Below are 144,179 nucleotides of genomic sequence, written 5' to 3' on the forward strand. Positions count from 1 at the left end.
CATTACAGAAATGAGAGGACCAACGTGCAATAGCTTCGGATGAACGACGAGGTGAAGTGCGTGATTGCAAACAAGGACGTGTTCAACAATTGGGTCCGAGTAAGATGCAAACTTAATTATATGATTACATCGTTATCATCGAATTCTAATCACATTTATTTATTATGTACAGACACATCCTATAGCAAAAGGACTCCACAATTGGCCTTTCCCGCATTACGACAAGTTGTCCGTCTTCGGGAAAGACTGCACAACGGGGCCCATGCAGTGACGTTCGCTGATATCGGGTTGAATATGTCTGGACTTAGCGACGATGTGCAACCAAAAGATGGCCTAGATATGGAGTTCCCCAATATGTGCAGCCCCGAAATGAGCATGTCGCTCGAAGACATGATGGCCAGATGATCTAGTAGGTCTGACGATTGTAGGTCGGATTCCAGCAATCAAAAGAGGAAGCATGGCATACAAACGTTCGAGACTTTCGACCTCATTCGCGACACCATGGACTATGTGAGTGACTAGATCATGACCATTGTGGAATGACCAGATAGAGCTAGCCAAAAGGAAGACATTTTGCAGCGGGACGCCATTACGCAGTTGCAGTCTTTTTCGGGTCTTAATGCGGAGGACCTCACAAAATGTATGATGGTAGTGACAGAGAAGATATCGCTCATGAAAGCCTTTTTGGACATGCTCGATGAGATAAAGCATGCATATTGCAAAGTCATTCTCCGTGTTAACCCCATGCTTTTCTATTCTCTTTTACCACATGACCTATTTTTGGTTTTGGTGTCCTTGGCTTGTTGTTTTCCTACTTTGCAGTATCATCATCTACAATATAATTGATGTTCACTATTTAAATGTATTCTCTAAAAAAACATTTGGTCCCTTTCTCCCATTTTGTTTCAATGCTATTATGTTGGTTTCATCGTTTTTTTAAATCAATTTTTAACGATACGCAATTTCCGATATTGCATGTACATAATCAATTAATTTTTTGGGCACGGAAATGTTGAAGACTCGACTTTCAAAATCGACATCATTTTCTTAATAGCTAATGGAACACGGTTTACAATAGAAATTTCAATTTTGGCAAATAAAATACAAATAAAAAATAATACTTTAAAAAAACGAAATGTACGAAATTAAAAAAAAAAAAAAAAAAAAAAAACAGATTTTTTTTTTGTAATAATCATTCTCTCAAACAAGAATTATAATAATTTCCTCTTAATCCTCACTTGTTCCTTCCCTCAAACAAGAATTATTATAACCATTTCCTTGTAATAATCCATTTTTCCTTATTTCTTTCTCCCCTTATTTCTTTCCTTACCCGTGACGGCCCAAAAGTAGTAACTATTGTAGTAAATTGTTCTATAATTTTATTCTTTTAAAATAAAAAAAAAAAAACTCTCATAAAAATGTAAAAATATCAAAGAAAAGATAATTATATGAAATGAATTTTTTTAAGGCAAAAATGAAATGTAATAGGTCTGGTTTAAACTTATATGGGGAACTTTGACGGTCTTTTCCTTTTCTCCTTTTTTTTTTATTTTTTTTTTCGAAATTTAATATTTAAAATGTGGGTAAAACCGAGATGAACCGAACCGGTTTGGTAGATAGGGTAACCCAGTTTCCGCGTTTAGCTCAGCTGTATTCCATCCATTCCATCTAAATCCATCCAGCACAACTACACAGTACACATTACGCCCATACACAATACAATATTGTTTCCCCAAATCAAATGTAATTTATATATTTGTACTTTTATTAATCTTTTTCAAAAACCAAACCAAATAATTATTATTTCTTTCTTCAATTCAGACGTGGGGAATTAAAAAGAAAATTACAAAAACATATTCTAAGTGGAACTAATTCAATTCAACAGCCTGTCTCTCTCTGCCTTCTCGTCGGACAACAACGACCTTCTCCTCCTCCTCCTCCCTCCCTCTCTCTCTCTCTCTCTCTCTCTCTCTCTCTCTCGCCGGAATTATGCTCTCCCACCGATCCTTCTTCAACTTACCAATGCTTCTTCTCTTTTTCCTCTCACTGCTTTTCACTTTTTCTTCCTCTACTTCCATTTCAGGTACTTCATCAGATTCACAATCACCCCCACTTTCTCTAATTTCCCTCTTCTTCTCTATTTCTCTCTTTAACTCCCCTTTTTACGCTTTCCAGGAAATCTCTTTGAATCCAACCCTTCAATCGGTCGCAACCTCCTACAGGCTAAAAAAGGTTCCACCCCTCCCTCTCTTTAACTTCTTTTTTGTTTCTGACTACTTTGTTATTTACTTTAGTTTAGTTTAGTTGTGGGCATCTTTCAGCTGTTAGGTTTTGAAAGCTCTATTTTATTTATGCTTTTTTTCTTTCTATAAGATCTTCCCGATCTGTGTTTCTTCTCTCTCGAGGTTGTGTGGAATTTGGGGTTACTAGATATGACTTCTTTTGGTTTCAGTTTGACCATTTGATTCTCTTGTTTTTCTCTGCCTGTTCTTCTACTCACACCGTTCTGTTAAAAGGAAATTCAGCCGAAATAGTGACTTAATTTAATCGGGTTTAATGATTTATTGATTTCATTATCGTATTGGGTTGATCTGTCCGTGATTTACGCTCTGATTCAACAACATTAAAAGGGAGGAAAAAAAGTATGCTGCATAAAGTTGCAAAAATTGTGGGTATCAACTGTTTGATTTCTTCCTTAAGATTAATTATTCTGCTTTAATGCTCTTGGCTTCTTCATCATATGGTAAGCCAGCTGAAGATGAAGATTTCTAAATCTGGCGACTCATTACTTTCTAATGTGAAAGCAACTGAATAGTTAGTTGAATGATCTTGGATTTATGGCTTTAACATTCTCGTATGTGGTCAGTTGAGCTAGTTGTATGTTGTAAAAGTTCTATCTATACATTGGATTATAAAGTACCGTTATAACTTATATTATAAGGTAATGTAAGTCCAATATAGTAATTTGTTACATTCATTTGGTTACCTAAATTGATTAAGGAAATTAATATTCTTTGTTTTTTCTCACTTATACACGTATGTGAAGATAAAAAAAGTAGCCTCTTAAAAAGTTATATTCTATGGTGTCTGTTGTCTATACCTCATGCCGGCCTTGTTTGTTTAGATTTTGGCTTTTAATATAATTTTGTATTAGTGATGTGTTACATACCGTAGGTTTGTAAGAATTATTTTGTTTGCACATTTTTTGAGATTTGAATAACTTTTTTCTTTTCTTCCCAAAAATTTTCATATCATGTGCATGTGCATTTAGAAAATGAAATACTTAGTTTATGTGCAGTTTTTATCCAAGTGCAGATGTTTTTCTCTTGGACACAAATTAAAGAACTAAGATACTTCATTTAGCTTTTGATTAGAGATCTGCCACGTTTCCCTTTACGTTCCATTTCTTTTGTCCACATATTAAGCATATGACAATTGATAATCTTTTAGATGAATTTACTTAAGAGGAATGAGCAGTTTTTGGTGCATACCTCTGTCTTTCGTGGAGGAGAAAAGGATCTCTTGATGTCGTTTTAAAATTGCTAGAATTTGATGACTACGTATTTTGTGTGGAAAATCGTTAGATTGCTTAATCCCCACTTGTTATTAGTGGTCATAATCATATTAGCTTATTGCTCATCACGCTTAACCTCTCCAGATTTCAAATAGAAGTTTGAAAACTTTGTAGTGCTATTTTTGCTTACATTATCTGTGACCTACCAGTGATTTCTACTTTCTGAAGCTACTCTAAAACTAATTTGATCTAATCATGTAATGTTGCTCAATTTATGCAGCTTGTCCAGTGAACTTTGAATTCTTGAATTACACCATCATCACAAGCAAGTGCAAGGGGCCTCGATACCCTCCCAAGCTCTGTTGTTCTGCTTTGAAAGAATTTGCTTGCCCTTATGTGGAAGATATCAATGATTTAACAAATGATTGTGCTTCGACCATGTTCAGTTACATTAACTTGTATGGAAAATACCCTCCTGGTCTCTTCTCTAGCGAGTGCAAGGAGGGGAAGGAAGGTCTAGAATGCCCCGCACTCCCACCCTCCACTTCAGCTGATCTAAGTTGGTGCTCGAAAACAAGCTTACCATCGTATTCACTGATTCTCTTGACTGGATTCGTACTGCTGTTATGGCTATTATGATAAGGTCCAAATTCCTTCCATTTTTTTCCTTCCAATTTGTTACTGTACGTTAAACATACTTGAAAAATTGCAATTCTTTATTACCATGTATTTATTATAATAGTTTCATAAGCTAAACTTGTTTATCTATCTTCCACTTTGATAGCTGTGGTAAGCGAGTTCTTATTCATGAGATTGAACTCCAAAAGTTTTTATTTGAGGTAATTTCTGTGTTTTTATTTGGTCAAGGAGACCAGGTGTGTCGTCATCATCATATATATAGTTGTTTGCGATATGTTTCATTTTATAATGTGATGTAATATAGAACCATTACTAAAAGTTCATTTATGGTTGATTTGAAATTTTAGTTTCTTTTATGTTTATATAAAAATTATTCTATATTTTCTTGAATTAAAATGCATGTTGATGCGATACAATACAATTAACTGATGCATACGATTTCTTAACAAGGAAGTGATGAACTTTCATTTATGATCTTAAATATTTATGGCTATAATTACTGTAGGTTGGTTTGTTTTGGTCATGTTAAAATAATCCTCTAGATCTGAAAAGAAAGTTTAGAAGTCGGGTTAATATATAATATTTTTTTATTATTTTTTTTTTTTTTGTAACGATGTAATAAAAGAATAAGATGATCCATAAACTTTTATAATAACAATCTCATTCCTAAACTTAAAGCTTCCTCTTTTCTCTCAGTCGAAGGAAGGGGGATTGGTTGAGTTTTTTTAACCTTGTGGTGCGCCACAATAATTTTGTTACTAATTTAACAAAAACTTTTAACATAACGACCACATTGTTTCCTATAAACAAAATTGTTATTTTTAAAGTTGAGGGCTAAATAATAATGAGTAAGATCCAAAATTAATTCAATCTAATATACTAAGATTCAAGGTTACATAATGTTTCTGTCATACAAGTGGTTCACGTTTAAGTTAATCTAAAAGGTCTATAGTAAATGGATAGAAGTTGTATGCCTTTCTTAATAAAACTGCATATACAACTTATTTCATAATTGATACATGATATGTAATGTTACAAAAAATATGAACCATATTTTCTATGTGAAGACATGTAAATGGAAGTGTCCTATATAAAACACTTTATACATAGATTAAATGGTAAAATAACTTTTTCTTTATAACACCGTTACTTGTAGAAACCAATATTTCACTAGGATGATCATAGGAGACTTAACTTTAATTCAGAGATGGTTGTGAACCCCTTGTTTATGAAATAGTCCTTGATAGTCGAACTCAACAAGCTTACCATTTTGGAAATTCTTCTGAGTGAGGAGCTAGAAAAACAACTACGCAAGAAATTCATTCCTTTCCATTCCCTAGGATAGTCGACAATTTACCCGAATTAATTTCTAAATGTAAAATCTTTATTTTGATGGTAAATCTTCCCGTTGTGCAATTTTTTCAATAAGATAAGTTTGCCCTTTTTTATTGTACGTACACAATTTTTCTATATTTATTTAAATAATTTCTTTAAGACTTTTTTATTGTTTACGTAAAATAAAAACAATAAAAAAAAATGAAGAATGAGTTGTTTTATAGCTTTCAATTTTGTATCTATAAATTAAAAACTAAATTCATAATATTAAAATTTTATAAACTAAATAAACACAACACATCACCATTTAAACTAAATTTGTGTTATGAGAAAAAGCGAAGGTCTCGTTTGATTCGTGATTCATTTTCATTTTCACTTTTACATTTGAAAAAACACAGAAACACAATTAAAAATTGTTTGGGTATACTTATTATCAAAAACAATTTAAAAAAACAACAGTAAAAATAACCCATTTTCGAAAGTAATAAATTGTCGTTTTCTTTGTTTTTAGATTTTGTTTTCAAAAATTGTCAACATGAAACACTCTATTGTATTTTCAAATTATCAAACAAACACAATTTTTTAATTTTAAATTCGAATTTCAAAATTTTAAAATGGAACCAAATGTGTTTTCTAATACAATAAAAAAGAAGAATTTGTTTTTGTTTTCCATTAAAAATTATTTGTTTTTCAAAATAATTTTTGGATAATGAACCAAACAGCATTTAAATTTGTAATTTAACACGTATTAGAAAAACAAAAAGAAGAAGAATAAGAAGAGAGAAGTAAATAAAAGAAGTGATAGTTTATGATAAATAGATAAGCATTTAATGGAGAAATTAAGAAACCCCATTTTTCTAAATATAATCTGTAACTTACTCTGCTTTTATTTCTCCCTACTTAATTAACATTTCTGTTTTCAGTTTCCTTCTTCGTTTTATTTTGAACTCTTCATTTCTAAAATGCCAAAAAAAAAAAAAAAAAAAGGATCTTCATTTGTTGTTCAAAATAGGGAATATTTTTAATCTCCAAAAGTTAATAATAATCAAAAGCCCATAGAGATTATGGTTTCTAATTCTAATTGGTGCTTTTGCAGTTTCTTTATGCTTCTTCTTCAGTTGTTTGAAGTTTCATCTACACATTCAACTTTCAGATCAGGTATCTATATTCTTGCTTTTCTAATGTTTTCCATTCCTTTTTTTTTTTCTTGTATTTGTCTCAATCCTCAGTCCACCTATTTCTTTTGTAGATGAAATTTTTGAATCTCATACTTCAACATTGGGAAGGAGTCTCCTCCAACTTAAAAAAGGTTTCTTTTCTTTTTCTTTTCCTTTTCCTTTCCCATTATTCTGCTAATTCTCACTTTGGTTTAATTCTTTTCATCTCTTAAATTGGTAACCATTTTTTTGTTTCTTTCAAAGAACTTTTTGCAACCTAACTTCAACCACATGGAGTAGAAAAATTCAAAATATTTAGTAAAAAAGAGAGAAGAATTTGTCAGGTATGATTAAACAGTTGAATGGGTTGTAAAAAGATGGTCATCATTTAAACTCAATTTTTCTTTCTTTAGAAAAAGTATCCTACTTTTCGCTATAAGTTCTCATAACTAAAATCCAAGTTTTGAAAACACTTTTTTCAGTTTTTTTTTTTTTTTTCTTGTAAGTTTTCCAAATGTTATTTGGTTTTACTGAAAAGAAAAATGTAAGAAAACTATAGATGATAGAAACAGAGAGAGTAAGTTTAATTTTCAAGGACAAAAAAATTAAAAGTAAAATTGTTACCAAATAAGTCTTTTAATTTCTTGTCAAATTACATGTAAATCCTTACTTCTTTCTACATAACTTTACCTTAAACTGTGTTTAGTAAATCTTCAAACTTTAACTATATATAGCATTTAATTAGAACTCATGAATTTAATGGATACATCTTTAAATTGTGTGTTTGACAATCTATGCATGTTACAAAGCGTTTTCTTTTTTCTTTTTCTTTTGAGAAATTAAAATGTGAAACCTATTTAGACATGAATTTGAATTTATTTTATTTATTTACGTTGTTTTAATGCGACAAATGGGAACATCCTCACTTTGTTCGATACTTTGACACTTTTGAAAATTCTATTTTATTTTATTTTTCTTTTGAAAAATTAAATTGTAAAATTTATGACTTTGTTTTTGGGCTCTTAGATGTCAAGAATTTAGTAGACATGAAATAGAAAATTTAGACTATTTAAGTTTTGTTTGGTAATCATTTCATTCTTTAATTAATTTCATTTTCTTTCATTTCTTAACCATAGTTTGTATCAATATTAAGTAGGAGAGTTGCATTCTTAACCAAGTCTCAAAAACTAAAACAAGTACTTTTTTTTTTTTTATTTCAAAATTTGACTTGATTTTTTAAATCATGAGTAAAAAGTATTAATTTAGGGATGGAAGAATTATTTATAGAATTAATTTTTAAAAACAAAAAATGAAATTGAAAAAATAATTAAAGTTTAGAAACACTAGTTATATCTGTTGGGTTTGAAGTTTTCAAAAAATAAGCCAAGTTTTAAAAAACTTAAAGTAAAAGTAGGAAAACACTTACATGTGTTCTTCAAATTTTGTTAGAAACTCAAATGCTTCTTGAATAATGATAAAAATAATGCAGTTGCAGAATTAAAAGAAAATAAGCATAAATTTAGAAAACCAAAAACTAAATACCCCTCCTAAGGAAACCATTAAACTTGGTTTTTTCTTTTTTCTTTTTAATTGAAAGTTTCAAAGAGGCTATTTGTTCTACTTCTGTAAACCACTCCATTTCAATAATGAATATTATTAGAATTTGCAAATTTATTGAGTATCTTCACATTCATTTTTTTTTTCTATTTTTCATATTTATCGATAATTTGTTTCCTTCTACCTATTTCTATTTTTACAACTATAGGGTAATTTTATGTTTCTTTTTTAATTTACTTTTCAAAATTATCAAGAAACTCCATTTTACAAATTTACATAGTAATTACAAATGATATTAACTTCAAACTTTTAACTATATTTAGTGGTCAAACCACTCCTAAAATTGTAATTTTAACTTCCACTTTAGTACTTCATCAAATAGTTCAACTTTTTCGAGTTGAAATTTTATTCTAAATGGCAAAACTGCTAAAAATAATTATAAAATATAACAAATTGAGTGTTTTGCAATAGTGTTTACCGTAGCTAATTGGAGATTTTTTAATAGTATTTACTGCAGCTAGAGATGGTTATTATAGTCTTGCATAATCCTCACCTCAAATGCTCCCTGGAAGGCCGTGTGAGGTAGAGATTGTTTAGGACTATAATAACCATCTTTTGCTCTACAAAAAATACTATTTAAAAGTCACTAATTAGCTACAGTAAACAGTATCTCAAAACTCTTAATTTGCAACAGTATTTATTATTTGCTACACTTTTTACTATTTGACATTCATTATTTTTTTACTATTTGCTACAGTGTTTACTATTTTCTTCTCAAACTAAAATAATTAACACCAGTACACCACAAACACATACGATTATAACTAAGGGTATAAACAGGTTAGGTTGGGTTAGATTGGGAGACATTCTCAACAAAACTCATAATTTCGGGTTGGTTGGGTTGGCAACCCGAATTAATTTCTCAACCCAATCCAACCCAAATTTGGGTTGGGTTGGTTTGTCGGATTTTATTATTATTTTTTTCATTCCTAATGTTTGTAAAATTTAAAATTGTTATAACTACTCAATAGTAAACATTCATAACTATGTTTGGTTGGGCAGGAATGTCATTATCATGATCGTTTACCCTAGAACCTCCTATAGATCATGTAGGAATTTAAACGATCGTATGGAAAGTTAGCCGATCGCATAAGAAGTAAACAATCGTTTAGCTTTCTATACGGTCGTATTCGTTTACCCTCTAATGCGATCGTTTAGCTTTCTACCTTCAAACGATCATTTACTTCTTATACAATCAACTAACTTTCCATACGATCATTTAACTTCCTACACAACGTTTAACAAAATACTCTCATAACTTTACTTTTATTAAATAAATAATACAAATTAAATATAGTATAATATATATATATATATATATATATATATATATATCATTAATTCATGTTGGATTGGGTTGAACCGAATTTTTCAAACTCAACCCAAAAAGACCAAAATTTTCAACGCAATCCAACTCACATTTAAAATTAATCTAACCTAACCCATAAATATGGATTGGGGTCCGGGTTGTTCGGTTATTCGAAGTGGACTTACACCCCTAATTATAACCCAAACTAAAATAATCTACACATCAAACACAAACTATTTTAATCAAATTATAATAATCGAAGACTACGATAAGTCACTCCTTGCCCCAAACATCCACTAAGCATTTACAAATTCTTTATACTTTAGAAAGTATCCCAAACAAGCTTGAAACCTATTAAAATGCTAATTAAAGTCTTGTTTGATAATTATTTTGGTTTTTAGTTTTTGAAAAATTAAGCACAAGCATCTTTTTCCACCGTAAATATCTTGTTTTATTATCTAATTTTAAAAATTTAACCCAAGTTTTTAAAGCTAAAAAATTGTGTCAATTTGATAACAATTTGAATTTTGGATTTTGGTTTTTGGTTTTTGAAGTCTGTTTCTCTTGATTTTTGCTCATATATTGTGTAAACATTTAAATTCTTACTCAAATTTTCAAGAACATACAAGTTTTCCCAAACAAATTTTAGTTATGATTTTGAAGGCACTTGTAAAATGTAAACAACAAAACATATGGAAATCAACGGATGAAAATAATGTTTATAAGCTCGATTAATTTTAAACAAACAATAAATCAAAAACCAAATAATTTGTTAAAAATGATTGTACTTTTTAAAATGTTATTTTTGTTTTTGAAATTTGACCAATCACCACCGTACCATTTTACTTAGGAAAGGTGTAAAACATAGACTTATTTTTAAAACTAAATGGTTGTGTTTCCTTTAATTGTTAAAGAATAATTTTGCTTTCATTTTTTTATCATTCTTGTGTTTCATAATATCTTAAATTTTGACAGCTTGCCCTATTAGCTTTGAATTTTTGAACTACACAATCATCACAAGCAAATGCAAAGGGCCTCAATATTCTCCAAAGCTGTGTTGTTCAGCTCTAACAGAACTTGTTTGCCCTTATGTTGATGCTTTGAATGACATGACAACTGATTGTGCTTCAACCATCTTTAGCTACATTAACCTCTATGGAAAGTATCCACCTGGCCTTTTCTCGAGCATATGTCGCGAAGGAGTCGAAGGTCTTGCATGCCCTCCATTACCGCCTCCTTCCAACTCGAACTCAACTTCTCTCTTAAAGCGTTCATCGCCTTCGAACGTTAATGCCTCTGGACTTCTACTTTTGCTTTTGTCGCTGTTGTGACCCAGGTTTTGTGGTTGTTTTAATTTATAATCCAACAAAAGACTCAATTCTTTATAGTTCATATTCATGGGGTTGGGTATGGCAAAATGGTCTCTATGCTTCTTCATATACCAAGCATAGCTGGTTGGACTTGGAGCTATGTAAAAGTGTTCTGTTCCACAAAATCCATATATGTTTCTATTGCTAAATTGTTTCTTCTTTTATCTTTTTAATAATATTTTATAAATAATCAAAATGTGTTGACAATCTAGACATAAAATCAATACAAGTTAGATATTCAAATTTCTACCCACATAGTTGACGTAGAAAAAGGGGAAAAAGAAAAGGCTAGCTTAAACTCTCCTTGAATGTGTCTCACAAAGCAAGAACTTAGACTCCTCTAATATAATCTATAGGAGCTGACTTATTTACTCTTACCAAAATTAACGTTTTTGTGTAAAAAGGGTACAAACAGATGGAATGTACAAACTTAATCTTGAAAGTAATAAAAATCTGTCTTTTACTTATATACTGTGTTTTTTTAATGTTTGGTATGTCAAACTCTGTCGTATTAATAAACGGATAATTAGTAACATGAGTAGGTTGGAAATGATTCCTAAATTATCTACGAATGAATTTGATAAATGTGAATATTGTAGTCAGGCTAAAATAACTAGGACTTTTCATAAATTTGTAATTAGAAAATATGAGCCTCTAGATTTAATTCATTCAAACTTATGTGAATTTGATGATGTTTTGACTAATAATAGTAGAAGATATTTCATTGCTTTTATTGATGATTGTTTTGATTAAACTTTTGTATCTACTCAAAAATAAAAGTGATGTCTATGACATATTTAAATTATTTGTAAATCAAATAGAAAATCAGTTTAATTGAAAAATTAAGAGATTTCATAGTGATAAGGGCATTGAATACAATTTAGATGTTTTTAATAACTTTTATAACACACATGGAATAATACATGAAATGTGAGACCCTAATCGTGTACTGCTAGCACGATAAAAACCCTGCGACAAGGATGCTAAGTGAAGAGATTCTCGACCATAGAATATATCTCGCTAAAGAAGTATGCGTGAGGTCTTGACCTGAAGAAAGGAAGTCCGGGTGGAGAGGATTCTCACTGGGGAGCCTCTCGAAGAGGAGTATAGGACATTCCATGTGAAAATATGCAAAAGAAAGAGGATGACGCGAAAAGGAATGTTCGTCTAAGTTCCATCGCAAGATGGCAAACAATGCGACAAGAATAAGCTGGCAAGGAAGAAGCATGCGTTAGACGCCAAGAGTAGGCACTTAACATAGTAACGCGAGGAAAAGTGCTATGCTTAAGGAAGGATGCGAGGAAGTGTCTTGTCAAAATGACTTGTTCACTCACTAAAAGAAAGTAAATGTATGTTGCTTTCCGAGAAGATAGGACGGACATGTGATTAAAGAGTTTGGGTGCTGCATAATGCAACAAGTTGGTAAGGAGACACGTGTAAAGCGTTGAAACGATCCATGGAGGTGAGAGGTCACTATAAAAAGGGCCAAAGGTCACAGAGGAAAAGGAGATTTTAGGAAGAGTTAGATTTTCTGATGAAAGTGACCATGAAAGTTCGAAGAGCTGAACGACAGATGAGAAAAATGCTAGTTAAGAAGAGGAATCCAATGAAAGAAAAGGCTGGGGGTGAAGCTAAAGTATACTTATGAGTGAAAAACAAGATTCGACATGATTGCTAAACTAACATTTATTTCTAATTATTTCTGTGTTTGTTTAATAGTATCTTTATAACAATGTTTGCACTTTTGTATTTCTCATAAGTATAATTCCTATAATTCTTCCATAAATAGTTATTACCGTGTCTATAGACTTGATTCCTGGAAAAGGTATTCTGTTAACGATCATCTGGAAGTATTCTTTCGTGATTCTTATTGTATCGTACCGTCATTACAAAGATATGTGTAAGGGAAGTAAATGGAGAACTCTATTGAAGGGAGATGAGATTTATCGCAAGACACTGGTGTAAATTTCAGGTAACTCACATGACGTTGGTTGAGTGTGAATCTCAGGTTTAGGCGAGATTATAATGAGGTACTGGTTGAAAGGTGGAATGTTACGAGGTGTTGGGTATTCCAGGTAACTCGCATGACGCTGGCTAAGTGTAAATCCCAGGTTAGTGAGGGGAAATCCCTAAGTCTCAGAATGGGCTTTTCGTGAGCTGACTGTAGCATACGACGTTGTACACTCGCTATGGGGACAATGTTGATATAAGACATTGGTAGAGTGTAACTCCCAGGTCTAAGAATTTGAATATGACAAGACGCTATTGGATATCCCAAGTAACTCGAGTGATCCAGGTCAGCGAAAGGAGATTCCCAAGTCTTCGAATAATCTTACATCAATGTTTGTGGTGCAATTGGTAGCGTGTTGAGTATTTATTTTGAGTTGTGATGGTTAGGCAATATATATATATATATATATCAACAGTTCACTACTTCGAACTCCGTGTGTTACGACATTAATATTCTAATGTAGATTTGTTATGGCTTTTTCCTAAAAGGTTTTCTCAATCCATCACTCATTAAGTCTGTTTGAAGCCAGCCGATGGATTTATCTCAGGCGTTGTAGCCTAATTAAGGAGGGAAGACAGAATTACTCTATAGCCTCATGCGACATAATAGTCGTGTCATCTTATTTCACGTCTAAGGAGTCAGTTGGTAAGCACATGGCTTCTTAACACAAATGACTCCACTCGAAAGGAAGGCAAGAGCAATACTTAGACAGTTAAGGCCAAGTCAGGGAAGCCAAAGAGACAGCTAACTGAGTCAAGGAAGGAATAGCCCTAAATGCTTCCCGCTAAGTGAGGTGATTAGGCGATTGAGGCAAAGGACTAAGTTGTGCCTTTACACCTCTAAGGACCTTTTAATGGAGGAGAGAGAAAAGGGTTATTGAGGACTACCCTCGAGTTAGGATGTTGATGACTCAAGGGGAAGGGGTTGAAGAAAGGGACCTTGGGTTCTTAGAGCCCTCAACACGAAGAGCTGCATCTTGGAGGTGAGGAGAGAACGAGGCGCATTGCTACATGATGAGGCGAGCAACCCAAACGACAAGTTAAAAAAGTTGTGCTAAGTAAAGGGAGGGCCAAAGATTTTATTTAAGTCTTGTTGTAAGGAAAAGTTTAAGTTATGTTTGAACCCTGTAAAAGTATTAAGTTAGTAAATATAAGTTTTGTACTCATTCTACCTTATTATCTTACGATTGTTGCACAAGTAGAATGGTATTGTTAAGCTAAGTATTAAGGGTTCGACATTAAGGGCAAGTTAGCAAAATTTAAATTGTATTCCGTTATTATAGTTTGAGAAAGCTTGGCATTAAGCCCTGCGTTGAGGTTCAAAAAGAGAAGTTGTTCCGCTCACAAGTCATTTGATGTTTACTCTGTGATGGGGTATGCGTTAAAGGTCTAGGTGGCACGCCTCCACTAAGTTGCAAGAAGGAACCTTTGGGGCGGGACGTGACACAAAAAGACAGCACCCTATTCTCCAAAAATAAACAGTAAAGTCAAAAGGAAAAATAGAACCTTATCTGAATTATTAGTTGTTGTTTTACTTAATTCAGGAGCTACATCATCTAATTGGTGGGGTGGAATTATTTAAACTGAGTGTTATGCTTTTAATAGAATACCAAAATCTAAAAACACAACTTCACCTTATGAGGTCTTTAAGAACAAGAAACCAAGCTTGTCATATTTCAGAATTTGGGGGTGTTTAACCTACGTAGAGCCTATGTCTGTATAGGATATGCATAAAATAGTAAAGTCCACAAGTTCTATGACTTAGTAAATCGAGTAACTATAGAATCAAATGATGTTGACTTAATTTTGGATAGATTCCTTTAGATCAAGAAATAGTGAAGGCTTGAACTCTAATAGTCTAACTAGTGGAGGACTCGACTTCTAGTAGTTTACCTTTAGTTAGAATTCAAATTTCAAATGAGAAACAAACCCAAAGCCTAGAAGAAGTAAGAAATTCATAAGATTAAAGATTTTGGAGATGATTTTGAAATCTACAATATGAAAGAAGATACCAAAGATCTAAAAGAAGCTTTATCATTAATAGATACCAACATATGGCAAGAAAAAATTAATGATGAAATGGTATCTCTTGAGTCAAATAGGACTTGTAATGAAGGGATAAGAACTCTTTGCAATGGAAGAATTTAACAAAACCTTAAAGACAAATTAAATTGGGAATTAGGAAATACTCATGCATTGGCAAATATAAAATAACAAATATAGTAAACTAACTATTAATAGGCTCAACAAGTTTTTTTTTAAAGAATACAGAGAAGAAAAAAAACTCACGTTCAATGCCATTTCTAAAACTACAAATCACTAGTTTGGAGTCAACACCAGGACTTGGAGATCCTCCTATCCTCTAAGTGATTGAGGTTAATGGCGGCTAGGAACCAAAATTTGGATTGGGAATCACAGAGAACTTTTTCTAAAAGATTGCGAAAAGAACTCAAAATTGTTTTGTCTCTGATAAGTTACCAACTTCCCTTTTCTTCAACTAGAAGAAGAGGGAGAGAGACTTTGGGCATACGTGGAATGGTTCCCACATGCTTCAATAACTCCTACCTAAGGAAGTTATTTGTTTAAATTAAATTAAAAATTATTAAATTAATTAATTAATTAAATCATATTTAATTACATTTCATTTAAATCATATTTAAATGAATATAAGATTTTAGATTTGAATCATATTCATATATAAATTCCTCTCACAAACTAAGTTTTAATGTATATCATATACACATTAAAATTTAACCTATAGTTTAATATGAATATAATTCACATTGAATTAATAATTGAACTCATTTAAATATTTTATTCTATCATAAATTAATTTTGAATCATATCTAAATTAAATTTATATAATAAAGTTTAATTAAAATATAAACTTTATATTATAATGTATCACCATATGATACTATTTCCCTAAATAAATTTGAACATTTCAACTTAACCTCTTGAACCTACAGATCAGAAGCTACAACGATATAAGATTAATTGGCTAAACTCGTTAAGCACGTTAATCAATATTCGTTAACTATATATACACTCCACTAAAGACTCACAACTAAACTATTCTCACTATAGGTATATTTCTATGTCCACTGATATAGATTGATAGTAGTAAGTTATTCATTCACAAGTGTCTGTAACATCAGTTGGGTTAAATTTCGTTTTACCACTAAGTTACTTCTAGTCCTTAAATATCAATGCTTCTCTAATAAACAACCTATTTATGGTTCAACCAATAAACAAAAACCTCTATCGTGTCATAGAGAGGGTAGGACCCTTTGTTTAAGTCCTAGAGACACCATTTAAGGGAACACTAATCTACTTACTCTAAAGTTGGGAACGAATGAATTCCATCTTGTTGATTATGATTTTAGCTCTCCATTCGGTCTTTTCCCCAAAATGATAAACATATTGAGTAGCAATTTGGCCACTCTTACTTGTACAAATCAAAAGACAACCCCTCCCAAATTGAAGTTCATAATACATTCAGGATTAGGACTAAGTTACCTAGGTCATTCTAATGAAATAAAAACCTAACTAGTTAACGAACTTACATCTAGTGGTTACTATTTCGTGGTTTGGTCTTATACAAACTCATTGCATATGATACCCTCACTCGCATGTCACCTAGCTCCTTAATGGTGAACTTGAAGAAGATGTTTATGTGGAACAACCTAAAGGTTTCATGGCCCATGGTTAAGAGAACCAAGTATGCAGATTAGAAATATCTCTCTATGGTCTTAAACAAGCTCCTAACCAATGACACAAAAAATTTGACAACTTAATCATTTCAAAATGATTCAATGTAAATGAAAGTGAGTCATCTACTATAAGCTTGAAAATAATATTTGAACTATTATATGCTTATATGTAGATGATATGTTAATTTTTGGATTGAATTTGTATGTTATAAATGATATCAAATCTCCTATATCAGGTGATACTTCCTCTCTATGTGTTTTCCTCATTTGTGGCTACGAGGTTCTTTAGAATTGGTTACTGCCCTATTATTGTCATAGTATAGAGTGATAGACAAGTTCATGTTTGGAAGAACTTCAAAATCATGCAAGAACTTCCTGAGCCAAGATGTTTCTTTTGTTGCTTCGCAAGTAGCGACATATTTAGCCTCTATAATAGAGTTTGTAGTGCATCCTTGCTTGATGTTATTTCATACTACAACTCTTCCGTTCAGAGTGAACATTGATCAACATGGATTTCCTAGAATCCTTATCAGTTTGAAAATCAAAGTTGGTGTATCTCATAAGGATCAAATCCTTAGCACCATACACAAGCATGTAGTCTCTCGTTCTTCTAAAATACTTGAGAATACATTTAACTGTCGTCCAATTGTCTAACCCTGGGTTGGATTGGTATTGTAACGACCCAACTCCTTATACTGAATCGAAGTCATTACTAAATATAGAACAAGTGGTTTAAGTCATAAAATTTATTAAAACGCATACGGTTTAAGAAATTTCATTTATGAAAATTTAAACAAGGTAGTCATGCAAAAAGTGTAAATGCGTCCTGAAGTCCTACTCGGGCCCTATCTACATAAAAAGATGGTAAGTAATGAAAAGTACTCAAACTTAAATGCGAAAGTCTGAAATAAAGATAAGCGGAAGCGGTAGTCCCTATGGCCCTCCACGGTCTCACTTCGGGTCGCTCGCCAGCTTGCCCTTGCCCTTGCCTCGTCCCCTACCTGAAAACATAAAATGAAGAGAGTGAGTATAAAAAAAAATACTCAGTAAGGGACCCACTACTAGTCCCACTAGGTGCCTGTTAACTTCCTGTTAGAGTCCTGTAACTGGTACCCAATATCTGGCACGTTCCCGAACACGTGCAATCATGCGCTCCCGTAGGAACGTAACTCTGGTCTTCGGTGCCCCGGGGGTCACCTAGGACAGTCGGGATGCGAGGACCCCGTCGAGTCACTCGAGTCATATCTATATCCATGCTAGACTGGTGTCCCGTCGGACCACACAGTCCTCAATAGGTGGTGATCCCGAAGGACACCCATGCAGGTACGACTCTAACAGATTAAGCTAACAGGTACCCTACTTGCAGTACACATACACATGGCATCAGCATATAACATGTTACAGAAATCATCTCTACACTCTCCGTCCCGACATTCGCGTATAGCCATAACAGCTCTTGCCACACACAACAGGCTATAGTATAACTATATCGTCATTTGCATCATACTATCATTTATCTCAGGCAACGTACTGTCTAATCCTTAACATGAAAAGTCGGGGCATACATGGTCTCATACTTCTAAACATGAAGCTAGTAGTAGAATCTCTTACCTGGAGATCTACTTGTCGAGTCCTAACCGCGAGGCAGTACGCTTTCCAAGCGACGAAGTCCTAACTGTTTAATATGCCAAAATTCGTAATTAGGTCGCCAACGACTATCGGTTCAAGACTCATTTGAAATAACTTACCCTAGAGAGAGGTTGCAGTGCTCGAGCCCCCTGCTGAAGAATTCCCGCACTGCAGCAATTACTTGGTCCAAGACGTCCCTTAAGGAAAATAACTTAATTTTAGTCCCAAATTAATTTAATTAACGTCCGAAGCATGGAGTCTTACTGGGAAATGCCACAATAATTAATTAAATTACCAAAATTTAGGTGGATGGAGCCAATTTAGTCTTGGCGGCTCGGCTGGAAGAAGACAGGGACCGGCTCGGCTTGGCGCAGGCGCGGCTCGGCTCGGTACAGGAAGCTACGCGTGCGGCTCGGCTTGCAACAGGGAGGAGATGCGGCTCGGCTACGCGGAAACGCGTGGCGCGGCTTCCCACGCGGACGCGGCTCACACGCGGAGAGGGCTGAACGCGGCGCGGCTTCGGCTTCGGCTTCGGGCTCGGGCGCGCGGATGAGGAGCGGCTCCGGGTTCGGGTTCGACGGCTGGAGGCACACTCGGTGTTGGCTGCTGGGCTTCAGTCGGCGCGACGGCGCGACGGCCGGCTGACGGACGTTCCGGCTGCGTCAGATCCAAGCGGCTCCTTTCGGCTTGATCGGAGCGGCGCGACGCGGCTCGGCTATCCTCCTGATCGAAGCGGCGCGGCGTCGGCTGTCCTCCTTAGATCGAAGCGGCGCGGCGAGTTCCGGCTTCGGCTGGCGGCTGCGGGTTCGGCTGTGCGATGGATGCCTGGCGTGCGCGGAGGGTGGTTCGGCTTCTACTCGGCTTGCAGACGCGGGTTGGATCGACTTCGGCGCTTGCTTGAAGCTGGCGGCGTGCGGCGGCGGCGCGGAGAGTGGCGGCGGCTAGGGTTTTCTTTTTTTTTTTTTTTTTTCTTCTTTGGGGAGATGAGGAGTCTCACGTCTCCCAATGCCTCTTTTTAAAAGAATTAAAAAAATAATAAAAGAATTTAATAGCCCTCTTTTCTCTCTCCACCCTTGACCCTTTCCAAGGCAAATAATTAATTTGCCAACCCATTAATTGACTATTTTACCCCTAACTTCAATAATTAATATAAAAAGAAAAAACAACTTTAGTTTAATAAGAATAATATTAACCACACTTAATATTAATATTAATGGTCAAAACAACAAAGGAAAACCGAAATGTTGGGCGTTACAGGTATCTACTGACTATTCCTACAACAAAACAAATATCTAGCCTAATGTAGAGCATAACATACATTAAGTTGCTCACAGCTGAGGAATAGGGAATGTCTTATATCCTCAAATTATTGAGGTGTCCTAGGACACTATTCCTTAGACAAATGAATCCCATGCCTAAAAGGTAACAACTCATTCTTAGAGTTCTGCATCGTATATCAAACCAACATTTTATTGATATAGGTTGCTTGAGACAGTGTTAGTATTTTGTTCTTACGTCTTATGATTTAGATCCCAACAATTATATTGTGTCTCTCCCACATTCTACATTTGAAATTGGGCTGCTAGCATATTTTAATGTTAGTTAGGTATCTTATGTCATATCCATTAAGAAGGATCTCGTCCACATAAAGTTCCTTTGTTCAAGTTTCGGAGACACCATGTAAGAGAACATTCATCTACTTACTGTAAAGTCTGGAAGGAGTGAAATCTATCTTGTGTGATTATGTTCGCCGCTCTTCACTCAGTCTTGTCTCTAAAATTGTTGGCATTGAGTCGAAAATTTGGTCATTCTCACCCATACAAATCAAAGGACAATTCCTCGCTAACAGAAGTTCATAATACACTCAGGATTAATATTAAGTTACCTAGGTCATCCTAATGAAATAGAAAACTAACTAGTTAACGAAGTTACATCTAGTGGTTACTATATCATGGTCGAGTCTTATGCAAACTCATTTCATAGGATTGCATAGGCATACCCTCACTCACATGTCACCTACACGAAAGTGTTGGATCATTGCATTTTATCAAATACAAAATTGATTGTATCCATAGTGTTATCAAGATAATATACTCAATCTTATCCCTATACTATAGACCATTTAAGCTTTATCTCGAACATTGATCCTTGCATGTCTCTAAATACAGCTCAAGACTCATAAAATAGCTTAGGATGTTAGTTTATTGGATCTAGCTTATTAAGAAAAAACTAATAAAATAATCAATCACACTTTATTGAAATTACAACTATAACACCAACAGTTAATGGATTACATTTACTATCTATGAGTCTTAGGACATAAAACCCAACAATACGTACTCATGAAAATCTAATGGATCCTTTGACTAAAGGATTAGCTAGAGAGAAGGTTTTCAAAAACTAAAAAAAAATTGAACTCATGCTTGTTGAAGGATGAATCATTTGTAAGGAAAACTCAACCTATAGACTAAAGATCCCAAGAAACTGGCTCAATAGGTAATAATTGATTGCAAGTTATATGAAATGGATCATGCTATAATAATCTAGAGTCTCATCCTTGTGATCCAATATTAGCATGATATCCTGAAACGTATAAAAAGGTTGAACTTAATTCTTAATGAGATCTATACTTAATGTCAAGTGGACTACCTAGCTATAGGAGTACTCTTGATAGACTCACCTTTGTTGATGTAGAAGTGAGATCGCTTCTTATGAAATTTTAGGAAAATTCTCTAGATCATCCACTAAACTGGGCTACACGTGCTAGGTCTTAAAACACGGGCTTTTGAACTACATCCTAACAATAGTGCGTGTGAGATGTTGTTAGAGATGGAGTTCAAAACCAAGAATTACCCTAGTATATTCCAAATCATCACCACTATATAAGGTTCAGGCTGTCAGACATCTTTTCTTAAGCACAATATTATACAGATTAACATTGCTCGATGAAAACTATTAATATTTTTTTAATTGGAAAAAATATTAATTGGAAAAAATATATTAATATTTTACTCACAAATGAGATTTCCACATTGCTAAAATTTGCAAGTGGAAAACTCCTTGAATACTTTTCACTTGTGTTGTGGATTTGGGCCCCAAGGGATATCAATCTTTTAAAGGGAGTGATGAGATAGATAAATGAAGGTTTATTGATATCTCTATACATGCACGCTAGTATCCTAGTTGTTCAGAGCTTTTATAACACTATACAAAGACTTCTTTGGTTCACCTCTCTTTGTTTTCATACTTTCTTTGTTTTTCGAGGACATTCTGAAGGGCATGCATTGGTATTTCAATCTAGTTGATTGTTTTATTATGTGGCAATTACAAGATATGCTTGCATTTCAGGCAGAGTCACGAAGAGTCTTAAAGAGAGCGAAATACGTGACTCAATCCTGCTTTGAAAAGTTTACACCTCACACATAATGTTTTATTCTATGGCAATTACAAGGTATGTTTGCATTTCAAGTAGAGCCACGAAGTGTCTTAAAGAGTGCGAGATTCGTGACTCCGTCTTGCTTTAACAAGTTCACACTCAACTCAAATGAATACTGTTTTATGAGGTCATATGAATGTTGTGTTAGAACAAGATCCCTTAACACACACTTTGTGTTTATGAGACTTATGATAGAGATGAATTGTTGATTTTAGTGTTATATATTTTACAATCATGTAAGGATATGACGAAAGTTAAAAGAATACTGTTTTATGACCATACATGTTCTGTTATTAGAATGTGTGAATTTATGCTTTGTAGTCAGCTTGTTGTGTCATAAGGGCCTGTATGAGTTTATGTTTCGTTTTTTACCCATTATCTCATTTAACAAGTGTAAATTTGCGTTTTGTATTTAGTTATAGCATGTAGGAAGAAGTTACTTCTTTTACTATATGATATTCACGTATATTTCGATTGACTTTCTAACCGCTTAAAAAATGTTTTAAGTAGAATTTTTTTAAGACTTGAAAATCAATCCGCCCACAACTTATAGTAACTCAACTATTTTCTTTCATCCTTATTTTTTAGAATACGCTTTACTTTATGTATGAAGGGAGAAAAATAGATCTACTTGAATCTCTCAAAAGTCTCTAAGCTGGGCTTTGAAGACAAGAATATGTTCAGAGAATGAATTCCAAAGCAAATGATTGTATGGTATTCTAAGAAGAAATGATAGCAAATTCAACAACTCATCCCTTCATTGGCTTTTTATGTTTATTTTTGCTGTTTTTCTCTCTTATTAAGACTGAGTATTGGTTTCTTTTATTAAAAAAATAATAATTTTTACATAGAACAATTCCAAAAATAAAAAAAACTCAGAGGTCCATGGTATAAAATACTAAAAATACTCTGTCAATAATGCGCGTAATATATTTGGTAACGCGATTTGGTATTTAGATTTGTTTGTTCAGTTCTATCGTTTAATTATTTGGGTTACACGATATCATTTAAATTTGACTATTTCAAAATTTGTATAGACTACACGATCATTTAGATTTGACAAATTTTTTTTTTCAAAATTTGATATAAACAATTTTTTTTCAATATTTTTATACACAATCTTTTAGTTTTGATTACCCTAATTTAAATATCTAAAGATTCTTTATACACCGTAAAAAAAAAAAAAAAAAAAAAAAAAAAAAAAAAAAAAAGACGGTAGAATGTATGCGGTGAATGGAAAAAAAAAAAAGAAAGAGGAAGAAAGACCGCACCTAAAAAAAGAGAAAAATAAGAAAGACGATAAAAAGAAATAGATTTGGTTATCCAAATCTAGAAAAAAAGAAAAAAAGAAATTGCATCTAGAAAAGAAAAGTACATAGAAAGACGATAAAAAAATTATAGAGAAAAAGATAAAAAGAACAAATCTAGAATATTTAAAAATAACTAACTTTATAAACTTTGTTACACGAGCAGTAAATATTTCAGTAATTTGTTATATTTAGAAAAATTTCCCAAAATATAACTTAACTTACTTTATCTTCATTCAATTTCCTAGTTTTGTTTATGATCTAACATCATAAACTATATGCATAGAACTTTTCTAAAAAAAAAAATGTCATAAATAAAAATTCTACAATGTCATTTTTCCACGAATGAACATATGATATAATTTGGGTTAACAACTAAACTTTTAATCATAACAGTTTAATTTCTATACTCTACACTTTCTAGCAATGTAATCATTATTATAAAATAAAAATTTAAAAAATAAATTCTTATTCATTCATATCAATAAATTGATCTAAATCAATTTGTTTATAAACTAAAAATATTGAGCCATTGCCAAATAAATCATGATTTATTGTTACAAACTTCAAAGTATAATGATTAATTAGTTACTTATGAAATTGTCACTTGTTAAAGTTAAAAAACTAAATTGTTTTTAATTGTTACACTTGGACGTTACAAATTTAATATTACAAGGACTGTTGTTTTAAACTAAGATCTAAGATCAAAGAGTAAATTGTTATTTCAAAGGGTGTTTAACCAATTTTTAGTGTCCCATAAACATTAGAATTAACATTAAAAAACCAATCACATTTTGGTTGAAAGGTCAGCAACACACAAACAATCAAAGATGCTTCGGAATCACAAAAATAAAATTGTTAAGAATCTCAATAATTAGAAACCAAAGTAATACCTGTATCAAACTTGCAAACCAAAAATATACCTTACCTTTACAATGTTTAATGCTTGTTCCTTTTTCAGTTGTCAAATCTTAAAGGTAAAATCCTAAATCAATTACCAAAATCTGACTACAATTTCAAAACAAGATTTCTTATGATAAAGTAGAAAACAACAAAAAAATACTTGAAATTAAAGAAGGAAAAGATCAAGGTTTCATTTGTTCACATACTATCAACAACTTAAAGAAGAGGAATTGCTTAGATATGCATAAAAAGAAAAATTATTGCTCACCAGGAAACCGGAGAAATATTGAACAAGATTGTCAACAACTCAGCAACGGAATCTGTGCAGGCAGTTGAATGATGACCTTCAGTTCATTCTAGAGCCTAAAATCTTCGGCAGCAGACAACCGACACCCTTGTCTGCTCTGTGCATTTGGATGTTCCTATATTACCTACTCTCTAAACTCTTTGTTATCTCCCAGCACGGTCGATGATAGACAAAGGGAAGTCCTTTCCTCAAGCTCCAGGTGGTAATAAAGATCTAATTCACAAACCAAAACTTATGTATTTCGCTTACCTCAGCTCGTAGAAATGGTTTCATCATTTGACTTAAAGCTGATTGATCACACGATCCTTCATCTTGAAAAGTCAATAGATAAATATAATAGGTTCAAGCAAAGCCCCCCCCCCCCCCCCCCCCCCAAAAAAAAAAAAAAAAAATCAATGGAGAACAAGAAAAATACTTGGATATACAGAGATGTAAAGAGACCAAGAATTAATTGAGCGGCAAGCAAATGAAGAAAGTAAAGAGAACTGGCTTATACAGGCCATGAGCTATCATTCTGTCTTACAATATTCACCTATTTCCTTTCCCAACATAAAATTTAGACATTCGCAATCTGCGTGAAACAACTGCATATCCTCCCTTTTGCATAATACACAACTCCTACCATCACATTAAGTTAAACTTATTCAATGGTGTTCAAGCACCTTTGGTAGATTGATCACATAACTATATTGATGGACAAAAGAAATTAAAATTCTGGCATACTCAATGGAATTTCCCCCAGGGACATGTAAATTAGATCATCATCCGCCAGAGTTCCCTGAAATAATAAGCAAATGACAGATCATTAAACCTATAATCAAGTTTGGCAGATCATTATACCTATATCAAGGTTAGGAAGGAATGCCTATGAATTCATATAGTTGTAAATCACTAAAGACTCAGAAGAGGGTGGAGATGGAAGTAAGTTGTGATGGGGATAGAGAATTGGGCACTCCTAAAATATATAATATTAACATTTAACGAAGTAAGAACCTCACAACAATATAATCTTTAAGAAGCCAGCCAAAGTTTCAAAAAGAAGAATCTTCAATAAATGACGAAGTTGGGTATGAGCAAGGAAGTACTTCTCCATTGGAAAGAGGCATTTCATTGTGTATTGAATTAATGTCTCCTTGTACAGAACCACAGTTAGAGAATTCTGCTCCAAGCAACTCTGAAATCATAAGTCCATAGCCATCTTGAACATCAGGCATATCTCCATTATTTTGTGCGTTGTTAGGAAAGCCATCCAATCCAGTAAACACAGTCTCGCTCCTGAATATTGTTTATCACAAAGTTTTTTTACAATTTAGAACTCTCAAAAAGAGACAATACAAGTAGGTGAGGCGAGGTACAGTTATCAGCATATTTAGGAAAATGTAAAACCAAAATAGATTCAACTAAAGGATGAGGTAACTTACTTCCTCTCCGCATTATGGAAGGTCTTGTCTACTTCGGCAGTGGAGTCATCTTCCAAATCAATAATTTCAATCTCTTTACCACCAGCCACCACGCTATTTTGGCCAAATTCAGTAGCATTGCTTATAGACAAGTCAATATCAACAGGTGCTATTTCTCTTTTTGTTTCAGAAATAGATGGGAAGATGAGAAGAGGATTATTTTCGTGATTATCATGTATGTCAGAAGCCTCCATAAGATTAAGGTCACAGATCTTAAATGAATTTGGAAAAAGCTGTTTTTCTTGTGCATAATCAACACATTGCTCACCCCCCCCCTTTAATGAAATGAAAACCATCTACTGAGTTCTCACAGTCAGCAGCTACAATAACTTCATTATCACACGCTGGCTTGCTTTCCTCAGAACTAACTTTCGTTTTATCAAACTTCAGAAGGTCAAAGGATTCATCTTCCTTAGAAGTCATCAACGGAATCCATTCTCTTGGTTTTTTGTTCCCCTCCCCTACATCACTCTCATCCAAAGATCGCTTTTGACCCCTTTCTTCAAACATCAAATCACTCCTTCCAACTACGGCAGGACTTTGGCAAGATTCTTCCTTGCTCTCATTCCAAAATGGTCCATGCTGGAAAGATTGAGATGACAAAGAGCCAGCCTTCTCACTGTATCTAGGATATAGCTCCTCCATTGTTCCAGCTTTTTCAACAGCTTCGGGTTTAGAACTTTTGGAATTTATATTCTCGACATCGTGTTTCTTAGCTGATACAGCACCAGATAATGCACAGCTGGAAGGGCTACTGTCAAGTGAAGTTTCAGAATCTCTGTTAGTGTTGATAACAGAAGGTTGTTCTGACGCAGTTGTAATAGGATCTGCCTTAGAAACCTTGTATGCCAATGCAGAGCGAGTTTTGGTGGGGAACTTCGTAAATCTGCAGAATGCTAGTAGATCGGTCTCTTGCTTCACCAAGGAATCACCATCACCAGCTTCATTCTGGACAGATAGTTTCTCTGCCACACAGTGTTTCTCAGTTTCATTGATATTGGTACTATGTTTCACCTCCTCAGACCCCAAATCTATGTTACTTAAATCATCAGAATCTTTAGCAAGTTTTGGCTCGGATGGAGGATCTTTCCCAACAGCAGAATTACTTGCCTTTGAGCCTGCATCATCTGGCAAAGGGTACTTAACCAGTTCAGGTCCTGAATCCTCAGGCGTGTCACCTTTTTGTTCTAAATTGGAAGATTTAAGATCTTGCAATTCAGTTCCAACTTCTTCACCAGTTTGCTGTTGATTACCATAAGCATAAAGATTATCAGTGTCATCATAAGCCTCTGTATCTGGAGAAGCTCTACCTCTATCATTGCAATTATTGCTCCTACTATAATCCTGACCACTCCAATCAGAACCAGTACTTCGGAAAGAGGTGGATCTTCTCCGTCCTCTCAAATGATTTCGTGATGGAGCTGAACTATACTCATCATTTGGATGCCTCCTACCTGACCCAGAATCAGGTCCAACATATCCTGAATGAGGAGGAGCAGCAGTAGATGTTCGTCCTTCTTCTCGAAGTGGACCCAATTCCTGAAATTCAGAAGAGTCCCTTCTCAAACTTCCACCTTGCCATTTACCAGACAAAACACTAGATGGGAGCAAACCTTGAGAAACTAGGTATTCAGCTGCAAGACGACCTGCTTCCATAAAAATGTCAACAGAACCTCCACCTCTTCGCGGAGGAGGCAGTGACTGTGATGATTGATATGATTTGGGGTATCCCTGACCACGCCCAAAGCCACTGGGGTGATTAAAGTTTCGATAATCATTCCCATATCCTCCATGGCCCCTTACCGATCCCTCAGGAGAGATTCGAGAAGAAGCTAATCCCACTCCCATGGAACCAGACCTAAACCCATTTCCCGTATTACGTTGACGGGGATGCATAGTTTCGAAAAAGGAAAAAAAATAATCAGAAACAATTAGGTATCGGTATAATTGCCTGATTCCACTACAAAGGATCGAAGAATCCAAATCTTTGTTTTGCTGAAGAAATCAAGAACAACAAAAGAATCTCTCGGTTTAAAAAGGGAAGATACCCCGAAACCCTCAGAAACAATCCAACACTGAACCAAAAAAAAAAAAAAGAAAACGAAAGTTATGTTCCAAATGGAAAAAGTTCCTGCGAAAACATGTCCTCCCAAGTCCGATTCCACAAGAATTCCCCAACTGTAGTTGAAGAGTACAAGGCAAGAGCTATGAAGTGGAATGGATCTGAACGATAATCGATTAAGCACCCAAGTAAAAGCTAACCTGATTGAAACAAGAATCAATTACCAATCCGTCCAGTTGAAGATGAAGATGAATATGATTTTTGGTAAGAAGCGGAGTTTGTTTGTTAGGTTTTGTTGATGGAGAAAAATGAATTCGTGAAATTAGCAACAGCGTTTCTCCACCATTTCAAAACCCATCAATTCGGCTGATTTACTCAAGAGGGCGTCTTAATCCGTACCTACAAAAATTGGTGATTGTAAAAGGCCTTTTTCTTCTCCGCCGAGGACTTAGTGCTCATAAACACAAAGCCCTTACGCCCACATCAACCAAAAATAATTAAATACTCATTTATTACTTTATACATCATCGTTAGCTATCAAGCACAAAAGTTCTCGGATTCAAATCTTCACCCAAAAGCATTTATTTCATAAATGTATGAATATTATTTTACATGTCCAATCTAAAAAGAGTTAAATTAAAAGTTAAAAAAAAACTAAATACTATTTTAGATTATATTACAGAGTGAAAACATCTCATACTTGATTTTGTTTGGATTTTAAAATTTTCTTTGTATGGAAAAAGTCAATAAATTGATATTTTTCTTAAGAAAATAATGGTGCTAATTCAATTAAATAGTTACTTCGGTTAATTTCTTATGAATTCTCATCTAAATAAGTAATTGATTGTGAAAATTCTTAAACTTCTTAAATGCAACAAAATAAAAAATTTATATAAGTTATTTAATTATCCATAAATAAGAGTGTAGAATATTACAAATATATCAAATAATTCATACAATGTGCATAACCAACGTAAGAGCTTAAAGTGATTCAAACATATACACAAATAAATTTGGATATGATAGTAAGTATAATGTTTTTAAATAAGGGGTTTTATCAAAAAATATATATATATAACAAGTCATTAAAATATTTACACTCTATGGAACAAATTTGAAAACGAAAAAAGCTCACATACCTGCAATGAGAAATACTAAAAATACCTTAGTTAACACCCAATTAATCAACCACACGTGCATGAGTAATTTTCTTCTAAACGGTCGTGTACTACAGTCTAAACGAATGAACTACGATTGTTTAGGTCATGGTACACAATCGTGTAGTTCTTTTTTATGATGAGAAAAAAACTTCAATTTTAAACGATTGTGTTAACCATATTAAAAGATCGTATTGACTATGGTAAAACAATCGTTTAGATCATATCCATACGATTATGTAGTTCTTTCTAAACAATGGAAAAGGGCTTCGAATCTAAATGATCTTGTTGACCATGCTAAATGATCGTGTTGACTATGATAATCGATCATTTAGATCATATACACATGATCGTGTAGTTTTTTTAAACGATGGAAAAACAGCTTCAAATCTAAATGATTTTGTTGCTCATGCTAAACGATCATGTTGACTATGGTAAACGATCATTTATATCATATCTATACGATCATGTAGTTCTTTTTAAACGATGGGAAAAAGGCTTCAAATCTAAATGATCGTGTTGATCATGTTAAACGATCGTATTAACTATAGGTAAGTAATCGTTTAGATCATATCAACACAATCATGTAGTTCTTTTAAACAATGGAAAAAGTGTTTCAAAATTAAGCAATCGTGTTTACCATGGTAAATGATCTTTTAGATCATGTCAAAATAATATTTAAATGATCTTGATATTCTCGAATATGATGAAGATGAAGTAGCTTTAAAATTTTTTGCCAAAAATGGCAAAGGTGAAATAGAAGATTTTAACATAAGAATAAATCCTTTAAGAATAAAAGAAAGAAAATCTGAAAGAGAAGATGAAGAAATCCTGAAGAAAATAAATTACAAAGAAGGAAAAGAAGAAAGAGAAGTGACGCAAGGCAAACCTAAAAATTATAAAAATATTTAGCGATTTCATAGGCTTTTATCTTTTGTTACACAGGTCGAAAATATTTTTGGGTTTGTTACATTTATGTAATTAACCTTTAAATAATAGTAACAAAAAAGATTAGGGATTTCACATTCTCGTCCACATTTGTCTCGTGGAAACTTTTTTTCTCTAGTCTTTCATGAAGGAATGGAATTCCCAAAGTGGAAGCGTATGAACGTCGTGCAAGTGAAATTCAATTTGTAAAACCAATAAATTCAAAGAAAAACAATAAATAAAATAAACATGCTTCACATGGAGGAAAATGTGAAAATAAACTAACTTTTGTAGAACCAATTCTTCTTCCAAGCTTTCAAGACACCACAAAATCTTACTTGTTATTATCCAAGTAAAGAATCACAGAGAGTTGTAGGTTTCTGTAATTTTGGTGAGGGAAGAAATTTTGAGAGAATTTTGTTTCCTTTGAAATATAGAGAGATCGTAAGATAGTGCTTAAAAACAAAAATTTCTCTTTTTTCTTTTTAAAACAAATCTTAACAATGATATGGAGGGGGAAGTTATCAAAATAACTTCCTCCCTCTTTCCCACGTAGAATTCATTCTGTTTATTTTAAAAAATATTAATTAAATTAAATAAAATCAATATAAATTTAATTAATATATATTATATCTCATATAATATAAAATTTATATTATATCATATATAATATAACCAATGGTTTAGATCTCTCATATAATCTATAGTTCTAATATGAGTCGAATCCATATTAATTTTAACATATAGTTTATTTATGAATCTTATTCATATTATTATTATTATTTGAATCATATTCAAATATTAACTTCTCTCATAAAAACTTTACATTATAATGTATCAAATACATTATATTAATTGTATCATATACAATTTATTCCTTTTAATCAATTTGAACAATTCAAATTAAACCAAAATAAATTTGATTCTCATTTATCTTTATTGAGCTAACAAGGGGATCTTATGAACCTACAGATTGAAGCTCCAATGAAATGAGATTAATTAATTAAACTCTTTAATTAAATTAATCTATATTCATTAACTATTAGTCATTCTACTAAAGACTAATAGTTGCACTCTTCTTACTGTAGATATATTTTTGTGTCCATTAGATATAACCAATCAACAGTGCAATGACCCTTCACAAATTGCTTGTAAGTACAGCTAGGCCAAAAATTACCGTTTTGCCCCTGTAATTACATCTACCTCCTTAAGTACCACTGATTCCTCTAATGAACAATAATTATAGTCCTACTATAACTGAACTCCTCTCAGGCCAAGAGAAGGTGTGGCGCCACATTGTTCAAGCCCTGAAATCAACCCTTAAGAGAGCAATTTCTCTACTTACTCTATCTATAGAAAAGAAGTGAATTCTTTCTTGTGTAGCTGTGTTCCCAGCTCCCCAATCAGACGAATCCTCAAAATGGTAGGCATATTAAGTCGGCTATATAGACTACTCTCACCCATACAAATCAAAGGATCGCCTTCATAGGTAGGAGTTCACAACTCACTCAAGATTCAGATCAAGTCACCTATAGTCATCCTGGTGAAATGTAGTCTCAACTAGTAACAGTGTTAATAAGAGAGACTATTCATTTCATGGTCCGGTCTTATACAAACTCTTTGTATAGAATACCTCCGCTCTAATGTCTCGACATAAATGATTAAGATCAAATAATTTGTAGCACTTTAGAACAATTGTAACAACTACAAAGCAGACCATATTCGTAGTCACCAGGATAAGGTATTCAGCCTTATCCATTTACTACAGACCATTTAGGTTATCACTTAAACATAACCCAGTTGTATGTCTCCACATACATGTTTAGGTTACAGAAGATAACCTTGGATGTTAGTTTATTGGTTTTGTGGGTTAATGCAACTAAATGTCAAATAAAATAAAACACTTTATTTTATTAGATAAATAAAAAGTTTGTATAATATATACAATTACAAACTACAAAACCACGAGATTTAGGGCATCAACCCCAACATTTCATTCCTACCTAAATGAGGATTCTCTCTCAATTTCTACGAACTCATCATTATCACATGGTGAAAACATGCATCTCTAACCAATATTTGAGATGATAATTAGTGTTTGAATAGCAAATATTGGCTTGTGGGTGATATTAAATATTTTGGATTTAAACGTTTGGGTTTTAAATGTAGATAAATAGAATAATTGATATCTTGAAGTTAAATATTGGAAAATTATTACATAAATGTAACAAAATCCAAAAACATTTAGGACTCAAAACAAAAGTCCATGAAGTCGGTAAAATATGTTCATAATTTTCATATTTGCCCACGCATAACTTCTCTTTCTTCTTCTTCTTCCTTCTTTGCGATTTTTTTCCTTTCAGATTTCTTCATCTCCTTTTCCAGATTTTCTTTCTTCTATTTTTGAATGATTTATTCTTCTATTTAAATCTTCTATTTCGACTTCATCATTTTCGACAAGATTCTTTGATGTTATTTCACGATTGTTTCAATATTCTTCTTCATCTTCCTCATATTTGAGAATATCAAGATCGTTTAAATATCATTCTAAATGATCAACGCGATTGTTTACCATTATCAACACTATCATTTACCATGGTTGACACGATAGTTTAAATTTAAAGTTTTTTTCTCATCGTTTAAAACGAACTACACGATCATGTTGACATTATTTAAACTATCATTTACCATAGTCAACACGATCGTTTAGTATGGTCAGAACGATCATTTACCATGGTTAACATAATCGTTAGATTTGAATTTTTTAACGATTATTTACATTGAACTACACGATCGTTTACCATAATCAACATGATTGTTTACCATTATCATTATCAACACAATCGTTTACCATGGTCAATACGATTGTGTAAAGTATATAATTTCACTGCGCGATTGTTTATCCTTGTAATATATCTTAAACAATCGTGTAGTATTAGATGAAAAATTTGTGAAAAGAAATCATATATTATTTTATTCTCTCAAGCATTCCCACATTGATTATTTTGGAATGTAGAGGCTCATTTATATATTTATTGATTGAACAATGAGTTTAGGCCCTTAAGGGAACTACATTTTGGAAGGAGGGAGGAGATAGGATATGTTTATATCTCCATGCGCGCCGCCCTGACCGATAGAGAGGTGTAGAAATAATATATATATTTACCAAAAAATTTTAATTTTCTAAAAACGTTTTTAGTTAATTGAGAAATGTTTTATTATCGTTAATATTTAACGTTTTCATCCTTAATTAAAATTGATTGTTTTCTGACCGCTACATAATTAATTGATAACGTTAATAACGTTTCCTTAATTAATTTGATCATTTTCCATCTGTTGGCCTATCCTCCACTAGTATATATATCCCTTGGTTTTCATCACTAAACACAATACAAAAAATGATAGTCTCCTAATTTTCATTTTGTTAAGTTTTTCGAGCTGTGAGTATTTGCAATCTTTGAGTGTTTGATTCCAGTTGGTTTCTATGCAAAACTAATTGAAGCAAGAGGTTGTTTTATTGTGAGGACTATGAGGCATTATTCTGTTTGCACGATCCAGAGTAGAGCCATAAAATGACTTAAAGAGAGCGTGTTCCGCGACTCAGTCATCTACTAATCTAGGGTAATAAAAGCATATCGTTTAGGTCATCCATCTTTGTTTGTGTTGAAGAAACACTATCCCAAATTTAGGTCTTTGTCCTCTTTAAATTGTGATTCATGTCAATTTGCTAAATTTCATCGTCTTAGTTCGAGTCCTCTAGTTAATAAACGAGCAAGTGCTCCATTTGAGTTAGTTCATTATGATATTTGGGGTCCTTGTCCAGTTGTATCTCAAACAGGCTTTCGTTATTTTGTTACATTTGTTGACGATCATTCTCGTCTAACTTGACTATATTTAATGAAAAGTCATACTGAGTTATTATCTCACTTTTATGCCTTTCATGTTGAAATAAAAAATCAGTTTAATGTCTCTATCAAAACTTTGCGTACTGATAATGCGGGTGAATATTTTTCTCATACTCTTGGCTCTTACTTGTGTGAACATGGCATTATTCATCAGTCTTCATGTGTTGACACTCAATCTCAAAATGGTATCGCAGAACACAAAAACAGGCATGTACTTGAAACTGCCCATGCTTTGTTGTTTCAAATGCATGTTTTGAAAACTTTTTGGGGTGATGTCGTGTCTACTACTTGTTTTTTAATTAATAGAATGCCTTCATCGCTTCTTAATGGTGAGATTTCTTATCGTGTTCTTTTTCCTACTAAGTCTTTATTTCCTATTGCTTCTAAGATATTTGGTTGTGTTTTTTTTGTTCGCGACGTTCGTTCTCATCATACTAAGCTATATCCCAAATCCTTGAAATGTACCTTCTTGGGTTATTCACGTGTTCAAAAGGGGTATCGTTGTTATTTTCCTACTCTTAAAAGATATCTTGTTTCGCCTGATGTTACTTTTTTTTTAGGATACACTTTTTACTTCATCACCATCGAGTTCGTGTCAGGGGGAGGATGACAATCTTTCTATATATGAGATTACCTCTCCCACTGATGCGCCTCCTTCCCGTCTGTTGCCTTCTCGAGTCTACTTCCGACGACCTCCATCACAACCTTCAGGCTCATGTCATACATCAGTGCCTTCTTCATCATGTGATCCGGGACCAAGTGATGATCTTCTCATTACTCTTCGCAAAGGTAAACGCAAGTGTACTTACCCTGTTTCTTCTTTTGTTTTCTATCACCAATTATCTTCCCCCACATATGCTTTCATTACATCTCTTGAGTCCACTTCTATTTCTAACACTGTTCATGAAGCTTTATCTCATCTTGGCTGGCGAAATGCAATGATTGAGGAGATGACTGCTTTAGATGATAATGGTACTTGGGATTTGGTATCTCTTCCTGGAGGAAAGAAGGCTATTAGTTGTAAATGGGTGTTTTCTGTTAAGGTGAATCTTGATGGAACAGTGACTCAATTGAAAGCTCATCTTGTTGCCAAAGGTTATGCTCAAACCTATGGTATTAATTATTCAGATACATTTTCTCCAGTTGCCAAATTAACTTCCATCCGCCTATTTCTTTCCATGGCTGCTACCCATAACTGGTCTTTGGATCAACTTGACATTAAAAATGATTTTCTGCATGGTGATCTTCAAGAGGAAGTTTATATGGAGCAACCACTTGGGTTTATCGCTCAAGGGGAGAGTGATAAAGTATGTCGCCTTCGAAAATCTTTATATGGTTTGAAACAGGGTCCACATGCATGGTTTGGTAAGTTTAGTCATGCTCTTATACGTTTTGGTATGCAAAAGAGTACATATGATCATTATGTTTTTTTTATCGTCGATCTGATAATGGTATAGTTTAACTGGTTGCATATGTTGATGATATTGTTATTACTGAAAATGATGCATCAGGTATTTCATCTCTCAAAACTTTCCTTCAGGGTTAGTTTCACACGAAATATTTGGGTTAATTGAAATATTTTTTGGGCATTGAAGTGATGAGAGGTAAGAAAGGTATTTATTTGTCTCAACAAAAATATGTACTTGATTTGTTGTCTGAGCCAGAAAAATTAGGAGCCAAACCAAGTGGTACTCTGATGATGCTGAATCGGCAACTTATTAAAGAAGGAAAATTATGTAAAGATCCTGAGAGATATAGGAGATTAGTTGGGAAGTTGAACTACTTAACAGTGACTCGACTAGACATTGTTTATTTTGTAAGTGTGGTAAGTCAGTTCATATCTTCCCTATAGTGGATCATTGGGTTGTAGTAGAGTAGATTCTATGTTATTTGAAAGCTGCTCCTGGATGTGGGATCTTATACAAAGATCATGGACATACAAGAGTTGAATGTTTTTCTGATTCTGATTAGGCGGGATCTCGAGAGAATAAGAGATCAACCTCTGGATATTGTGTCTTTGTTGGTAGAAACTTGGTATCATGGAAGAGTAAGAAACAAAATGTTGTTTCTCATCGAGTGCTGAGTCAGAATATAGAGTTATGACACAATCTGTGTGCGAAATAGTATGAATTCACCAACTATTATCTGAGATAAGCTTCAGTATTATAGTGCCAGTTAAATTATGGTGTGATAATCAAGCTGCACTTCACATTGCATCTAATCCAGTATTTCATGAGGTGGATTGTCACTTCATTTGTGAGAAAATCCAAGATGGGTTGGTGTCCACAGGATATGTGAAGACTGAAGAACAATTGGGAGATATTTTGACCAAAGCTGTAAATGGAGCAAGGATAAGCTATATGTATAACAAGCTAGACATGATCGACATATTTGCTCCAGCTTGAGGGGAGTGTTATGATATATATATTTATATTATATGTCCATTATCCTAATTGTACATCTTGTCTAGGATTTCTTTGTTCTATATATATGTAACTTTATTTTGACTCTAAATGATAATAAGAAAGATACTTTTCTCTGACTTCTTGAGTATACATATGATGGAGTCTCGAAAAGAACGATGCACCTTGTTGGTATAGGTATTAACTTTTAATTCTTTCAAATCTTTCTTAACCTTACTTTTATGTCCTTAGGATCCCTTTCATTCAAATGTGATATCAGTTTATTCATATCCCCCTCTTAAACTCAAGACATTATACCTAGCCTCCTTTGAGGACCCATCTTAGTATGTTGTGGTGGAGCAATTAGAACATATACAAATGAGAAATATTTGACTCATAGGCCATATGTTAATTGTAATGGCGAGTATTTGTGATAAGTTGTTGGCCTAATACGCATAAGTGACCCAGCATTCAAAATATAGATGTAGGAATCTTAGCTCTCATAAGTAATGGCCTAGAAATTAATTTCGAACTTTTTATAAATGATTCTACTAAACTATTTTGTGTATGAACATGAGCTACATAATGTTCAACACTCATTCCAATACACATACAATAATTGTCAAAAGCTTTGGATGTAAGTTCACCAGCATTATCAAGTCAAATGTTCTTAATTGTATAATCAAGAAATTACTCTTAACTTTATAACCATATGTTAATTGTAATGGTGAGTACTTGTGATAAGTTGTTAGTCTAATACGCACAAGTGATACAACATGCAAAATAACGTGTCCCCATATAGATGTAGGAATCTTAGCTCTCATAAGTAATAGCCTAGAAATTAATTGCAAACATTTTATAAATGATTCTGCTAAACTATGTTGTGTATGAACATAAGCTACATAATGTTCAACACTTATTCCAATAGACATAGAATAATTGTCAAAAGCCTTGGAAGTAAATCCACCGGCATTATCAAGTGAAATGTTCTTAATTGTATAATCAGAAAGTTATACTCTTAACTTAATTATTTGTGCAAATAATTTTGGAAATGCAAGATTTTCGACTTGATAATAAGCACACATGTGACCATCTGTTGGATGCGTCTATTAATACCATGAAATACTTAAATGGTCAACTTTTTGGGCTAATAGGTTCACATATATCACTATGAATTCGTTCTAAAAATATAGGTGATTCAATTCCACTTTAGTTGGTGATGGTCTATTTATTGATTTGCCTTATGAGCAAGCATCACATAATAATTCATTAGATTGAAGAATCTTCTGGTTTTTTAATGGATGTCCATGTGAATTTTCAATAATAATTCTTCTCATTATTATAGATCCTGGATGACCTAATCGGTTATACAAATTGCAAATATATTTGGACTTATGAACTTTAGGTTCATTGTTGCATATGTTTCAATTACTCGTAAGTATAATATAATCGAAAAGTAAGGGTATTCAAAGAAACCCGGTAACCTGACCAACCCAGACTAGCTAACCCAAACCGTAAGGGTCGGGTTAGGTTAAATTATGTTTTGGGTTGGGTTGGGTTGGGTTAAAATTTTTTAAAGAAATAGGCTGGGTTATCGGGTTGGGGAATGAAGGGGCGAGTTTACTCAACCTGGCTCGATTTAGTTATATTATATATAAACCCTAATAATATATAACACATAAAAACTAAAAAGTCTCTTCCTCTGCCCTGCGTTTGCGTGTTTTCCTCCTACATTCTGGTCGATGTCTCCCACATAACCCTACACTTGCCCTACCCGTCTTCCACCTGCATCTAAGGGTTCTTCATCAAATCTACCCCTACCCCATTTTCAATTTCCTGCTCAGAAGGCCTTTTACAAGGTTTGTTCATTGTGGGTCGTTCCCATTTGGACCTAATTTTTGTTTTTTTATTTTTTATTTTTGCTTTGAAAAATATTGTTGAAAAAACTTTTGGTCACTGTTCTCATTACTACTGTTCTTTTTTATCTTTAAGAAGTTCATGTACAAAATTCTATTATGATCATCATCAGTTCAGCTTCTCAATTATCTAAATTTTTGGAATTTAAATTTATCATTGAATTCTCTTTCAATATTGTAAATTGTAAAAAGGAGTTTGTGGCATTAAATTGTTCGCAATGAACAATGGTAAATCTTCAACAAAACTGGCATCATGGCAGCAGAACCCATGTTTGTACTGTTTCATTAGTCTGAGTTTTCTTCTTGAGGTTGCCTTTTATCAACATGACAACTCAGATAGGTCCTTTAAATTTCATATATTTGAGAAATTTACCCAAATGGGTCATGAGTGGGTGAAAAATGCAATTTTTTTTTTGTTGAGTTAGCCTTGGAGTAAAAGGGTGGGAAGTGGCAAAAGCAATGCTTTTCTTTTTCGTTTTTCTTGATCTGGGTTTTGTTCTTGACCTGTATTTGCTCATTTTCTAATGGATATGGATATGGATTTAGCTTTTTCGCTTTCTTTTAACTCGAGGTTTTCATATTTGATTGATCCATAACACTTTCTTTTAACAGTGCCTTAAATATTTATATTTGGATTTCTTTAAAACTCGTCACCATGAACACGACGTCAGATATTGCAGAATCACCATTGTCTAACTTTATGGTAAGTTAAATATTTTGTTGGTTAACATTTTTTTGTGTCTAATAATTTGATGCATTGTTTGAAATCTAAATTTTAGTTAGGGTTAGAATTAGATATGTGTATGTTTTAATTGGAACTTTAGTTGGAATTAGATATTTTAGTTGGTGTTGAAATCTGAATTTTATGTTGGTGTTGGAAATTTAATTGGTGTATGTTTTGTTGGTATTAGAAGTTTAATTGGAGTATTGCATATTGATTTAACTGGTGTAGACATTAGTTAAATGTTTAATTGATGTATTGTATGTTGATTTAATTGGTATTGAAAGTTTAATTGGTGTAGATGTTAATTAGATGTTGATTTCATTTATTTTATAGATGGATAGTAGTAGTGAGAATGCAAGTGCTATTGGTAATAATTGAACACCTCCTCCCCCTTCTAATACAAGCCAAACTACAAAATATGTACCACCTCTACCTCCCAAGTCCAAAAGAAGGAGGCCTAATAAACAAACTTATTCCATGTGGGATCATTTCACAAAAATGGAAGCGACTGCTAACGACGGAGCTAGGTGCAAATGTAACTATTGTAGCAAGGATTATGCATGTGATAGTAATAATTGTGGAATTAGCACTTTGCGGAAGCATTTAGGAAATCAATGTAAAAAAATACCAGTACAAAGAAGAAAATGATGGGAAGGGAGCAATGTTAGTAATTTTTTGATTACATTGTTAGCCAATCAGCATGTAGACTAGCATGTGCTAAGATGATAATTATGAATGAGTTGTCATTCAGATTTGTTGAGACGGAGGGTTTTGGATACTTTTGTAGTATTATGTGTCCTAGGTTTGATGTTCTATCGAGAGTAATAATAGCTAAAGATATATATCAACTATATCTTAAAGAGAAGAAAAAATTGAAATCATTTTTACTTAAAAGCTCTCAAAGAATTTGTCTTACAAGGGGAAGAAAATACAAAAGATACAACAAAAGGAATAAGTTTGTTCAAAAGATGCATGGAGTTCGTTGAAGAAAAACGAGGGGAAGAAAATACAAAAGATACAACAAAAGGAAAACAAAAGTTAACTGATGAAGATGATTTTGATAGTAACGAAACTGAAACTGAAACTGAAGAAGAAATTGACACTGATAGCAGTCAAGAATCACAAGAAGAAAATGACACTAATAGCAGTCAGGAACCAGAAGAAGTTGAAACAAAAGGAAACAAGAGAGAAATTAAAGAAATGCAAAAAAGACAAAAGTCTCAACACAAGGAGAAAGCAGCAAGAGAAACCAGAGAAGAATGTCAACTTTAAGAATACATTGATACTGCTTCATCCTTCGACCTACAAATTTCTCAATATTTTAGAGATGATTTATAATGTTTGTAAAGCTTCAAATCATTAAATTTAACTTTTAATTTTTTTTTCTATTTTATACTCGAGAAATTCGTATTCCATTTCACTCTTTATATCCTACACTATCTTGTAAAACGTACAAAGGGATCAATTACATTTATTACCACGATCGTTCATATTCAACAATACCATCGTTTAATCGCATATATACATATTCGCTTAAATAATATACTGCACGATCACGTAAATTGTACATCTTATAAATGATATCCTACACGATCGTTTAGTTGTACAACATCATCGTTTAACATTATATGTTTTTCCAATCGTTTAACAACGCGATCAATTACATTTTTTAAAAGATCGTTTGACTTAATTAAATGATCGTTTATATATATATACGCGATCAATTACATTTTTTAAAAGATCGTTTGATTTAATTAAACGATCGTTTATATATATATATATATATATATATATATATATATATATTAAACAATAAAGAATGCAATTGAACATTTTAAAAAAAGTACGCAAATTTACAATATTACCCCTTTGGTAAAAACAACCAATATATATGTTTCGCCTTCTTCGTTTTCTGTCACTTCGCAATACACAAATTCATTGATCACTCAGCATTTCGTCTCAAAGATTTCCAATTTCATTCTTCTCTCAGTCCATTTTTTTCTTCAACTTCAAAAGGTATTTTGCTGAACTTTTCCTACTATAATATTTCTCTTAATTCCAAGAACTTTTCTCTTCACGTTATTACACTTTTCCTTCTTTATATTTCAAATGTTTCGACTTCTGTCTTGAAAAACTATCATTCTATTCTTAAATTCTTATTCTCAATCGTTTAGGTTTTTGGATTTGTTTAAACTTCTATTCTTCAGATTGATAAATGTTTCAATTTATTATTACTTTCTGTTTGGATTAAACGATCCGTTACATCAAGTAAACGATAGTTAAATTTTAGGGCTTATGGTTTAGTTTTTTTATAAACGATCGTGTACATAACGAAAGTATATTATGATCATTATTTTTGGGATGACTGTATCTATCAGCAAATACTTTCCTACCACTGTCTCATGCCAAGTGTACAAGATTAGTTGTCTTATTAAAGATAAACTGACCAAGGAACAGCTGTAGATGTTCCACAAATTAATTTTCGATCCACTACTGAATGTCAACATGGTCTTCAATGGTCAGTTGATCCATCACTTTTTGTTGAGGCAGATACCTGAAGAAGCCAACGGAAATAGAATTTTTTTCTGTTTTGGGAAAGAATGTCTGTTTCACCCAAAATGAATTCAACATCATAACCGGGATGTGGCCAACCAGAGTAACATTGGAGAAAGACTATGATAATAAGTGTCTATAGACCCTTCTATTTGGATTAAAGAACAAGAAAATAATAACGTGCTTGGAACTTGAAGAAATTTTCAAAAACTTTGAGTTTATAAATGATGAAAATGCTGTGAAGGTTGCCTTGGCCCTTTTATAGAAACTGTGATGGTCGGGAAGGATAAAAAAACACAGTTTGATATGGATATTCTGAGAAAAGTTAATGATGAAGAAGTTTTCAAGAACTTTGATTGGTCAACTTTCTTCTACACTCGTTTGCTCAACAATTAGAAGACAATTCTACAAGGGAAAAAAAAGCATATGAGTTAAAGAGGGCAAAAAGTTCCAAAGCCGTGGCATACTACAACATAAAAGGCTACGTACTTGCTTTTCAGGTAATTTTTATTTGTTTATACTTGTTTAAATGTTTTAGGTATGGGCTTATGAAATACTTTTAACTGCAAATGAGCATTTAGCCACAAAAAACAGCAAGGGATCAATCCCTAGAATATTAAAACGAAATTGCACACAAGCTCCATCTTACAAAATGTTGCAAAAGAACATATTCGACAATAAGAATGTAAGTAAAACTTTTCAGTGATCGTTTAAAACAATTGCACGATCGTTTAACAAAATTACACGATCGTGTAAACAAATTACACGATCGTTTACATTTGAAAATATATGATCGTTTAGCTTAATGCAATATCGTTTATGTCAAATACCAAATTTAGTATCATATTATTTTATAAACGATCGTTTAGTAGCTTGTTTGATATATACCGTATTAACAATTCTTTTATTGTAACATTGCAGACTGTTGTTCAAGCAAAAATCAAGCTATCAACCCAAGAGAAAGCTTTCATGGAAAGTTGAATTCGATGGGATGATAACATGAAAATGGAGGACGATGAATCCATTCCAAATATTAACAATAGTGATAACAGTACTCCTGATGATATAATAAACAATCAATCATTGGACAACAACGACTTGCAGTCAACCTCATCTCCACAACTTGTCACCACGAAAGAAAAAAAAGACAAATAGTAGCTGATGAGTCTGAAATGCATCCAATGACCAAGAAGAAAAATCGCAGATCCAACGACAAAGAACAACAAAGTCATTCAAAACCTTACAAAAGACTGAAAAAGGACATCAAAGAAGTTCATAAGGATGTATCCGCGTTAACTTCTATAGTTTGTAGGATGGATGACACAATCAGAAAGCAGTCATTAGACCTGCCTAAAATGGAGCAAATATTGGAGAGATTGTTTTAGGTAAACTTCATTTTCAGAAAGTATTTCATTTATCAGTTGTTTAAATAAACAATCGTGTAACTAAAATATTTGATCGCCTATCAAATTTCAACGATCGTTTATCATAGTTACACGATCGTTCAAGTATTATACATCATCGTTTACTTTTTTATACACGATCGTTTAGCAATTGTTTTTTTATTTTCATTTTTATTTATTTATTAAAATCAAAATCAAAATCAAGGCAATGATGATACTCATCACTTCCAAGATGATCTTCATGATGGAATTAATCAAGACAATATGGATAAAAATGATGATCATCAGAATAGAAAAAATATGATGAGCAATGACCAGCCATATGTTGAAGAACAACACACTCAAGATCATAACATGGAAACTCAAAGGTTAACATTTCATTCATTGTTTACTGCTTTATAATGTTGAACATTGCTTACATTCTGAATAAGTAACAATTGTATTTTTTCTTATTCTCATTTTTTTTCATTTTGTTTAAGGAACACAAGAGGAATCTGGTAGTGATATAAGCATAGATGACAGGGATGCAGACTTGCTACTGACTATAAGAGATATATCGAATAATCTAAATGCTCAAAGTCAGAAAGAAAAATACCTGCCAGATATGATTACTACCCTTCCACTTGTGAGCTAACCTCTTCCACTTTGTGAGATACTACCATCATCAAGTAGTACTCTCAACCAACCTGCAATGACTCAATTGGATCAAACTGTACAAATTCATAAGGTGCCACCATCAATTTCAATTGTAAATGAAGAATCTCAACTCGTATGTATACACAACAACTATGTAGTCCTTTCAATTACGAATTTGTTTCTTATCTCATATTATGTATTGTAGGAAATACAAAAAGAAATGATCAACCAGTTACTTTGGATGAGATAGAAAAAGAAAAAGAAAAAGAACAAGTAATTGAGGATCAAACAATTAGAAATGTGCAGTAATCTACCTTAACTGAAAAAAATAGAATCTCAATTGGTATGTATATATAACAAAATGTGTAGTCCTTTAAATTAATAGTTTGTTACTTGTCTAATATCATATATTACAAGAAACAACAAAACAACAGGTTGATATTTAAAAAAATAATGAAGCAGTTACTTTGGTTGAAAATGAACCAGTAACGTAGAAAGAAAGTTCTACAATTGATTTAGAACCTATAACGGTATGTATATAAAACAACTCTGAAGTACTTTGCATCAATTATTATTGTTTTTTTATTTTTTTTCTTAGTTAACAACTTTGTGCATTATAGGAAATAAATGAAGATCAACAAAAACCAATGCAGAGAAGAAAGTTATGTAAAATATCAAATAAAAACATGCTTGATCAAGGTCAACAAGTTAATCCACCCACAACATCTACTGAGATCATATCAGAATCGACAATACATGTTCCAGATGTCAAAATCATTTATGTAGATACATATAATCCCATGTGACAAGTGGACGAAAAATTATAGAACAAATACTTAAAATGGAAAAGATCAAGAAAAATAACTCATGAAAAAAGGAAAGTAGTCTCCACAACTAAAAAGAAAGATTTCTTCAAAAAGCTTGAAGAAAACACATGGATACTAGGAGACGTAAGTAATATATATTACACGATCGCTTAGTAAGGAAAAAAAATGTTATAAATGATCACTCGTATTTTCTAAACGATCATTTCTATTCACTAAATGATCGCTTAGTAAGTAAACAATCGCTTAGTAAGAAAATGACCGTTTATATATATTATATTCTCATTTCATTCACTAAACGATCGTTTAATTTTCTTTGTAGACCATGGATTTTCTATTATTCCACTTGCAAAAAAAGATGTTGTATATCAAGAAACTTTGCAAGTATACTTTTAAAGCAATAGATTCCGCGTTTATAGTAAGTTGTTATTCTTTATTTATTTTTTGTATATTCTTTATTTATTTTTTGTATAGAAGTTAAACTGCATAATTATATTATGACTAAATCTTTTTACTTATTCTTCAAGACTGGAATCAATAAGCCACACTGCATAGTTTGGCAACGTCTTTTTGATACTCATCTGCTGATAACAAATAATAAGAAAGTTGATTGGAAAGACACAACAACACACTTAAATTTATGGACAGAAAAAGATTTGGAATACTATTTCAACACAGCTGTTGGTGATTTCCAAGATAAACAAGGGTGGGGAGATGTCAACTACGTGATTGGCTGCATCAATATAAGAGAACACTAGTTGGCTATTGCAGCTGATATGAGGAAATGAAATATCTACGTGTTCGACTCAATGCCAAATTATGTTGAGAAGAAACTTGTTGATCAAGATCTTGAAATGCCTGCACGATGCATCGTCTCACTCGTAATTGCAATTGGAGTGGACCTCCATTCAAAAAGATTCAAATATGGCCCTTGGCCAGTACTCAGATCAACTACCATATTACAGAAAGGGTGTTCATTGGATTGTGGCATTTTATGTTCTAAATTTATTGAATGCCTTCTAACAAATGCTAATCATGATTGTCTAAATGTCAAAAACATGAAACTGTTTAGACAACAGTATGTACTGAAACTTTGGGCGAATAAATACTTTTGGTTGGGCGAATAAATACTTTTGGTTGGGCGAATAAATACTTTTGGTAAATAAATATATATTTGGTTCTTTTACTTTTGAGTTAATGTTTGTATTTGTTTAGATACATATCACAAAACAATTGTATAAAAATATAAAAACATTTGTGTACAGAAATACTCATCACGCATATATCTTTAAGCGATTGTTTAGTAAAGTCTAAACGATCTTTTTAATAAAAATAAAAAATATTAAGTGATCGTTTAGTAAAGTCTAAACGATCAACTTAATAAATAAGAAAAATATTAAGCGATCGTTTATATAAACCACACTAATATCTAAAAGAATATTAAGCGATTTCTTAACGTACATGTGAAGAATATTAAGCGATCATTTATATGTATCACACTAATGTAAAAGATTGCGCATATATCTTTAAGCGATCGTTTAGTAAAGTCTAAACAATCTTTTTAGTAAGCATAAAAAATATTAAGCGATCATTTATCTAAACCACACTAATATCTAAAAGAATATTAAGCAATTTCCTAACGTACAGGTGAAGAATATTAAGCGATCGTTTATATGTATCACACTAATGTAAAAGATCGCCCATATATCTTTAAGCGATCGTTTAGTAAAGTCTAAACGATCTTCTTAATAAGCATAAAAAATATTAAGCGATCGTTTATATAAACCACACAAATATCTAAAAGAATATTAATCGATTTCCTAACGTACAGGTGAAGAATATTAAGCGATTATTTATATATATCACACTAATGTAAAAGATCGCGCATATATCTTTAAGCGATCATTTAGTAAAATCTAAACGATCTTCTTAATAAACATAAAAAATATTAAGCAATCGTTTATATAAACCACATAAGTATCTAAAAAAATATTAAGCGATTTTCTAACATACAGGTGAAAAATATTAAGTGATCGTTTATATGTATCACACTAATGTAAAAGATCGCACATTTTTAAGTTGTAAGGTCGTTTGTCATTCCATCTTTTTCTCTTCCTCGCGGTGAAATCGTCTTCTTCCTCTTGCGATTTTTTTCATATTTTTCCTCTTGCGACTTCTTTTATTGTCTTTCCTCTTTTCCTCTCATTTTTTTCTGCGATTTCTTTCATAATCTTTCTTATTTTTCAATTCTTTTTTTAAGTCGTTAAATCTTTCCATCCTTCTTTTCTTCTTTTTTTCGTTGCGATTTCTTTCCATCGTCTTTCTTATTTTCTAGCGATTTTTTTCTATGTCTATTCTTCTTTTTTTCTATTCTTTTTTACATCGTTTAATATTTTCTTCGTCTTTCTTTTTTTCTGATTCTTTTTTACATTGTTTAATCTTTCCATCGTCTTTCTTCTTTTCTTTTTTTTTTTTTGTTGTGATTTCTTTTCATTATCTTTCTTCTTTTCCTCTTCTTTTTTTACATCGTTTGAATTTGGATAACCAAATCTAAAACAACTGTGTACAAAAAAATAGCAAATCTAAAAAACTGTGTGTAAAAAATCTTGAAAAAAAACATTCAGATTGGAGTAGCCAAATGTAAACAATCGTTTAAAAAAAATAAATCATTGGTAGACAAATCTAAACGATCGTGTACCAAAAGAATTTAAAAAATAATTTAATCAAATCTAAACGATCGTGTAAACAAATCTAAACGATCGTATAAAAAATAAACAATTGTGTAGCAAACGAATTTAAAAAAATCGTTTAGCCAAATCTAAACGATCGTGTAGACAAATGTAAACGATCGTATAAAAAAAATAAACTATCGTGTAGTAAAAGAATTTAAAAAAATCGTTTAGCCAAATCTAAACAATCGCGTACCAAGATTTGAAAAAAAAATCGTTTAGATTTGGGTCCCCAAAGCTAAACGATTAAATCTAAACAATCGTGTAACTAAATTTAAACGTAACCAAATTAACCGATCGTGTAACAAAATTAAACGATAGAATTGAAAAAATAAATGTAGCCATATCTAAACGATCGTGTACCAAACAATAGCCAAATCCAAATCTAAACAATCAAATCTAAACGATCGTGTAATCAAATTAAACGATCATATAACAAAATTAAACGATAGAATTGAAACATAAATTGTAGTCATATTTAAACGATCGTGTACCAAACAATAGACAAATCTAAATGATCGCAAATATCTAAACGATTGCAAATATATTACGTGAGTGTTGTTGACGGGTTATTTTTTGTATTTTACACGGTTAGCCTCTAGGCTTTTTCTATTTTCAGAATTGTTCTATACAGTGTAAATACTTTCCCGCTTTTTTATATTTTTGAAAAGTTGTAATAATCTAAAATCTTATGATAATTGTTATTTTTATTATTATCATTTTTAAAAAAAATTAAAGAGAAAATAGAAAAACATTAATGAAAATATCTTTCTTTAACCAAAAAAAAAAAGAAATTTTTTTATCACTTTTGACTTATTTTTGTCATTTTAGGAAAAACAAAATGTTTTATTTTATACAAAATATTTTAATATCATATTTGATTTATCATTTTAGGAAAAAAAACAAAATAATTTATTTTATACAAAATTCTTTTAATTTATCTTTATCACTTTAGGAAAAAAGCAAATAAATTTATTTTGGACAAAATCTTTCAATATCATATTTTTACTATTTTAGAAAAAAGAAAATTAATAAAATTACATAATATCTAATTTTTTATACTTATTAAATTTTCCTAATTTGTGGTGCACCCCGAGTCTATAAATAGGAACCTTTGGTCATTTAGAAAGGAGGAGAAAAAAATTGTTTTAGAGAGAATCTCTACAGGAGAAAAAACTTATTTAGAGAGAATCTTTACGGGAGAAAAAATTGCTTTAGAGATAATCTCTATGGAAAAAAAATTGTTTTAGAGAAAATCTCTACAAGAAAAAAAGTGTTTAGAGAGAATCTCTTTGAGAAAAATTCTTTGAAGAAATGCATTACTCTACAAAGAGGTGGGTTCTTACTTAATTCTTTTGGTACACGATCGTTTAGATATGACTACAATTTATCTTTTCAATTATTGTTTAATTTTGTTACACCGTCGTTTAGATTTGGGGACCCAAATCTAAATGATTTTTTTTTAAAAAAAAATTGGTACACAATTTTTTAATTATTTTGGTATACGATCGTTTAGATTTATTTACACGATCGTTTAGATTTATTTACACGATCATTTACTTTTTTTACACGATCGTTTACATTTGGCTACTCCAATCAAAATAATTTTTTTTCAAGATTTTTTATATACGATTTTTTATTTTTTTTACACGACCGTTTACTTTTTTAAACCATCGTTTACATTTGGCTACTCCAATCTAAATGATTTTTTTTTCAAGATTCTTTATACACAATCGTTTATTTCTTTTACACGATCGTTTACATTTGGCTACTCCAATCTAAATGATTTTTTTTCAAGATTATTTATACACGATATTTTAGATTTTGCTATTTTGTTGTACACAGTCTTATACACAGTCATTTAGATTTGATTACCCAAATGTAAACACGTAAAAAAAAAAAAAGAAAATAAGAAACACAATGGAAATAAATCGAAGCGAAAAAAAAATGAAGAGGAAAATAAGAAAAACGACGGAGAGATTAAACGACATAAATAAAGAATTGAAAAATAAGAAACATGATGGAAAGAAATCGCTGAAAAGAAAAGGAGAAAAGAAGAAAGACAAAATTGCAGGAGAAGACGAAGAATATGAAATAACAGAAGAAAGACGAATCGTCGAGGAAAAAAAGAAAGATGGAAGGGCAAACCTGGAATATTTAAAAAATGGCTAACCTGATGGGTTTTGTTACACGGGTCGTAAATAGTTTACAGTTTTGTTATATTTATGTAAGTTTCCCTTATTATTATTTTATTTCATAATTTTTTTTTATTTTTTAACTTACAGTCATCCATCTGTCCCCTTTTCTTTACTTATGTATTTAATTTATATATATATATATATATATAATTTTATTTAGTCCTTTTTTCTATTTTTTTTCTTTTTTTCTCTTATTTTATTTATCGTTATTATGTATCTTTCTTTTTCTTTTCTTTTAACTTATTTTCCATTCCTATCGTTATATTTGGTCTATGCATGCATTAATATCCTAAATTATTTGCCTAATTTATTGTGTGGTATATTTGATTTGGTTTATGATGTGTTATTTATGTTTGACCTTCATTAAAAATTTCTTGAAATTTTTAAAATACTTTTAACCATAATTGTATGTAATTTTGAAATCTTTTTTTTTTTTTAATTTTTCTCCTTAAACCATTTAGAAATTTTTTTTGCTTTAAAATTATTTTTTAAACTCAAAATTAAATATATATTTCATAAGGTTTCCTAATCAACCTTTTTTTTGTAATAACCCATGTCGATTTTGCTAAAAAGAATCCTATGATGGAATCTATAAATTTCTGAGAGTCCTTTGTTTCTAGATTCTTGAGGTGAAAGATCAATATGTTTAGGAGTTCGAGATTTTATCCCAAGAAAAAATAAATTTAATCAATGTTTAAAAAAAACTTTATTCGAAGACTAACCTATAATAGAATTTGAGAAATTATAATAATTTATCATTCTTTTAAGGTGAGGAATTTCTCCTCAATATAGTCTAATTAATGGGTGTATCCCACTTATTTTATGGGATCATTGCTTCAAATATTGGAGTAGTGAGCAATGAAATAAGACATAATTTTTTTAAAAACAAATGAATTTTATTCGAGACATTAAATTTAGCCAACGTTTTCTAAACGGGTGTTACGGGGTGCTAACACCTTCCCCATACATAAATGACTCCCGAACTCAACTCTATTTTTTTCGTATACCAGTTTTTATTTTATTTAAAATGATTTACTTTATTTTGGTGTTCAATCACACCATAAAAAAGATTGGTGACGACTCCCCTGTTTTCGTTTTTAAAATTAAACCCTTTTTTAAGGACGTCGACCGCTCCGCGTCGTCTCGGATACGTGGAGATAGTTTGGCGACTCCCTGGGGACATGAGGTTCCACATTGAGAGTTTGACCTTTTCTTCTATCTTGATCTCGTATATTTATTTTATTTATTTTATTTTATTTTATTTTCGGTTTAGTGTGTTGTTTATTATTGTTTCAAACACAATCACGAGCCTCTTGCCCGGGCTCTACCCTATAGGATTAGAAACGAAGATGAAGTAGTGTTAACCTTCGAGGAGCTTATGCTTCCGTGTAGGCACACGAAAAGTTCTCACTCAATTTGATTATGCAATCACATATGACAATTGTGATCAAATTAGAAGTCGTTTATCCTTTAGGATTTATATTCAGCTTCACTCATTATGATTCACATATCATGTTAATTCATATATTTTAGAATGTTAATTTTTCTGTCTTATTATATTATTCTTACACACTATCACAAACCCTCTACCCGAGTTGTACCTATAGGATTAGATCTGAGAATGTAGTAGTGTTTGACCTTCGAGGAGTTGTTGCTCCCGTGCAGGCACACAAAAATTTCTCACTCAATTTTGTTGTGTGATCAAGTGGGACTATACACCATTTTAAGGGCCTGTGTTAGATAGGATACTAGTATTAACTTCACTAGGTTTGTTTGAGCAATTGCATTATTTGATTGTTTTTTTTCTCGCATTTAGCATTTACATCTAGACTCATCCTAATTGAACCATTATTCTATTTTTGAAAAGATAAAAAGCCAAAACTTGCAAAATAGCTCAAGGTTCACCTCCTCAACATCCATATTGGACAAGAAGAAAGGCTCGAATAATAGAAGAGCAAACCAATGATCAGGTTCAAGCAGTTCGTCAAGACGTTGAAGGATTGAAAGATCAATTGGCAAAGATCCTGGAATTGCTCACTATTGCAAGAGGAAAGAGTGTTGCGAGGACTTCATCACAAGTGGAAGTAGATCTGAATCAAGTACTAGATGACATGTCTGCATACCCTCTAAATTTTACTCCTCAAAGGTCGTCTAGTCCACGCATGGTGGATAGGACATATCCTACACCCTTTCCCACACAAAATCCTAATCCGACCTCACAATAGACAATCCACGCGAGTGATCTCGTATCTACTCCAATTATAGAAATTTGTAAGAAATTTTCAGAAGAGTAGGGTAGTAGGAGAAGACTGGAATTTCTAGAAGAAAGATCGTGTGCCATTGAATGTGCAAACATGTACAGGAGTATCGACACAACACAACTATGTTTGATATGAGATATGGTGATCCCTCCCAAATTCAAGACTCCAGATTTTGAGAAGTATAATGGAACCACGTGTCCAAAAAATCATCTAGTTATGTATTGTCGGAAAATGTCAGCTTACACTCATGATGATAAATTTTTTATTCATTGCTTCCAAGACAACTTAGTTGGTCCGGCTTCTTGCTAGTACATACAGTTGGATGGTTCATAGGTGCATAAGTGGAAGGATCTTATCGATTCATTCTTAAAACAATATAAGTACAACATTGATATAGCACACGATCGTCTGGATCTTCAGTGAATGGAAAAAAAGAATGTTAAAACTTTTAAGGAGTATGCACAACGATGGAGAGAGTTAGCTGCACAAGTGCAACTTCCCCTAACCGACAAATAATTGACAACCATGTTCATAAACACTCTTCGGGCCCCATACTATGATAGAATGGTTGGAAGTGCTTCGACAAATTTCTCGGACGTCATAGAAATTGAGGAAAGGATTGAATTTGGAGTGAAGAATGGAAGGATCACTGATTCTTCTTTAGAGACAAGAAGGATGATGACCCCAAAGAAAAAAGAGGAAGAAATACATGAGTTGAGCTCGATTCAAAGAGTAGTGCATGTATCCTCACCAATTGTGGGGCAGACAAATTACTCTCCTAGTTATTAGAATAGAGGTAAAAGCCCATTCGATTAGGCAACTCAGAGAAACACAAGGAACAATTGGAAGCAAACCCATTTTAATCCCATACTTATGACGTATACAGAGCTTTTGCCTCAACTTTTAAAGAGTCATCAAGTGGCTAACGTACCACAAGAGCCTTTGCAACCACCATATCCTAAGTGGTATGACCCCAACGCAAAATGTGAATATCATGCTGGGGTAGTTGGGCATTCAACGAAGAATTTTTTTCCTTTGAAAGCTAAAGTGCAAAGTCTAGTCAAGGGTGGATGGTTGAAATTCAAGAAGACAAAAGAAGAGTCTGACATCAACTAGAACCCTTTACCAAATTATGATGGTCCCGCCATAAATGTTGTTGACACATTCACGAAAAGATACAAGAATAATGTGAGTGATGTAACTACTTCAATGAATACGCTTTTCCAAATCCTTCATGGAGTCGGATATTTGTCACCAAGGTCTAACAATGATGACGAGGAGAAGGTTGGATGCGCCAATAAGAAGCAGTGTTTATTCCATCCGAAGACAGATGACCATTCCGTTGAGGATTGTTTTGAGTTCAAGAATGAGGTACAAAAGTTGATGGATGCAAAGATTCTCTTGATAGGATAGATGAGCATGCAAGAAATCGAGGTCGATATGATTACTGATGCTTCATCTAATAAGGAAACATCAAATGATACCTCAATTGCGGTCATCTCCAAGAATACTATTCCACCTCATCCATTGGTTTATCAATGTCCACCAGAATTTGAGTTGAACAATTGGGAGATCAAGAAGATGCTAAAAGTCTCTAAGGGATCACAAAAGTAATAGCGTTTTATGCACCCTCTGACTATGCCTAAGGTTATAGGGTTTCTTTTCTTTTTGTAATAAGGACATCCTTCCTTGTTTTTACAAAGTTGCATTTTAATACCTTAGTCATTATGTATTTCCTTTATTTTTTCTAAGAAATGAAGAATGTTCATTCTACCCCAAATACCGTATCTTTCCTCTTGTTTTTCTCTTTTTGCTTTTTTTCTCTTTTACCGATACAATTTAGGATCCGTAATAGGGGCACCAAAGTTGAAGGTGACATTGATGACGTTGTTGATTTCGAGGTTTCAATCTGTAATCTTAAGCAGAATATTGAAGAGGATGAGTATGATATATCTCATGAATTACTAAGATTGTTAGAGCAAGAAAAAAAAAAGACTATGTCATATCAAGAGACTTTGAAGGTTATCAATTTGGGAACACCAGAAGAAGTGAAAGAAGTGTGAATTGGCACTTTAGCTCCAGAGCAAGATCAATCAGATATGTGACCCTGCTTCACGAGTTCAAATATATTTTGCAGGGTCCCATCGAAATATGTCTAGTTTTGATATAGAGATTGTGACACATTGATTACAACTTAAACCAGAATGTAAGCCTATATGACAAAAGCTTCACAAATTGAGCCAAAAGCATCAATTGACCATCGATTCATTTTGGTAGCCATAAACTATTTCACGAAGTGGGTAGAGGATGTTTGATATAAAACTGTCACCAAGCAAGCCGTTGTCAAGTTCATATGGAAGGACATTATTTAAAAAAAAAAACATTATTCGAAGACTAACCTATGATAAAATTTGAGAAATTGTAATAATTTCTCTTTTTTTAAGGTGAAGAATTTCTTCTCAATATAGTCTAATTAATGGGTGTATCTCACTTATTTTATGGGATCATTGCTTCAAATATTGGAGTGGTGAGCAATGAAATAAAACATAATTTCTAGTTTTCTTTTTTTTCTCTTATTTTATTTATCGTTATTATGTATCTTTCTTTTCCTTTTGTTTTAACTTATTTTCCATTACTATTGTTATATTTAGTATATGTATGCATTAAAACTGCTAAAAAAAATAAGTAAGACATAATTTTTTTAAAAAAATTAATTTTATTCAAGACCTTAAATTTGGCCACCGTTTTCTAAATGAGTGTTACGGTGTGCTAACACCTTCTCCGTACATAAATGACTTCCAAACTCAACTCTAATTTTTTCGTAGACCAATTTTTTATTATAAATGATTTACTTTATTTCGGTGTCCAATCACACCGTAAAAAGATTTGTGGCGACTCTCTTTTTTTCGTTTTTAAAATTAAACCATTTTTTAAGGATGTCGACCGCTCCGCGTCGTCTCGGATACATGGCAACACCTAATATAAAAATCTACTATATCATATTCATTTACGAAGGTGTTTCTCAAGACTAAAAAAAGCAGAATCAGTAAACAAGATTAGCATAGAACATAAGAAGAAAATCTTGTATAATTACAATAGTTCATATACTTTGTAGGAAAAACAAATTTATTTTTTTGTAGACTAAGAAGCATATATACAAATATGACAAAATTTAGTTCGATGCAAGTCTAACACATTTTTACTAATGTTCTATACAAGTCTAATACATTTGTTGCACTAACAAGTCTCTTATTCATGTCTAACAAATGTCAGAGTGTCCGAGTTTCCAAACAGGCTATTCAAATTACAAAATTTAGTTTGATGTACATGTAAAAGTGTTCAACAATTATTTTTTGGAGGGTCGCATAAATTCTAATGACAAGAAACATAAATTTCAATAACAAAATCCACTCTTCCACATAACAAAAGATGTTTATTCCTATACAGGCATTGTAAAATAAGTATAAAGATTTATCACTATACAATAAAAATTTCGTATTTCGCGACCAGTTGAACAATAATTGAGAAAATTATCACTATACACAGCAATGAAACTAAGTCATCTATAGTCCCTAAAACTTCTAGAGCAATAAAGTCAACTGGGATTTATTAAATAAAAAAAAGATTTTAAACCCTACCCACAAAAATAATGCAAAGTTATTCCTATAGAAATTGAACATCAGTACTGATGTAAATCAAATAAATCTACTGTTTTATTGTTTTTTGTTATATCTTAACTCTTTTTAGTTAAGATTTGTTATTCATTAATAGGTTGTTAAGATTTGTTAATGGTTGTTAGTTACTATTGACCACCTATTTTTCCTATAAATAAAATACATCCTCTTAAATTGAGAGCAGAATATTGATACAAAAACAAAATGACTCTTTGGTTCACACCATTTGGTATTAGAGCGCCAAAAGTTTCTAGGTCAAATGGCTGTCTGGCGTGCTAATCCGAGGGCAGCAGAGCAACTTGCTTAAAACCAAGAGGCAGAAGAAAACCCCGTCCTCTCTCCAAGAACTACCTTGAGACGCTTGCTGTCCCTGGAAGTTTCTATGGAAAGAATTGAAAATACACTTCAAGAAGTCTTGCAAAGACTAGAGGCATTGGCACCTCCTCAAGATGTTCATCAAGAAGATTAATAACGTGTTCGTGATCGGGGGCAGCGTGGCATACATGGTGCTGGATTTCGTAGGGCTGAAATAAATCATCAAGAAAGGAGATATGATGTCCAAGAACGAAGGAGACCATTTCAAGACTATCAAACCAAGAAATGTATCAAGAACTTCAAGATTGGAGTTTCTCTGATGATGAGCTGCAAGAGAGACCATTTTTAACCAGAATAGAAGATTTCGACCTCAGTTTGAAGAAAGAAAGAGAGAACCAGCAGAATACAAGATGAAAATTAATCTTCCAAGCTACGATGGTAAACGTAATATTGAGATTTTTCTTGATTGGTTGAAGAATACTAAAAGAAATTTCGATTATATGAATACTCTCGAGGTAAAGAAAGTCCACTTAGTAGCATTAAAACTGAAACTGGAGCATCGGCTTGGTGGGAACAACTCGAGGTTAATAAGCGAAAAAATGGGAAGAGACATATTGCTTCATGGGAGAAAATAAAAAAAAATTAATGAAGATACATTTCCTCCCTCCCAATTATAAGCAACCTCTTTATAATCAGTATCAGAATTGCCAACAAGGAGCAAGAAAAGTTGTCGATTATATAGAGGAATTTCACCGGTTGGGCGTAAGAACCAATCTGATAGAGAACGTGTAACGATCCAACTTTCCGGACTAAGCTGAGGTCATTACTCAATACTACGACTCGACCACACAACACAAAATATATAATGAGCCAGCTACGATTTCTTAAAACGTTAGGAATATAACAACAAAACGGTATCGGGCCCTGTTTCAAATCACAGTTACAAAAGTTTTGAATAAAATCTCAAGTCATCAAATCCAAAATTCACAAAGGTTTCAAATAAATTTGTAAGTTATCAACAGAAAAGCACCAAAACAGATATTCTGACAAAATACATCAGCGGAAGCGAAAAGAAAATCAGACACGTCCATATGGCCTTCACGCGTCCTTCCTGCCTCTCGTCGGTCTGCCCCTCGCTGTGCCCTTACCTGAAAAGTTAAAGAAGAGAAAAGGGTGAGTATAAACATACCCAGTAAGGGACCCACTACTGGGCCCGTTAGGGGACAACAGTTTACTTCCTATTCGGGGGTACCCTACATAACAGTCTAGTGGTTCCGTAGAACGCACATATCAGTCTAGTGCTCCCGAAGGATGCACATATCAGTCTAGTGCTCCCGAAGGATGCACACATCAGTCTAGTGCTCCCGAAGGATGCACATATCAGTCTAGTGCTCCCGAAGGATGCACACATCAGTCTAGTGCTCCCGAAGGATGCACCTATCCGTCTAGTGCTCCCGAAGGATGCACACATCAGTCTAGTGCTCCCGAAGGATGCACCTATCCGTAAGGCACACTACCCCATAGATGAAGCTAACCGTTACCCCTCAGTCCATACTAAACCGTCTACATCAGTCACCCCCAACGGCATTCATATTACAGTTCCGCCATAGGCTTTGTCAGTCAGATAGTATAGGTTTAAACATCTACACCCCCAGTTGCTATACGCATCACCAATTCGCACACCATTAGGGAAAACCCTAGATCCAATCAACTAACCAACCAAAAATCGGACTCACTGTCCTTCCCCGTCCATATTCCATGATCAACATCCAGACCAATGCTTTACTACATACTGAACCGTAACTTCAAGGTCCATCAACATAAAATCTCAATCTACAATTAGCAGTCACAGTATCTTTACATCAGACAAAATATAATAACAGTGCTTGACAGTCATCACGCATACAGTTATTCAGTACAGTCACTAACGTGTAATCCCCTATGGATTACCACGTTTTCAGCCTGGATTCGGGGTCCAGTAGTAGGAAAACCCTTACCTGATACTCGGTTATGCCCCTCGATCGAATCCACGCTCAACGGATCAACCTCCAAACAAGCCTACCGCGAGACCCGAGAACTCAAGCGTCAACTCTGTACTACCTTCAAGGGAGAAAAGTAGGGCCATATCTTATTCCAATATTCAAACTCTAATCGGAGGTAGCAACATTAGGGAATTCATCGAAAACAATCCTTACCGAAGACTCACCGTGACCTGGAGCGGAGGAAAGAAGGCTTAGGTGGCTTGGTGAAACAAGGAGCTCGGCTCGGCTTGAAGGCGTTCAGCTCGACTCGGATCGGCTCCACCTCGGCTTGGCCTTGGCTCACAGCTCGGCTCGCGGCTCGGCTCAACTCGGCTCGCGGCTCGACTCACTCGGCTCGCGGCTCGGCTCGCAGCTCGGATCGTGGCTCGGCTCACTCGGCTCGGCTTACTCAGCTCGGCTCACCCGGATTTGTGCGTGGCTCGGACTGGAAGCGGGTTTTGGGTCGGGTCAGCTTGGAACCGGGTCGGGTTTTTGCAGCGCGAAACGGGCAACACGAACGATGGCTCTCCGGCGTCCGACGACCGTGACGAACGACAGCTGGGAGGCGTTCGACGACCGGCCTTGCTCCCACGCGGCAAACGACTGACGGAGGGCGCACGCCGGTGGCTGGCGTTGTGAACCCGAAAGGAGATCGAAACGGACGGTCGCGGCGGCTGTTCGATTTCGGAGACGGAGACGACGACGGAGGAAGAGAGATGGAGGCGGCGTCGCTGTCGGATGGAGAAGAGATGAAGAAGAAGGAGAAACGGATGGGGCTCGCGGCGCGGTGGAGAAGAAGAAAGCGGAAACGAAAAAGAAGGGGGGGGACGGCGCGCGGTAGGGTTTTCTTTCTCTCTCTTTTTTTTTAAAAATATATATATATATATAAATAATATTAATAAATATATATGTAATAAAAATAAATAATAATAATAATAATAATATTAAATATAATAAAAATAAATAATGATATATATATATATATATATTGAATAAAATTAATTTAAATATAAATTTATAATAGAATATTAATATTAATTAATTATAATAATATTAAATAAGAATATTAATATTTATTTTAAATAAATAAAAAGAAAATATTAACATTAAAAATTGTAATAATAATTCCCGATAATAATAATCTAATCAATATTATATTATTATTTTATCGTTTTACCAAAACTCAAATTTCCGAACAATTCACTTAAAATGCTAAATTTTTTTTTTTACCTCGAACTTCGGGGCGTTACATTCTTCCCTCCTTAGGGAACTTTCGTCCTCGAAAGTTTTATTCCTCGAACAGTTCGGGATAACGGGACCTCATGTCATCTTCACGCTCCCACGTAGCCTCTTCTACCCGGTGATTCCGCCATAAGACTTTAACCAGAGGGATTTCTTTATTCCTCAACGTTTTCACCTCCCTAGCAAGCACCTCAACGGGTTGTTCAACATAGCTCAAGTTTTCATCAATCTCCAGTGGCTCGTAATCCACTACATGGGATGGATCTGGCACGTACTTCCTCAACATAGAAACATGAAACACATCATGAACTGTCGAGAGTGATGGTGGCAACGCCAAGCGATAAGCCACAGGGCCAATCCGCTCCAGAATCTCAAACGGCCCAACAAAACGGGGACTCAACTTTCCCCTCCTTTCAAATCGTAAAACTCCTCTCATAGGTGCTACCTTTAAGAACACCTTGTCCCCTATCTCAAACTCAAGATCCTTCCGCCTCACATCTGCATAACTCTTCTGTCTACTCTAAGCGGTGTGCATGCGTGATCTAATCTTCTGAATCGCTTCGTTAGTAAACTGAACTAACTCAGGGCCCATCAATCTCTGCTCACCTACCTCACCCCAGCAAACCGGGGATCTACAACATTTGCCGTACAGGGCCTCAAATGGTGTCATGCCAATAGTAGCCTGATAACTGTTATTATAAGCAAACTCCATCAAATGTAAGTGGGAGTCCCAGCTACCTGGAAATTCCAATGCACACGCTCGCAACATATCCTCTAAAACTTGGTTCAGACGCTCAGTCTGACCGTCAGTCTGTGGATGGAAAGCTGTACTAAAGTCTAACCTCGTGCCCATAGCAGTCTGCAAACCCTTCCAGAATTTGGAAGTGAAACGGGCATCTCTATCAGAAACGATCGACACCGGCACTCCATGCAATCTCACTATCTCAGACATGTACAACTGTGCCCACTTACTAGCAGTATAGGTGGATTTACCCGGACGAAGTGCGCTGATTTAGTAAGTCTGTCCACCACAACCCAAATCACTGTAAAACCCCTCAGAGTTCTCGGCAGCCCTGTAATGAAATCCATGGACACGTTTTCCCACTTCCATTCCGGTATGCTCAAGGGTTGTAATAAACCCGCTGGCTTCTGCCTTGGTGCCTTAACTTGCTGACACACCAAGCATCTACTAACAAATTCTGCTACTTCCCTCTTCATGTTACGCCACCAATAAACCCGCTTCAGGTCCTGATACATCTTCGTACTACCTGGGTGCATGGAAAATGGGGAACTGTGAGCCTCAGATAATAATTCTGTCTTAACCGCACTATCTGACGGCACACAGAGGCGTCTCTCGAACAAAAGTCCACCATCAAAGGATAATGAGAACTCAACCGCTTGCCCTGCCTCTGCTAGGCCACGTTTCTCAACCAGATAAGGATCGTTACTCTGAGCATCAATGATCCTTTGCCTCAAAGTCGGCTGTACCGTCAACTGGGCTAACTGCATAGTGACTGCCCCCACTGACACTGCAATCTCAGCCCGCTCGAGATCCCGATGCAATGGGGCCTGTCGGGTAATAAGTGCTGCTGAATGTGATACCTTCCTACTAAGAGCATCAGCTACCACATTTGCCTTGCCTGGATGATACAGTATCTCACAATCGTAATCCTTCACTAACTCAAGCCACCTTCGCTGTCTCATATTCAATTCTTTCTGAGTAAAGAAGTATTTCAAACTCTTATGATCCGTGAATATCTGTATCTTTTCACCATATAAATAATGCCTCCATATTTTCAAAGCAAAAACCACCGCTGCCAACTCTAAATCATGTGTAGGGTAGTTCTGCTCATGACTCTTCAACTGACGAGACGCATAAGCGACCACCTTACCCTGCTGCATCAAAACACAACCCAAACCCTTCTTGGAAGCATCACTATAAATCACAAAACTGCCAGAACCATCAGGTACAGTAAGAACCGGTGCGATAACTAGCTTCTGTTTAAGGTTCTGGAAACTGTCCTCACATGCCTTGCTCCAAACAAAAGGAGCTCCCTTTCTGGTCAACTGAGTAAGAGGAGTAGCTATACGAGAAAAGTTCTCCACAAACCGTCGATAATAGCCTGCTAAACCCAGAAAGCTACGAACCTCACTGACTGTGGAAGGTCAGGTCCAACCGGTGACTGCCTCTATCTTGGCTGGATCCACAGAGACTCCAGACTTAGAAACCACGTGGCCCAGAAAGGACACCTGCTTCAGCCAAAACTCGCACTTCGAGAACTTTGCGTACAACTTATTATCCCGAAGTGTTTGCAAAACCATACGTAAATGCTCCTCATGTTCGGCCTCCGTCTTGGAGTATATCAAGATATCGTCGATAAACACAATCACAAAAGTATCTAGGAACTCCCTAAACACTCTGTTCATCAAGTCCATAAACACTGCCGGAGCATTCGTCAAACCAAAAGACATCACAACAAACTCGTAGTGTCCATATCTGGAACGAAATGCTGTCTTCGGTACATCCTCATCCTTAATCCTCAACTGATGGTATCCCTACCGAAGATCAATCTTAGAGAACACTGTGGCTCCCTGTAACTTGTCAAATAGATCGTCAATCCTGGGCAAGGGATATCTGTTCTTTACGGTTACCTTATTCAACTCCCTATAGTCAATGCATAGACGCATCGATCCATCCTTCTTCTTAACAAATAAAACTGGCGCACCCCAAGGTGACACGCTCGGTCGAATGAATCCCTTATCAAGCAATTCCTGTAACTGTACCTTCAGTTCTTTCAGTTCTGCGGGGGCCATTCTGTAAGGGGCTCTGGATATAGGAACCGTGCCCGGCTCCAACTCTATGGCAAACTCAACCTCTCTGTGAGGAGGTAACCCTGGAAGTTCCTCAGGAAAAACGTCCGGATAGTCCCTCACCATCGGTTCTGACGACAGGGATACATCTGCCTCTCTAGTATCCACCACACTCGCTAAGATACCCCAAGTACCCTGACTGAGCAGTTTACTGGCCCTGATGGCTGAGATTACCTGAGGCAACGACTTTGACCCTCCTCCCTTAAATTTAAAACTGGCCATCGAGGGAGGGTTAAACGTTACCTCCTTACGTGAACAATCTATGCTGGCGTGGTTAGCGGCCAACCAATCCATACCCAGGATTACATCAAGGTCCAGCATATCCAGGACTATCAGCGTTACTTCAATCACATGGCCTGCTATCTCAATCTGGCATGCTTTCACCTTTTCCTTCGACAACATACATTCCCCGGAAGGAGTAGATACTGATAGAACATGGTGTAAGGGCTCTACCTCTAAGCGGGCATGCAACACAAATGCGGAGGAGATAAAAGAATGTGACGAACCCGAATCAAACAAAACTAAGGCGTAATGCCCCAACACTGGGAGCGTACCTGTCACTACGGTGCCTGCCTTCTCAGCCTCAGTCTTGTTGGTAGCAAAGACTCTACCCTGATGTGGAGCACCTGCTCCCTGATTCTGCGCGTTCCCCGTGAGTCTCAACGGGCATCTATCAGCTGTATGACCCTCTTGCCTGCACTTAAAGCAAGTCCTGGTCCCGAATAAGCAACGGCCCAGATGGTGCTTCCCACAAGTGGTACACAACGGCTTCCCTCTGGCAGCCTCCCCTGCCTCAAAAGTTTTCTGCTGGAAGCGGCGAAATTCACCACCTGATCTGAAATTCCGCTGTGGCACTGGAACAGGCTGCTGCTCAGCCTTCCTCTTCTGTCCCGATGTCGAACCTCTACCAGCGGTCTTAGACGAGTTAGCCCTCTCCTGTAAACTGAGGTCCACTGCCAGGCGCAGTGCATCGGCATGAGTAGCGGGTCTGAACGCTCGGACCAAACCCTGAATGTCTAGTCGGAGGCCTCTAACAAACTTATCAGCTCTGGTCGCCTCGGTCGCTATCATCTCGGGAGCGAAGCGGGATAACATGTCAAACTCCGCATCATACTGCTCCACTGTCATGTCACCCTGCTCTAAGTTCAGGAACTCCTGCCGCTTGGCGTCTCTCAAACTGGCAGAGAAGAATTTCGCATAGAAACTCTCCTTAAACTGCTGCCACGTGATCTGACTCACATCACCACCTAGCATTCTCTCTGTAGTCTCCCACCATGCAGTACCTCTGTCAGTCAACATAAAAACAGCACACTGAACTTTCTGACCCTCAGGGCATTTCATGTAACGGAATATGGTCTCCAAGGACGATAACCACATCTGAGCCCTGGTGGGGTCCTCCAAAGACCCATCGAACGTCGTGGGATTATACTTCCTGAAATCCCTCAGGTGCTTAGCCTCTGCTGACAACTGATCCGGCACAAACTGGGGCGCAACTGGTACTGGAGCCGAAGCTGGAGCAGGAGCTGGTGCTGGAGCTGGCGCCGGAGTTGGCGAGGCAGGCTTCTGCTGCTCCCGCATCTGCATAATCAAATCTCTAAACCTCTGCTCTATGGCGGCTAGGTCCGCATGAGTAACTGGCGCAGTCGGGTCAGGGGCTTGGGCTACAGGCTGCACCTCAGGCTGAACGCGTCCTATTCCCCTTCCTCGGCCACCCCTACGTGCACCTCTCCTTGGCGGCATTTCCCTAACAACCACCAACGATCTCTTTAGTCATAAATGGTAATTGAATTTGCAGTTTAACTTAGGTAAGGTAATGCATGTAGAGTTATACATATACTTTTATGAGAGCGTACCTGACGAGCGGCAAGGATCGTTTCAGCCATAAGGACACAAAACACAGACTCACATTATAAGCCAGTCTACAGAACCTAAAACTTAGGCTCTGATACCAACTGTAACGACCCAACTTTTCGGACTAAGCTGAGGTCATTACTCAATACTACGACTCGACCACACAACACAAAATATATAATGAGCCAGCTACGATTTCTTAAAACGTTAGGAATATAACAACAAAACGGTATCGGGCCCTGTTTCAAATCACAGTTACAAAAGTTTTGAATAAAATCTCAAGTCATCAAATCCAAAATTCACAAAGGTTTCAAATAAATTTGTAAGTTATCAACAGAAAAGCACCAAAACAGATATTCTGACAAAATACATCAGCGGAAGCGAAAAGAAAACCAGACACGTCCATATGGCCTTCACGCGTCCTTCCTGCCTCTCGTCAGTCTACCCCTCGCTGTGCCCTTACCTGAAAAGTTAAAGAAGAGAAAAGGGTGAGTATAAACATACCCAGTAAGGGACCCACTACTGGGCCCGTTAGGGGACAACAGTTTACTTCCTATTTGGGGGTACCCTACATAACAGTCTAGTGGTTCCGTAGAACGCACATATCAGTCTAGTGCTCCCGAAAGATGCACATATCAGTCTAGTGCTCCTGAAGGATGCACACATCAGTCTAGTGCTCCCGAAGGATGCACACATCAGTCTAGTGCTCCCGAAGGATGCACACATCAGTCTAGTGCTCCCGAAGGATGCACCTATCCGTCTAGTGCTCCCGAAGGATGCACCTATCCGTCTAGTGCTCCCGAAGGATGCACACATCAGTCTAGTGCTCCCGAAGGATGCACCTATCCGTAAGGCACACTACCCCATAGATGAAGCTAACCGTTACCCCTCAGTCCATACTAAACCGTCTACATCAGTCACCCCCAACGGCATTCATATTACAGTTCCGCCATAGGCTTTGTCAGTCAGATAGTATAGGTTTAAACATCTACACCCTCAGTTGCTATACGCATCACCAATTCGCACACCATTAGGGAAAACCCTAGATCCAATCAACTAACCAACCAAAAACCGGACTCACTGTCCTTCCCCGTCCAAATTCCATGATCAACATCCAGACCAATGCTTTACTACATACTGAACCGTAACTTCAAGGTCCATCAACATAAAATCTCAATCTACAATTAGCAGTCACAGTATCTTTACATCAGACAAAATATAATAACAGTGCTTGACAGTCAACACGCATACAGTTATTCAGTACAGTCACTAACGTGTAATCCCCTGTGGATTACCACGTTTTCAGCCTGGATTCGGGGTCCAGTAATAGGAAAACCCTTACCTGATACTCGGTTATGCCCCTCGATCGAATCCACGCTCAACGGATCAACCTCCAAACAAGCCTACGGCGAGACCCGAGAACTCAAGCGTCAACTCTGTACTACCTTCAAGGGAGAAAAGTAGGGCCATATCTTATTCCAATATTCAAACTCTAATCGGATGTAGCAACATTAGGGAATTCATCGAAAACAATCCTTACCGAAGACTCACCGTGACCCGGAGCGGAGGAAGGAAGGCTTAGGTGGCTTGGTGAAACAAGGAGCTCGGCTCGGCTCAGCTTGGCCTTGGCTCACAGCTTGGCTTGTGGCTCGGCTCAACTCGGCTCGCGGCTCGACTCACTCGGCTCGCGGCTCGAATCGTGGCTCGGCTCACTCGGCTCGGTTTACTCAGCTCGGCTCACCCGGATTTGTGCGTGGCTCAGACTGGAAGCGGGTTTTGGGTCGGTCAGCTTGGAACCGGGTCGGGTTTTTGCAGCGCGAAACGGGCAACACGAACGATGGCTCTCCGGCGTCCGACGACCGTGACGAACGACAGCTGGGAGGCGTTCGACGACCGGCCTTGCTCCCACGCGGCAAACGACTGACGGAGGGCGCACGCCGGTGGCTGGCGTTGTGAACCCGAAAGGAGATCGAAACGGACGGTCGCGGCGGCTGTTCGATTTCGGAGACGGAGACGACGACGGAGGAAGAGAGATGAAGGCGGCGTCGCTGTCGGATGGAGAAGAGATGAAGAAGAAGGAGAAACGGATGGGGCTCTCGGCGCGGTGGAGAAGAAGAAAGCGGAAACGAAAAAGAAGGGGGGGGACGGCGCGCGGTAGGGTTTTCTTTCTCTCTCTTTTTTTTTAAAAAAAAATATATATATATATAAATAATATTAATAAATATATATGTAATAAAAATAAATAATAATAATAATAATAATATTAAATATAATAAAAATAAATAATGATATATATATATATATTGAATAAAATTAATATAAATATAAATTTATAATAGAATATTAATATTAATTAATTATAATAATATTAAATAAGAATATTAATATTTATTTTAAATAAATAAAAAGAAAATATTAACATTAAAAATTGTAATAATAATTCCCGATAATAATAATCTAATCAATATTATATTATTATTTTATCGTTTTACCAAAACTCAAATTTCCGAACAATTCACTTAAAATGCTAAATTTTTTTTTTTTACTTCGAACTTCGGGGCGTTACAGAACGAGCAGCACCTTATTACACAGTTTGTAAGAGGATTAAGGTTGGACATCAAAGAAAAGGTAAAATTACAACGTTTTTTAAATCTTGCTGATGCTATTACCTATGTAGAATCCATTGAAGAAATTATTGAGTTGAATTTGAAGAAAAATACAAGGAGGGGACCATGGAACACTAGTTCTAAATCGGCTGCAACTCAATCCTCTATGACTCGTTATAACAAAGATTAAGAGAAGGATAAAACTAATGAGACAACTGGAAAGAAGCAAGTAGAAAACGCCTATCAAAGGCTGAATTTAAGCAAGTGTTTCCGTTGTGGTCAAACTAGCCATCTCTCAAATGCTTGCCCTAAAAGAAAGACAGTGGCTATTCTTGAAGAAGATGAAGATTATGTTGAAGAACAAGAAGAGGATTTCTCTCAAGAAGAAGAAGTATTAGAACCCGATGATAGAGAAAGGCTATCCTATGTGCTGCAAAGAGTCTTAATTACTCCAAAAAGTGACACCTCTCACCAACAAAGGCATAGCCTTTTCAAGACTCGATGTACCATCCAAGCAAAGTGCGCAATGTAGTGAAATTTTTTGTCTCCAAGAAGCTTGTGGCTGAAAACAAAGCCTCATTCATGTCCTTACAAGATTGGATGGATCAAGAAAGGTGGTGATGCCCAAATAAATGAGGTCTGTTAAGTCCCTTTATCAATTGGAGGGATTTATAAAGATCAGATTGTGTGTGATGTCTTGGATATGGATGTTTGCCATATTTTACTTGGAAGACCATGACAATACGACATTCAAGCTATTCATAAGGGGAGAGAACACATATGAGTTCCAATGGATGAACAAAAAGATTGTGTTGATGCCCCTAAGTAAGAAGAATGAGGAAGGAGTCAATCAAAAGAAGGCTGAAAGTCATCTTTTCATCACTGTAAGTGGAAAAAAATTCTAGAAACTAGAGAATCTGATATTTTAGGTCTTGTTATTACAGACCCTCATACTACAGAAATTTCCAACTTGATTCCACCAAAGGTGCAAGACCTATTGCACCAATGTCAACCTATAATGGAGGAGCCCTCTGAATTGCCTCCTTTTCGAGACATCCAGCACATTATTGATTTGATACCCCACTCCTCTCTTCCAAACCTTCCTCATTACATAATGAGTCCTAAGGAGTATAAGTTCTTACACCAGCACATTGAAGATTTGTTGAAAAAAGGGCATATTCAACCAAGCATCAGCCCTTGTGCCGTACCAGCTCTATTAACTCCAAAGAAGGATGGCAACTGAAGGATGTGTGTAGACCGTCGAGCCATCAACAAAATTATGGTCAAGTATCGCTTCCCTATTCCAGGAATTAATGATCTCCTTGATCAACTTGGAGGAGCTCTTGTTTTTTCAAAGGTAGACCTAAGAAGTGGATATCATTAAATTAGAATAAGGTCGGGAGATGAGTGGAAGACGATCTTCAAGACTAATGAGGGGTTATTCGAATGGTTGGTGATGCATTTTGGCTTATCAAATGCCCTAAGTACCTTTATGTGATTAATGCACCAAGTGTTACATTTATTCTTAAACAAATTTGTGGTAGTCTACTTTGATGATATCTTAATCTATAGCAAGAATGAACAAGATCAAATGCAGCACCTGAAGCTAGTTTTTGAAGCCCTTCAAAAGAGTAAGTTGTTCATTAATTTGAAGAAATGTATTTTTTGCACGGAAGAAATATCTTTCCTAGGCTTTATTATATCTGAAAATCAAGTGAAGATGGACGAAAGAAAGGTGGAAGCTGTAACTAAATGGTCGATTCCTAAAACAGTAAAAGAGATTCAAGCTTTTATAGGGCTGACATCTTTTTACAGGAAGTTTATTAAGAACTTCAGCTCTATAACAGCTCCTATGACTGATTGTTTGAAGAAGGGAACCTTTTTTTGGGAAGAAAAACAGCAGCACAGTTTTAACTCCATCAAAAGAAAGCTTGCCAGCCAACCAGTCCTCAAATTATCGGAGTTTGACAGCCCTTTTGAAGTGGCAGTAGATGCAATGGAGTGGGAATTGGTGCTGTCCTTTCTGAAGGAGGTCATCCGGTAGAATTCTTTAGTGAAAAATTGAGTCCTTCTAGGCAGAATTGGAGCACATATGAGCAGGAACTTTATGCACTTGTTAAGGCCTTAAAACAGTGGGAGCACTACTTATTATCTAAGGAATTTGTGCCACTCACTAATCATTTCTCCTTAAAGTATCTCCAAGCCCCAAAAAACATTAACAAGATGCATGCTAGATGGGTATCTTACATCCAAAGATTTGATTTCTTAATCAAGCATCAAGCAAGCAAAGAAAACAGAGTTGCAGATGCCTTAAGCAGAAAAGAGACTCTCCTAACTGTGCTTTCAACTGAAATTACAGCCTTTAATCATCTTCCAACGACTGATGAAGACTTTGGTAAGATTTGGAGTCATTGTACTGATCATATCCATGATAGAGATTATCATTTGGTGGAAGGTTTTCTCTTCAAAGGAAACCAACTATGCATTCCCCATACTTCCTTAAGGGAAGCCCTCATAAAGGAAGCTCATTCGGGAGACCTAGCTAGACACTTTGGTCAAGAAAAGACTTTTCAGATTGTCACTAAGAGATTTTATTGGCCTCAAGCCAGATGAGACATTAATAACTTTGTGAAAAGATGTTATATTTGCCAAAGAGGAAAAGGATCTTCATCTAATGTCGATCTCTACACTCCTCTTTCGATTTCTAAGAACATATGGGAGGACTTGTCAATTGATTTCGTCCTGGGTCTACCTAAGACTCAAAGGGGCTTCGACTCAGTTATGGTTGTGGTGGATAGATTCAGCAAGATGTCTCATTTCTTGCCTTGTAAAAAAACTACAGATGCAGTGCACATTGCCACTCTCATCTTTAAGGAGATTGTTAGACTACATGGCATCCCAAAAATAATAGTTTCTAACCAAGGTACTAAATTTCTTACCCATTTTTGGAAGACATTGTGGAAGAAGTCTGTCACCACCTTGAAGTTTAGTACCACTGCTCACCCACAAATGGATGGACAAACTGAGGTAACTAATTGGTCCTTGGGAAATCTAATTTGCTGCCTTAGTGGAAATCACCCTAGACAATGGGACATGCTTCTCCTACAAGTAGAATTTGCTTTTAACAATATGATGAATAGAACCCCGGACAAATGCCCCTCTGAGATCGTGTACACCAAGGCACCAAGGCTGACATTCGACCTAACTAGCCTACCTAAAGAAGTAGAAATCAAAGAGGAAGCTGAACAATTAGCTGAAAGAATACAGAAACTTCACACAGAAGTTATTGACCATATCACTAAGACTACTGAGTCCTACAAAGAAGAAAAGAATAAGAAGAGAAGAGAAGTCCATTTCCAGGTTGGCGATCTTATAATGGCACATTTGAAGAAGAAGAGGTTCACCATTGGAACCTATGGAAAGATGAAAGACAAATAGATTGGTCCATGTAGAATACTTACTAAATATGAGCCCAATGCTTACAAAGTTGAACTACCGCACATATTTAACATCAGGCCAATCTTCAATGTAGCAGACCTTAAAAGCTACAATGCACCGAATGAATTTCAGCTTTCATAACAAACTCGGGGCAAGTTTGATGTTCGGGGGTGGAATGATGTAATCAAATAAATCTACTGCTTTATTGCTTTCTGTTATATCTTAACTCTTTTTAGTTAAGACTTGTTAAGATTTGTTAATAGCCACCTATTTTCTCTATAAATAAAATACATCCTCTCACATTTGAGCAGAATATTGATACAAAAACAAAAAGACTCTTTGGTTCACACCAAATACATAACAACAAAGTAATGAAGTAGGAAGGCGAATTGCAAAGCAGAACAAGAATTCAAACTAACAGTGATGTGGAACTCCAAGGTCGTCTTTGTAAGCTCCAAAGTACTTCTCCATTTCTTTGATTCCCTCCCTCGCTTTGGCTTCTCACGGCTAACAGAGATGGAAGGAGAAAGTAGAGAAAAGGGGTTTGAATAAGGAAAGGAGGGAAAGAGGGAAAGAGAGAAGGGAAAGTGACGAAGGAGTGAGAAGGAATGCGCAACAACAGCGAATAGGATTGGGAAGGATTATGTAATCATAGGATTACATAATCCTAATCCTAGGATTAAGATAAGCATCAGGTCAAACGTGGAGTGGGCTGAGGGGGCAAACACCCCCAAGTATTTTCCAATCTACCCATTTCTCTAATTTCTTTTACAAACTACAATATTCTTCTAAAAAAAATTCACTACACCATCCCATCTTCCCTATGTAAAAACGGACGAACAAAGAAAAATGAAGGTCAAATCTGGAGCTGCCACATCAAATAGGCAAAAGCTTGACCATACAGCCAATTAGCAGAGCAATGGATATTTCATTTCAAATTAAAATTTCACATTGGTGAATTGAATTTGATAGTTTCTTCCACAAGTAGAGGAAGGAGAGGCGAAAAGGCTTTTTTTTTAATACTAGAAACTTGTTGTAAAAGACAAATCATTGGCACTGGCTTCTTACGGATTGCGTCTGAAAATGGTACAGTCCCAAGGCCGAGTCCTCTACGTCGGCGTTGAAAAACTAATGCCTTCATCAAGGTCTTTATCAGCTTGCCCGATTGCCTAATTTCCTCATTTGACGTGCCGTGCTACTCTTCTGTAATTCCTTGCTTCTTCCACCTTTTTCATCTGCCCAACTCTCCAATTCTTCTATTGATTCCGGGATTGTTTCTTCTTATTTCTTCTGGGATCTTCAGATTTTGTTTGTTTTTCTGCAATTCGAACCCATACCCCTGCTGGAACAAGAATGCCAGCGACCCCATCTTCCAGTTTGATTAATCAAACTTCGGTGTTTGATTGCCATAAACAAACCCATGTGCATGGTTGCAGTCGATTGATCTCTCCGGCTTCTGTTTCTTCTTCCACTTGTTCGTTGAGTGTTTTCTCGGGTTCCCATTTGTCTGGAAGGCGAATCAATGGATTCCCATCTTCCAATCTCGTGTCCTCGTTTTCTTCTTCTTTTATTACATCCCGAAATGGTTTCATCAGCGGTAGAATCCGGCAGAAAAGGCGGTTGAGGATTCCGGTCATTTCTGCCATTTTTGAGCGGTTCACGGAACGAGCGATTAAGGCTGTGATCTTTTCGCAGAGAGAGGCGAAAGCCCTTTCGAAGGATTTGGTTTTTACCCAACATCTTCTTCTGGGTTTGATTGCTGAGGAAGAACATAATCAGTCTCCTGGCGGTTTTCTGGACTCCGGTCTTACACTTCATGTGGCACGCGAGGCTGTTCGTGGGATTTGGCATAACAATGATGCGGAAGGGGATACTAGTCTTCATGGTGCGGCTGTCACGGCTCATGTCCCTTTTTCTATCAGCACCAAGCGTGTGTTTGATTCCGCTGTTGAGTATTCCAAGCAAATGGGCCATCATTTCATTGGACCTGAACACCTTTCCATTGCTTTACTTGCTGCTGATGATGATGGAAGCATACAGTTGATTTTGAGGAGGTATTGTTGCGTTATATAATCATTTCTCGCACTTTTGAATATCCATGGATCTAGAACATGTTGCACAATCATGGAGGATTTTTCACCCCTTTTTTATCTTAAGAACTTGGAGAGATCGCCTGCTTTTGCTCTGCTCATGTAGATTTCCTTGATTATGTGGTCTGAATTGTTTTCCATTCTTCTTCTTGAGTTCTCTTCTGGATTTTCTTTTCCAATGGCTGTTTTTTATGTTAGAAGTCACCGTTGTTCTTCTTGTTCATGCTTAGCATTTTTTGCGGTTTGCTTCTGATGTTTTTGGTAAGGCAATCCAATTAGTTCCATTGGAGGCATATGCCTTAGCGGAGCAGTTATTTTTGGGTGACCATTTGACATTTTCACGTTCTTAGAGTTATAGTAGGTTCAATTTGATGCTGAGAAATTGGTGAAGTGTTTAATAGTAACGCATTATCATGAGTTGAGTTTGATTTGGTCTGGTGATTAAAGCGACAATGGGAGATTTTGAGGCAGAGAAAATTCCAGAATATTTGATGAGAGGGCAAGAGCGTTGAGACTTGAAGATTGGGCTAGTCGTGGGATGCACATATACTCCACTTTGCGAGTGTATGTACCCCTTCTGTTTCCTTTTATATTTACAATTGTTTGTGATTAACACCAATTTGCATGCCTTTTTATGAGCATTCCTCCATTTTCTCCCTTTTTCTTGTGCGGGCAGTAGAACTTCTTTGCTCTATGGTGTCATGTTAGCTTCTTTCTTCCACCAAATAATATTTTGGAAATGGTTCTACGTCCAGAATCTCAGAAGACAGCAATCAAGAAGCTTGAAGGTAGCATTCAGGATTTCTTGTGGAAAGGCCTATCAAAAGGAGGAAGTAGTAATCTGGTCTATTGGCGTATTGTTTCTATTCCAATTAGGTGATTATTAATGGAGGTTTAGGCTTTGAAAATATTTAAAACAAGAATATTACTCTGCAAACTAAATGAGGGTGGAGATTCATGAATGAGTCAAGTGCCTTAAGGAGAAAGATGACTGCCAGTAATTCTCTCTCACCCCTGAAAAATGGTACCCTTCTCCTAAATTTTATGTTTGTTTCAGAGAGGGTTGGCCCACGATCTCCAAATGTTGTGATCCTGTTGATAAGTGGTACAGACCAATCTCAGGGAGGGGTAACAAAATCCTCCTCTGGTAAGTTTTTTGGATTGGAAATTTTTTCCTAAATCTTGCTACCAAGGGTTTACAATGTGGCAAACTTCAAAGTCTTTAAGGTCAACCAATGCTGGTCTTTTGCTTACGACTGGGGACATTTTGCTTTGAAGGAATCTCAATCCCCTTGGATTCACGAGTAGAGCTCCCATTATGAACTTCTCAATCATCAAAGGCCTCCTCTTTAGGAGGATCCAGAAGGTGAACTCTTCACAGTAGTGGGAGGTTTCATGTGAGTTTCCTTAGTCCAAATGTAGGGCAGAACTTACAGAAAATAGTTCTTTCAAAATTAATTTGGAAGGCAAAATATTGGAAAAATGTCGAAGTATTCATGTGGATACGTATCCAAGAAAATCCCATTGCTTGTGAGAGGCTCCAAAGAAGATTTTGTCCAAGTACTTCTTTTTACCATGATGCTGCATTATGCGTTAGAGGGATTGGGAGGATCATTCTCATCTTTTCCTTCAATCCCCCTTTGCTACTACCGTCTGAGCTAATTATTTAAATTGGGTTTTTCCATGGCCATCGATTCGGTATTACAGAAAGGGTCAAGCTGGTGGAATATGGTCAGATTTGGTTCTGTTGTTTTGAGAAGAATTTGGCACAAAAGAAATCAGAGGATCGAGTTTATGAAACCTAGTTTCTTAATTTCATTGGTAATGTTGGAAATAAGGGGCTGAATTAATAGTTTATAGCTTCGAGGGTATTTTAGTATTTTACTTTATCCTAAGTGTATTTCCTTTTTTGTATTAGGGCTTGCAAGTGCCTGTAAAGTTGTCTTCTTTTGTAACTTTTGTTGTGTGAAAATATTAGCATAGGCTGTCTATCGTGGTTTTTTTCCCTGTTCTAGGGTTTTCCACGTAAACCTTATGTCTTCTGTTCTACCGTTTAAATAGATCTGCCTAGATAGAATATCATCATGAATATAATTTTATCATTTTGTGGATCATTTCATGATCAGCATTATTTATGAACTTATTTTGACATATTTATTCCTCAAGGGGAATTCAATTATTTTGCCTTTTTAATGCCAAAATGCTGATTATGAGGCACTTAATGTCGTCTTCTTGCTTTCACCAAGTAAAAGGGTCTACTTACCTAGCACCAACAATCCCTACATGTCACTATCCAGCATTAGCATCACTTTTTAGACGTGTGTGCCTAACTGGTACTGAATACCCTATTATCTTGAAATGATTTCAGCTTAGGGGTAAATGTTACACAGTTGGTAGATGCAGCAATATCCAGGCTTAAAGGGGAGCTCGCCAAAGATGGTAGAGAGCCATCTAGTGCCTTGCAATGGGTGCCTAAAAAATCCACTTCTAAAAAAGGTCTTCCAACAAAAGTCTCTCAAAAAGAAAAAGGTAATAGGTTATGATGTTGAATATATATGTGTTCTATTTTTGTTTTGAGTTTGAACGATGGAAAAGAGGTGTTCAAATTGTTTGTATTCTGTCAGAGAATAGTGCTTTGGCCCGGTTCTGTGTTGATCTTACTGCTCGTGCTAGTGAAGGATTCATTGACCCTATTTTTGGCCGAGATTCTGAAGTTGAACGAGTTGTCGAGATACTTTGTCGTAGAACAAAAAATAACCCCATTCTTATTGGTGAGAGTGGAGTAGGAAAGACAGCAATTGCTGAAGGGTTGGCTCTCAGTATTGCTCAGGCAGATGCCCCATTCGTACTGTTGGTACGATTTCTAATTTCTGTTTGATATTCTTACACGCACACATTCTCTTCTGACATTAACACTAAGCTTTGATTTGGTTTGATGCTTTTGTCTTTTGTTCAGTTATGAATTATTAGGTAAGAGGAGTAGATAGAATTTTTTAACGGAGATATGAATAGAGGATTAGATAGAATGTCTGCTTACAGTCATGAAAATTGAAATTAGGTTTAGAAAATAAATCTGAATGAGGGGCAACTGTGGAGTGGTGTAATCTCATTTTTTGCTTGTTCGCTATGGTCTTGTTTTGTGTTGGAATCATGATAACAGATGGTAGTGTGCTGAATTATAACATTTTCTCTACTTAAATCTATTTTGTCTTTCTTGAGGCAAGGAATGGGTGGCAGACATCTAGTCTAGGTTCTTAGTCTGTAGGTTTCTGTTTGGATGGCGATCCTTTATAAACTGACATCCTTTCTTGATAGAAAACAGCACTTATTTTAATGGAGCAAATGAATTTACATGGGAGATTAGGCCTGTCCAAACAAACAAGAGTGACTTACATACGAGGATTTTAAGTTGGAAAAAATCAACAAAACAACATAGCTACAAAAATTTCTGAACAAAGTACACCACTTATGAATAAAATTCTAAGTTTTGTTTGCACAATTCTAAGCGATTTTCCATTTTCAATTCTAAGATGGTTTGTAACCTTTATTGCTCATGTGCTTTATTCCTTTATCTTATTAAAACAACATATGAAACTTCTACGTATAGAGTACATTAATAACTACATAAGTACATTAATAACTACATCATTTTTTTCTCCACAGAACAAACAGGTAATGTCCTTGGATATTGGACTACTCATGTCCGGTGCGAAGGAAAGGGGAGAATTGGAGGCACGTGTTACAGCTCTAATTAACGAGATAACTGAATCAGGTTGAGGCTTACTGTAAACTGCCATCTTTTTATTTATTATTTATTTTCATGGAAACCTGGAGAAACATGAAAGAACACAAGACATAAAAGTGAAACTCAACTAAAGGAGTCCCCAGAACTTACAAAAGAACATCTAAAATTAAACTAGTTTTGATCTTACGCAACTGTGTTATGTTTGGCTTGTAGGCAATATTATCCTTTTTATTGATGAAGTCCATTCACTTGCTGAGCTTGGTGCAAGTGGAGGTGGAAGTAAAGGGTCTGGTCTTAACTTCGCTAATTTGTTGAAACCGTCACTTGGGAGAGGAGAACTGCAGGTCTCTTTGCTAATGCTGTTTTATTGAACTTAAAAAGAACAGATCCAATGTACATGGATGCAATTTTTAACTGTTTTCATGTTATATTACCTAAATGATCTTGTGATGTGAACTATGTGTTAGGAATCGTGGTAGTATTCGATGTCTTTGTCCAACATTGGTTAGAATGAGATGACAAATGTGGTACTTAAATGGCTTGGCTCTCTCACCCAATAGCTGGCTTTTAGGGTGTGGTTCTCCAAGATACTTAAGTACCTAACAAAACTTGTCGGTAAACAGACTCTTTTTGTCAGATGGTAGGATACTTGGAATGTAGAGTTGCTGAATTGACTTGTTGCCATGCTTGTATCGTGTTGTGTCGTGTGTCCATGCTTCTTAGATTGTCACTCATGATCATTTTTGGTACATAACTATTTCTTGCTGGCAGTGTATTGCTTCTACCACAATTGGTGAATACACAAAGCAATTTGAGAAGGATAAAGCATTAGCACGACGATTCCAGCCTGTGCTAATTGAGGAGCCTAGCCAGGTAATTTTTCTCTCTTAATTGTATTTTATTGACAAACCATACGTTCTTCAATGTTTAATGAGGTAAGATCCTAAATTTAGGAGAATGCAGTGAGAATGTTGCTAAGCATTCGTGAGAAGTATGAGGCTCACCACAACTGCAGGTTTACACTTGAAGCAATAAACGCTGCTGTGTATCTGTCTGCAAGATACATAAGTGATAGGTATCTTCCAGATAAGGCAATCGATCTCATTGACGAAGCAGGTAGTAGAGCTCGTATGGAAGCCTACAAGACAAGAAAAGAATTGCAGACTTCTATACTCTCTAAATCACCAGATGATTATTGGCAAGAAATTAAGGCTATTCAGGCTATGCATGACATGGTATTGTATTTGGATATTTTATTTTATTGCTCAACCCTATGATCATTATTGATATCACATCTCTTCTTTCTGATATGAACAGAACCTGGCCAATAAACTCAATGATGGTGAAGTACAAAGCTCGGATACTTCTGGGAATAATGCCTTGGAGTCCACTTTCTCTTCAATATCAGATAATTACGAGTATGAAACTCTGATCTAACAAATGTATATTAGGAGGAAGAGATGAAAAACATTCTGTTAGCCCACCAATTTTTTTCTTAGAAAATAGAATTAATTAAAATTGATATTTGTTCCAGACCTGTAGTGGTGGGACCAGATGATATTGCAGCGGTTACTTCTCTTTGGTCAGGCATCCCAGTTCAGCAGCTAACAATTGATGAGAGCATTCTTTTGATGGGTCTTGACGAACAACTGAAAAAGCGAGTTGTTGGGCAAGATGAAGCTGTTTCTGCAATTTCTCGAGCTGTTAAGCGGTCTCGGGTTGGGCTCAAGGATCCCGACCGACCAATAGCGGTGCTACTTTTTTGTGGCCCTACTGGAGTAGGCAAGACTGAGCTAACAAAAGTTCTGGCAAGGTGCTACTTTGGATCGGTAATACCTTCACCATTATTATTTTAGCACTCTACCATTTGTATTGAAGTATATTGTTTGATTATCTCCTTTACTATAGTGTGAATATCTTTTACATTTTTCTCAATATAATATTGAAACGCATATGAAAGGAAATTCACATGTAAATAGGAAGTTCCTCCATGGTTTTGTTGCCTTACCATAGTAACATAGTTGTTTAACTCTGAGATGGTTTTTTAAATAACGTTTCCATTTAAAAAGGAATTGAGAACCCTTTAGTTTATAGGATTATTAGTGAACCTGATCGGCAAGACTTTATGGTCTCACCGTCCCTGCTATTCACTTTATCTTTAACATTCGAGTTTGAGGTTTTTAAGACAGCTCTCCTGAAGCATTACACTCCCAAACAAAAGTTTGGTTCGGATGTCCACCCCTTTGCATTGAACTCAAAACCCTCATAAACTTGTCCCATACTGCAGAGTTTAAGCTGGCCACTTGAATATTACTGACAACATCTATTTAGCATTTGGATACTAAACGCACCATTTGTGCAGGAAGCAGCTATGCTGAGATTGGACATGAGTGAATATATGGAGCGACATTCTGTGAGTAAACTAATTGGATCGCCTCCAGGATATCTTGGCTATGGAGATGGAGGAACATTAACAGAAGCAATAAGACGAAAGCCATTTACCGTGGTATTGCTTGATGAGATAGAGAAAGCTCATCCTGATGTTTTCAACATCGTCCTCCAGTTGTTTGAAGATGGACATCTTACAGATTCTCAGGTTTGTGATCAATTGTACTTCAAGATTGGCATTGTTTCTTTTTCGAACCATGGTTGAAAAGGAGACGTGCATTTACTGTTCTTTCAATTGAAAAATGTTCTTCGCGGTCTTACTTTTTAAATTGGGAACAGGGACGGAGAGTCTCGTTTAAGAATGCATTGATAGTAATGACATCAAACATTGGTTCCACTTCAATCGTTAAGGGTAGACATCACTCTATGGGTGGTTTCTTTTCTTCAGAAGATGAGACATCAAGTTCATATGCAGGAATGAAAACTCTTGTGACAGAGGAACTCAAGGGGTATTTTCGTCCTGAGTTGCTGAACCGAATAGATGAAATAGTCGTGTTCCAACCCCTTCAAAAGACACAGGTTAGTTTGGTCTGTTCTTTTTCGTTACACTACGACCGCACTCACCTTCTGCTAGTTTAATGGTTTACATTCTAAATTTTCAAATGCAAACTTAGATTACATCTGATTTACTAAAGAGTTCTTATGCAGGACAAAATTTTCCTCATGACTTTGTAAGATTTGCCTAGCTTTAACACTTGTTTAGATGTGTGTGAAATTATTTTTCTTTTTAACTTGTATCATACCTGAGGTTTTAAATTGAGACTGAAACATGAATTGAAATTCAAAAATTATATCAAATTTCAAGACCTTAACCCAGACCTTTGAATTATATTTTATTCGTTTTGGACATCTTTTCGATGCCGATTGAGTTCTCATACAATTGGTTTGGATTCTTTCATGTCAGATGCTCGAGATCTTAAACCTAATGCTTCAAGAAATAAAGGAGAGGCTGATGCTGCTCAGGGTCGATCTGGAATTATCGGAATCAGTAATCGATCTCATTTGTCAAGTAGGGTATGACAAAGCTTATGGTGCAAGACCTCTTAGGAGAGCAGTTACCATGATAGTTGAAGACCCTTTAAGTGAGGCATTGCTTTATGAAGATCCAAAGCCTGGTGATACTTTTATTATAGATTTGGATTCTACAGGGAACCCCTTTGTCAAAAACCAATCCAACACTGCATTTCCACTTGTTTGACATAGAAAAAGAAATAGAGGAACTAAGTTTATCAATGATTTAGAGCCGAATTGTATAGTAGTCTATATTTAGTGTATAGTTATGTCGATTTTTCGACAAATATTCTTTGAAAATGTTATACAGATTACAAACAATAACTGTATATATTTTTCTTTTGGCCAAACATAGTAAATAAGAGCAACTTTTCTTAGCATTTTGCTGCTTCATTTTTCTTAAATATTTAGTTTGTTTATACTAAAAGTAGAAATTATCATCAACAATGGAGATGAAACTTTAATTGGAACTTCGTGTCAAGGAAGACATCTTTCAATAGAGATCAAAAATTAGAACTTCTTTTGATGAGTAAACAAGAGAATATGACCCAATAAGAACCAAGGGACGTGCCCTTTTATAGATGAATTTATTTCTCATCTATAAAGATTTTTACACATGTCAACAATGATTTGTAAAATAGAAAGAAATCAAGAACAACCGACAAGACTGACCCCTGAAAGACATTTTATCTCTTTGGAATCTTTCTTTTTGAAAAGATAAGATTTGGGTGGAACATTTATACAAAAGTAAAATAAACTAAAGCTAAAAATATATGTTTGTCCTCAAGTCTTTCTTGATATCATCTCTTCATAATGGTGAGGATGTTACCCGGCTTCATCTGAATGGCTTAGATTGGACCTTCGTACATCATCAAATTTAGTTTCATAAAATATTTGGGATTGGATACATCCAGGGACTTACTCTCAAATTCTCTGCCATTAACTGCAACAAGCATCCAAAAATCTCTTTGAAATTATTCGATTAAATGGACATGGTAGATCATCCTATCGGGGGTCACTTCACTTCAGTCGCTTGCCAACTCCATCACCTCCCCTTTAATATGAAATTATCTTAATGAATCATTACTTTATGCAGAATAGATACACTGGGCTTTAATTTACAAAAATTCATAATTAAAATGTCTTTTTTTTTTTTTATCTATTCTTCATCCTAGTTGGGAATCCAAATAGGGATATGTAATATCAAAATTGATATATGGATAATATTCAAAGTCGATATCATTGACGGATGACTCGAAAGTGTTATCATCCACTCCGTCTTCATTTTCTTTGTTGTCGTTGGATGGACAACTGTTTGCATGACAGTCTAGAGATCTGATTCAGATTTTGTTCTAGCTAGAGATGTCATTATTGAGTTTTTCGTGAGAATGAATTGATTTTTCTCTTCTCGCGAAAAATGAGCATTGGTTTTAAACCATTTTGTTATTCGTTTTTTTGTTAAGATGGGAATGATCAAACTTGTCCCACCATTTGCAAGATTTTGCTGAGAATTTTGAATTTTGCTATAGATGAAAGTTGATGACTCCAACAAAAGATCTAGAACACTTGAAAATATAAAAAATCTATATGTTAGCGATAGAGCCAATGAATTACTGCTGCTTGAAAATGATGGTAAGTATGTTGGACTTCTACTGGAAAAATCTTTGGGCTTAGTCCAAAATAGATCCACTATTTTTTAAATCAATTTGGAAAATTAGTTTTGTAAATTTTTTTACAAAATGTAATAAACCATTAATGGTTGGGATTTATTGTGACGTTAATTGTATGTCTGAGGATTGAAAGCTTTTGAAAATTTTTTGGGAACAAACATCCCTTATGGCCAATGGGATGGTGTTAAAACCTAAAATTTTTTTAATTTCGAGTAGACAATTCTAGTTGGATCATTTCGATTTAGAACATGAGTTATTTCAGTAGAAACAGTGTTTACTAAGATAAACTCATAAAATTGTCTCCTCTTATTGCACAAATGATTCAGAACAAATTTCTTGCACAGAGTCCATCCAACTCTAGTTTGATGACTATGTCTCCCAGAAATGTTTTTGTTTGGTATCCATTGATCGATGTTTTGGCATAAAAAATGATGGTTTGACCGTTTGGGCATAGGATTGAGGCTTTGATGATGGCCTAATTGTGTTTTTCACCTGATGGGCACAACAACGTAGTAGAAGGATCAGGGTTTGATATGATTGTTAGGTTCCTTGAGGAAGAATCTTGACGTCTTTTGAATGGTTTGGAAACCAAGATCGGTAATTATCTGCACACATTGGAGCGAGTGCAGATGTTTGGGAGATGGGGACATTTACCCTTTGATGAGCTTGCTCTTGAAGACCCAACTGCTTGAGAGATAACTGTTTTAGGTTATTTTGGAGGAAAAGGAGGCGGAGGCCTCCCCAGTGGACATTGTTGGTTGGAGCTTTGATGCATTAGGGAGAAGCTTGGTGATACTTTGGAGGGTTTTGAAATGTGACGATGGGATTTTTTTTTGGGCTTATCAACCCTTTATTTTAGAGATCAGATATCTCCTTGAAGCAAGTATCAACTAATTCTTTGCGCATTTGAATGTGCTTGGCTTTTGTAGGAATTTCAGCTTCTTTAAAGTTTTCGACATAAGGAAGGTCCACTATGTGTCTTTTATGAGCCCAAGATGCATGCATTGGGCAAATTAGAACAAATCTCAAATTCAATCCTTTTTAAGATGGACTAGATTTTTACTTGAGTAGAAGGCTTATTAATTTCTTCATTAACTTTTTGACTCTTAATGTCATCATGAAGAAATTCAATTTACTTTTTTTTCTTTGAAATCCAATTAAGATTTTTAACGATTCCATGCTCAATTGAAGAAATATATTTTTCATTACTAGTTTACAAAATTCAAAGATAACTTTTTTACTAAATTTATGAGATATTAAGCCTTTCTCAAAAACTATAAATGGATATATTTGGGTGAGAAAATGAGCACCCAAAATAATGTCCCCATAGAGACCTTTTACAAGGAGAAAGGTATTTACTAAACAAATGTCTTTTTTTTTTTCACAAGCATGGACCTTTGATAGCTTGTACTTAATGTTTAGGAAACCATTATTTGCTCCTTTAAGATTTTCTTTTGTAATCTCAAAGAATTTGGAAGGAATTATATATCTCTTCTTGAATAACATTTTGATCAGCGCCAAAGTCAATGAGGGTCATATTGTTTCGAACTTGTGGTCTTTAATCTTTAATATAATTTTAGTCAACCATTTTTTATTAAAGACTTTGTTGATAATGTTGATTCCATTGTTTACGGTTTCAACATTTTCTTTTGAGATCATATGTTCTTGAATTGTAGTAACTGCATTTCAAGATATTTGTTGCCTATTTTAAACAATTTCCCTTTTGAGGGTTTTAATCTTATGTTGGACGTCTATGATTTTCACTAGAGTAGCATGTTCTTTTGGTAATTGATCCATGACAGCTTGAAAGTTGAAATTCATTAGATCTTTGAACTTTTCATCGGGAGTTTCTAATTCCTCTTGAAGCCTCAAAGGAATTTTCTTTCTAATGGCATCATCTTCCACTTCTTCAATGATGTCCAAAAGACCCTTTTGAGTATTGGTTAGAATATTAATGCAACCAGTACACTGTATCGCCTCTTCATTATCTGATTCATTTTCAGATGATGAAGGTTCTTTAGAAGAATCCTCTAAAGTTGGATTGAGCATATCTTTTATCTTTGTTCAAAGATAACTCTTCTTCCTCTATCTTCACCTTTAATGACTCTTAGCATAAATTTCTTTTCATTGATCTGTTGATCCTTTTGAAAACAGAGTATTGATTAACATAATAACTCTTTTTATTGCACTTAAAACAAGTGGTATTTTCTTTAGAAGATTTTTTGTTGTTTTTGCTCTGATACTTCATCTTTCAAGAAATAGACAGTTTTGATTTGCTCTTTTTTGCTTTTATTGAAAAGCTTTTTTAAGTAGTTTTTCTTCGAGATGGAGGGGTATTATCAATCTCGTACTACTTGCAGAAAGATCCCCTCTCTTTTTGATAATCTGAGTCTTTTGCTATTTTGGTAGCTAGTACTTGGTTTTTTTTTTTTTTTTTGTTATTATATTTTATTCATGGATATGTCATGTCAGGTTCTAGTTATGTGACTGATAATAATCATCTAGGTCAGAGTTATGCGAGAGGTTTCATAGGTAAGCAAGGGTCGAACATAGGTAATTTCTATGAAAGCTTAGTTATAAAGCTTACTTCTCATGCTAGCCAATATAAATTCTATATAGTGCAAGTACAAAACTATACTAATCTACTTATTTGCACAAAGGATCTATAGAGGGGGATGGAATGAAATGGTTGCGTAATAGGAACAAACTTGTGTTAAGAAAGATGAAAGAAAGCTTGTGTATTCTAGGCAATCTAAGCCATGCAGTATGTCCTTGATGCAATATATAGATCACTTGACCATCTTATATTTAAGTCAAGCAACATCTCGGCGCCTAAATACCACATTTGTTCTTCTTTCGGGACACAAATGACTGGAGGCAAAATGTCATAATGGACTTTGTTTCCGAACTCCCTTCTACACGTGTTTAGCTATGTTTTTGCTACTTACTCTCTGGAGCAATTGGCGAGACGAACACGAGCCAATCAATTGAGTTAAGCTCAGCTAAACACGATGAGACTTATAATTAAAGAATCCTTGTCAAGTACAAACCATACACTTCAAATTCATCAACATGATGGATAGTAAAGAAATGAAAGGAAGACAGTGGACAAAAATGCATTATATTGATAATATAGGCCTTTCAGCCATGAAAGGAAAAACATTCATACAATACATCATAAAGTACAAAAATGGAAAGAAAAGAGATGTGTGGAGCTGCAAAATACATTGGTTTGCATTCCTTGGCTTTTTTACAAGTTAGGAAAAATGGTAGGAAAACTGCTCTTTCTATATCTCCCTCTAAGCTCTCAATTAGACATTGATCGGAGAAGAGGTGGAGGAAGAAACACTACTACAAATGGTGAAGGAATTTAAAACTTGTCCTTTCACCGGCCTCCTTAAGGGATGACCTCCTCTATTCTTGTTCATGGTGTAGTTGGCTTCCTTTGTAGGCATACTTTAGGCGGAAAATTAATTGATTTGTGTTGCACAGCTGTCCTTGCTATGTTGCACATTTGTCCTTGCCTACAAATGTTAGTGCAAAAAGTAGTCATTCATTGTCACATCATCTCCAACTACCACTCTTGTCTTCTAGTGAATCATCTCGTGTAATGATGTACTGGCATCTCGCCTTACGACTCGCTAGACAGCTTCTTATTGTTAAGTTAATGTGCGCAATCCTCGTAGCTTCATTTCTTCTTTTTGCCAACCTACATGGAAAAACACTTGAAAGCATAGTTAATCAGGTATTAATGACTTATGTAAGGAGCATTCTCTAATCATTACAAATTTGCACTAAAAGCTACGCATTTTGATCCTTTATCTTGCTTTTTTTACTCCATTGTTTTACCTAAAAGGCTACAATAACATGTATTTCTACAAGTTATCGGTAGTAACTCTACTGTTGGCAAATTTCAAGGCAAACATTTTGAATTGTAGAATTAATATCTCCATAGGAGATACATTCCCAATCGATTTATGTTCCTCAATTGTTTGTAACCATGGTGGAACAGAATCTTTCTTTAACATACTTAGGTAATCCTTCCACATATTTATGCTTCCAGATCACATCTCGATCTGCATGTTGTAAGGTTATAAAGATGAGACATAAAAGTGTCTTTATACCGTTTCACTTATTTTGGGGCAATTCATTCCAAAAGAGCCTCCATTGATTGATCATTATATAGGGTTGTTCTCCCTATAAAGTGTTTAATAGCTATATAAATCAGGGTATTTACTGAATTTGGTTGGATTATAACAACGTCGCCATTTTGTCCTGGTTCTATTATTTCTATAACAGCTTCCTTGATGGCTTGCCTATTTGTATCAGTTAGGTGTCACCAACTCCTAAGATTTCCGGTTAATCCCGCAATTAGTGTATCAACAATTTCTCTTTGATTCATTCTTCTAAGATAGCTTTGCAGCACAAACATTTCTTGAAAAATTATCATCATTTATCCTTCGGAACAGCCATCTATATTCCATGTTTCGATGTTGATTCCATCAAAGGACTTAAAATCGGGGCGCAAGTCATCCCATCCAAGGTTTGGTGGTGATGACCTTTTATAGTGATTCTTCATATCGGTATTGTAGACTCTAACAGGAAGAAGTTTTGGGGATTCCTCTCGAATCATATTTAAATTTTCTATCCCAAAGTTAGTAACTTCTTTTTTGGAAGAGGTTCCTGCTTGATCTTTTGAGATAGTTGTTTTTGAGAGCTTTCGGGTCAATTGTTCTATGAGCTCATCAGTATTTGATCCAATTAATTTAATGTCGAGGGCATTTGATTGTACAATAGGGCGATTAGGATCAACTCTAGGTAATCTTGGCCGCTCTTGAGGTGCTATAATTTTTTCCTGCTTATCAGATTTCATTTCTTCAACAGATCTTGACAAAGTAGTCAAAACCTTGTTAGAATAATTGAGCTGTTGTTGAATATTTTTTTTATTTCCAGTATGCCGATGCTCAACATAATAAATTAATGTTAATTCAATTGAACATTGAATTTATTTGGGAAAAATAAACTGTAGATATAATAACATCTAAAATTAATTTTAATTGAATTTTAAATATGAAAGCAGATATGCTTTTATATATAGGATTGAAGCAGTTACAAATGTAAATTTTATAAAATTTGTTCTCAAAATTTAACAATCTAATTGAAGAATTGTATAAATAGAAAATAGTAGAGCATACGGCCATGAGGACCAAAATGTCCAACCCCTACCACGGCGGTGGCCTCTTCCAATGCTCCAGACTTGCCAATGCTCAACACCACCATTGAGGAACATAATATGTCCACAATGCAAGATTCTTTAAGATTTCTTTATTCAATCAAAATGTTTCAGCTATACAATAAATATAATGATCATGAAACCAAAATGAAGCATAAGTAGCCTATTTCTACTCAATTTCTCGGCTAATTAGTTTCTTTAATTTCTATTCCATTAATATAAATATTGATCTTCTTACATCATTTTTGCTCCACGCCTAACCTGCATGGTTGACATGTATAGAGTCATCTCCCTGGCATCCAAAGTGAACCCAATTCAACGACATTTCAACAAGTCAAATTACACTCTTATTCTTTTAAATATCGTTAATTTCTTATTTTCTGTTTTAATTATTGAGACACTTATTTGAGACAAAACCTCTCAATTCGACAACATGCTTTTCATCCCCTATTATAAAACTACTGTCTTCAAAGATTTTGACTACTCACCTTTTTTCCACTCTCAAATTGAAAAATAGAAAAAGGAATTTAGTTAGAGGCACTATACACAAATTAAAGTGTATTGAATATTTGGGACATTTGTCAACAAATGAGGTGACCTCCTTTATAGACTTAGAGTCACCCACCTATGGATTCACACATCCCACATCCCACATCCGCTTGCCAAATTCAACAAAATGAATATTGATTCATTCTATTATTTTCTTCTATATCAAATAACATTTTATAAAACGAATTCCTTTCCTTTTATTTTGCGATATTAAAATTTAACGTGGACCAATTTCAACGTTTATTAATCTTTGGATTACTCAAGTAAATATAGAAGAATAACTATTATATGTTAATAATTAATAATGTATTTGTAGCACATAAATTTATAGGTTTTTTCTTCAAAAATATAACAAAACGGCAAAATATTTACATTGTAGAACAATTTCCAAAACGAAAAAAGTCCACATGCCTATAATGGAAAACATTAAAAATGTCCCCATCAACAACTCTATCAATAATGCGCGTAATTTATTTGGTATACAATTGTTTAAATTTGACTTACCCAAATCTAAACAACATTTTTTCAAAATCTTTTATATTTAGTACACGATCTTAAACAACCAAATAACAGTTTGAAAAAAAAACATATCTTTTATATTTGATACATGATCTTGAACCAAATAACAATTTGAAAAAAGAAAAAATGAGAAGAAGGACGATAGAAAGAAAAAAAAAAGTCACAGAAGATGAAGATAAGAAAGAGAATGAAAAGGAAGAACAAACCTGAAATATTTAAAAAAGATGATCATATTCATGGACTTTCGGTAGATAGGATAGAAGGATATAGTCACTCGACAGAATCAACCAGCTTTTTCATTTTGTTACACTAGCCGTAAATATTTTGACAGTTTGTTATATTTATAAAAAAATTCTAAATTTATTACTAATATTAAAATTAGGGAAACTTATAAATGTAACAAAACACCAAACTATTTACCGTTCGTATGACAAAAACTCATAAAGTTAGCCATTTTTTAAATATTTTAGGCTTGCCCTTCCATCTTTCTTTTGGGATTCGTCTTCCTCTTGCTACCTCTTGCTATTTCTTTCATCATCTTCCTCCTGCAATTTCGTCTTTCTTCTTTCCTATTTTTTTTTTTTTTACAATTTCTTTCGATCATCTTTCTTACTTTCAATTCTTTATTTACGTCGTTTAATATTTCCATCGTTTTTCTTCTTTTTTTCTTTTCCTCTTCTTTTTTTCGTTTTTCCATGTCTTTCTACTTTTCCAATTCTTTTTTTCGTGGCGATTTCTTTCCATCATCTTTCTTCTTTTCCTTTTTTTTAAGTTGTATACAAAAAATAGTAAAATCTAAAAGATCGTGTATAAAGAATCTTGAAAAATTTCATTTAGATTGGAGTAGCAAAATGTAAACTATTGTGTAAAAAAATAAACAATCGTGTAAAAAAAATAAAAGATTGTGTATAAAGAATCTTGAAAAAAATCATTTAGATTGAAGTAGTCAAATGTAAACAATCGTTTAAAAAAAAAGTAAACAATCGTGTAAAAAAAATAAAAGATAATGTATAAAGAATCTTGAAAAAAAAATCATTTGGATTGGAGTAGCCAAATGTAAACGATTGTGTAAAAAAAGTAAACGATCATGTAAAGAAATCTAAACGATTATGTAAAGAAATCTAAACATCGTGTACCAAAAGAATTTAAAAAATCGTGTACCAAATTTTGAAAAAAGATCGTGTCCCCAAATCTAAACGATCGTGTAACAAAATTAAATGATAGAATTGAAAAGATAAATTGTAGTCATATCTAAACGATCGTGTATAAATTGTAGTCATATCCAAACGATCGCGTATAAATTGTAACCATATCTAAACGATCGCGTATCAAACAATAACCATATTTAAACAATCACAAATATATTACGCGCACGTTATTGACGGCGTGATTGACGGAACATTTTTTGGTATTTTACACGGTGGACCTCTGGGTTTTTTCCATTTTTAAAATTGTTTTATAGAGTGTAGCTCGACCATAGGAAGAGGGAGCGAGAATGAATGATATTTTACGACTTTTTTATATTTTTATATTAAAGTTTAATATAATATTAAAAATTATTGTATTAAATGGCTCAACCTACTATTGAAATTGTAACATATGTCTAATAAAATTTCATTTGAATTATATAAATACATCAATGTGAGAAACACTCCAATCCATTAGCCAACAAGTTCGATTAATGTGAATGCATTACACTCAACTTCTCTTTTTTTCTTACACTTTTTTATAAAAGAAAAATTAGAGATGTAAAACATGAAATTGTTGATGCTTATAGTTTTTCCTCATCATGATATATTATTCACACTTCTCCATAAAAAATAATTAATAATATTGTCAGATAATATATTCTTTTCCAGTTTATTTTTATGAGTTTGCCATGATTCAACAATTATTTCCTTAATATATTGTCAATTTGTCAACAAAGTGAAAATACAATAAAGTAGCATACATAATTTAATGCTTTTTTCCTCTTGGTCCAAAATTATATTGACCAATAGAGAAAATCAAACCGATTAACTGAGTTTACCCATATACAACAAAGCATATAATGACCGATGAGCCACGTGATTTAATGACACCTGGTATATATGAATCACTTCCAAATTAACATAGTTGAAAGTAAAAGAGTCCAAGTACAAAAGCTAAATATGAATGATCATGTTTAGTTTTGGTGTTCATTCTTTATATTTACATACATATGAACATATATATCACCAAAGTTGCAATGTGACTATTGGAAATATGATTGATAACAAACTAGTTGATGAAAGTTTCATCGTCTTCATTTCACGTGACCAATTTGTCCACAAGAATTTGAAAGTCAAATTTAAACACACCATCAATCCCAGAAACTTCATTATATTGAAAATGATGTTCAAAGTAGAAACAAAAGCATAAAACATTGCGCGAGTGACCAAGGTCGGCGACATGGAGAGAATGATCGTTAAAAGTTAGCCAAGTTGATAGAATTCAAGAAAAGGCGGCTGAAACAACGATAAAAACATGAGATTGTGAATGAGAAAAAGAGATTTTGGAGGTGGCTAAGTGAAGAAAATGAAGCAGATAAGATTCAGGGTTTTTTGTTATCTTATTTTATTTAGATTGCTAAATAATAATAACAGCAACAATAATGAATAATGAATAATATATATGTGCGTATGTATGTATAACATTGTGAGAAAAATAAGGAAGTTTTTGTTTATTGTGATCAATTCAAAAAGTAGTTAGATAAAAGGGTAAAAGGGGAATTGTTATGAATAACATAAAAAATGCAACTATTTATAAAATATGTTGGAATTTATGTTAATTTGTAGTTTAAAAATTAATTGTATTAAATAAAATGGTTATCGAGAACTTATTAGGAAAAATAGATTACTATAATCTTGAATTCAATAAATTAAAGTTCTGAGACTATCTAGTGTAGACTTGAACTTCATGTAGAGACATAAACGTGGATCAAGTTCGAGTATATAACCCAAACGGTCTAGTGTATAAATAAGGTTGGACGCCTTATTTTGGGAAACTATGGATGTGACCCGCTTTATAGTTAGTACAAACGATGTAATCCTAAATCATTCATGTAGAGACATGGAAGTAGGGCGTCCTATGTAAAGAGTTTTCTGGAATCATGAAATAGTTACTTTTAACTTATAAAATCGTTGACTGTATATAAAATATAACAAGACGTCAAAATATTTACACTATATAGAACAATTTCGAAAACAGAAAAAGCCCACAGGCCTATAATGCGAAATACCAAAAATGTCCCATGATTAATTGGCGCCCAACATTGTAATATATTTGGTAAACGGTCGTTTAGCTATTATTTTCTACACAATCGTTTAGATTTGACTATCCAAATCTAAACGATTTTTTTTCAAGATATATTTGGTAAACGATTATTTAGATTTGGTTATTATTTCCTACGAAGTTTATATTTGATCATTTAGATTTAGCTATTTTTAGTACACGATCGTTTAGATTTAGCTATCCAATATCCCAATTTCAAGATTTTTTATATTTGGTACAAGATCTTAAATAACCAAATAACAGTTTGAAAAAATTAAAAAAATAGATCTTTTATATTTAGTACACGATCTTAAACCAAATAACAATTTGAAAAAAAAATAAAAGAAAAATTGCAGAAGTAGAAGAGAAAAAGACGATGGAAAGAAAAAGAAAAAATGAAGAAAGAAGATGGAAAGGAAGGACAAAATGAAATATTTAAAAAAATTGTAGAAGAAGAGAAAAAGATTGGATAGAAAAAAATCGCAGAAAAGGAAGAGAAGAAAGAAGATGAAAAGAAAGTACAAACCTGGAATATTTAAAAAAAAAAATTAGAGGTCTGACGACGTCAAAAAAAGCGTCGAAAAAAGTGACGTCGTAAGAAGAAACTTTTTGCAACGTCATGAAGGAAGCGTCAGCAATATGGATCTCTAGTGATGTCACACAAATAACGTCGACAGAGAGTGAAGCTTCTACAACACCGTACGAGGAGACGTCACGAAACTTTTAATTTAAATAATAGTATAGACTTTCACAATGTCATGCATGTACGCGTCCCCGTTGTCCCAATTACTGCAAACGTTGCATGCAAAAGGCATCGTGAGAGGTCGACCTTTTCCCGATGTTGCTTATGCCACGACGGTAAAGGTTGAACACTTAAAAAATTCTGACAACCATATCACGACGCCAGATTGCATGGTGTCGTGAGAGGTCGAACCTTTATTGGCGTGGGGTAGATAACGTCGTGAGATGTGTGATGTTTTGACTACTTTTGACAAGGTTCTCACTACGTCATAAGTAACTATGTCATGAGTTGTGGATCCTATGTAGATCTGGGATAGGTAACGTCGTGAGATGTGTGTCGTTTTGACTGCTTTTGACAGAATTCTCATGGTGCCATAAGTGGCTGCATCACGAGTTGGGGATCCTATGTCAATATCATAAGTGAAACATTGGGAATTCCTCTATTAAAAACCAACTTCACGTTCTGTAATTCACAGAACTGAGAAGAGAAGGCCAAAGAAGCCAAGAGAGAGTTGAGAGAGGTAAAGAAGGAGAGCAATCGCCACCACCCACTCCATTCCATTCGTCGTCATCTACAGTCGCTACTCTTCATTCTGGTAAGTGGTTTACTTTGTTTTACTTTTGTTTTAGTTAATTAGTTTTTTGTATTTAGATTTCAAATTAGTTCTAGGTTTTAGATTTTAAATTAGTTCTAGGTTTTAGATTTTAAATTAGTTTTAGGTTTTAGATTTTGATTTAGTTGTAGGTTTTAGTATTGCATTCAAATTTAGTATTGTTAGAATATAAGATTGAAGTTGAGATTGAAGTTACCAATACCATATTTTACCAGCCATGTATTTAGATTTTGATTAGAGTGATGATCATATACATAATACTAATATGATTGCATGCTTAGGTGAATAACAGTAAAGTTACTGATTGTAAAGAAGAAAAATTACCTTTGCAGTAGGATGTACTTTTGCTTATGGATAAATGTATATTGTATGTATTTTTTATATCAGACTTGTTGTGTATTTCAGAACTAGCATGTGAAGAAAGAAAAAGGAATAATATGAAAAGTCTATAGAGGAGCTTATATCCAATGAAGGAGTTCAAAGAAAGTCAAAAGTAGCTAGTATGATCATAGAGACATGGGCAGAATGTATTAAGAGGGAAGTTGAACACTATTACGAGTTGCGTCGAGGAAAATACAAACTTGCTTCAAACTTCCGAATCAATTTTATGAACCACCAGAATAAGAGTTCTTTTTGTTTGAAGCAAGCTTGTATTTTCCTTAACGCACCTCCTAATAATGTTCAACTTTCCTCTTTACACATTCTGTCTATGTTCCAATAATCATACTAGCTACAGTCATGCTGAGACAATGTGCAAAAGTAGAGAGACTGGCATCAGCTCTTAGAACTATGTTTTAAGTTTTTATTTTTACTTTTTATTATTGATGTAAATTCTGAACCTACAAACATGTACTTTTTTAATATTTGAATTGATATTAATATAAATTTAATTTGGTGTTTTAATAATTTCTTTTTAATTTTACGTTAATTGTAATTCAATTTGGAATTTTATTAATTTTACGTTAATTGAGTTTTTAGAATGACTTTAAATCAAATAACATTGTCGACGTTGGCAGTAAGGTATTTGTGACATCGTTAACAAATGTTGGTAGTTTTTCAATGCCCACATGTTGACTATGTCAGTGAAGAGTGCTTCGAGAATAACCCTTTGCCGACATCGTCCCATTCGCGCATCGGGAGTGCCTTTCATGACACTTTTCTCACAACGTTCTTGTCGACGTCTGATTCTGCATCAGTGTAGCCTTTCCCGACGTGGATCTAACATTTGCCGATGCATCTCTGCGTTGGCAGAACCCTTTCTTCTTGTAGCGATGGCCAGCTTCATGGACTTTTTAATTTTGCTATACGAATCGTAAATATTTTTTCGATTTGTTATATTTATAAAAATTAACCATTTATATATATATATATATATATATATATATATATATATATATATATATATATATATATATATATATATATATATATATAAATTAAAAAAATAAAAAAGGATGTCTAAGATCTGGAAACCCATTTTTAGAAGAGCATCCCAAACTCTTTTGGATTTTAGAGTGCTCGAGAATCTCTAAATGTCAGAGCATCTTACAATATTGCAAAACAAATATGATGGTCTAGATGCTTACTCCATGGGAATCTATGATGCCCATGAAACAAACGGCCTCCTAAGGTTAAATTACAAGTTCAACATAAAATTTTTGTATTTCAACTTTAAGAAGTGGTTAATAGCTCATGACTTTCAACTTTAGACTTTCCTAGTAATAGTACTCATATGACATGCTCATTGCTTATTTTAATCCGTGCATAAGTGCAGGTAATGCTAGAAAATAAACCAACTCTAACTAAATTAGGAATATAACATTTAAGATAATAATGTTACTTATTTCAACCATATCTGGGTCAATAATTTTTATAATAATTTTATAAGCTAACATTGCCAATCAAAATAATGGAGTAAAATGAATCAAAGTCGAAAAATATAGTAACAAAAATAAATATTTAAAAATAAAGCGTTGAATTAAAAACAAGTTTAAACCTACAATGCAATTTAGTGACCTTTTTACCATAACTATCCTTAATTAAAATATGACCGTTCAGACTCCTATTATTTTTTCACACTTCTCATTTTCTCTCAAATTTGTGCCATCGTTCTTTTAAACTCGTCTATCAAGCTTTATCTTCGTCCAAAACTGCTTCAACTTCGTTTCGCCATTGCTTCATCTCTCAACCTCAACTTCGACCCTTTCAAATTCGTCTAAGATATTTTCTTTTTGTTCTATAATGAATGTCCATTTTACGGTTTGTCTGAGTACCTGTGTATTTTTTTAGTTCATTAAAGCATATCTTCTAGATTTAATTTGTATAAATGAAGACACATGTTTATTTCATTTTTTTATTACACATACCAACCTAAATGATATTTTATATTTTACTAAACCGTTCCTGTAACCTAGACTAAACGATCGTTCAGGAAAAGTTAAATGATCGTTCACTTTAAACTAAATGGTCATTTAGACCTTATTGAAGAATATATTGTTGAGCTATTTATTGAAAGATCATTTAGATTTTTATTAAATGATCGTGTAGATATTTGTAGAATGGTCGTTTAACAATTTATTGAATGATCGTTTAGCGATTATTGATTGATATTATAACTTTTTATCAGATGACCTATTAACATCATGTAAAACCCTAAACTATGGTAGAATGTTGGTGTTGCTTTTAAGATGATCGCTTGTGTTTTTATTGAAGAGAGAGACAACAATTTATTTTAATCACAATGGGTTCTTGAAGAAATAATTTTAAATAGTAGTTATTGTCACATGACAGAACGATCACTCATGAATAAGTTTTAAGAATGATATTGTTTTGGCCTTGGTTTATTTTATGAAAATCTACATATATACATACATACATACATACATACATACATATACATACATACATACATACATACAGATACATACATACATATATATATATATATATATATATATATATATATATATATATATATATATATATATTATATAATACATACATAATACATACATATATGAGAAAGTTTCATAAATATAACAAACAGGTAAAATATTTACAGTTTGTGTCACAAAACCCATATAGTTAGTCATTTTTTAAATATTTCATGTTTTCCCTTCCCTTTTATCATCTTTCGAATTTTATCATTTGCAAATTTTATCGTCTTTCTTTCCATCGTCTTTATTCTTTTCCTCTTCTTCTTTTTTTCAAATTGTTATTTGGTTGTATCAAATATAAAAGATCTATTTTTTTCAAACTTTTATTTGGTTGTTCACAAAATCGTGTACTAAATATAAATATAAAAGATTTGAAAAAAACGTTGTTTAGATTTAGCTACCAAAATCTAAAGGACCGTGTACAAAAAATAACAAAATTTAGAAGATCGTGTATAAAGAATCTTTAAAAAAAAATCATTTAAATTGGAGTAGACAAATGTAAACGATCGTGAAAAAAAAGGTAAATGATCGTGTAAAAAAAATAAATCATCGTGCAGACAAATCTAAACGATCGAGTACCAAATTTTGAGCCAAATCTAAACAATCGTGTACCAAATATATTACGCGTGCCTTGTTGACGGCATGGTTGACAGGGCATTTTTTATATTTTCCATGGTAGACCTGTGGGCGTTTTTTGTTTTCGAAATTATTCTATACAGTGTAAATATTTTGTCACTTTGTAACCCTTACATATATCTATAGTATATATAAAAACCTCAATGTGGAGAAACTTTTTTCTCTCCATTATACCTTTAAGTTTGATTCTATGTTCCAAAACACTATTTGATTTTATGGTAAATTCATTTTAATTTTATTTTTTTGTAATATATATAATTATAAAATACACACCCTCTCCCACTACCTTTTTAATTAATTATATTTGAGTTTAGTGGAATTAAAGTATGCACCATGTGAAAAATTGAATGCAAATGGTTTTTCATTTACCCACTACCTTTTTTAATTAATTATACTTAAAGTCAGTGAAAATGTAAAGAGTTGGAATGCAAATAGTCTTTTATTTACAATTTTAGAAATTAGTTACAAATTAAATATCTTATTAATTCTAATAAACAATACAAATTTAAAGACCGTTGAAAAGTTTTTGAAACATTTTTTCTACTATATAAAAGGTTTCTTGATTTTTTTTTTACCAACGTTGTTATTGAGAAATTTGGATCCATCCAATGGATTGTGTAATGAGACAAGATTGATATGTCGACCATTTAGCAAAAATATTATATATATTGAAAGAGCAATGAGTGATCATGCAGGAAAACAAGTTTTTCTTTCACGAATACTATTAAGTCCACCAAATGACAATGGATATCCATTCAAGTTCAAGAGAAACTAATTCCCCATTCATTTATGCTTTACAATGACAATTATAAAGTACAATGACAAACAATTCTTAATGTTGAAATATATCTTTCTGAAAAATGTGTTTTTTCATAGACAATTTTATGTTACACTATCTGGAAGAATTTCAATGAAGACAACAACAGTTTTGATTAAGCTCATAGGTGACAATAAATTACCTTCAAGTTGTACAAAAAAAATATTATTTATAAAGAAATATCTTTTTTATATATGCAAGTCTTACATTTAAATTCTTATATTTTAATCTAGTTATTGTAAGTACATCTATATCTATTACATTTAAAATTTTGTATCTTTAAATTTATCACAACCAAAACATATACATGCAATGCTTATTATAATCTAAAGCTACGAATTATACGTATCATGCACATATCTTTTACTAGTATATATATAGTATATATAAAAGCTCCTATATGGAGAAATATTTTTAGTCCATTTTACCCTTTTGATTATAAGTATTCTTGATGTTCATTTGATGACAATTTTATCATGCAACTTCAAGGATGAATAGTGGGTGAATCTTAACCATTTCTCTCCATTTCTTTAACCCTTTCAATATTTAATTGAAAAATATTTATGACCTTAATTAACTTCATGGTAGTTGAAGAATTTGTATAGCCATGATAATAAATTCAAAGAACCTTTTAGACTTTTCTAACCCACACTTTCACCAATTTATTCAATATGAATATATGGTACCCCTTGCTTTCTTATAGCATCCAAAATGGAGAGGGAAGTGCAATGAGACAAGAAATATGAGAAGATAAGATAAATAGTGAATCTAGAAAATCGCAGCTTCAATTAGGAATAAAGGAAAATGTAAGAAGATAGTTTTTATTTCTTCGATGTTGGAGATTTATATAAATATTTTCTTTCATTTCTTTGTAAATATTATCTTCTTTTCTTTTCTTCTCTTTTTTTTTTTTTTTTGTTATCTTTTAGTTATATAGATGAGTAAATGAAAATTTTTCTTCCATATTATTTTCTATTTTATTTTTCTTTTATTTTTCTAGCTAAAATGAGAAAGTAAAATGACATAAGAACTTATGTTTTCTAGATCAACATTCTAAATTTTCTCATTTTTTTTGGAGAATGTGTTTTTAAGTATTATTATATTACTTAACTCTTTTTTTCTTCTTTTTTTTTTTTTCTATAACTTCTACTTCTTTCAATAATCTTGAATAATTTTACTTCAAAACTATTATATGATTTAGAGATATAATATTAATTTTTAGAAAAAGTAAATTAAATATTATCACATTTCAATTCATAACTAAACTTAAAATAAAGAGACTAAAAAAAAGTTTACATTCACTATTTAATAGAAATTAATTTTGAAACATCTCTATCATTAATTATAATTATCAATAAAATATTAATTCTAAATAGAAATTAAAAATGATGAGATGTAACTCTAAATTAGGTAATTTTTTATAAAAATATGAAAATATAATTATTAATCAAATACTATTATAACTTATATTATTAATTTTATATTTTAAAAAGATACATACATCCATGTGCAACGTACGTGCAAAAAACTAGTATATATATAAGTGGCTATAGGGAAAAAAAATTTCTCCATTTTGCCCTTTTTAAAAATTGGACTTACTTAGTTACAACTTTGGTTTTATCATAATTGACATTTTCACTTCGTTTCATTGTGTCTATAATTAATTAGTGCAATTTCTCTTTCATTATTTAAGAAAACTAACTATTAATTATTGAATAAAAATAAAAAAAATAGAAAAATCAAATACGAAATACTATAATGCATAAAGTTTTTTTTATTTGAATTTCTAAATATTAATTAAATAATTAATAATTTTTCATTTAATTATATTTAATAATGGAATTTCAAGAGTTATGCCCATTTAAATTAATAAAAATAATATTTAGAATGAGTGGTATCTTAATGGAAAAAAAAGTAGAAATGTTAGAAGATTATTAGAATGCAGAAAGTTTTTTTTATTTCTATTTATAAATATAATTAAATAATTATTGATTTACATTTAATTATATTTAATAACAAAATTTTAAGAGTTATGCAATCTCTCCAACTTCTAACTATATAAAGGGCTATTATCTACTATTTGTTTTTCCAGAATCTTAATTCATTTTTCTTAATTTGTTTATTGTTTGTGCTAATTTGTTTGTTGTGTATTTTTGTTCTCAATTCATTCTCTCAATTTTTTTATGAATGTAGAGCAATATTTTTGCATTAGTAAGAGATATATATGCTTTAACAAAGGTTGTCAAACTAAGGTATCAATCCTTTTGACTTCCATAAATATTTTCAAGTTAATTTATATAATAGTCTTACACCAATAATAGAATGTTTTGTAATCTTTTATGTCTCTCGTTATAACATTTTTCAATAAAACTTGAAAAAGTTATGAGACAATCAATAAAGTCGATTAGTTAATTCTAAAGTAAATAACGAGAGGAATAACTAAGTATACTGCAGAAGTAAATAATACAGAGGGCTTTGATAACCCAATTCGGCGAATACCACCTATATCTGAGGAGCTTCATAGCTCAGATAAGAAATATTATTAAGATTCAAAGTTGTCAATATAAATCAACACAATAAGGAACATTCTTCTTATGTATATGACTATTTTTTAAGTACAATATAACTTAAAGGATTTGGGCTCCCCCTGAATTTATGGATGAATCTTCTTGAAGTTAAACTCTGGCTCCCCTTAAATTCATTAGTCTTCTTTCATATTTCTTATCAGCTTGTACACAGTAAGATCACCAATAGATCTTCAGTAATTTGTCATCACAAAGAAGGTAATTGATATACCTTCGAAACCTTTCTTCCAGAAGAATGTTTTCAAATTGAATGTTCAGTAATGTCTGCGATGAACCAAGCAAAGAGCTTCAATATATAACCACTTATCTTTTAAAACAAATATCTTTTTAACCTCTGTTTAAAATAATTCTTAATAGTAAAAAAATCTCATTAATTCTTGTTGACATTTTTGACAAAAATCTCAACAAACTTTTAGCTATAATTATGTAAAGTCAACATTTCTTTTTATATAAAAACATTTTTTTTCGTAATTTGTTTCTTTTTCTTTCTCAAATCACCCTCTAAATTTTTTTTGTTTGTAGGTAGTGTAGTCACGAAGGGTCTAGGATCAAACAGTGATCGATTATGACAAATTACGAATAGTTTAGTAGTGTCAAATTTGAAGAAATGTGTTTTATGAGATTGTAAAAAAATGGCGAGCCTGGAAGAGTTATGAAGATATCGAAAATGAAATTCTAACGTTAATAAGCTTTGATTTTCACATCAAAATTTCAATTTGGTTGTTGAAAGTTTGTTATGATGAAATTATTCCTTTTTGAGATCGATGTGCAATATAGTAGATGTTTTTAATTTACAACTTTTCAAATTAACCACATTAGGTTAGTTTCGTTTTTATATATGTTTTTTGAATTATTTAAATAATAAAGTGTGTGCTTACTTTCGTGTTCATAGAAATTATATATATTCAAATAATATGAAATCACGCAACTATTTTAATTATACAATATGAGATTCTACTATGTTTTAATACAAAGTCATATTATGTCATTTATATAAATTCTTACTAACTCTTCCGAGGTCACTATTTTTGACAACCTCATAAGACACATTTCTTCAAATTTGGCACCATTGAATTGTTCATAATTTGTCATAATCGATCACTTCTTGATCTAAAACCCTTCTCTGCCTCGCTCTAGTGAAATTGAAAAGCATAAATTAACAAAATATCATTTTAATGTTTACCTTCCTCATCATGAAAGAGAAAAAAGTTAAGAAATAAGAGAATACGCCCTCGTAAACTTCCCTTTTTCATCACCTCCATGCTCGTATTTTTCTTTGTAGTTTTCTACCGATTTGATGGTGACAAGCTATCAAGACGCTAATAAAGAAGAAATCTTAAAAAGAACGCTCTAGTGTGAATTCTTCCATAATTCCATACATGTGTATACCTAATTGTTCAATGTTGTTCTTTTATGTTATTTGATTTATAATCTAATAATTTATCTATAGATGTGATTTGATTGAGGTTGGAATTTGATTAGGTTATTGTTTTACTTGTAATAAGAATAAATGATTTTGTAACTTCATTCTTGAGTAACGTAATTTAATTATTAATTTGTTTTAGCAATAATGAATGGTTATAACATTAATTATCAATTAAATTTGAGAGTCATTCCAACTATTTTAAAAATCTAGAAAACTACATGAAATTATTTTATTAATTGTTTAGAAATAAAATTATAGGAGAAACATTTTCACATACTTATTATTGAATGACAAAATTACCACCAAGTGGACTATGAGAAAACTTAAAATCAAAAGGTAAAATGGACTAACAAAATTTATGAGTTTGAAAACATTTTATCAAAATATATATTTTTCTCTCGTTGGTGCAAAACACTATTCTACATTCATACAAACAAATAAATTTTTAGAGGGTGAGTTGAGAAAGAAAAAGAAAGAAATTACAAAAAAAAGAAAGTTTTTTTTTTTTTGAATAAAAAGAAATGTTGACTTTACGTAATTATAGCTAGAAGTTGTATTGAAAAATGCTATTAGCGAGAGAGAGTTAAAAAGATTACAAAACATTTAATTATTAGTGTAAGACCATTATATAAAATAACTTGAAAATACTGAGGAAGTTGAAAAGATTGATATCTTAGTTTGACAACATTGCTATCCATTATTGAAAAAAAATTGAAAGAGTGATTTGAGAAAAAATACAACAAATAAATTAAGAAAAATGAATTAAGATACATACTAAAATCCTTTATAATTATTGATGAATTAATCTCTAGATTTTATGCACTGTCTTTTATTCTTCTATGTGCATAAAGATAATTCCTTCTTATTGAATATATAGATAGAGAAGGAGGAAAGATGAAAACAGTTTGAAAAAGGAAGAGTCTCGATTTTAATTCATTCAATAATTCTCATCATAAATTTTTCAAATTTAAAATTAAACAAAACAAACAAAAACATATTGTTTTGAAGGTAAAAGAAAATTAATAACAAATCCATAATTGATATTTAATATTAAAAATATATTATTTTATTATAAAAACAAATTATGAAGGTAAAAAAATTTAAACTACACAATGTATTAAGAAAATGGTTATAATAGAAATAAAAATGGATATAATAGAGATAAAAAAGTTAGGAGGAAGTATAGATATGAATGTATAATATATATAGAAACCCGAACGAATGGAAATGTTTCTAAGGCCACGGAAACTTTCCATTCAGAAAGTTGGGAGATTGGTGAACAAAGAGTATGGATGGAAATTGAAGAATCAAACTTGAAGATTTCACCAGACAGTGCTGAATCTGCTCTAATCTGTTCCATTCTCCCTGATTTTGAATTTCTAGGTTAACCAAACCTTGGATCATCGATCGTTTGTTCGTAGTTGCTATCGATCATGGCTTCGTCTGGCAGCGGATTGACATTCAAGCTGCACCCTCTTGTGATTGTAAACATTTCCGATCACTACACTAGGGTTAAGTCTCAGATGAATCCTCCGTCCTTGACCTGCTCAGCTCCATCTCCTTGCGCCCTAAGTAATGGCGCCGATGCACCCGATTCTGCCGACCCTTCTACTTCTCCTCCCACACCTAGGGTTTTCGGTTGTGTTGTTGGAGTTCAAAGGGGCCGCACGGTTGAGATCTTCAACAGCTTCGAGCTTCTTTATGACCCCAAAACTCACTCACTCGACCGCACCTTCCTTGAGAAGAAGCAAGAACTCTGTTAGTAATTCCGGACATATCTTTTCATTTCTCTCTCTTTTTGCTTCATGTTTATTTTATTGTTTATGACGATTGAATTGAGTTGCGCTCTTGTTTGGAGCAGATAAGAAAGTTTTTCCCCACTTCTACATTTTGGGTTGGTATTCTACTGGGAGTGATGCTTTGGAGTCTGACATGCATATCCACAAGGCTGTGAGTTACCATTTAAACTGCTATCTTGGCACACAGTTGTTTACAGGGTTTTTACGTTCTTAAGTATAATACTGCGCCTGTTGAATTTTTAAACGGATTCTTTATCCCTAAAGGATTTTCTTTGCACACCTGAGATTTGGGATTGTTTATTTCCGGGAGTTCTATAATTTTCAGATAGGTTTTATTCTTTTAGATTGGAGTCTTTTCTTGCTTAATTAGGGTTGGATTCCTTTCGAGGGGCAGGATATTTTTATGTTCTTGTGTTTTCATTCTTCTCGAACTAAGTTTTGGTTTCATTTCTTTGACAAAATGCTTACTTTTGATTTGAAAGATATCCAATTCTTTTGATGACAAGACAATGTTCATTGAGAAAAAAAATGGAGGAGTGTTGTTTGAAGATATGATGAATGTATTTCTAGCATTTTTTATTAGTTTTCCTTACCAGGCATGCAGGTTTATTAGCATTAGTTTGACTTACAACAGCTTTTTGCCCCAGAACAATCTCCTTTTTCAGCTGTGATCTCTATTTATCGAGAAGGTTTAGAGAGTGACTGGCTTTGAGCTAGTCCAATACTTGTCAAATGTAGATGGGATGGGAGGTCTATCTTGGAAATGGATTTATCGTGTTGTTTGTTTAGAGTGGAATACAAGATTCAAGAACATTGTCACGAGTTAAGCCCAATGTTAACTCCAACAAATATGTTAAAGTTACATTAAATTGTAGAACAAGGTCTCATCCCTTAAATAAAAGAAATTAGTATCATTTGCGTAATGGTCTTGTCATCAATTGTAGAAATTGGAGATGAATCTGGGAGATGGGTCGTTGTGTTGTATTCAATGTTGGAGGGTGGTGGGAGATTTGTGTTAGGCCCCCAATGCACGCCCCAAAGAAAGGGTGAATAGGAAAAAGAAAGGAATGTTAGTTCATGAAATTAGAGAGCTGGGGACCACTTGTGTTGGGTTTATGGGAGGGGTTTGGAAAATTATTTTGGGTGTGAATATTTTGGAACTCTTGAGGCTTATGAGAGAGAAAAGGCAGCTCTCATATTCTGCTGTTCTTCTTGTTGTATCTTTTCTTCTTTATTCTTAATTTGTGTTGTGTTCTTAACTCACTGGAGTGTGGAGACTATATTGTATCATCTGGATATTTCTTTCCAATCTAATATCAACATCAGATCAGTTTGTCTCTGTTATTGTCCTTGTTGGGTATTTTTTGAGTGCAGGGAACTAAATACCTAACAATTTGGATCATTTATTATGGAATTATTGTTTAGCTAAGTTAGTGTGGAACTACGTTTTTGGAGGGTCTGGAACTTTAGTATTTAAATAGCCCATCAAAAAGCTTTTAATGATGTGATGGAGGAGTTATTCCTCTATCTACCGTTTCGAGAGAATTTTTTATGGAAATTTTGGGTGTGAGCGTTGTTATGGATATTTGGGGTGAGAAATAACGTGGTTTTTAGGGGGATTGAGGGAGTTCTTTGATGTTTGGACCCTTGTGAAATTCATGGTTTCTCTTTGAGCTTCAGTAACAAATTCCTCTTGTAGTTATACGCTATGATTTATTTTGCTTGATTGTAGCTGCTTTTTATCTGAGTTCTCTCCTTCGTGGGCTTGGGTTTTTTTATATGCTCTTGTATTCTTTATTTTTTCTCAATGGAAGTTGGACTTTTTGATGCAATTCGAAGTTGAGTATTTCTCAAAATGAATTCTCTGCCTATTGTGGCTAGGAGAATTGGTATTTATTGATGAATTTGATGGGTAGTTACAGTCAGTTATATGGGAGTTTGTTACAAGTAGTTAGGCAGTTGGGAGGTTAGGATAACTAATCAGTTACAGCTGATTAGTTTAAGCTATTATCAGTCTTATTAGCTATCTTATTACATCATTCCACCCCCCTAAGATAGAACTCGTCCCGAGTGAATCAGCTGGCTAGCTTGAAGTCATCTGGTGCATAGTAAAGCTAGGTCAGCCACATTGAATATTGGATGAATATGTAAGTCAGCTGGTAGTTCAATTTTGTAGGCATTATCTCTAAACTTCTTTAGGACTCGGAATGGGCCAAGTTGTTTATCTTTGAGTTTGTTGTATGTGCCAGCTGGAAATCGATTTTTTCTAAGATGAATCATTACTAAGTCTCCTCCAGAAAAGGCAGCTTGTCTCCTCTTCTTGTCTGCTGTCCTTTTGTAGGATTGTTTTGTTTCCTTGAAGTGATCATGGACTTCTTTGTGTAGGCTTTCAATTCTCTCTTATCATTTCTTCTGCTTCTGTATTGGTGTCCACGGGTATGGGGAGTGATGCTAGGTCAAAAGTAAGCCATGGTTGCTTAGTATATACAACCTCAAATGGACATTTGTCGGTAGTTCAGTTCTTCATGTTATTGAAAGTGAATTCTGTTTGTGCAAGGGCTAGATCCCACTGTTTCGGTTTAGTTCCACTAAGACAACGTATCAAGTTGCCTAGTGTTATGTTGGTGACTTTTGTTTGGCCATCTGTTTGAGGATGTGCTGTTATGCTGTATTTTAGGGTTGTGTCAAGTTTCTTCCATAGGGTCCTTCAGAAGTGGCTTAAGAATTTCACATCCTGATCAGAAATAATGGTTTTGGGCAATCCATGTAATCGAACTATCTCTCTGAAGAAGAGATTAGCTAATATAGATGGCGTCATTTGTCTTTTTGCAGGCTGTGAAGTGTGTCATCTTGCCAAACCTGTCTACTACGACCATGACTGAGTCATATTGTCTTTGAGTTTTGGGCAGGCCAAGCACGAAGTCAATTGATAAGTCTTCCCAAATGGACGTTGGGGTGGGTAGTGGGGAGTATAAGCCTGCATTATTACTTGAGCCCTTAGCTCTTTGACAAATAGGGACCTCTTAACAAAGTTGTTGGAGTCTCTTCTTAGTTAAGGTCAGTAGTACCTCTTGGAAATTATTTCAAAACTCTTGTCTTGTCCAAAGTGTCCAGCCAACCCTCCGGAATGAGCTTCTTGTAGTGATGTGTGTGGGATGCACAATTGATCTCCTTTGAACAAGAGACCTTCCATTATATGGAAGTCTTCGGCTTTGATATAGTTGGTGCATTTAAGCCATATTTCTGAAATATCAACATCTTCTTCATATAAGTCAGGGAGGTGTTTGAATGCTTCAATTTTAGTAGATAGAAGGTAAGCAAGGAACTTTTTCTAGATAGGGCATCTGCCACTTTATTTTCTTTTCCACTTTGGTGCTTGATCACAAAATCAAATCTTTGTATTTGACTGATTCATCGTGCATGTATTTGACTGATGTTCTTTTGGGATTGCAGATACTTTAGGGAAAAGTGATCCGTTAGGGAAAAGTGATCGGTTAGGCAAACTCCTTGCATAGAAGGTAGTGCTCCCATTGTTTGAGTGCTCGAACAAGGGCATATAGTTCTTGTTCGTATGTGCTCCAGGACTGCCTTGATGAACTCAGCTTTTCATTGAAATACTGAATTGGGTGGCCTTGTTGGGATAATACAGCTCCAATTCCTGTTCCGCATGCATCAACGGGCACTTCAAATGGTGATGCGAAATCTGGTAATTGTAGGATAGGGCTGGAAGTCGGTCTTCTTTTAATGTCTTCAAAACTCTCTTGTTGTTCTTGGTCCCATTTGAAATTTCCTTTCTTTAAGCAATCAGTTAAAGGGGCCACTATTGAGCTGAAGTTTCTAATGAATTTTTTGTAGAAAGAGGCCAAGCCAAGAAAAGCTTGAACTTCCTTAATATAAGTTGGTGCTGGCCAAGTGTGTATGGCTTCTACTTTTTTAGGTTCCATGCCTATTCTCCCTTCTTTGATCAAGAACCCAAGAAAGACAATCTCCTTTGTTAGGAATGTGCATTTTTTGGATAAATATACAGCTCTGTTTCTGTCAAGACTTGAAACAGTTTTCTTAGGTGTTGAACGTGTTCTTCATTGTTGTTGCTGTATTCGAGAATATCATCAAAATAAACCACTATGAATCGGTTTAGGAAGGGATATAACACTTGGTTCATCAATCTCATAAAGGTACTCGGTGCATTGGATAGGCCTAAAGGCATTACCAACCACTTGAACAATCCCTCATTTGTCTTGAAGGCTGTCTTCCACTTATCTCCTGGTCTGATTCTTATTTGATGGTAGCCACTTTTTAGGTTAATTTTTGAGAAAACAGTAGCCTTGCCCAGCTGGTCCAAAAGGTCTCCAATCCGAGGTATAGGAAAGCAATATTTCACAGTGATTCGATTAATAGCCCTACCGTCCATGCACATTCTCCAAGTTCCATCCTTCTTTGGTGTAAGTAATGCGGGTACATCACATGGACTTAAGCTTGGCTTGATGTGACCTTTCTTTAGTAATTCTTCAATGTGATCATGTAAGACTTGATACTCTTCTGGACTCATTCTATAATGAGCTAGATTAGACAATGATGCTCCTAGGACAAGGTTAATTTGGTGCTGAATATCACGGAGTGGGGGCAGTCCTTGTGGCTCTTTCGTCAAATGTGGGAATTCTTCTAATAACCTTTGTAGTTTTGGCTCCATGATCTCAAGCTCCTCTTCTGGGGATTTATCAGCAATTACTAGTCCCAAGAGGTCTTGCTCCCTTTCTCTTAGTAATTTCTTTCCACTTACAGTGATAAAAAGCTGCCCGTTACTCTTTTGCCACCTTATTTCTTCGCTATTTTTCTGTCAATGGGAGTAGGAACACTTTCTTCCCCATCCATTGGAATTTGTATGTATTCTCTCTCCCCCTATGTAGGGTTCGAGTGTCATGTTGCCATGGTCTTCCTAGAAGTAAGTGGCATACATCCATTTCAATTACGTTGCACAAAATTTGGTCCTTATATCCACTTCCAATAGAGTGGAACCGTGCAAATCTCACTGATTGTAGCCTCTCCTCCTTTCCTCACCCATCCTATCTTATATGGATTTGGGTGAGGATCAATTTTCAAGTTTAGGATGGTTACTAGTTTCCACAAAGTTTTCACTGCTTCCGCTATCGATTATGACATCACAACTCTCCCATTGATAGTACATCTTGTTTTGAATAGGCTGTGGGATTGAGGATTTGTTTATTCTTTAGGAGCAAATGAGGACTCTTTGTATAACGCAAGAAATTCGATCCCCATCATCGGCTTCTATGAATTCTGCTTCCTCTTCTTCTTTATCATTTTCACTTATAGAATTGCTCTCCTTATTAGCTTATGCTATAGTCTTCCTTTGAGGACAATTGTTGGACAAGTGGCCAGATTGGCCTCATCGAAAACACGTCCCCGAAGACGGCCGAGTGTAGGTGTTCTGGCTCTTTCCTTTGCTTATATTTTCTTTCTTCTTGGCTACATCTTGATTGTCAACGTCTTTACCTTTTTCTGCAACTAAAACTGGGGGTTGCTTGTTTGTTCTACTACTGTAAGTTTGTTTCCTGGTAGAGTTTGCTTCCCGTGTAGCCTTTCTACTTGAATTTTTTATTCTTGCGGCCATCATTTCTTCCACGGTCTCTGCAAGGGAAATCGCTTCAAACAAGAAACGAAATGGTTGCAGTTTTACTTTTTCCTTTATGTCAAATCGGAGACCACCAATAAACCTTTCAATCTAATATTCTCACTTAAATTTGATCTTGCGCTCAATCTATGGAATTCTTCAATGTACTCAGCTACTGATCGACTCCCTTGGTGGCAATTTTGGTATTGGTTGTATAATATTTGTTCATAGTTTGGAGGTAAGAAACGTGCTCTTAATAGCTTCTTCATCTTCTCCCACGATCGAATGGGCGGCTTGCCACACCTCTATCTATTAATTTCCAATTGGTTCCACCACGTTGAAGCACCTCCTCGTAGCTTCAAAGCATCTAAATGAACCTTTTTCCGATTAGGGGTGTCCATGTAATTGAAGAAGTTCTCGGTGCTTTTAACCCAATCCAGGAAAGACTCTATCACGCTTACCGTTCTAGATTGGGAGGTCAATTTTCATCTTGTAGTCATGATGAACTTCTCTTCGTGTTTCTTGCCTTCTGTAAGCTTGACCCATTCGCATATCATCGTTGTTATTCCAGATGTTGCGTTGCTCATTGGCACTTGAGGAGTCGTCTTCTTGCCCATCCTGCCAAACTCAATAATCTTCTTGAGTATTGTCTTCGGCATATTGTAGTGGAACATCGTTGGCCCTCCTTTGTCGGTCGTTTCTTTGGTTGGGCAAGTTTCTATGGTTCCTTCGTGCTCGCCGGCCTCCTCTGTTTCTGACGTTCCTATTGTTAATTGTTAATTGCATTTGCTTCAATTCTTGCCGGTGCCGGTAGTCCAATTCTCCGATTTAGCGTTTCTAAATTATCCAACATCCTATCGAACTTATCGTGCAAATCTCCCAAGGAGTCTTCAACGGCCAGCAAGTGTACTGTTGATGTCCTTGGAGAGAGAACGGTGATTTCTTCCGCTTCTTCTTGCCCACGGTTGTCCCCCGCGGCTGGGATTGCTCCTCTCCGGCCATTCAGTTCCTACGACAGAGGTTGCTGTGATACCACTTTGATGTAATTCAAAGCTGAGTATTTCTCAAAATGAATTCTCTGCCTATTGTGGCTAGGAGAATTGGTATTTATTGATGAATTTTATGGGTAGTTACAGTTGGTTACATGGGAGTTTGTTACAAGTAGTTAGGCAGTTGGGAGGTTAGGATAACTAATCAGTTACAGCTGATTAGTTTAAGCTATTATCAGTCTTATTATCTATCTTATTACATCATTTTTATTAAAAAAAGAAAAAGAAAATGAAAAATTATGCGAGGGAAAAGGAATTTTTAAATTTTAGCAAGTCTAAAACTTTTATTCTTTAGTGCTATAGTCTCTTTGTGTCAGGGCAGAAGAATGCTTCATTCCTATTCCTATCATATCCGCTCTGAAAAGTCTACTGAACATTCGAACCATATCCTTTTCTATGAAATCCCCACCGTTCCGGGAAAAAAGAAAAAAATGCATTAGTTATCTGGCTTACCTCTGTTTTGTCTCAACTAAACTCAGCATTTCTTATTTCCTATTGGGTAAAATGTTGTTCAAGTAACTCCCAATCTTCTTCAATTGCCGGGTGAAGATACAAACCAACAACAGACATTCTAGGGACGCATACAAGGAGCCAGGTTAATGTTTTTAGATTTCCTTAATGGTAGAGAAATCTATATTACCGAGGATTCTAGTTTGTGAAGGTCACTCAACTTTTGTAATTTGACCACTCAAATTTCTAATTTTTAGTTAGTTTTATGTATTTCTATTTTGATTGGAACTCCCTATTCGTAGTCTTTCCTAATTAGTTAATGCTCCAAAAGTCCCGAACATTCAAGTGCCTTTGAAATTACATGTTCATAGGTTGAGAGTGCCATTGGTGATAGGTTTCACCCCTTGCTCGATGACTTATCCTTAAGGCCATGCAAAAGGGATTTGCAACAGTTATATTTTATCCCTTTCTGCTGAGGGTTGGGTTGGGGGGGTGGGGCGACAGGTGCTGGGGGGCTTGATGAAGGTAGTGTCATGCCACTCTATTAGCATTGATATTATTAGAAATTTCTAGTTTACTGTTGATGTTTTTCACCTCTTTACAGTTTGGAAGTTTATTTATTTACAAGAGTTCAGAATATTTTCAGTTTTTATTTTTTATTTATCTGGCTATTATCAAGAAAAGCTCTTAAGAGATAAGACCAATCTTTGCCTAGTTTGAAGTCTCAAACACCTTTTATAGTTATGCTTTCTCTACAAAAAGATAAATAAGAAGTTATGCTTGTTATCTAACTTTAGTTAAAACCAATTAAAGTATCTTTGTTAACTTCCAAGCCTACTTTGGGAGGATTAGTAACTTGTTTTATGCATTTACCTTTCAATAATAGAATTCAGTTTCTTATGAGATCAAAAGGAAATATATCATTTGATAGATGTATTTTTGTTTTTTGGAATGGGAAATTATAATACTATATAATTGTACAATAGTTAATTTTCATCTTTCTTACTTTAACAGTTGATGGATATCAATGAAAGCCCTGTCTATGTTCTTCTCAATCCTTCAATTAATCATGCCCAAAAGGATCTCCCAGTTACGATTTACGAGAGTGGTAATATGTCTTGTTTCTTTTCTTCTTATTTACTTGGTTTTTGTCTGTAGTTCATTTTCCTCCTTATTTGGGCTACCAATAATTTTCTGTGGTTATACTATCCTTCATTTTTCATCATTACTCTAATAATGCCACTTCTTAGGTATAACATCCATGATTTCCTTAAGGGTGTATACTAGTGTGCATAGTTTAGTCTTTATTTACTCAGGGATTGTCAAATTATTAAGCCCTAGTTTTGACCCTTTTTTTAATAATCTTTTTTGCATTCTACCATCATGTTGGGAAGCACCAAGAAGTCAATTTCTTTTTTCTTAGATGGTCACAAGTTCAAGGACAAGTACAAAGCTATTGGTGTTGGAGTAAGCAAAAGAGATTGGAAACTATTCCAAGCTTTGGAGACATCTTGTAGGCTGTTTGGGTTCTAATTATTTTGTTAGCTTCCACTGAGAGTCTTCCAATTTTTTAGGCTTTGCTGCTACCTTTCAACATTTATTTCAATGAAGTTGTTGACGTGATTGGAAGTAAATTGGGATTTTTTGAAGAATACCTCAATCATGCTAAGTTATTAGAAAGCCTTCCTTTTTTTTGGTTGAGAGATACTTATTACATAGTAAGTTGGGAACAATTGTAGACTAGGGAAAGAACATTGGAATGTTAGTTTTCATCATTTGTTGAGTGATAGGGAAACAATCTAGGCCATCTCTCTTCTCTCTTTGATAGGAGGGTTTGTCTTTTGGGAGAAATGATGCTTTTTTTTTTAAATGGAAACGGATGCTTTTATTAATAGATAAAATAAACAGGAGCTCAAAGTACAAGAGGATTGTACAAAAGCTATAAATAAATTAGGGATCAGTAGTCGCACTTGAACATCTTAACTAGGTTGACACCCCATAGCGACTTCATCGTATCCAGAAGAACAAAAGCAAAAACAGATTGAAGCCGACGAGGAACTAAATGGTATTCGAAAGACTTTCAGCGATTGGCAGTTGAATGACCTTGGTTACTCTCTATGCGACAATCTCTTGTATTATAAGGGACGTTTGGTTCTTTCTGCTACATCTCCTACCATTCCCTTGTTATCGATGAAATTTCACTACAGTCCAATTGTTGGTCACTGGGGAACTCTCAAAACCTATCAACACTTAGCAAAGGAGGTATATCGGAAAGGAATAAAAGCTAGAGTTCGTTCATTTGTTACCAATTATGAGGATTTTCAACAGGCGAAATACCTTACGTTACCACTAGCAGGACTATTTTCAGGCCATTCCAATTCCCGATAAAGTTTGGGAGGACATTGCCATGGATTCATGGAGGGGTTGCCAAAGTTTGGGGGTTATGACATAATTTTGGTAGTGATTGATTGGTTGTCCAAATATGTGCACGTCATTCTTTGAAAACATCCATTTAATGCAAGTGCTGTGGCAGTAATATTTGTACAAGAAATAGTACGTTTGCATGCGTATCCTTGGAGTATTATTTCCGATTGGGACAAAATCTTCACAAGCCTATTTTGGGAGGAGTTATTCGAAGCTTCGCGTACTCAATTGCATAGGAGCACATCATATCACCACCCACAAGCTGATGGCCAATCCAAGGTAGTCAACCGTGGTCTTGAGACATATTTACGGTGTTTTGCAATGGGGAAATTGAAGCAATGGGTCAAATGGGTTCCTTGGGCCGAATATAATTACAATATTGCCACTCATTTTGCGAGTTGATCGTCTCCGTTTGAATTTTTGTATGGACGACTACCTCCACCTTGTTGTACTACGAGAGAGGAATGAGTTCAGTAAGGGAGGTAGACCGACAAATGATAGATTGGGATGAAATGCTAGCCATTTTGAAAGCTAATTTACAGCGAGTGCAACAATGCATGGTTTCCATAGCAAATAAGAAAAGAGGACAAATGGGATATGTAGTTAATGACTAGGTCTATTTGATGCTAAAATGTTACGAACAGTCTTCTTTGGCACGCCATAACCATCCGAAATTAGCTCCAAGGTTTGTGGGGCCTTATGAAATTGTGAATAGAGTGGGCCAAGTGGCTTATAAATTGGCCTTACCTCCTAGTTCTCATTCACCCTGTTTTTCATGATCAATGGTAAAAATCAATGGTGAAGAAAGTTGCTGGAACCAACCTCCCAATTTTTCCCTTCTAACTAACATAGCATCGGAATTGAGAATGTTTTACAACCAGCTGAAGTATTGGGACTGCGTAATTCCCCTACTGAGGATGGCATTTTCAGAAGTATTAATTCACTGGGAACATGGCTCATCAATCGATGCAATATGGGAACTAGTTTCAATGATCAACGATCAATTTCATGAATTCCACCTTGAGGACGAGGTGGCTCTTTAGGGGGCAGGTAATTATAGGCCCTTGGTCACTAAAGTGCACGCAAAGAAGGGATCGGATAATATATAAGGAGTGATGTTAGTTTGTGTATGTGGGCCCAAAGGGATATTGTTTGTTAGGGGTCCTATGGTGAGTCGTTATATAGGGAGTCTGCATGGAGTAAGGTATCGAAAATGTTGATCATTGTAATTATTGTCATTTGAGACCTTGGAGAGAGGGAGTTCTCGAATCTTCCCTTAAGCTGTTGATAAATAAATTGATAGGTTGAGGTCTATTATAAACTTCCCAGAGGCATATTTCTTTCACTAAAGGCCATCACGACTACCTTGAAGTACCCAGGAATTTAAGATTTGGAAAATCACGACCATATCACTCATCCCTCTAACAAAAAAATGTCTTCTGTGGCCCATCCACGTTTAGCTAGAATCTCACCAACATTCCAAAATCTCAACGTCCTTTTTTAAAGAAATGGTAAAGATGTTGGGAAGTTTCTGCCCCAAAGGTTGAGGATCAGACCAACTATTCACTCCGACTCTGATCACTCTTCCATCACCTATGACAAACTTGGTGAATTTAATGAACTGCTCTTTATGCTTAAAAATGCTGGTCCAAATTCTCATCGTTCTTCCCTTAGGCAAATTTGAAGTCCAGCCGTGGACATTGACACCATGGATACTGTCAATTATGCGTCTCCCAAGCTCCAAGAGCAAAACCTTCAAAGCCATTCCATAAGGAGAGCAATATTCTTTTGACAAAGGGACCCAATCCCAAGGACACCCTAGGTAGCAGGGAGAGAGGCCATATTCCAGTTAACGTGGTGGGAGGTAGGGTTGCAGGTCCCATCATCCCAAACAAAGTCTCTAATGCTCTCCAGGCAATTTTGTTTGGAGCCTGCATAAGGGAGAAGAAATAGCATGGAAGACGATTGAGGACTTATTGGGATAGAGTCAACCTACTGGATACCTCCTTTAGAGGGAGATACCCTTCTTCTTTTATCTTCAAAAGTTTTACAAACTTCCGTAGCATCGTGTTTTCTTCCCATAGGAAAGCCCAAATACATGAACGCGAGTGTTTCCACCTTACACACAAAGTTCGTGGCTAGAAGATCCACTCCAGGTTGATTCAATGAGAGAAGTTTAAGAGATATTGAGAGATAACCTGGGACCCAAAAGAAAGAGGTTGACAACGGTCCACCAAGCCAAGCGGTTTCCATCCTCCCAAGAGCAGAAAAGACGAGTGTCATATTGCCAAAAGAGAGGCCTCTAATAATATTGGAATGTTAGCGATATGGTATTTTGGTTTTGTTTTTTTTTGGCTATGTAAAATACTTAAGTTTGAGAGTTCCAGAAATTTCTTATTCCAGTCAGTAAAGAAATGTATATAAGTGTACAAGAGTGAACAAAAGAGAAAATGCCGTAAAAGGAAAATATAACAAATATATACGAAATATCTCTAATATTAGAACTATAACAGGCTATACTACTACTAAAATAAAAAAAATTTGCGAACTAAATCACGAGGTCTTTTTAGATGTCTGGCTTGCAATTTTCTTGCACTAATCATTGGTCCATCCGGTTTTGCCTTGTTTTTTCATCTCATTCTCAATTTGTCACATGCATATAATAGCATGTGGCATGTGACAAGGGTTTGCCCAGTCACATGGCATTTACTGTCTAAATTAATCTGTTAAATAGATTTTGATATAGAGGGGACATGTGGGATAATTCAGAGTACAAAATTTTCAAGTTTAGGCTCTTAGAAAGGTATTTTAACCAAAATGACTTTGAAGGGTGTTTGTTATGGAGTGACCTAAGTGGACGGTAGTTTTTGTTTTTGGAACCCCAATGAAAATTACTTGTCTTGCTCTTAATGTGTTCATTAAACATGAATGGTAAAGTATTTCATCGAAACATGCTTTTTACTACAATAATGCCACAGTAAAATTCCAGAGGAAAAGATTGTTTGCATGGTGGTATTAACTCTTGCCTTTTGTTTGTGGTTTTTACAACTATATAGAGCTACATGTTATTGAAGGGATCCCCCAGCTAATTTTTGTTCGCTCAAGTTACACTATTGAGGTTTGTTTGCTCTGTCGTCCCTTCAAACTTGTTGTGCTTCTGGTTATTGAGTTTCTCACACATTTTTCTCTTTTTACTCTTCAAAGACAGTAGAAGCTGAGCGAATTTCTGTTGATCATGTTGCACATTTGAAACCATCTGATGGAGGCTCTGCTGCTACTCAACGTGAGTGGTCCTACTCTATTTATTTCAATCTGGGGTTTACCTTGTTAATACTTATTACGAGAAAGAAGGATATTATGCTTTGATATGTATTAATATGTTTATAATGAGAGAAATTTTGTCTTGAATGCAGTGGCTGCTCACCTTGCGGGAATTCACAGTGCCATCAAAATGCTGAATAGCAGGATCAGGATACTTCACAGCTATCTTCTGGCAATGCAGAATGGTATTTCAATTCTTCACTATTCATAAAACTGTTTATGATGAAATGGTTTAGAGTATACAAAGCAGGGTGGTCATTCCCTTTCTTTTGATCAGTTGTGGTTGGGCTCTGACTGCTGATCATTCATCAAATTATAGCTGCTACATATAGTGGTTTCTGATAGGCTTGTGAAGTCTTCATGTGAACTTCTGATTAAGTTGCTCATTTTGAGACTGATTTTTTCTCTCTGTTATTCTTTGAATCAGGTGACATTCCCTTGGAGAATTCCTTACTAAGACAAGTGTCAAGTTTGATCAGAAGATTGCCAGTAACTGAATCAGGAAAGTTTCAAGACGATTTCTTGATGGTGAGGGCACTTGCATGTCATTTTCTTTGCCCAGTTTCTCCTGCAGTTTAGAACTTAAATGTTTACACCAAAAATTTAGACACTGCGTTGATTTTATTAGTTATTCTTACTTTCATAATGCCCCTCCTTTCAGGAATATAATGACACAATGTTGATTACGTATCTAGCAATGTCCACTAATTGCTCAAGGTATGGTATTTCTCATCTATTAGTGTACTTTCTCGTTGTATTGTATAAAAATATTTTGGTTAATAAATTAGGTAATACGTTATGCATGTATAGATGTGGAAGACCATATAAATTTATGGCTGCTAACTAGATTAGAATGTTAAGATTCTTCAACCTGAAACTCAGGAAAATCCCAACAAAGGCCAGAAAACAGATATAGTGCTCTGATATGATATATTGAATATAAATTCTCAAGTATCTCTCAACTAACAAACAGTCAAAATACCAACATAAAGGAAAATAACTACAAAAGAACGATAATGGAAATGGTAATGAACCCAGCTCCTTGGAGAAGGTGAGTCTCTTCTCCCACAAGCCCTCAGCAGCCTTCCACTAAAAGAAAACCTACTTTTGGTAATTCCCGAACATTCTTTTTTATACCAACATACCAGGTGGTTCCCTCAACGGGTTTCTACCTCACCAATAATCTCCCCAGAAGTTGTCTTCCGATTCTTCACCTTACCCGCCTTGCCTTTGCGTTTGTAGGTGTGAATGATCGGGGGTCTAACAGATTAGAATCACCATAACATATGACCTCAAAAATAGAATCAGTACTCAGACAAAGCCAAGTGCGGTGTAAACGAAGAATGTTTCTAGAGCAGTTTTATCTACACAAACCTATTTTGACCAAAGCTTATATGACATAAGATTTAGACCCTTTTTTTCTCATTCTAATTGTCAATTTAAAGAAAATTAATTTTTCCCCATGGAGGTTGCATTTTGCACCAACAAAACAAAGAACAGTTCTGACAAGTCAAACAAAAAGCTCTCATCTCAAAATCATTCCCCCATCTTGACACATCAAATCATTGGTTTTATTAAGTGGATTTTTTTATGCTTCTTCCATTTATATATTTTTTTGCCCATCGCTTGTTCCAAATATATATTTTTTTAAAGGGAGATTAGCCTCTTTATTAATAATAATAAATGAGACTGATGCTTGAAGAACAAGAGAATTATACAAAGAGCAAAGAGCAAAATAACAAAGGAAAATACAACCTAATACAAAGGAAGTACCCGGGAAACATAAAAATGAAAACGACCCAAAAATGATCACAAAAGGTAAAACAACAAGCTATTCAGAGCAATCAAGATTCGAAACATCAGAAAAGAACTAGATACAAAGTAAAATTTAAATGCTCTCACATACATCGCCTACTATAATCTGAAAAATGAACACCAAAAGCTTCAAGATGAAAGGAAGAGAGAACATCAAGAAAAGGCAATCAGCTACGTCAATCAAAACTATCTTGCCAATACAAATCTTTCCCACAATTCTTTATTCTCCACTGGTAAGCATGACTGGGGAAGTTCTTCTAGCGATCTGGGAGAAAGGTGAGCCAATTCAAACAAAGTTCTACAAAGAAAAAGCTTCAAATTCCTTGCATAGGATGCACCAGACTGCAGCATTCCTGTTGTCTATATTGAAACAATCAAACCATCCTGTTTCTTTTGACATAAAATATCCTTTTATTATGCCCAAACCAAAGCTCCGCAAGCAAGACCGTTGACAAAAATTTCCAAAAATAGTCCCGGTCCCTTCTTAACAAATGGAGCCAAGATAAATAAGGGCCATGTTGCGGCGAATGACAAATCCACCAACCCACAGATAAATAAGGACCAAGCAGAACAAGAAAGGACCCAAAGTGCAGCAAAAAAGATCTGTTGGGTAAGAGAGCAATCTTCGAACAACCTTGGGAAAACCGAAGCTGAGAGAGCAAACCAATCCACCGATTTGACCAAAAAGAGAATTTGGAACTGTTGTCGAGCTTGAAGAGAGTCAAAGATTCCATCTTTCTCCAAACTCATGAAATGCAAAGCACCTTTAATAACAAATGAAGGGGCACAGGAGTCAAGCCAATATTGTACCACAATCCTGAACAATGGAAACCAAATGATGAGGAACTTTTTAGTTTTTATGGCTTTAAAGGGGAAAGCAATACGAGCCCTGTGCAATACCATTTACGTCCACCTCAAATATATATGAATTTAGAAAGGAAAATATTGCACTAGATTGCTTGTTGAGTGTACTTGAGCATGTCCACAAATGCATGTCCAATGTTGATGTACACTTAACGCTAAGAGTTGGTACTTCTACATCCCTAGATTCAACCATTATTTGAAGCATCAAGGACATCAAATTATTTTTTACATTTGTATCTAATAATTTTGATATAATTTTATTGTTTTTCAATTTTTACTCTATGATATATATTTAAGTAGGTGTATTTTTGTAATTTTAATATGATTGATGATGTGCATTAGGGTTTCATTGACAGACTATCCAAAAACTTGCCACCAACTTGTTTCGGATGCCTCATGGCATTAGTTTTAGCTTTTACATTTTTTCTTTGAAGTTGAATGAATGAGTTTTAGCTTTCAGCCCATAATGCTTTTGGATCCTAATTTGCAATTATTTCTTGGAGTTGCATGTCAATATTCAAGTAGGATTGATCATCCTCTCTTGTTATGAAGCACAAATATTTCATATGAGGCAAAAAACCAATATCAGATACCGATACTTCTAAATATCTTCTAAATACTTCTCCCTTGGATCCTATTACTTTGGAAACATAGTGTTTCGAGTCTTGTGGCAAAAAACCTGTCTGTCTCAAGAGTTTGGAAATTAAGACAATTTGTGTCCAACTCAATTCTTAAGGTTGAAATAAAATTGATTTGGGGTTTTAGTGCATATAAGTTGGAGGTTTTTTTTATCACATATGAGTTTGCATTTAGGGTTAATCTCTTCCAACGGATATTTGCTTTTACATATGGAAGTTCAATACTCAAAAAAGAAAGATACGACTGTGTAAACAGATCTTCTAATGAAATCAAGAGTTAGATTCTTTATTGGCCAATTTCAAGATATCTGGTTGATAGATAAGTTAGCTTTACTTTATTTGGAGCTTTTGTGCTGCCAACATACCACACCAGCTATTATCGAACTTTTCTTTTGATAGTAATTGAGAGAATTTCAAGCGTTTAGTTTGATGTGATCCTATTCCCTTTCCTTGTTGAAAACATAAATATTTGTTTATCCGTCAGACAATTTTTTTTCCTCTCACACAAAACCCACTATGTTTGCAGTGTAATGAATGAGCTAATCGAAAAATTCAACACTGCATATGACCGACATAGTAGAAGAGGTGGCCGGACAGTTTTTATATGAAAGTCCGTTGAAGGGACCAACTATACAACAGAAAGTTCAGGTATTTTGATGTTCTGGTAGGATTTGAGTGGTTCTGGAAGGACAATATAGGATTTTTTCTTTTCCTTTTCTATTTTGTTTTTTGCTCTTATTTTCTATATATGGATCGTGTAGAAGTGAAGATGGTTTGAACATGCCTGCCAGAATTCCCTCCCCCTTCCGCTACATAAGCATCTATTCTATCTATGAATAGCTTAGCAATAGAGGATGCCGTAAGTAATTTGAGAGAAATCCAGGGGAAAACCCTTGTTTAAAAGGGTAGACCCAATTGAGTGGACTTTACTTACCTTCTCATTTATAATGATACTTTTATTCAGATTGAATATGCGTTTAATTGTTCTCTAGGTTTTTTTCCCTTTCATTTTGGCCTGTGTACTTTTTTCACATTACTTTGGTTCGTTTTGGTCTATGTATTTTCAAAAAGTGATCATCTTGGTCCCTTCATTTTCTTTTTATTTCGTATTTGAGGGTTAAAAAAGTTCAAAGGCTTCAAGTAAATCAAAAATCAAAAGTACAGAGAAAAATAGTATTTGAATGGAGGGAGGAAGGTGAACAAATACTATAATTTTAGCAGTATCTTTCGATGGAGAAGTATAAATGGATAACAATGCCAAAGTTGCACTATAGACAGAATTTGGTGATTGCAAGAGATGATGGATCGAGTGAATGCAACATGGGCCATTGTTTTAAAGTTGGGGACATCATTTTGTTTAAATTACTAACTAGTTAAAGTTATATCAAATTATCACAAAAAGGACTTTCAATTCTATCATACTGGACCCTGTACGTAAACAAGTGAATTTTCCTGGTTATTTACTCTATAATCTTTTTTAAAGGAAAAAGGTAAAAATTTTCGTTGGTATGAAATTAAGATTTAGGTTATTTGATGAAATTGGAGGATTTTTGTAAGCATTGAAAAAACTTGGCAACATCGGCAACTTCTAAGAAATTGGATCTCTCTTTAAATAGTAATGATAAAATGAGTGTCGTTTGAGATGTGTTCATGTTAGTGGTTTTTTACCAATGAAGCTTATATATATATATATATAATTCTAGGCACATTCATTCATATGTTGTAAATATTTGAGTTATATATATCCTAAGCTTTTTTATTTCACAACACTTTCCAGAGTTCTATTGTTGGGATAAGGTATAATATTTTGATAAAAACTCATAAAATAAAAGGGGAAGAACTAGAAAATAATCTTGCAAATGTTACAATTAGTTAACATGAATCTCAACTTTGTTAAGTTAAAGAAGTGAAAGAATCTTCATACCGTGGATTCATTTCAGCCTATATATAGATTTTTACTTTGCTATCTATTTAGAAAATTAATTGTTAGACTGAATAGTTTTTTAATGGATTCATTTTCCATAGCTTATTTCCTTAAGGCGGCTAAGTTACTACAAATCAGAGTGTTACATACACGCGCCCCTCACTATAAAATATTAAACACACATTTTAGTCAGTATTAATTTCTTTAATGTTGGTCCTATTGTCCAATATATTCTTTTAAAAAAAGATTTAGTCCAATTTTAGCATCATATCTCCCCATTAATAGATATCAAAACCAAGTTAATAGTAAGCTTGCATGATAATCAATTCATCCTTGAGTTACCACAAATTGAAAGAGTAATGGCATTATCCATACTTGTGAGAAGAAGGTTTCTAATTCATTCTCTTAATTTAGGGGCAAGAGAAAATTTAGTTTCTCTTTCTTTAAACGAGTTATTATCATTCATCAACCTTATGATTGTGAAATAATAAGATATTTTAAACATTTTAAATAATAATAGTTTAATTGAAAAAAGAGAAAAAAAAAAAACTCAAGATAGCCTACAATACGTTAAGATATGTGTTATTTTCAAATAAATCAAAAGGAATCAAAATTTTTACAAAATATCATAGTTTATTTATAATGAACACGATGAATCAGATGGATTACTATCTGTATTATGATACATACAATTAGTAGTCTATCGTAGTATATCACAAATAGATAATGATATTTTAGTATATTTATAAAAGACAATGATTTGGTGAATTCTATATTTACTTTATCTCAATTTTTATTTGGCGGAAAGATAGGAGGCACAATGTGCAACATTTTTAAAATAATATTACTTTAATATATAATGACAAAAATAGTGGAAAACAAAAAGATTTGACAAAAATAGGTATTATGTTCATGATTTTCCAATAATTGTGGATCAAGTCCACGATTTTCACCCACATGGCATCACGTCTCATATGTTTACTTTAGAGGTCCAGGTCCACAATTTTCACTTGAGATATAAAAAGTTTTGTTACCTATAATAATATAAAGAAGTTATTGGTTCATTGGTTTTTTGTCATCAATATGCTGATTCTTTATTTTACGTCGGGTTCAATTCACCCCAACATCAATTTTTTTTTGTAACTTATCGTTTTATTAATTTTTTTCAACTTAAGTTTTTTCAATTTTTTTTTAAACTTTACCGATTTTTTTTTTCATTTTCAATTTTTAGCTAAAATTTCTTTTTCTTTTTTCATTTTAATATATAACTTATATAATTTTAAGTTTCAACTATATCTTTTTAAACGCTTAACAATAATTTTTAATAATTATAAATTTTAAATTGATCGCGGAGTAAACTTTTTTTTTTTTTGTTTGTAATCTTTTGCTTTTTTTTTGTTTATATTTAGAAAACATTAAAAACATCTAGTTTGACACGTAATAATATTTTTTAAAAAAATTATATTGTATTTTTTAAAAAATACATCTCATGTCAACTAAATAGGTTGCAAAAAACAGAAAAAAGAAAAAAGGGGAAAAACCTTACACTAAAGAGGATTAAACTCAAGGTAGGGCATATTCACCACATTGATAACAAAAAATAAATAAATAAATAAATAAAATAAAAAAAAAAAAACGATAGGGCCAATAACTTCTTTTAACACTTGGAGGCAACAATATGTAAAAATCTTATATGAAAATCATGGACTATGATTCCACACCTAATGTGGCAGCCTACAATAGATTTGGGTGGAACGTTTATGCCAGGTGGTGGAAATCGTGGACGTGGTTCACGATTTACACACCTATTATTGACAATATCTTTCTCTTACTTTATTTTTAGAATAAATTTACTCATGATCGTGTTTTTTGTCACTTCTTTAAATAGTTATATCATTTTTAGAATTAACCTTAGATGTGCTCAAGTTTTTTGTATTTATAAATACTTTTCAAAAGTTTTTTCATCTAAAATAATTTCTTTTTTTATTTATTATACTCTAAAAAGATTTTAGTTACTGCTTTCAAAATCTTTAATGTATTTCTCGCTGTTAGTTTCTTTAATGGATTTTTCATTCTTTTTTATCATCCATTATAACTTTTCCTATAAATTTTGAAAACACATCCACATACTAATTTATTTCCTTTTAAGAAAAACTATTTAACTCGTGTCAATAAAAATTAACTTTGTAACACAAAAGTAGAAAATTTGTGCGGATGACCCTAATGCCTAGTCCAAAATGCAAAGTGATCCACCTTTAAAAAATAGTGCCAATGGTCTCTCCTATGATGTCATAAGCACACAAGATTACGAAATTTCCATCACGTTAAATGCCACCTTTGTATAACCTAAAAGCGAAAGGACTTTCAAACTTAACGGCTTTGTTTTTGCTCGTGTTGGCAATATTCCACATTCAAACGCTCTCGCTACAATTGAAATCATCAATCACTTTAAATTTCCCTTCCACTTGTGTCCTACAAGTTAGACTCTAATCAGTAAATAAAGTTGACCAAGTTTCCTTAACTTTAAGTTATTTTGATTTGGAGCCCATCTATGTCGTTATGTTGTGGAATGTATTGTTTTTGTTAGTAAAGTTCAATTTAAAGCTTAGTTGTATTAATGCAAGTGAAATTTCAAATTTCAATTAGAGTACGCATTTATTTTTATCTTGGCTTCTTTTGAAAAGTTCATTTGTATGCTTATTAAGTTGGTTAAATATGCTTGGCATGTATTTAATGAATGCTAGTTAAGGTTCATTTTCGGCAATTTTGTAGGTATTCAAAGAATTCATAGACCGTGAGATTAAATCAATTTATATGTTAGTTTGATTAGATTAATTAGGTGACCCATACATGTATTACAGTTTATTTATTGGATTCTTGTAAAACCTTTACCGACGATGTAATTTAAAATTTTATTATTAATATAAAGATTTTTCTAAACATATGTGGGTAACGTTGAATCAAGAATTTTATTATTTTCTTTTGCCGCAGAAAAATATCGAAATAAGTAAATATATAATAGTAAAATATGTGTTGTAAACGGAAAAAGAACGACGCTCAAGAAGTGTCCACATATAAACATTTATTACATAGGAACAATGTTGTGAGAGTACATTTCTAGACAAGAATTATGTGTATCGAAAAGGTAAAACATGACACAAAATAATGAAAAAGTGTCGTCAATAACGAAAAAGTGACATAAATAAAAAATTATCACATGAACAATGATATTTTTTTTACGTCGAGATATAGATAACAGTGATACATTTATAGCGTCAATATAAAGGTATTAATAACAATATGTTGGTGCCATCTACACAAATTTAACGACACTTTTTCGAAATGTCATTAAATAGCCTATCTTGATAGGGGCTTTAAAGACACAATTTGTGTTGTTAAATCCTATTTTTCTAGTTGTGCTACATTTTAGGTTTTTTGCATGTCAATTTGGGTTTTGTAATTGGACTACCCATGGATGGAGTTTTGTTTGTTTGGTTTTTTTTTCTTTCTAGGTTTTAGTGTGTTCTCTTAACATTGAGGTTGAAGTTGACTAGTAAGAGAGGTAAGGGTTCAGCGAATATGAGCATGAGTGTAGAGCGAGATAGTCAAGACATATATGACCAAAACAGGTGAGTCAACTATGAGTGAGCCTAGCGAGACTAAGTGAGGCAGTTAGGTAGAACCAGATTAGTGATACAAAAGGAGAGAGCGAGACTAGTGAGACCTAACGAGACAATTTCTAGTGAGATTGATTCTAACAAGACACAAAATTGAATACCTTTTTTTATTGATTTTTTTTTTTCTGTTTTGAAAATTTGTCACTGACTAGATCTTTATTTATGTCATGTAGGAGTGATTTAAGATGCTAACATGTATCAAAATACTTTCAAATTGGAGATTGTGAGACTCAAATCGACAAAGAAATCGATGTCGCTACAAGGATTTGGGGAACTCTTGATGCCATCAAGTGTCGGTCTTTGTACCCAATGACGTTGAGAAAACCTCTCCTGACGTCAGATGTGCTGTCCAGAAGACCGTTAGGCGTAATGCATTGGGGGAGTAATTCCCGATGTGCAAATGGAAAAGCATCAGAACTGGCTTATTCCTGTCGCCGTCAATGTTGATGGGTGGTGGATGTCGGTAGTGGTGTACTCTCGACATCCGTTTCGTGCGTCGGTCGTACCTTTCTCTTGACACGGCGTCGAAGAAGCTTTCCCTAACGTTTTCTCCATGACATCGGAGAAAGGGCCTTGTTCCCGATGTAGATAAGACATCGAGATAAATCTATATATATATATATATATATATATATATATATATATATATATATATATATATATATATATATATATATATATATATATATATATATATATCGAATAGTTTCTGACGGCCCATGTAGGGCATCGAAAATGGGTTTATCTATTTCTAATGCATGATGAGTGCCATCGGGAATAGGGTCTCCATTTCTGACGCTTCATGCATGACGTCGGGAAATGCTATATATTAAATTTAATTGCGAACAATTTCCGACGTCCTAGTCCCATAGTCGAGAATGGCTTCTTGTTTTGCGATGTTCCATGCAGGACATCGAAAAAAGGTAACATTAAAATAATGTGTTTGTTGTGTCCTGATGTGTACAAAATGATGTCGAGGTAAGGTTTCTGTCTCGATATCCTTTCTTTCGATGTCGTTTTGTGTGTCAGGAACCTCCAATTTCTTGTAGTGACATTTCACTTTTTTATATATACGTAATATAAAGAGAATAAACCATAAAGTTGAGGGCGGCTTGAGCCCCCTGTACCTATGCTAAATTTGCCTGTGTTGATCGCTTGTAATCTTCACATGTACTCAATCTGGACCACCATTAGTGTTGACCCTTTAATCTTTGGATTTAAAATCGGGTTGTGGGACCCAATGAGTGAAAGATTGAAAAGAGTTAAAGATGGAATTAAGGAGGACAGTATATGTTTCTAAGAGATGTGGGTTTTGAAAATTTCTTTGGTGAATTCAAGTGAAAAAAAATCAGCAAAAATGCAAAAACTTTTAAAATTTTTGAAAATTCCTTCCTTCTATTATAAAGAAATTATACGTAAGTATGCATGTAATTTGTTCAAAAGAGTGCTACACCTCGTTAAGCACTATCTCTTAGTGAGCTAGGTGTTAACACCTTAAGCCTCCTCTTAGCTCACTAATAGTCAGTGAGATTATCCAACAAAATGTAGGATTTTCCCACTAACTTTTGTCAAAAGGGCAAAATTGTCTTTTTTTTCACTTTAGTCAAAGTCAAACTTTGACTTTTCAATCTAAAAATAAACTTTTTGACTTTTACCATTTTGTCCGACTAGACTAATTTCAACCTCTAGAGTATGTATTTATATTCATTTTTCCAAAATCTAAATCACATTTTAATATAAAGCTGATCAAAGTGTGACTTTTTAAGCCAAAAGTCAACTCTTTGACTTTTTACAACTTCGATCATTTCCATCATTTTCGAGCTTCTGAATATGAGTATGTATTCATATTCTTGGTGTTCAAATTAGATTTAAATATATAATTCTGTTTGTACTGATAGCTATGTTATATATACTTGTCAGTTTTTCTCTTATTTCCTAATTCAAACTATTCGAACTAATCAAAAATATTATTCTAAGTTTATTCCATATGAGAAGCAGAGGAACCTAATGGACCTATAGATCATGGGCTCCAATATCTAGGATTAATTACTGGCTAAACCCTTTTAGATCAAGCTATTCAACATTCGTTAACTGACGAGTTATTGTACTAAAGTCTTGTAATCGCACTCCCCTCACTATAGATATATTTGTGTCCGTATGATATAATCATGACTAGTAAGTTAATCCTTCACATGTACTTCATAATATCGGTTGGGTCAAATTATTTTACCTCTAAGATTACATCTTGTTCCCTTAATGAACAATTCATCTAAGGTTCAACCTATAAACTAAATCCCTTTCGGACCAATGAGATAGTAGAGCCCATTGTTCAAGACATGGACTCGGTGTATAAAAGAACAATCTATCTACTGACTTGAAAACAATAAGGAGTGCATCTTATACCCTATGTCCCCAACTATTCACCTAATCATACCCTTGAAATGGGAGGTTTATTGAGCCAGCACTGTTAAACTGCCCTCACTTATATAGATCTAAGGATAATCTCGTATGAATAGGAGTTCATAGTTAGCTTATAATTAAGATTAAGTTACCTAGGTCATCAATAGAAATAAATAGTCGGTCTTAAACAGTAAACAATGTTATAACGTAAAAATAACTATTTCATGGTTCCAGTCTTATGTAAACTCTATACATAGGATGCCCCACTTGCATGTCTCCACATGAACGATTCAGAATCATATCGTTTATACTAATCAAACAGCAGGTTGCATCAATAGTGTCTCCAAAATAAGTTGTCCAACCTTATTCATATACTATAGACCGTTTAGGCTATGTACTAGAACTTGGTCCCTGTTTATGTCTATATATAAAATTCAAGTCTACACAAGATAGCATCGTGGTCTCCAAAATAAGTTCAAGTCTCATATTTTGTTTTATTTATTGAATTTAAGATTATAGTATTCAATTTCACTAATAAGTCCTTAATAACCACTTTATTGAATAAAGAAAACAAAATATGATTTAAAATAACAAACTATGAGTTTTTGGACATAAATTTCAACAATAATAAAGCACACATACACTACATCCTCAACTAATATTTGAGCATGTTTTGCTACTTTTAGTACACTAAACTATTGCTTGTGGTTCATTACAATTATGTCGATCGTGACTATAATTTTCGCACCTTCCACATTTGACTTGGTGATGTTCTCCTCTAGACGATGTTCTTCTTACTCTTCGTTGCTCGACCTGTGCCACTCTCCTTGAAGGAAGTATATTCTTCTTAACATATCCTAAGTTCTTTTCCATTCAAATTAGTGTCCAAGTGGATTCACGACCTCGGTAGACATTATGCAATCAAAAGTATAAAATCAATTGGAAAGACTTCCAATGGGGATGTTTCTTTCTAGAGAAGCCAAAATTGCATGCGATCAAGAAATACTGAGAAAGTCAAATTCCTAATTACATGTATATTCCTTCGTGTGAAGGTTCATAATGCCATCCAGTCAATTATCACATATGTTGATGTGGTAACAACCAATAGGCTCGAATTTACAACATCTACCTTTATTGGCCTTAATTGCCAATTGATTTTCAAAATAGTCGGTGTACAACATCGTTCTAGATGTGTAATAATTTATACACTTATAAAAACACACTTGAATCATGCTTATAATCTCTTCGAGCAATGATGCTATAGGCAGAAGATTAAAATTTTTAGTCAACGAATTGAAATACTCCAAATTATTGGAAGTCATGTTGTGGTATCTTTGATCTACTTGGTAAATCTATGCACACCGTTCAAGACCGATATCCTTCAAATATATGTGGCATTGTCTCGAAAACTATGAAGTTCATCCCAGCGTGTCTAGAACTCCATCATGAAAAATTCCCTTGTTGCATCTCTAAACTTCCTAACAACCATCTTGTCTCTAAAATTTTCCCGAAGGTTCTATTTTATGTTCTATGTGCACGATCCATGAAATGCAGCGGGAAAAACAACATAATTACCATTACTGATCCACATCTTTTGATCATAAAGAAATATTAAGTGAAGAGGTTCTCTGATAGCACATTTCAAGAGAAGAACTACGTCAATGCTTAGGTGGTTTCTCCATCCACTATGGCATATGCTATTAGATATAATTGGTTGTTGTCGTCCACAAAAATGGTGACCAGTATTGTACCCTTATACTTTCCTTTCAAGTGAGCCCTATCGATTACTATCAAAAGTCAAAAACTACTGATTTCAAGTTTATCTTAAAGATTGTATTCGGATTCTCCATTTTAAACGCTTCCTCGTAAGTATGTAGTGTGACATATGATTCATTCGAGTACCCTAGTGAGACCATAGGTAGTTTCCCTCGCACGTCACACTTTGTTGTAGATTATGTTCACGCCATAATCCCTCTTCGTATTCTAAAAAAATGTGACGAGGTTTATAAACACGTCCTACGTGTACAAACTTGTCTTTAATCAACTGATCAACAACCCTAGTAGTTGCTTGTCTATGATCATGATTTAGGATTCTACTTGAACACGTGTGAGAATGCAGTATACGATGGAATTTTGAATATATCACACCCTTTTAGTTTCGTTGTAAGTAGGTTCGAATTACAATTCTCTCCAATACATTTCATAATGAATTCAAAGTTGTTATTTGTGGACATAATAGACAGTTTCATCTTCAAGTCTTCCTTAAAAAAGTTGTCCAACTTCAATATATGTCTTAGATGAGGAGGTACCAGGCATAATCAATTTCACCTTACTACTTGAAGACGTAGAATGTGAGAATAGTTACGTCACTACAGAATCACACACATCCATAAAATCAGATGGCACATCATTCAGACCTATTGATTACTCATTTGCATTAGTTGAAGTTCTAAGATCATCTGAGATAACACACTCCACATCGTTCAGTCCAGATGATATCTCACGCCGTTTTAGAATAACTCGTTCCATATAGTGAAGTCGCAATGATCTCTCATTATTAGGCACTAAATTATCGTGCTCGTTCCTTTCGCCATAATGCACTAAATTCAACTCTCCTAATACTCATTAGTAGACACTAGTAAGTTGCATTGGGTTCCTTTTTTCAATTCCCATGGATTAGTACAGTAGTTGTCTAATGTGATAACATTGATGGTGCCATGTTCGTAGACAATGGAATGTCATCCTTCTCTCTTTGAAACTCAAACGATTTCTCGTATCATCCGTCTACATTTGTATCATCATAACTCATATTTTCAAGACTTATTCTCAAATTTTTATCCTCATGCAATTTTAACATTACAAATGAATTCTAGAAATATTTTCCCGAAGAAGAAGGAAGCGAACATCACCTTCTTTCCTTATGTACTGTAGAGGAGCTTTATATCAAACTTATATTAAATCTCATTATGATATCAAAGTTGAAGAACTGACATTTCTAATCATGTAGATATGAGCTTTAAGTTCTTCATACTTTAACGCATTAGGCACGAGGATTTTAGTTAGCTTAACTCTAATATACAAATTTTGGTTCTCATTCTATTCACCTCTGTATCGAACAAGGAGACACTTTTCTGTCATCTGCAAATCAAAAGAACATTTTCATTACATTGTAAAAGAAATTGAACACGAGTATAATGCACAATTGCACTCCCATGCACAATTACAAAATTGCTCGCTCTCGCAAACATTTCCTCATGCAAGGTCTCGCTATATCACACTCTAGCTATCACTATGGCTCGTTATGTCTTGCTCTTGCTATATTTAACTCTCTCTTATCTCGTTATTTCTATGTCTCATGTTTGCTTTAAATCTCTCAAAATACAGGACACTTTATGTTGATCTATCGCTCTCACACTCTCGCTACAAAGTTTTGCTTATTCCTTTTTCGGACACCACAACTCATACAAAGAGTTCAATGAATGAAAGATTGTTATGTAAAACAATGTTAAGTGTGAAAAAATGAAAGGGATGTTATTTTAAAAAGAACGTAAAACAATTAAAGATCCATCAAATCACAACCAACAAAGTTAATTTGTAACCCAAACTTAGTTAATCAAAGATACTAGCAAAAAGGTAGTAAAGAGGAAGTACGAGGTTGAACTCAAGAAATTTTTGTTTAGAATAACAAATTTTCAATCAAGAATCAAGAATTCTAAATGTGAATGTTTTTTTTTTTAAGAATTGAAAGAAATGTAAAGAAAACAAGTAACTGTTTTTGGGGTTTTTGTAAAATTGTGGGCACAAAAGATAACGGGTTTCTCTCAACCAATTAAAATCAAGGGAATGAGTATTTCTAACCAATATTTCCATCATTGAACAAATGATAATATTGTATACAACATCAGTCCACAACTAACTAGTTCAAGAAATAATTAACCTCAACTAATGAACAAGAATTGCATCATAATTCTTAATAAACTTTTCAAATGCACTTTCATCTTAATGGTTTCCATGCATTCTTCATGTTTGAATTAAGATCCTAGGTTTCAATGTTGTGACATTCAAAAGTAAGGAAAGCTTCTATCTTAAGAATGTTTATTAATTGAATTCCAATTGGGCAATTCAAGAAAAGATTAAAAGGAAAGACATGGTTAAAAAAATTCAAGAATAATCAATCTTGTTTAAAAAATTATGGTTAGAGTCATTAGAAATTAAAAAATGTTTCATGCTCTCATGAGTAATCAGTTCATTGAGACAAGAACTCATACTAAAACAAGATTGGAAATCAATTCAAGATTGAAAGTGGATGCAATTAAAGCATAATTCTCAAGAAAGATTAACTAAAAACCCATTACTAAGAAGGTACCTTTTAGTTCTTTATTGATCTTGGAGTAGCTTCAAGAGAAAATTGGAATACAAAAGTCACTACTAGAAAAATGACATACCATGACAGTTCACTACAACCCAAATTGAAAGGAGAGAAGAAAAACTGTTATAAATGCCAAAATTTACGTTTTTGGCAAGAAAATACGAAATTTTTTGGATTTGAAGAATTTATGACAGTTTTTAAGTGTCATGAATCTATGATAATTTTTAAATGTGATTAAATATAAATAATCAAATTATAAGTATTTATTTTATTTTACGTAAAAAGAAAGAAAAAGAAGGGGAGGGAATTGGAGTTTCCTTTTTTTAAAGCGTAGTAGAGCCCCCTCTTGTTCTCTTGCTGACTGCCCCCTCACCATTTTCTTCCTCTTCTTCTTCCTTCGCTAGGGCACAACAACAACAACACTACAGCATCCTAAATTTCGTTCTCTTTCCTCTTCTCCTTCTGAACCTCTCTCCCTCGTCGGTTCTCACACTCACGATATTGTATCTATAAGTTTTTCTGATCCCTTCGAACTTTTTGTTGACTTCTCATGTTGGTTTTTAGGTTCTTGATTTTCCTTCCATGCCCCTCTAATGGCATCGTTCTACTATTCGGTAGGATGAGAAGCTCTTAGGTTTTGCTAATTTTTTTAGTGCTTATCGTTGGATTAAGAAAATTTGGGTGTCAATGAGCTTCGTGGCATGGACGAATAACGCGAAGGTAAGTATTGAATGCTTGTGCTTTCCCGTTTCTTGCTTTCCTCAATTGCTTTTTTTTCTTTTTCTTTTTTCCCCCGATTTTGATTTTTACGAGTAGTTGGTAAGGAATTATTGAAAATACGTGAAACGAGGAAGGGTATAGAGCTTGAAAGGGCTTATGATGAAAGTGGTAGGTTAATGGATAAGCTTACTTTAAATGAATTTATGCCTCTAACTTCCCCTTCCGTGACCTATAGTCTTCAATTTCATTCGAAGACAATGACTTATTTCTAGGGAGCAAAAGAAACACAGTCGTTTATATGGAACATGAAATTCTGTTGAAGTGTAGAACCCAATTGAATGTGATTCTCCTTGATGAAGTCAAAGATTTTGCTTGTCCTTTTTGAATGAAAGACCTACAAGTAATTGGTAAATGGGAGTAAGATGTCTCTAGGTCTTGGAAATTCTCATCCAAAAGTTCTAGTAAAAATTATGTAACTCTGTGGCATAGATGCAACTACTAAAATTATGGATTCGATTTTCTGAACCAACTGTTTATCAACATAGGGTAGTAGCTTGGAGATGTGCATAACCCCTCTTCTGTAACTTCTCAAATGTGTTAATGCAAAGAATAAATGTGCTCTCAAATGAAAAACTTAAGCTTCTTTTGGAGATGGTTCAAACCATATGAAAAACTTAAGCATCTTTGTATATTGAGAATAGTTTGTGGGAGAGACATGAATCATTTCAAACTTGATGGTATCGTCTATTTAGCCTCTCTATTTTGTAAATTGAATTTAGGCAATGGCTGTAACTCGGAAAGATGGCATGTTGATGGAATTTATCGAATGTACATCTAGTATTTGCTTTAAGTACTGAATGAAAAAAGTGTATAAATTTTAGACTTTTTTTTTGTTGGTCTTGAACTTGGTTTGTTTAAATTTATATATGTTAGATTAAAGATTAGGTAAGTTTGAAATCATGCTACTCTATTTTGAACTCAAATAAAGTATGTTAATTTAGTTTTTAACATGATTTTAGCTTGTTGTTTGTAGTTTGTTACTAGCTTGAGCTAATCAACTAAGGAGAATTATTGGTTTTAGTTGATTTTGGATAATATTATAGCTCCTAAACATTCTCTTAATATATGTTGCTTAAGTTATTTGAACTATATATTGTAAACCTAAACATTGTGTTTGCTGTTTAGATGTCAAGGACGTTGTCCGTTATTTGTTCAAGGAAGTAGATTTTCGGATTGAAAATTGTGGGCTTCAATCTAGGTAAGTAGTTTCTACATCCCTACCAAAATACATATTCGACTATTGTGGTTTAAAGTATATTTTGTATCATTCTAGTCTTGTTGAAAGTGCTTTCTTTGCTTTAAAAGTGCACTTTTGTTAATACTAAGTGTAATGACGATACCTTTAACTATTAGTAATAAATGTAACAAGTGTAATGCTTTTGTGAAGTTAGGGCATAGTGGAAAGGTTTACAAACATATTGAGTTCAATATGACCTCACCATCACCACAAGCCTAAGAATAATGGACAATAGATTAGCTCAAGTATTTGGGTGGTACTTTTGTTTAGTTCTTGTAATTCAAGTTGGAGGATGGAAATTAGCAAGAACTCTTTACAGTATGTTTATTAGAGTTAGGGTCTTGTATTACTTTGAATTCCACTTGTGGGTGTGTCCTCTTGATTTTGTTTTTGAGTTCTAGATCCATATTAAGTTGTTAGTCGTACTGAAAGTTTTAGGTTCAAATTGTTAACATTTCGATCTGTTTTAGGATCATGTTGATCTATAAGGTTGGAGTTAGTTTCAAATATTTATTTAAAGGTGAATGCTCAGCTCCAATGTACAATGTAGTCACAAATGGAGCAATTTAAAGGTGAATACTCAGCACTAACGTCACAAAAGGGTGAAGATGATGTTAAAAGTGAATGTTTTGTTTCCAATTTGGAGTTCTTGTTTGACTCTAATTGTTGAGTGAATAGACAATGATGGGACAAGTTTTTTTTATCATTCTAAATGGTTATAGCAGAAGGTTTCAAAGAAAATATTAATCTTTTAGATAGATAGGTTAGCTTTAAATTAGTTCCAACTACCGATGTATGCAAATGGGGTTTTAAGGAGAATATTGAAATGATGTTTTTAAGGAAGATTAATCTTTTAGATAGGCTAGCTTCATACTAGTTTCAAATATTTGAATATGGTTTATGAAGAATATTGAAATTACGTTTTCAAAGAAAGAATATCTATCTATGAACAAGCTGGAAAAGGATAGGAACTATAACAACATTTGGATTCGATGGTAGCATTCTAAATATGTGAGACCATTTCTAAAATGTTAATTGTCTATATTGCCCATAATTTTCCTTCTAATCTTAAGTACAAAAATGATGTTTGAAGATGGATGCATTTCTGTGCCTAAGTGCCTTAAGGCAGAGGCAACCTACATCAATCTTACTTTAAGGCAGATATAGCTGACTGATTTTGAAGTTAATACCGGATTATTGTACAAATGTCCTTCATATTGTTCAAGAGGTTGTATCTTTGGAGTGGACATCCATTAGTTTTAGTATGTATTTTTCTTGTTTATTGTGTAAATTTCAATTACAAGGAAGAAGTATTTTGTTTTTGTTCTGACATCAATTTGGAGAGAGCTTCGTTTGTGTTGTGGCTTGATTGTAGTTGATTTGTTTGTGTATTGTAGAATATTAATAAAGTTGATTATGAAAGAGAGGTACACCTTTTCTTTCTTTCCTATATTGTAGAATATTAACTTGCATTCCTTGGATTTGACTTCAAGATACTCTTATTTCTTAGTAAGCTTGGAACGTATACATATCTTTCTTACTAGCTTATGATAATAGTGGTTGCACTTTCAATTTCTTACTTGTCTTTTTCCATATGCATAATCAAGATTGACTAGATCAGAGTGTGCAACATTTATTTTGATCCTGAAGGTGGTTGAATATTTATTGTCTTTTGCCATATGCAATATTTTTCTCTTTAGATTGGCATTGTTTATTCCTTTTCCTTTCTTTCTGTTTCTTACAAATGGGGAATAAAGATCTATTGAGCAAGAAAATCTTATTTTCTAGGCTCTTCTTGGATGTAAATTGATTATCATACACAAGCATGAATCTTAAACAAGCTTATTAGCTTCTATTCATATGGCACAAGTTCCTCCTCTATGAGGCTAGCTTATATAAAGAAAATCCTTTGATCATAGACAAAGATTAACATATCTATATACTATAGTATATTTCAAGAGAGTTCCATTGTAGAAGTAGATACATCTAAATAGTTAGTAGTCTTTTTCTTTAACAAACGTCTTGTGTGCATCTATTCAAATGAAATAGAAAAGTTCCAACTCTAAGGTTGCCTTTTTTAGTCTTTGTGGCTATCCTCTCATGACATTAGATACTCTCTATTATGTTAAACATCATATATCTTCTGCTACAGAGATGCTTATTTTCTGATAATTGGGTGAAGTAGATTCGATTTATCTCTCCTTTTAACTTGGGTTGGAATTACTATCTTGTGTTGGCATTACAAATGGTAAAACCTTATTATATTCTTATATTGATGTGTAGAATCATACTCTAAAATTTCATTTTATTTTCTTACTAGGTTTTACAAGAATCCATTGGAGCAGTGAAGCCATATTAGAGCAATTGATTGATTTATAGGCCTTTTTGTAGGTTTGGTAGCAAATTTTTTGTTGTTAAATAGTTTGTTGGTACCAAAACATGTATGTTTATTTTCTCATTGTACAAACCATTTACCAACAATTGTACAAATATTACAAAGTGTATGTTAACGTATATATATTAAAGCGTTGACTGTTTGTTTTCATATGGGTATGTTGTATAGTACGTTGTGCTTGAACTGGTCTGTGTAATGACAGAACAGTAAGAAGAACAAGAACCCTAAAAAAATAGGGTAAGAAACAAATATAATAATAGAAGAGTATATGATATTTGAATTTTAAAAAAAAAAAAAAAACTGTCAAGGAAAAGGTATTCTTGATAGTCAATTAAAGTCATGCTAGGAGAAATAATGACAGTCATTGTCATAAAATATAAATAATGACATTTATTATCTGTCAATAATATTGAATATGTGACAGTTATTTTTTTGTCATGAAAAACACTTATTGTGACAGTTTTTCCAAACTATCATAATAGACTTCCCATGACTGCTGAAACAATGACTAAAAATAACTATCATGAATTTTAAATATGATAGAGTTTAACTATCATCGTAGGCCATTTTTCTAGTAGTAAGTCATGTTTAAATGATTGAAAGAGAGAATTTTATTGATGAACTATCGAGAACATTTACAAAATTGAAGTGCTCTAACTAATCAGTATTCGATGTGGAAGTTAAATTATGAGAAAATACAAAAGAAATGGGAATATATAGGTAAATTGGGGGAAAAGGCGTGTAGACGCCCGTGGTTGACACAAAGTGAAAATAAGCTCTTCAAAGAGATGTGACATTGATGTTTGGAGCTACGACGCCGAGTTGGACACTATGACACTGCCAAAATTAGGAGCTCTCGAGTTTGAGGAGTCGTGGTACGACGCAGCAAGTAGTAGAGGTGTAAGAATAACTCAATAACTCGAACTACCTAACCCATATTATATGGGTTAGGTTGGGTTAGTTTAAAATGTGAGTTGGATTGAGTTGAAAATTTTAGTTTTTTTCGAGTTGGGTTGGGGTTGAAAAATTCAGTTCAACCTAATCCAACTCGAATTAATAATATATATATGTATATTAAGGATTTTTTAAAAAAGTATAACATGTTGACAAAATATTTACATTGTTTAGAATATTTAAACTGACAAAATATGACCATGTTAAACGATCATAGTGATTAGATAAGCGATCGTTTAGATTATATCCTCGTGATCGTGTAGCTCTTTTTAAACAATGGAAAAATGACTTTAAATTTAAACAATTGTGTTGACCATGCTAAACAGTCGTGTTGATCATGCTAAACAATTGTATTGATTAGGTAAACGATCATTTAAATCATATCCACATGACATTGTAGTTCTTATTAAACGATGGAAAAAGACTTCAAATCTAAATGATCGTGTTGACTTGATAAGCGATTGCGATCGTTTAGATAATAACCGTCTTCAACGCCTCGACATTCTTAAAGGGGATACGACATGGCAACAATGTCAAAAATTAAGAACTCTCAAGTTGAGGCCTCGTGGTAGGTCATTGTAGGCAGCATTGATAAGATAGAAATTATCATTTTTCCACTGATATTCTTTTGGCCTGTTTTCACTCATTTTAACTAGGAATTAAGTCGTTTTTGTTTCGTCGTACTTCTTGGCTTCCCTAGATCAATATTTTGTACAAATTAAGAGAATTGATGCATAGATATAATTATCTAAAAAAATTTAACCTAGAAGAAAACTTTATGGCATTATCAAAAACCTTTGATAAAACTCCATCCAACATAACACCCTTGAAAAGAACCATTTCGAAGGAAAAAGCTCAATTTCGAAGAAAACACCGCTGTAAGTTTGTTTATAGTTTAGGGTATTATTAAATTTCATCTTAGAAAAATTCAAATTGTTCGTACTTGATCAACATTCAAATTGCAAGCCAGAGCGACACAACATATAGAGTGAGAGCAACAGTTATAACGCGAGGACAAAGTCCATGGTCTTGTGTGCTTTTGACATCAATGGTGGGTCATCTGGAGCTATTTTCTAAAAGTGGGTCATTTAGCATTTTGGGAGGCTGGACGTTAGGGTCATTCGTACAAATTAATTATATTTAAACATTTATTTTACAACATTACTTGAATGCATTATAAAATACTTATTTTTATGGATCGCACACAAAATGAATTAAAATATTTGAAAAAAATGTATAAAAAGAAATTGGTCTCTCGAGTATTTTCCTATAGCATATCATTTGGTTAACATTTGGTAGTGGTAAGAAATCAATTATAAAATATTTTCATTCTTAAAAGATTAGATACGAAATTCAAATGCCATCCAAACATAATTATACATTTCACCTTTAAAAACTCAACTGATATTTTGTACCAACAAGATCAATCAACTTACTCTCTAAAAGAAAGCTTCAAAATCACTATGATCTATGGAATTGCCATCCATCATGACATCCAACTTCACAACCTTCCAAACACAAAGTCAACCAAGGTCGTTTGAAACAAAACTCGACCAAATTAACATCTCCATTGCTACACAGACGAGTATTGCCTATTCCTAACCATTGTAACCCACCAAACTGAGGTTCCCTAAATGATCTACATGCACCAATTGATAAACCAATGCAATTAAAAAGATCCAGCCTACGAAGTAACTTACCTTCACCTTGAAGTTTCTTCTTCATCCCCAAAGCTTCCACTGAAGAATCAGTCACATGGACGCACGATCTGATGCATAACTCAGTAATCCTGACACCAGCTGAAGCAATTATTTGGATTGCTCGATCAGTTATTCCCGAAATGTGTCCAAGATCCAAGGCAGACAACGTCTTGCTCATTGTCCCGCCACCATAAAACAATCGATAGATTCCTTCTTCGGTTACTCTCTTACAACTTCGAAGAGACAATCGTATAATGGGTAGACTCCCATGACCAAGAACAGATAAACCATCGTCAGTTATATCAGTTGATGTTAGATTCAGGGATGATAAATTGCACAAAGTGGAAATGGAATCAATGCAAGAATCTGATATGCTCTTGCAGCCACGTAGATCAAGAACTTCCAAGCTTGTAGAGTACGCCAACTGCTTCACAGATTCACAAGTTATAAGGCTGCATGATAACAATCTCAACTCTGTTATGGAGCATCCAGTGGCATCAAAACCTTCGAGTGCAAGGTCTGAGAAATGTGTTGAATTACGAATCTCGAATTTCTTCAGCCTATTGCATGAATGAAAGATCGATGCAAATCCAGCATCACTGACTTTAGAGAATCCACAGAATCTCACTGACTCAAGACCTCTGCAACCCTCTGACAAGAGAAACATGCCCATATCATTCAGCTTTTTGAAAGAGACCTGGTGATTATGCCTACCTCGAATAAGAGAAAGTGATATCAGCTTATGACAATTGCTCAATGACTGAAGTCCTCTATTGGTCAAGTCATGGTGCACCAATTGTTCTTGGTTCGGCATGTCTTCCAAGTGAAGCTCTACCAAAAAAGGAAGAGATTCAGCAACGGTAATAATAAACTCATTAGAAATAACATCCAAGGCTAGTGACAAGCACTGCAACATTAACCCTGAAGATAACTTAGGAGATCCAAAGTTTCCGGTATAAGTGGTGATTAAGGAGTTCCCAGAATCTCTTAGTTTGTTTATGATGCAAATTCCTTCTTGATGTAGCAGTGACTTCAACTTCAGTGATTTCATGGTTTTGGGAAGAAATGCTCCAATGCCCCTAAAGTAATTAGCCTCAGCATCTCCCGCTCCTCGAATCTTCAGGGATATTGACTACAATATTACCAAAAGAGGAAGAACATCTCATATTACACTTAATGATTGTTGTAATTTCGTTTAAGAAATGCGAATGGTTAAGAAGGGATGAATTAAACCAGGGGAATAAACTGTTGTATCAACTTACATCTAAGAACAAGCATCTTGTGAGCATTTCAGCCAAGTTTGTATTGAATGCCTTAGGAGAATCTTCAGCTACCAATTCAAGCACAAGCACTCTAAACATAATATGAACAAATCACATAAACACGCACTAAGAAATAGGATGAGTACATTCAAGAGATCATATGCATTTTAATTCTACCTCAAAAAACATAGAACGAACAACTAATTAAGTTTTTTAAAAGATGCAAAATCCTAACTCAAGAACGAAACAAGAACAGAAACATTCGAATCACATAACCAGACTGTCAAATACAAAGATATCCAATATTTTCACACCTCAAATTGGGACAAAGTTTGCCTATGACAGCAAGGAATTGATAAGAGAGTAAAGAGCAGCAAAACAAGTTTAGCTCAAGTAAATGAGGGCCTAAAAAATCCACGAGAGAAGAATCATGAAGACGAAGGCAATTAATAGTCAGGCTACTCATGCCTCGGCACCGACCAAGGATGCCAATCTTCAGAGTTTGAAAATCCGGAGAGAAATCCTGCGATTGAAAATTCCAACAACAAAATGTGTCGTTCAATTGGTGTAGATACAATTGAGAGAGGAAGAAGGAGAGAACAAACGCATGTGAACTTACGATAGGAAGATGGAGAGTGGAGAGGAGAGAAATGGCATCAACGACGGCGTCTTGTAGGCTTTTGCTGATGCATGAGAGGGAGCAAAGGGTTTGGAGGTCAAGCTTGAGGAGGATCTCCATTAGAATGGTGTGAGGAATTGTATGCAGAGCCATTTTTTCAGGGTCGAGCTTTTTTAGGTTCGGTGTTCAACCACGAAGTAAGGAAATGGAAAATTTCACCAAATATCCCAAATAGCAAAAAGTTTGATAAGACACTCATTTCTAAAAACTTATACTGACTTCTTTACTTTGTGAATTTACCATTTGTACCTCTTGATTTGAAACAAGAAAGTTTAAACGTCTCTTTTCTTTCACATTTCTCTTCATCTCTCAAGTCTCAAGTTTGTGGGTTCGTTCGTCTCTCAAACTCAAACTTCATCCGGCACCGTTTCAAACTTCGTTTTGCCACCGTTTCGTCTCCCAATTCAACTTCGATATTACCGACTTGTCTAAGGTATTTTCTCTATGTTCTTGTAATGCATGTCCATTTTTCGTCGTTTTCTTTTCTAAGCGTATTCTCTAGCTTTTTTTCTGAACAACATTTGTTATCGTATTTATCTAAACCGACAGGTTGTGTCCTACGATAAACGAACAAGTTGTGTCCTACGATCTATCCACTACATGCAAGTACAGTAAATACCATTAATACTTTGATGAATAAGGTCAAACCATTAACCTAGGAAATTACTCATCTATGAGAAAGTGAATTTTATCTTGCGACATTACGTTCTCAACTCGCTATTTGGTGAAGTCACCAAATAGTAGACTTACGGGATTAACTACGATCAACATTGATCTTGTCTATACCATCAAAGGAACAAACCTTTTATGTGCAAAAGTTTTTTTTTTGTATTCTCACATACTTGTTTCCGAAGGGAACGATTTTATATTGTACAAGTTATTTAATTTTAGTTCATTATATACTTAATGATTACAAACAATGTTTGATAGTATTTTAAAACCAATTGGCAATGAGAAGAATAGCTCATCTATCTTGTAAAGAGTTTCAGTCCCATGATTTTTCCGACGTGGGATTCTCGGTATGCCCCTTCAAGATGGTGCCTCTCTTGGTTCACCAATCTTGGTCGAATCACAATTTTTTTTGTATTGGGTTGAATACTCAGTTAAGCTTTATAGACTCTTATACTAATTTGACAGTACGAGGTTCCATCTCAAAATCAATGAACTTTTTTTTGGAGTTTCCTTCAAATATCTAAAAATTCAATATGTTGCTTCAAGATGAACTAATCTTGGTGAGTGCATGAATTGACTTACCATGCTTACTGCAAACGCAATATCTAGACGTGTGTGGAACAAATAAATGAGTCTTCCAACTTGTCTTTGGTACTGTTCCTTATCCTTCACGTTTTCATCTTTTGTAGCTTCTAATTTCAAATTTGATTCAATATGAGTCTCAATTACCTTGCACCCAAGTGAACTTGTTTCTTCAAATAAATCAATAATATATTTTTTTTTCTTTGGTTCACGAATACATCTTTGGTGGCTCTTGCAAACTCCATTCCTAAGAAGTACTTTAGTGTTTCTAGGTCCTTGATTTGAAACACACTTGCAAGTTTCTTTTTTAAACTAGCCAATTCTACATCATCATTACCTCTAAGAACAATGTCAGCTACGTACTCAATTAAAAGCACTCTTTTGTTATTTGCAAAATAATGTTTGTAAAAAAAAGCAGTGGAGCAACTTAACTTTGAAGGAACTCAAAACTCATAACTACTGTTCCAAATCATTCAAACCATGCTTTAGGAGTTAGTTTGCATCTATATAAACTTTTTTAGTTGCATACTTTCTTCTTCCCAAAGTCGATTTCGAACCTAGTGGTAAGTTTGTAGGCAGTGGCAGATCTAAAGAATATATTGACAGAGGGTTAAAAGAAAAATATGAAAAAATAGAATAACCATTGAGCTAACTACAAGTATTAGAAACTTTATAGTTTTATTTATATATATTATATAAAAGACAATAAAGTTGAGGGAGGGCTAAGCCCCATTGGGTCTATACTAAATCTGTCAGTGCTCGTAGGTACTTATTCTTCAAGATCACTATTGAGAAGGCATTTTTTACATCAACCTAGTGAAGTGGTCAATCCAAGTTTGCTACAATAGTACCCTGATATAATTAATTTTAGCATTAAGAGCAAGAGTTTCTAGAAAATCGATCCCATATGTTTGAGTAAATTTTTTTGCAACTAGCCTTATTTTATATCTTTCAACCATACCATCAACATTACATTTAATGGTAGAAGCCTATTTACATCTCATTATTCTCTTTATCTCTCGACAAAGTTATTATTTCTCACGTATTATTCTCTTATCTCTCGACAAAGTTATTATTTCTCATGTATTATTCTCTTATCTCTCAACAAAACTATTATTGGCGTATCATTTTGTCTGAGATCATTCATCTCCTCTCGGACAACTAGTTTTCAATTTGGATCATTTAAGGCTTCTTGTATATTTTTTTGGAACAAATATGTTGTCTATGATAGAGGTAAAGACTTTATGACTATTTGACAAATTCTTGTATGAGATATATACATTTTCCAATGGGAGATTTAGGGCAAGTTCTAGTACCTTTTTCTCGGAACAATAAGGATATTAAGATCAAAGTCGATATGCAAGATATCATCCATGGTTGGAAAAACATTGGACAAGCACTACTACAAAAACAACATTACTTGATATTTGCAATTAAGAAGTACTTGATGTTTTTATGAAACATTGTCGAGTAATGTACAAAAACGTCAAGCATAATGAAAAAAAGTGGATGTTGGCAGAAATTTCTAAATTTTTTTTCATTCTATTTTTACTTGACACCTTATAAACGTCAAGTAAATTGCAGTATATTTTTTTAGAGTTTTTGATGAAAAATTGAGGAAGACACCCCAAACCCACAAATCTCTCCCATACCTAATTGCACAACCTTCTACCTCAATCTCCTTACCATTCACTCCTCCCCCATCATCAATTCTTCTGTTTTCTCTTCCTCACATGAACATCGGGACGTACTGCTTGTGAATGACAACCTGTTGTTGCACTTCGACCTTCCAATACACAATACGTTCAAATTCAGCAACTGGTACAACAAAGGCAGAATAGGAATAGCAAGATGGATTGGTTAAGAAAGTAAAACTGCAAAACAGAAAAAGATTAGTATATGGCTGAGTCGCGGAACACGCTCTCTTTAAGATGTATCGCGGTTCTACTCTAAATTGTGCAAACATATTGTCACCCTCTCGTCCCCAGGATAAAACAATCTCACCCTTCAGTTGATTGTGCACGGAAACTAACTGGTAATCAATAGATTCAAGAGAAAGACAAAAGAGAAGAATGAATTTTTTGTTGTGTCTCTCAAATGAAGAGGAACGAGATATTTATAAGTGTAGAGGGGGATAGCTTAACGATAAAACATTTTTAGATAATTAATTTATCAAAAGTAAACGTTTTTAGACAATTAATTTGTAAATGGTAAACAATATTAAATTCTTAACGGTAAAACGTTTCACAATTCTTAAAAATCATTTTAGAAAATTAAAAGAAATTTTTAATATATATATATATATATATATATATATATATATATATATATATATATATATATATATATATATTATCTTATCTCTCCTCTCCCGACCGACGGTGGCAGCGCGCGAGTATGGAGATGTAGGCATGTCTTCATTTGCCTATCTCCTCCCTCCTTCCAAAACTTGAGTACCCTAAAGGCCCAAACCCATTGGCCAACCAATAGGTATATCACTAGAAGAAATATACGCTTTAATGTCGGTTGAGAAAAATGATAAATGAACATTAATGTCGGTTTTGAAAAGGCGGATGTTTAATGTCGGTTTTCCACCGACATTAAAGAATAAGCTTTATTGTCGGTTTTAAACCGACATTAAAGGTCCGCCCTCTTGAAAACCGACATTAAAGGTCCATTTAAATTTAAATTTTAATAATTTTATTTTGTAAAAAAAATAACAAGTTTAATTCGGTTTTAAACCGACATTAAAGGTCCATTTTAAATTTTAATTTTAATAATTTTATTTTGTAAAAAAATAACAATCTCTCTCATACTTTACTCTTTCGATCTTCTCCTTTAGTCGCGGCTCGCAAATTCTTTCTTCTTCAAATGGAATCCGTCCATTTCTTCTCCGAATAACCATCGCTGCCACCATTGTGTTTGTCGCCACTATTGAGATCGACGCCACCATTGTGCTCGCCGCCACCAATTTGCTTGCTGCCACCATTGTTGTTCTGCTCGCCCACCCTTCGAAACAATTTCGTCTGCATTTCCCTCCTTCTAAACAAACTCGTTCGCATCTCCCTCTCACATTCTCACCCCAGATTATTAATTTCGCTCCAAGTTCTGGTTCTTTTGTTGATGGTTCTTTGAACTAGTAATTCCAGCAGCATTTAATCTGTCGCTAACTCTTGTTCTTCCTTCTTCACCCTTCTTGTTTTTCATCTTTAATGTTGCTACAAATTATTATTTGAATAAACATTTATAAATATTAAAAGAATTTATGTTACTGTTGTTGTTCCTATAAATTAGGAGAGAAGATCTTTTAATATTTGTTAATGTAATTTAAAACAATAATTAAAAAAGTAAAATAAATGATTTAGATTCAAAACAATAATAAATGATTTACATTCTACCGTCCAGGACATTTTTATTTTTCTAACCTTTGGAGTAGTTCTGAAGATAGAGGAGATCACTAAATGTATTTTGTTACCTCTGCATGTTATAATTGTCAAGGATTGGGGTGTTATAAACAAACAATTTCATTATGTTCCACGAACTGAAACGGAACGAAAGAAGGAGAAAAAAAACCTTGTTTCTGCAAAGGATGAAGCTGGACACCTTTCGATGAAGAAGATCTTTTGTAGAGGCCGTTGTTTCAATGAAGAAGACAAGGAAGGTTTTGAAGAAGATTTTGCTGAAGAAGATGGTTGATGCTCTTTCGCTAAAGAAGATTTCAGGGAAGGTTTCGAAATTGGGGTTTTGATGGAGATGAAGAAGACTGAATGATTTTGAGGGAAAATTGGGATCTTGATGGGTTTTCATTGGTTTTATGTTTTGGTAGG

The 144,179-nt window shown here is 34.1% G+C and overlaps 5 protein-coding genes and 3 long non-coding RNA genes across 10 annotated transcripts in view; 4 read left to right on the forward strand and 4 right to left on the reverse strand.

Annotated features, from left to right (window-relative positions):
* Positions 1 to 1,736: 1,736 nt before the first annotated feature.
* On the forward strand, positions 1,737 to 4,504 carry LOC103490187 (GPI-anchored protein LLG1-like). Its single transcript, XM_008449577.3, has 3 exons — positions 1,737 to 2,083; positions 2,176 to 2,232; positions 3,795 to 4,504. The coding sequence occupies exons 1-3, from the start codon at positions 1,990 to 1,992 to the stop codon at positions 4,151 to 4,153; spliced, it is 510 nt and encodes a 169-aa protein (XP_008447799.1). The 5' UTR covers positions 1,737 to 1,989; the 3' UTR covers positions 4,154 to 4,504.
* Positions 4,505 to 24,713: 20,209 nt separating this feature from the next.
* LOC103490188 (uncharacterized protein At4g26450) lies at positions 24,714 to 28,253 on the reverse strand. Its single transcript, XM_008449578.3, is given in 4 exon segments — positions 24,714 to 25,024; positions 25,332 to 25,521; positions 25,668 to 25,976; positions 25,978 to 28,253. Coding segments are annotated over 4 exon segments (2,196 nt in total). The 5' UTR covers positions 27,603 to 28,253; the 3' UTR covers positions 24,714 to 24,952.
* Positions 28,254 to 56,291: 28,038 nt separating this feature from the next.
* On the reverse strand, positions 56,292 to 70,337 carry LOC127150932 (uncharacterized). Its single transcript, XR_007823547.1, has 2 exons — positions 69,841 to 70,337; positions 56,292 to 56,540 (listed from the first exon to the last, which is right to left on the reverse strand). It is a non-coding gene; the product is annotated as an uncharacterized LOC127150932 (long non-coding RNA).
* Positions 70,338 to 70,347: 10 nt separating this feature from the next.
* LOC103490190 (chaperone protein ClpD, chloroplastic) lies at positions 70,348 to 79,095 on the forward strand. The gene is made up of 12 exons (XM_008449580.3): positions 70,348 to 71,475; positions 73,880 to 74,040; positions 74,136 to 74,365; positions 75,175 to 75,283; positions 75,470 to 75,600; positions 76,028 to 76,129; positions 76,210 to 76,491; positions 76,574 to 76,674; positions 76,791 to 77,085; positions 77,619 to 77,852; positions 77,984 to 78,223; positions 78,609 to 79,095. Exons 1-12 carry the CDS (start codon positions 70,775 to 70,777, stop codon positions 78,900 to 78,902), a joined length of 2,880 nt encoding a protein of 959 aa, XP_008447802.1. The 5' UTR covers positions 70,348 to 70,774; the 3' UTR covers positions 78,903 to 79,095.
* A 21,809-nt stretch (positions 79,096 to 100,904) lies between these two features.
* Positions 100,905 to 118,691, forward strand: LOC103490191 (COP9 signalosome complex subunit 6a). 2 transcript variants are annotated; one of them, XM_008449582.3, is made up of 10 exons: positions 100,946 to 101,490; positions 101,594 to 101,682; positions 109,674 to 109,767; positions 114,140 to 114,201; positions 114,288 to 114,366; positions 114,497 to 114,589; positions 114,832 to 114,932; positions 115,066 to 115,121; positions 118,248 to 118,369; positions 118,483 to 118,691. In XM_008449582.3, exons 1-9 carry the CDS (start codon positions 101,166 to 101,168, stop codon positions 118,327 to 118,329), a joined length of 981 nt encoding a protein of 326 aa, XP_008447804.1. In that variant the 5' UTR covers positions 100,946 to 101,165; the 3' UTR covers positions 118,330 to 118,369; positions 118,483 to 118,691. The 2 variants fall into 2 exon arrangements, with proteins under 2 accessions (XP_008447803.1, XP_008447804.1); XM_008449581.3 differs by having other exon boundaries at positions 100,905 to 101,490; positions 118,248 to 118,691.
* An 11,771-nt stretch (positions 118,692 to 130,462) lies between these two features.
* LOC103490192 (uncharacterized) lies at positions 130,463 to 134,653 on the forward strand. The gene is made up of 3 exons (XR_537816.3): positions 130,463 to 130,811; positions 131,997 to 132,069; positions 134,429 to 134,653. It is a non-coding gene; the product is annotated as an uncharacterized LOC103490192 (long non-coding RNA).
* A 2,162-nt stretch (positions 134,654 to 136,815) lies between these two features.
* Positions 136,816 to 139,575, reverse strand: LOC103490193 (F-box protein At-B). The gene is made up of 4 exons (XM_008449585.3): positions 139,039 to 139,575; positions 138,734 to 138,942; positions 138,420 to 138,510; positions 136,816 to 138,289 (listed from the first exon to the last, which is right to left on the reverse strand). The coding sequence occupies exons 1-4, from the start codon at positions 139,189 to 139,191 to the stop codon at positions 136,919 to 136,921; spliced, it is 1,824 nt and encodes a 607-aa protein (XP_008447807.1). The 5' UTR covers positions 139,192 to 139,575; the 3' UTR covers positions 136,816 to 136,918.
* Positions 139,576 to 141,900: 2,325 nt separating this feature from the next.
* Positions 141,901 to 144,179, reverse strand: part of LOC103490194 (uncharacterized) — a 2,337-nt gene continuing 58 nt past the window's right edge. The window contains exons 1-4 of one of the 2 annotated variants that reach the window (XR_007823552.1): positions 143,926 to 144,179; positions 143,778 to 143,829; positions 143,169 to 143,570; positions 141,901 to 142,226 (exon numbers count right to left, since the gene is read on the reverse strand). The exon at positions 143,926 to 144,179 is cut by the window's right edge and continues 58 nt beyond it. This is a non-coding gene — a long non-coding RNA (uncharacterized LOC103490194). Of the gene's footprint in view, positions 142,227 to 142,721; positions 143,571 to 143,777; positions 143,830 to 143,925 lie in introns of those variants that run through there. The other variant, XR_007823551.1, reaches the window with a different exon arrangement.

This window comes from Cucumis melo, chromosome 1, assembly GCF_025177605.1.
Source record: "Cucumis melo cultivar AY chromosome 1, USDA_Cmelo_AY_1.0, whole genome shotgun sequence".
Classification (NCBI taxonomy): domain Eukaryota; kingdom Viridiplantae; phylum Streptophyta; class Magnoliopsida; order Cucurbitales; family Cucurbitaceae; genus Cucumis; species Cucumis melo.

Coding starts and splice junctions, on each gene's coding strand:
- LOC103490187 (XM_008449577.3), top strand. CDS start 1,990: ATGCTCTCCCACCGATCCTTCTTCAACTTACCAATGCTTCTTCTCTTT. Junction 2,084..2,175: donor TTCCTCTACTTCCATTTCAG/GTACTTCATCAG, acceptor TACGCTTTCCAG/GAAATCTCTTTGAATCCAAC. Junction 2,233..3,794: donor CCTCCTACAGGCTAAAAAAG/GTTCCACCCCTC, acceptor CAATTTATGCAG/CTTGTCCAGTGAACTTTGAA.
- LOC103490190 (XM_008449580.3), top strand. CDS start 70,775: ATGCCAGCGACCCCATCTTCCAGTTTGATTAATCAAACTTCGGTGTTT. Junction 76,675..76,790: donor TCAATATCAGATAATTACGA/GTATGAAACTCT, acceptor TATTTGTTCCAG/ACCTGTAGTGGTGGGACCAG. Junction 78,224..78,608: donor AACCCCTTCAAAAGACACAG/GTTAGTTTGGTC, acceptor CTTTCATGTCAG/ATGCTCGAGATCTTAAACCT.
- LOC103490193 (XM_008449585.3), bottom strand. CDS start 139,191: ATGGCTCTGCATACAATTCCTCACACCATTCTAATGGAGATCCTCCTC. Junction 138,943..139,038: donor CCACTCTCCATCTTCCTATC/GTAAGTTCACAT, acceptor TTTCAATCGCAG/GATTTCTCTCCGGATTTTCA. Junction 138,511..138,733: donor AAACTTTGTCCCAATTTGAG/GTGTGAAAATAT, acceptor TATTATGTTTAG/AGTGCTTGTGCTTGAATTGG.
- LOC103490191 (XM_008449581.3), top strand. CDS start 101,166: ATGGCTTCGTCTGGCAGCGGATTGACATTCAAGCTGCACCCTCTTGTG. Junction 109,768..114,139: donor AGTTACGATTTACGAGAGTG/GTAATATGTCTT, acceptor ACAACTATATAG/AGCTACATGTTATTGAAGGG. Junction 114,367..114,496: donor AGGCTCTGCTGCTACTCAAC/GTGAGTGGTCCT, acceptor TCTTGAATGCAG/TGGCTGCTCACCTTGCGGGA.